The sequence below is a fragment of the Cupressus sempervirens genome, chromosome 5 (assembly GCF_028749045.1).
Source record: "Cupressus sempervirens isolate cs-2001-9-10 chromosome 5, ASM2874904v1, whole genome shotgun sequence".
Classification (NCBI taxonomy): Eukaryota; Viridiplantae; Streptophyta; class Pinopsida; order Cupressales; family Cupressaceae; genus Cupressus; species Cupressus sempervirens.
In genome coordinates, this window is record NC_143122.1 from 565,120,114 (window position 1) to 565,264,292 (window position 144,179).

General features: G+C 35.7%; 1 protein-coding gene and 1 pseudogene across 14 annotated transcripts; one reads left to right on the top strand and one right to left on the bottom strand.

Moving 5' to 3' along the window:
- Window positions 1–4,139: 4,139 nt before the first annotated feature.
- Window positions 4,140–97,642, top strand: LOC149557185 (26S proteasome regulatory subunit). 14 transcript variants are annotated; one of them, XM_089831900.1, is made up of 8 exons: window positions 4,140–4,266; window positions 4,488–4,771; window positions 7,307–7,490; window positions 7,693–7,848; window positions 49,686–49,746; window positions 75,007–75,117; window positions 75,353–75,707; window positions 97,316–97,642. In XM_089831900.1, the coding sequence occupies exons 4-8, from the start codon at window positions 7,705–7,707 to the stop codon at window positions 97,335–97,337; spliced, it is 693 nt and encodes a 230-aa protein (XP_089688026.1). In that variant the 5' UTR covers window positions 4,140–4,266; window positions 4,488–4,771; window positions 7,307–7,490; window positions 7,693–7,704; the 3' UTR covers window positions 97,338–97,642. The 14 variants fall into 14 exon arrangements, with proteins under 14 accessions (XP_089688026.1, XP_089688035.1, XP_089688025.1 ...); XM_089831899.1 differs by having other exon boundaries at window positions 4,212–4,355; XM_089831902.1 differs by lacking the exon at window positions 4,140–4,266 and adding an exon at window positions 4,368–4,487 and having other exon boundaries at window positions 4,629–4,771.
- A 7,537-nt stretch (window positions 97,643–105,179) lies between these two features.
- LOC149557186 (pyruvate decarboxylase 2-like) lies at window positions 105,180–106,416 on the bottom strand (annotated as a pseudogene).
- Window positions 106,417–144,179: the final 37,763 nt, after the last annotated feature.

Here is a 144,179-nt window from a genome sequence, read left to right on the forward strand (position 1 = left end):
GGATATAACTTCTTCAAACACCAAGAACTAACATGCAAATGATTAGAAGTAGCATGCAACCATAGATTTGGACATGCAACTGATTAGAAGCAACATGCAACCACCAAATTATGACATGCAAGATCTGGGTAGTTGTCAAAACTAACATGCAAGATCTGGGTAGTTGTCAAAACTGACATGCAAACTTCTACAACCACCAAATTCACCAAGAACTAACATGAAAATGATTAGAAGTAGAATGTAACCATAAATTTTAACATGCATCTGATTAGAAGAAACATGCAACCATAAATTATGACATGCAAAATCTGGGTAGTTGTCAAAACTGACATGCAAGATCTGGGTAGTTGTCAAAACTGACCTGCAACTTCTACAAACCCTCAGGCTGGCAAGATCATGGCTCTGATACCACTGAAATGTCCCTTTTCTGATTTTTCATGATATTTCCAACCTCTAATCAGATCTTTAAAATCAAACAGCTAATATCCCAAAGATCCACCAAATTCCTCAAGAAACCCCAAATCGGGTATGTTGAAAATAGTGCTAAAAGCTTTACAACTTCACAAATTATTAATGAATCTGAAAATGGAAATTTTTATAGAACTTTCAGCAGCATAACAGCCTACAAATTGACATTTCCAGATCCGTATAGCCTTTACACAAGAGCTCGAAAATGTAGGACCAAAACTATGCTCATCGGGCTCCCGAAATAGCACAAAATATGCCCGGAAACACCACAAGAACACTAATAATCTATCTCAGAAGTTTAATCACGTCCCAATATATATATTCAGCTCTATTTTAACAGCTTAAAGTATAAAATACAGCAGCAACCAAAACTGATATGAAATACTCAACCGGAAACACCAAACTCTTACAAAAATACACCCGGAAACTCACAAATCTGCACTGTTCAGCACAAAGGCAAACTCTGTATGAGTATGCACATGGAATGGCTTCAAACTCCCGTTCTTAGCCTTCCTGGAAACCTGCAAACTCCCGTTCTTGGGTCTCCCTGGAAACCTGCAAACTCCCGTTCTTGGGTCTCCTTCTCCACAGGTTTGGCAGCCTCTGAAGAATAACAAAGAATCAGCAAAAATCAAGTTCTGGAATGTGCCCAAAAATGCCTCCAAAACCCTTTAAAAGAGGGCATAACTGTAACTCACGTCCAAGAGAGGTTAATGAAACATATTTTAATAATAATTTTCATTTATTAATCCAACGGTTTCCAAAGATTAACCCCCTTTTTCCGAAACTTCACTTTCTTGGGCCTGCCTGCCTTAGCAAAGATTATTATTTTTTAATTATTTGAAAATGGGACATGACATATTCAAACCATTGGGTGGCAATAATATTATTATTTTCAGTTTGTTTTCTCCTTGGTTGGAGTTCTTTCCAAAAACGTTTGGGGTTATTTCTGCCCAAGAAAATTAACTCCTCTCTCCTTGTGAACATAAAATCAGTTTTTTTCTTCTTTAGGATTTGTTTGTAGGCCTTAATGTCAAGGTTAGTTTTATTTGACTCCCTTAGGTTTCTTCTAGCCCTCTTGCATTCCTTATCAAACCAAGCATTGGCTGGAAAACAATTAGTTTCAGATTTTCTATTTTTTGCTCTCTTGCATTTTGAAAGAGCCTCATGAATCAAATTTGATAAATCATAACTGTTAACACCATGTTTATACATAGGGTGTCCCATACAAAGTTCTTTAAGAGTAGTTCTAAAAGTGTTACTATTTTCTGAAGTTAACAAAATTCTACCCTGAGAAGGGGGGTATTGAGGGCCTTGGGTTTTTGCTCCAATCCGGCTATCCTTTGCCCAATACAAATTTACATACAACGGTCTATGATCTGATTTGAGATCCCAAATGTATTCTCCAATTGCAACTTCTTCAATATTTTCATACAAATTCTGCGAACAAATTACATAATCTACCACACTTGCTCCGTTGTATGTGTTGCAAGTGAAAGTCCCTGACTTAGCCCATCTAGCCAAACCATTACAAATTATGAGATCAAATGCGCCACATAGAGTGATCAATTCTTCCCCAAAATGATTGCAGCCTTTAGCATCTTCGGATATTCTTTCCCATTGATGATTTCTTTCTTCTGTGAGCCAAATAGGGTTATCATTTACTTTGGAGCTGAAAATACTTGCTTGCCAATTTGCTGTCCTAGCATTGAAATCTCCAACAAGAAGAACATCCCCATGCTGTGAAAAAATAGCAACATCTTTATTTAAAGCAACATAGGGGTCATTGTGATCTAAGCCACACTTTTTATAAGTTTTAGATACTTGTGGAGCAAAGTAACAGGCTGCAATCCTGATAAGAGTGTTATTTTCCACAATTTTGAGCCATATGAATTGTTTATTAGAATCAGTCTTTTCTAACTGAATGGCACAACCTTCCCTTTCTTTTACTAGAACCATTATACCTCCATAACCTTTACCATTTCCCACTACCTCATTCCACACTGCCATCTTCCAGTAGCCTTCAAACAATGGGGTCTTACATCCCTCATGCTCATGTGTCTCTATGAGACAAATAATGTCTTTGCCTTCCGCAATAGGTCCTAACCCAGACCCACGTCTCCATGGATAACCTCTGCAATTCCAACAAACTAAACTTAAGGACGTCTGGGTTAAGTTTGATTGCTATTTGTTTTGATGTGAAAGACTCGAAGTTGAGTTATTATCGCTAAGCGTGATTGCTGATCTTGTTGTATCGCTGCATGCTAACGTGTTTGTTGCCACACCTTTGTTGCCTTCTTGCTGCCCTTCATTGGAGCGGTAGCCAAAATGAGCAATAATTGCTTTTCCCTTGAAAATCCAAGCTCTTTTGCCTTCATTTCTAGCTGTTCTGATTTTTTCCATTTCCATTCTTCTTTCTACTTGCTGTCTCATGGTTAAATCCTCCTCTATAACAAAGCGAGAACCCCTCAAGAGCTGTTTTTTGTTAAGTAAATTTTGTTTGTCGCTAATGCTGGGCATGACTACCTTGATTGGCCTATTTCTCTCAACTTGTGGTTTGCCAACCCTCCAAGCTTGATAGATTTGTCCTTGCCACAACAACACATCTTGTAGGAAATCCCTCGTTAAGTCGAGGGTGTGTTCGCCTTCCCCCTAATCTTTTATCCCTTTGATAATTATATTGGATGCCCTACGCTGCCTTTCCTTGACCTCTCTGTCTTGTGTGTTCATACGAATCTTTGCCTCTTCTCTTGCCATATCAAGGTGTTTGCTGTTTTTGTCCCAAGTTTTGGTGACTTCTGAAAAACTTCTCCTCTCCTCTTCAATCCCTGCCTTTCCCAACGAATTAGTGTGAAAAATCGGTCTCTCCTTATAATGAGATGACTCGATATTTGTTGTGACCTTGTTTGTTTCCAATGTAGCATTCAGATTTTTCCATTCATCCTTCATGTTTTGCCATTCAAGCTTCCCTGCTAAAAGTGTTTCTTGCAGTGTTGAGATTTGAGCTTTTAAAATGCTGTTATTGTCTGCAAGAGTTTTATTTGCTGCAATTAACACCTGCATATTACGATAACTTTCTTGTTCCTTAGCTTCTAGGAGTTCCAACCTCCTCTTGGCCCTCAATAATTCTTGCACATAAAGATCTGGGCACCATGCGAGAGGCGTGGAGGTAGGGCCGTAAGTGACAGAATCGACAAAGTTGCTACTTCCACGCAAATGACTGTCACCATCTAAGTGTGGAGGGGGGTACATTTTGACAACATCTTTTTGTTTCTTCTCTGGTTTATGTAATCTCTGCCTGTGTTTCTGCTTTTCATGTGACCCTTTCAAGCGAGCAAGTCTACGTTTTAAAATGCCCTTGAACTGTTTAACGTTGACCCAAATATATTTCCCTGTCTTGCCGAGTGATGCCATTTTGACTTGACCTAAATGGTTAGTTTCAAAGTGCACCAAAATTTCTTGACCGTTTTTTACCAATGATATGGTTTGTTTTCCCAATGCTTGCATATCCACCATTGTTTGTGTATCCACAATTGGTTTTTCCATTGATCAAAGGAAAGAAGGACGAAACAAAACTAACAAGAGCAAATATATTAAAAAAAAAAAGTCGGAAAGTGCACCTGGAAACCCCTGGCTTAAAAGCCTACCCCTATCTTGCTGTGGGCTGGGCCCAGCCGTTGTTTTTCCTTTGGAAACAAGCCTGTGTGAAATCTGAGCTTGTTTGCTGCCTGGGCCCAAAGAATTCGAAGACAATTTTTATTTATTTATTGGCCTCTTCAACCGACCATGTCGAACACGGTGCGTCCTTTCTAAATTCCACCGCAGATAAGTCTATATGCGAAGGCAAACTTGGAAGAAAGCAAACTAACATCTCACTTTCCCCATAGGTTCTTCAAATCTAAATTAAATTTATTATTCAATGGCACACTCTAGACCTCAAAGAGTCTAACCATAGATTAAATGCATACATACATTTCGCTTATGTTGTGCCGCTCCGTTTGTTGATTTGTTGGATCCAGGTAATTCGTCGTCCTCCTCTTTCAATCTCTAACAGCTAGGGTCTCGAATTTTGCTACTGCGAAGTCTGAACCGCGCTTATCAACCCTAAAACGTCTCGCACTTATGAAAAACTTAATCACTAGTTTTGGGTGCTTGTAAAGGGCAATTATAAATGTCAGGGTTATCGCTTGCAGTAGCTCCTTGTATGGAGGACAGAAGATAAGAAGAGGAAAACAGAGTAGAATAGTTGAATAGTTGGACTCGGGGCATCATGAAGTCACTGTGCATCACAGAGCTACAATTGGTAACCTTTATTTAGTGTTATTCGGTGGCGATTTAATTTCCTTGCTTGACATTGCTTGTCCTATATTTATTTCCCTATGTTTTCTTATTTTATCATTTTCCCTTCCAACATTATGGGTGAACTTTCGTATTCACAACTTGAGTAGTTGTTGGTATTTTCCTATGATGTTTCACATTGGTGCAGTATTCAATTGCCACTGCTTTAGTGGTTCACCCAGGGCTTATACTGCATGTTGGAAAAAGTGGAGCTAGTATAATAAGTAATAAAAGCTACATGCCTATATTGGGGTCTTTTAACTGTGTGTAGCACACCACACATTGTGGCTCTACCTAACAAGTTGAAAAACAATCTACATATGAGATCAGTGGGGGACATTGTGTTAAGAAATGGAGAAATAGTTATACCCTTCTTAAAGTCTTGCATGTGCATTAGCAGGAAGTCAATACACAGGATTTCAGTACGTATCTTCTAACTTGTTGCTACAGTGCGCACTAGATTTCTTAATTTTTGCCAGATTTAAAAGCTTGTCATTGAAGATTCAAACTATCAAAGCATGTTTTGTAGTTTTGAATTGGTTGTGTTTTTCATGGCTACCTGTGGATTCAAGTCCAGCTGTTGAACATTACTGGTACATAATATACTAGGCTCAAACAATGAACAAAATACCCAAGACCGAATTCCACTCTGCCTAAGAAACAAAATCACAGTGATGAGCCTGGGAATTAGTCAAATAAGGATTCCAATGAACTTCAAAGATTGATATTTATGTTCTGAAAAGGAGGTTCCATGCCTTCTATTCTCCAGTTTTGCATTTATGACATGGAGTGCAATCTCTTGTAGAGCTAAATTGAATTTCAATATAATGTTGTCTATAAACCCACTTGGATGGTGAATTTGGTTGAATTTGTGACCTTTATTGACTCAGAGAATGTGGTTTAATCTTTACCATTTCAGACATTTTGAAAATTTATGAAAATTAAATCCAATTAGAATGTTATACCATTTGCCAATTTTGTGTGCTCTGTAATAGTGTTCTTGGTTTCTTAATATATTTATAGTTTATCCAACCAAACAGGTGCTACTCATCCCAGTATATGAGCAATGGTCTCTATTATTTCTGCTAAGATCTTGAGTCCTCTGTTTACTATGAGGCTCTTGACTGAAAGGGTATTTATTGTTTCTTTGGCAATGTCAGTTCATCTATGCCATCAAATTAAAACTTCTTGTGAATTTTATGCTTGGTTTGGGGTAGCTGATAGACTTTGTTTATCCACATTTTGAATTGATAATTAAGTAGGAATGTCTCTCGTCGTTAAAGAAAATTGAAATGGAGTAAGCAGATTAATCGATTTTTTAAGCGAAAAAAATGGCCTCTGCAGCGAAATTCTCAAACAAAGAAATAAATGCAGTTTTGAGCGTACCTCAAGTATAGGATAAAAATGAAAAATATGGAGAATTAGCCCAAATACCTGGTCTTTCATACCTTCCTGTTGCATGTCTCTGAATTCAAGGGCTTCTTTGCCCTGCTCATTAACTGGATTTTTCAGCCCTGCTGCAAGGAAACTCGTAACTGTCAACCAAAGGACTTTATGAGGAGGAGGGCTAGATTGCTTTAACAACCATTCTTCATAGCACAAATTGCTCCGAACCCCTTTATCAATTCAACACTATTCCCAAGATGGTGCTCGATATCATCAGAAACTGTGCATATTTTTATGATTCTTTCAAGTCTATATGTTTGGAGAGCATTCTTTTCTCCGCTATTTGTTTCATCATGCAATTCTAGTGCGCTCGAATTTATGTTTGTGCAGCTCAGATGAAAAAAAACAGAATTTTTTTGGCATTAGCAACGGAAAATGTATAGAGATTCTATCAAATGACCACTGCCCACATTCTAGGAATGAAAAAAATCAGAATTTCTGCCAAATGACCAGTGCCCACATTCTGAGAATGAAAACAAATCAGAATTTCTGTCAAATGACCAGTGCCCACATTCTGAGAATGAACAAATTAAGGGTAATATACAAAGAGAGGATCTTGTTAGAATATTTGATACCTTAGATAGTAACAAAGATGGCAGTGTAAGTGGAGAGGACACAGATAGCTGGTGTCCCTGCCATAGCCGTGGCTCATGCATTTCGCTGGAGCAAATTCCTCTCCGTAATGGCGGGGATGTCTGTGTGAACAGTATTCTTCAGCCCTTATTCAGCCACCATGTCATCGTAGAAATTGGGCGGCGCAAAGCTTTTCTTCAACCATGGTGAGAAGCAGGAATAAAGGGTGCATGGCAGCCATTTTAGAACACTTAGGGCTTCCAACTTGAGAAACCAAGAAGTTTCCAGAATTTTCGGTGGTTTCTCTAATTTTCCTAAGTTTTCCATGTTTTTTTCCATTGTTATAATGTTCAGAAAAATTTGTATTTTCTGTAAACGAAAATTATTTTTCTGCTTGCTTCATCCAATGAAAAATCAGATAAACCAGATTTTTCAATTTTCAAAAATAAACACTTATATATAAGTATAATGTTTGTTGCAGAACGAAATATAATACTTTGCGCTGATTGATCTGTCAACAAAGTCAAAATAACAAATAGGGACTGAACGAATGCGATAGTTACCTGCCTGTCGGCAGGAACTAAAAATGATCACATTCAGTTAAAACTTCGAATGAAAAGAAACAGAAACTTTGCCGTAACAGCGAACGTGTTGACGTAGACAAGGTAAGGACTCCTTTAAATTAACCAGCAAATGAGCTTTCCAGTTTTATTTCGCGCTTTCTGTGGATTTTGGAAGATCCATCATATCAATTATGCTCTTACCATTGTGGCAGCCAATACCTACCATTGTTAGCAAAGGAATCTAAAATTTGGATAGGCTCCTCCTGGTTTTGATTTGAAAAAATATAATTTGGTTGTGTTTTAGCAAGAGGCGAGAATGGTGGGAGCAAATGTAAAGGCTGAGACGAAAGTGCTTATTGACAGGAGGAGTGGTCTTGAACAAGAGATGAATGCAATTATCGCTCGATTGTCTGCGGGCCCCAATGGACCCGGTCTCAATGGCAACCTCCTCGACTCTGATGTATGTCAACAGTTGCTTATTTGCTTCTTCTTCTGTTTCATCGTTTCTTCTTGCCATGGAAGGCGCTCAGTTTATTCTTCTTTGATCATCCCCCCCTGTTTTAATTAGATTAAATTTTTAGTTTTAGCCCCTGTTATAAAGTTTTCTTTTATATTTTTCGTGGGCAAGTTTTGCTTTACAGGTTAATTTTGACCTAGATTCCACTATGTTGAACTTTGGCTTAGATGACATTATTAGGGTTATCTCTTTTGTTTATTCATCTCTTAGAAATGTGCTACATTAGCTAGCTGAACATGTGTTGGTCCAATTTTTAGATTTTATTATGTTTATTGAAGCCAGCCCCTGCTTTCTGAACTTCAGTATTCTTGCCACTTCAAATAATCCCATCCACATTTTTCCTTCATCGATATTAATTAATTTTTATAAAGACAAAATTATGTGCGCCTTTTATAAATTTAGCTTTTTTTGGCGTAGTCTATGTTACATACACACTGATAACCATTGGTTATAGGCGGGCCTGCTTCTTCCACATGACTGATTGAGCCATTATGTACTTGGAAGGGTTTAATCCCACATAGACAGCTTAAAAGCTCTCACTGGTGCGGCTGGACTTTTTACTGTTGGACCTCTTACACAAATAGTTTTAATTTATTTTTACGGTTAAATTATCAATGAGGTAATTGGCAACCTTTAGCATTTGTGGGTTAAGATTAGACCGCTTTCTGAATATTTTTGAACATGTGTGATATGGATTACCCCCTATGTCCACTACATCAGAACCTTGCCACATCTCCATCAGAATAATGGATCGCATTTTGGGTGTGAGGGGTATCTAAACTCGATTACACCATGATGAGTAACCCTATTGCCGTGACAGTAGAACTTTTTCGATCTCGTGTCAGTGCCTTTCTAGTATCTGAGATTGCACATGTTCAAACTAAAGGTGTAGAAAATAATCTTTAGCAGAATTGTCCATCATTCTTTTAACATTTGTGGATGGAGCTAAAATATATATGTTTACACAAAGACATTTCATGTTTGTAGGCCATTTTGACTATCCTATAAAAACAGAGAGTTCCTACTGGACTACACAATGAGTTATTCATCACTATTAATCATAAGATACAAAATCACAGACTGCACTGACAATGTCAAAACCATAATTGATAACAGTTAATGGAAATTGTTTTGGAGATACTACACCAACTCAAATACTGATCAGTTCTCTTTGTTTGATGGGTGCTAACCTTTTTGTCATCTTTAACATTGGTATGAACAATTCTTGGACAATTCGTTGGAGTGGAGATGAGTTTTTGATGTTGAGGAAAAATGGTCACTGTTCATAAATCTCTTTGTTGCTCTCTGTACTACAATGTTATGTTATCATTCCTGATTATGAATTCTAACTTGCAAGTTTGATATGGTTTGTTAAGTTTTAACCTCAGAAACTGACCATTCCACCTGGAAAATAGTAACAGCTAAATATGCAATTGGGAGAAGGTGGGACACCTCACCTACAGCGACATTGTTAATGTGATTGCCTTGTGACAAATTCCAAAGTCATGATATTCACAGTTCTATTGCAGAATTATCTTTGAACTAGTTCGACTATTTCCTGGCTTGTGAAAATTTTCTTCAACCAAGAGAAACTTACAAAATCTCCTAGAGAGCGGAGCCAGGAACTTCTTTGAATGAGTCACGATAGTTTCAATATGTTTTCTGCAATGATTCTATACTGACCGCTCCTAGAAATTCAGCGATGATGCGGAGCTGAAATTCTGAACACATGACATAACAATGGAAATGTGGAACAGAAAGTGCTGAAAATATTGAATGTGCAAAAACATATAAGAGTTGATGTATGAGGTGCGGCACAATTGTGAGTGTAAATCAGCTGGAAGAACCAAAATAAAAATTTGAATTTCTGGAGTGGCATGGCAGTCCACCCCAGTTAGACAGTATCTGAAATCTGAACTAGCTTTTAAATTTTTTCTTAAGACTTTCTGAAAAGGGTAGGATAACATTGTTGTGTGCTCAATTAGGGAAGACAACATGGTTGTTTGTTGAAGCCAGCATAATGAGGCTCATCTGGACTTGCCAAAATCTGAGGTGACTCAAGCTTGCTAAGTCTTGGAGATCCTGACTCGGACTCAGCCGAGTCTTTCCCAGATTTGCCCTTTCTGACCAAGTGTTGGTGAAACTGGACCTAATATTCGGCCATTTTAGTTCTTTGTATAGTTTATGACATGCCCCTGGACTATATATAAAAATATATGAAATATAAAATTTTAATGTCCTATCTTTGCCTTTATGTTAGCCTCATTTCCACATCAAAATATATACATGAAATATAATAATTAAATGTGTAACATGGTATTTTCCCCTAGCCATTTTGAGAACCATATTTTAAAGTAAATCTAGATTCATAACAGGATGACAAAGTGGTAGTTATAACAGTTACTTCACATGGAGAAATTTATCAACTTATTACAATTCATTAGAACAGAAACCAGTAACAAACTAATCTAGTTCACATGAAAAACAGTTATAACTTCTGTATCTATTTTGTTTCCATTTCTATTGCAATCTTTAGAGATAACATAACGAAATATCAATTTAAATAACATGATACAGAATTATGACAATGATGAATGATATGTACAAAAGAATCAACTGCCATACATGAAGCAGATGACAGTCACTGTGTTGAGCAAGCCTCGACATCTAGTGGAGAGGAGAAGTGTACACTAGAAATGTGTCCCACTCTAAACCCTTCTATCCAAACGATTCCATGAGTTTGGAATGCTTGAATGCCGGCTTAGAGCTCCCTATCCACGGAGTGCAAGAGAGTGTATTTCAAGAATAAGAAGGCTCTCAGATGAGCCTTAGAGATACTCTTCTTGCTAGTAAACCATGCAATGGGAGGTTCCCAAGACAAGATGCAAGAATGCAAATGTCTCAAGGAGTTCTTCAAGAATGCAATGCAAGTATGGAAACTAAGCTAAGATGATAATGCAAAATACAGCTATGCTAAAACATGTATGAGAGTGTTACGATCCAACTATTAGACTATATGATTTAAGCTACATGTAAGAATGAAAGCTAAGCTAAGCTAGAATGCCATGGATGAGAGAATGTAGACAAGAAAGAGAAGTTCTCCACAAAGCTCCAAAGAAACCTGTTAGAAAACCTGCAGAATAACAATATTCAAATTGAGGATGGATGCTTTGAGGGGGAAAGCTCTCTCCCTTTTAAAGTCGTACGGACGGTGGAGATCAAGATGAAGATGGTGGATGATCAACGGTGGAATTTGAAAAAAGGAGTGATCCATGTGCACACACAAGTCAACCAATAGAATATAAGTTGACTTGTCATATAAGACAAAAGTCACAAAGCCTTTTCTTTTAATTGCAAAATAGAAAAAGGACTTTATGTGCGCACTTTAAGTGGGTTAGAAGAATGGGGTCTTTTATTTAATTAAAAGGGGACATGTTCTTTTAATCGAATAATGAACTTAGGATAGCATAGTCAAACTATAGGTTATAATCAAATAAATTGATTATTAGCAATTTGGTTTAGGTAAATGATTAAATTAATTTAGCCAAAATGTTGAAAAGGGGGCTAATAGTCTAGATGACCATTTTTGGGTGATTACATTTGCCCCTCTTTGACTAATGTGTGATCGATCTGGGAACACATTATGTCAAAGAAAATAGAAAGCCAAGTAGGCGGTGATAGATATAGATATCTGATTTTGAAGAACGAAATGTAGAAAAAGATAGCAAGTCCTAAATGTACAACCTGATAGTGGTAGTACTGAACACTAGGATAGAGATGATGTCAGAATTCAAGAAGAATACTAACACTGATGTCAGAATTCAAGAAGAATACTAACACCTAGCAAAGCAGATAGATCAAGAGCAAGTGAAAAGATCAAACAAATGCTCTTAAGAAGTAGATAGCTGTAGCAAGAATTGATAGACAATTTCTGCCCCTTGGGATCGAAATTGAAATGAAGTAAGGGGAATGTAGAAATGAGCTAGATATGAATAAATCAAGATATAACAATGTCCGGGATGATAGATGAATGATTATAACCAAAGAGTGACTATAAGAAATTGATAGAATGCCCCAGTTTGACCAAAGTTGACCGTGAAGGATATAGCATAAAAATTAGGTCGAAACGAGTAGAAAGGTGATTTAGACGTGAAAAATTGAATAGAAGTAGATATGAAGCATAGAAATGATGAAGACATGAAGAAATGAAGATGCCCCAGTGATGATTTAGAGATTAGACCTCAAAAGGTCAGCTAACTGCTCAGAAGAAAGTAGAATTTTAAAAGACAATTTTGACCATCAAGATGAACTCGGATTTTGATTTCGGTCCCGAAAATGAATCCAGGACATCGAAATTATTTAAGAGGTCAAAACTTTATATAATGTGATGATAAGATAGAAAAGAGATGAAGCGAAAGATTAAGAAGGTGAAAAGACATGAACAAGAAGAAAGTAAAGAAATATATGAAAGGAGTTAGTCGATATGTCCACAAAAAGATGAAGAGAGAGCTCTCCCCATATGCAAGAATATAAGATTAAGCTAGAAAATGAACCTAAAATGCAAGCTAATATGCAAAGTGGTTTACCTGCAAGAAGCGCATAACATTTAGACTCTTAATTTCATCATTGAGCATTTATTAGGGACATCATGAGATCATACAACCATCACTAGTATAACTATGAAGATATGAATATGATCGATATCAGATAGGTATGTGGAAATTCAATCTAAGCATCAGAGACATGTAAGTCAAGATAACTACGCGATTAGATTCCCTAAGTTTAATTTAGCAAGATTACACCTATATCAAGGCATAAGCGCCAGGATAAACCCCGAGTGTGGTCTTGCAAAACAGTCAAGGATGATACATCCGTAAGTCACAATGTTGAATAGGACAAGCATAAATGCTTACAACACTATAGACAAACAAAGTATACCCACAAGCAGAAATCAAGAAAATATGTCCCATGCCCCCAGTCTTCTAGTTAATGACATCCTCGAAAGACTATTAGGTAGGGAACACATGGCAAAAAAATCATCATAGATAGCACACAAAGTAGATAAAGATTAGCATAGCTCAGTCGTTTAAATGTTCAGGTGTGTGTGTGTAAGTCACTTGGCCATTTCTTCAAGACTTGATCCTGATAGTGAGAGAAATATTGTAGCATTGGAGACCGTAGGTAAACTATCTGAAAAGTGTTGAAAAACACTTGATGTCAAGGTGGGGGAAGTGTTGAGAAACATTGTTTTGTGAGTTGTCAAACAAACCCTAATGCACAAGAATACCTCAATAGGCTAAGTAGCTATGCCCCTGAGATAAGGACAAGAAACAATTCCAAGCTAGGAAATGTGTAGCAAAGTAGGTGATTGAGACTGATAGACATAGCTGCAAGGGTTTCAAGTAGCGCCTATTTCTAGGTTTTCTCCATTTGACAGATTTTTTTTCAGGACTTTTTTGAAAAAAAAAATTGTATTTTTGTATTTTTGTATTTTTTTGGTGATACATCAAAGTGCCTATTGCTAGGTTTTCACTAAGATGATCTTTTTTCAGGACATTTTTTGATTTTTTAGTATTTTTTCATAATCATATATGATTTTTTCGATTTTTTAGAAGGTTTTAAGAGATTACTAGTTCTCGAGCGAGATCACATCATTTTCTCCTAATGTCTAGCAAGGTATAGGACACGATGGAGAAACAAGCCAGTGGATAAGCATAGATGGATAAGAAAGTAGTATGAAGCAAGTAAAAGTGATCCTCAAGGACTGACTCCTCAAGAGTACCCAAGCTAGGGAAAGAGGTGAAATAGTCATATGAAGCATGTTTTGGATAAGCAATGGAAGTAATGAGAAAGATAGCATGTAGGATCAGTGGTGAAGCCAACAAGTGCGATAGCATATAAGATAAGTGATGAAAGCCAATGAGTAAGATAGCATGAAAGTGTGTAATCCAAGAGAGTAGACATGTCAAGAGGCCTATGAGAACCATGTTTTATATATTGTGATCAAGACTCATGTGGTCAACTAGATAGGATAGCGATGGGATAGAGCAATAAGAATAAAACTCAAGATGGAGGCTATGAGTGAATGGGAGAGCACAATAGAAAATCTTGTGGATAAGATAGCCAATATGCAAAGATAGCTCAACATTGTCAAGATCAAAGAGAGAAGAGGGGATAGATGGATGATGGAAGAATTACGCATGACGCCTATTTGCCAGGTTTTCATCATGGTACTTATCCATGGTCCCACAAGAAATATTTTTCACCATAGGATAAATTTATTTCTCTTTACTTTTGCTACCAAGGTGCCACAAGAAGTGGTTTTCACCAAGGCGCATTTTTATTTTTTTAATTTTTTTTTGAATTTTTAGAAAGAGCTCAAGTTGTTTGAATGTAGATAGTGCTCCTATAGAAAAGATAATTCATGACAAGCCAAGACCATAGAAAGGTATGCTCAAAGATGTTGATAGGGTGATGAAAGAGAAATGGTAGTAGGAAGAGTATATGGAGGATAAGAGTTCATGTATAGAAAGTAACTGTAAGCTTTAGAGGATTTCATGAGGGTAGCTGAAATATTGGACAAGATCAATATTGACACACACCTTGAAGGGTATTGGAATGATGGAGGAATCATGGATGAAGTAGCTTGAGGTTTAGATGTATGAGGTGGTAGAAGAGATTTGGAAAAAAGTGGAGCGGAAGGCTTTGGAATATTTTTAGAAAGATTTTTGAAAGATGGAATGGAAGCCTTTGGAAGCTTGAATGTCAACTTTGAAGTATTTTCAATATTCAAGTCTTTTAAAAGAGACTTGGGAATCCATATAGCTCTAGATATTCCTTTGATACTTCAAAACACATTTCTTCAATAATGGGTTTAGGAACCTATATTTTCTTTGATTTAGCTTTTTTAATAGTGGACCTTTGTAGTCTCTTTTGTGCATTCTCCTTCTTAGAATTCAAATGTCGATTAGATGGGACATAGTGATCTTTCTTTTTCAATGGATTCTTATGTTTATTCTCACTTCCAAAGGACTTGGGATTTGTGGATGAATAAGGATGATATGATTGGTTTAGATGTATAGATGGGTGAAAAGTCATCAAGGATGAGTGTCTTTGTTGATCTTGAGGTATTATAGGAGAGCTAGGGAATGAGCTAGGAGTGAATGTAGGAGATGGAGGAACATAAGGCCCCAAAATGGATGGAAGGTTTGAATGCTTTAGCTTAGATGGATAAGGACCAAGGATAGATTTAGAAGATGCAAAGGGATAGTGGGAAGGGATATCAACATCTTTAGAATGAGCAACATGGTCAAAGCCATCAATAGACTCATAAGTACCTTTAATAGGAACAACATTTTTAATAGAAGCACTTGAAGCTTGAGCACAATTTTGAAGTGGATGTGGAGAAGTAGAACATGAGGGGACACTTTGATCTTGACAAGTAGCTTTGGATAGCATAGGAAGAGAACTTTTCTCATAATTTTCAGTAAGCTCAAGGGAGATAATGGAAGTGGTATCTTCATCATACTCAGGAGGTAGACAAGATATAGGATATGGAGGGGAAAAATATTGAAAGAGATGAAAGGGTGCTTGATCTTGATCTTTCTTGACATTTATAGCTTTTTTTTTTTGAGAGTCCTCTTGACATGGAGCCACTTCTAAGGACAAGGGAGAATGAAGAGTGAATGGAGTAGTGCTTGGATCTTTAGGCTTAGTAGCATGGAAAAGGTTTGTAGTGAAGTGAAGGTTAGCTTGAGTTTCTTTTAGAGGTAGCCCTTGAAAATAGGCATAGTGTACGTGAAAAGCATTAGGTTGTTTATTTGATAAAGGCATGTTGGAAAGCTTTGAAGTGTTGGGAGATTCATGAGTGTTGGAAGAAGTGGAGGTATCAAGGAAACCATCACTAGACATAGGCTCATTAATATGATCTTTCTCAAGAAAAGTATCCTCATCACATGAGTCACTAGAGATATCAATAATTCTATTATCAATAAGATCTTGGATTTTATGTTTCAGCTCAATGCAATCTGAAGTACTATGCTCATTATGTCGATGATAAGCACAATAGTTATCCAAGAATGGGTTTCCATATGAGCTAGACTTAGGTAACATGATGAGCTTGGTGCTAAGAAGTGTTTGCAAAGTGTCATCATAAGAATCTTCCAAGGGAGAAAAAGTTCTATTAGAAGTATGTCTAGAGTCCTTTTGTTGTTTCTCAAGTGAATGGTATGCATCCATGTCTTCATCATTAGCTTGGTCAAAGATAGGTCTATCATGAAATTTTGGCATAGGCTCAAAGGAGTTATCACTTGCTTGTTCTCTAAAGAGGTCTTTAGATCTAGAAGATGAAGACATTTGATGTCTTAAAGTAGAGCATGTAGACCTAGAAGAAGAGGATGACCTCAAAGAAGGTGACTCACATGCATGTAAAGACCTTAAGGAAGATTCATGTAATGATGCAATCTTCTCCTCTAACCTTTTCTCAAGTTTAGACTTCATTTCTATCATGCGCTTAGAGAGATGAAGGTAAGAAAGATCATTTGTCTCTTTTAGTTTTTTGTATTGTGCATATAGATCTTGAAACTCTTTAGTGACATGGAGGATATCATGATCATCTAGATTCGGTTGAAGTTTGGTAGCACAAGGTTTAGATTCCATAGTTTTAGATGCAAAGCCAAGCATAAAAGAGCCTAGAAGATAACTTGATGTTGAAACTATAGGAGGTAGAGTGTTCACTTGCCAAGATAGTAGAGAGAGATTAAAGCGACTTGTCAAACAATATGTCCAAGAAACTTACGACATGAATGACTCAAGTCAATAGCTAGGCAAGATGCCCAAATAGCCAAATAGATAGAGCAAACAGGGTGACAAGTGAACAACTCTCCAACCCAAGAGTGTAGTCTAGAAATCAAGGCAACCATTTTAGCAAAAGGATAACTAGCAAGCATGCCTAGACCATGAAGACAAAAAGACCAAGAGCACTAAGACCAAAGAGCCACTTTAAGCATGTTTAAGCACTAGAGACATAACAAATCACAGCCAAATGATGAAACCCCCCTTAGTAAGTAACACAAGAAAATGTTTGCACTTGACTTTTTGACTTGGTTTACAAAGTTTGACAATAGTTGATAGCATAGCAAGTTTGATGTTCAAAAGCAATTTCTTTCCAAGCAAGATAGTGACACATGGAGTAGTCTTTAAACAATCAAGCAAGGGACAAAGCAACCTTGCATGATACAAGCATATGTGAGGTCTCAAAAGAAAGCCCTATAACTATCATCATGTGTATGTTCCAAAGATTTTCACAGGTCTAGCACATTCGAGAACACATCAAGCAATATCTACCTAAAGGACATGGTTCATTACTCAACAACTTGGCCCATGCTTGATGCTCCTTCGCCTCACACCAAGTGGTTTCCCACAAGAGATATTGACTTTGTCATGGAAATGCCATAAGCATAACCAAGGGAATACAGATGGTGAGTGTAAAATCTTGGGGTGATCCGGGTAGTCCACTAGGATTGATCCTTGCACCAAGAAGTTGAGCGGCTAAAAAATGTAGTTACTAACTTAGGGTGTTTAGATAGGTTTTTCGTTCATAGTGTTTCTCTTGCTCCCAATTACGGGACACCTCACCTTGCGATGAGTAACCGATCTCGCGACCACAAGAGTACCTTAAGCATTCTTGTCTAGTGATCTCCCTATGGTCGAAATCCCATAAGCGATCACGCTAGGCTAAGACAAACACTACGTCTACCAAGGTTTTGTGTCTTTGATAGCTTTGAGTTTATAGTGGGTTGGAAGAGCCGAGTAATCTGCTTGTCCCCACTTGGGTCGTTCCTCTCAGGTTGTCCGAGAGCAGGCCCTCTAAAGGATTCTAACTACACAATGTAATGTTCCCTTTTTTAGCATTCATAGCATGATGTTGTCGTTAACCTATTTCCCCACGGTCCTGTAGGCTAATCAGGACATTAAAGGGACTTAGAGGCCATTTGGCCTAGATAGTTTCAGTTGCAGGTCTTTCTGAGGGGTTTTGAGGCAACTTTGGGCATACTTACTATTTTATAGTAAGTCATCTTGGATATGGTCGGACATCCAGTGGCAGCGGTATGTTGATGGTAATTGTTTAAAATCGATAAGAAGACTTGTTTATCATTGATAAGATTTGTTATGCATTGATAAAGCTATTTTATAAAGTTAAATTTAAATATTTAACTTTATTAATGCATAGTTTGTGAGAAATATTTAAATTAAAAGAGTCCCCTTTATTTTATAACACATTGGAGACATAAGTTACATAAAGGAAGTAAAGATTTATCCCACATTGAGAAAACGAAGGAATGAGCTCTTGTGAGAACACTATAAAAGAAAGGGAAGAGCTTCTTTTTAGTATGCTTGGAAATATCAAAGAAATTGGAAAATTTTCTGGAGATTATGTCTCAATAGTTTGAAGGACGAAATCCCTTCAAGCTGGAAATCTTGACGCCATTGAAAGATATGGTCTTGAGATTCAACATAGTAGCAATCCGAAAAAGTAGATACGAAAAAACAGTTTGAAAAAGCGGAACCGAAAAAGTAGGCTGAAAAAGTGGGTACGAAAAAGTAGTCCGAAAAAGCAGGTCGAAAAAGCAGTTCGAAAAAAGCAAAGTAGAAGGGGCAGCATTGAAGGAAATTATTACAGCCATCTACAACCAGGTTCTTCTGTTAGTATTACTTTTTAGAGTGTTATAAGCTTTAAGCTGTAAGTGTGCATTATACCAGCATTATCATTTGTAATCCATGTAAATGCCAAAGTCTTGGCCATATTTCATGAGCATTGTATTTTTCATTGCAATTAAGAAGATAATAGTTGCTGGTGTCATTTAAGCAATTTAATATCATTATTTATCAGCTAGTTAGTTTGCATACCAACTGTTTGTAAAAATGCCAGTTGGTTGTAGGTGTTCATTTCTCATGCTTAGGTCATATATATGCACTGAATATTGTCAAAATTAGTAGCACACTCATGTTAGAGCATTGTTTAGACAATCTGGAGTCCTTTTGTAAGCATTCTCTTTGATGCAAATCAAAACAATAATCATTGCAGCAATCTAAAAAGTTGTATCAGTCATATGACACCTTGTATGCAAAGTTTTTGACAAAATTCTTCGAGCCTTCAATCAGCATTTTAAGGTCGGAATTGAGTAGGACTATCAGAACTTGCTTGCAAAGTGTTTGACGACATGTCAAACAACTAAAGTATAAAGACTTTTGGTGTTTGAAGAAGTTATATCCTGTTGGGGTTATTACACACAAAGAGTGGATCAACTTTCGAAAGTCAAGATTTCTGATTCACCACAAGGGTGAAGAGCATACTCTTCTATTCCAATCGTTTTCTCGCAAACACACCAGGAAGATTCAGTTACCCCTTGTTTTTGAAACCAAATGGCAAGTCAAGATTTCTGATTCACCACACGGGTGAAGAGCATACTCTCCTATTACCAAAAGACTCCAATCACAAGTTTTATGTGCCTATGAAAAATGAACAATTAGTCAATGCTGCAGATGAAAACAAAAAAGCAAGGAAGTTTGAGTTTTTATGCTTTGGGCAGCCCTGCAAACAATGTTAGTAGCCCTTGCGCATTTGAAGCTTTGACATGCGTTCTTTTAATGCAATGTTTCAATTTTTTCACAAGGATGGCAACTTGCAATCACAACTTGTTACCACCACAAGTTAGTGTGAAATAACATTAAAAATTACAATAAAAAGTGGTTAGTTGCCTCAAATATCTAAGTTATCTTCCAATCAAGTGTATGCAAAGAAAGTGCAAACTAATCACAAATGTTCTCATTTTTACTCTTTGATTCTGACCTAGTCAATAAGATTGGATTTGTTTGCTATGATTTTGGATCCAAAAATAGAAATGAAAAGAAGAGACCCCTAATAAAAATCAGAGAACTTTCCAAAAATGCAAGAAATTCAAAAAAATCTCATCATCTATGCCCTAGGGACCCATTTTGTCAAAATAGACCAGATTTATCAAATCGGGTTTTTGATCCCTAATACGACCTCAAAAGTCAAAACACAAAGAGAGTACCCCTCTTAAAATTCAAAAACTTTTCTGAAAATGTAAGTTTTTTCGAAAAATACGCTGATTTGTGATAAAAAACGACTTTTTATGAAAAATAAAGAAAAAATCATAACTTCCGCAAATCACGTCCAAATGCTCTAAAAATCTGACTGAGACATGTTGGACACATACCCAACCTGCAAAAAAAAATTCAGAACCAAAATCCAAGCGGTTTAAAAGATATGATCAAATCTTTAAACCAACTAGATTTTTGGCCTTCAAACCAATCTACTTATGGGTTGGCCTTAAAACCAAAATGATAATTCTACAAAAGCACTTGATTTGATTCAATAAGCTGCTATAAAAAAATCAGAGATAAAAAATGAAAACAAATGGAGCTAAAAACTTGATTCATGCCCCACAGTGGGCGCCAAAAATGTACATTAGAAATGTGTCCCACTCTAAACCCTTCTATCCAAACAATTCCATGAGTTTGGAATGCTTGGATGCCGGCTTAGAGCTCTCTATCCATGAAGTGCAAGAGAGTGTATTTCAAGTTCAAGGGCTCTCAGTTGAGCCTTAGGAATACTCTTCTTGCTAGTAAACCATGCAATGGGATGTTCCAAAGACAAGATGCAAGAATGCAAATGTCTCAAGGAGTTCCTCAAGAATGCAATGCAAATATGGAAACTAAGCTAAGATGATAATGCAAAATACAGTTATGCTAAAACATGTATGAGAGTGTTACGATCCAACTATTAAACTATATGATTTAAGCTACATGTAAAAATGAAAGCTAAGCTAAGCTAGAATGCCATGGATGAGAGAATGTAGACAAGAAAGAGAAGTTCTCCACAAAGCTCCAAAGAAACTTGTTAGAAAACTTGCAGCATAACAATATTCAAATTGAGGATGGATGCTTTGAGGGGGAAAGCTCTCTCCCTTTTAAAGTCGTATGGACGGTGGAGATTAAAATGAAGATGGTGGATGATCAACGGTGGAATTTGAAAAGAGGAGTGATCCATGTGCACACACAAGTCAACCAATAGAATATAAGTTGACTTGTCATATAAGACAAAAGTCACAAAATCTTTTCTTTTAATTGCAAAATAGAAAAAGGACTTTATGTGTGCACTTTAAGTGGGTTAGAAGAATGGGGTCTTTTGTTTAATTAAAAGGGGACATGTTCTTTTAATCAAATAATGAACTTAGGATAGCATAGTCAAACTATAAGTTATAATCAAATAAATTGATTATTAGCAATTTGGTCTAGGTAAATGATTAAATTAATTTAGCCAAAATGTTGGAAAGGGGGCTAATAGTCTAGATGACCATTTTTGGGTGATTACAAGAAGCATTGCCATGGGGCTTAACCTCTCAATCACGGACTTTTATTTATCCCCAGACAATCTCTTTTGAGAAAGGCCCTCCCTACCCTGGGGTTAGCCTTGGGGCACCATGGTCCTGCCACCCGAGCATTCCGGCGTTAGAGTGTCAACTAAGTAGTAGACAAGGCTTTGGATATCCTCCATCAACCTCCCCTCTGTTAGCTAGCACTCTGACCTCTAGTGATTGTTGTGACAAGCATGCCACTAAACTACCTTGGGCAAGGATTTCAGTGGGCTACTAATTATGCCCAATCACCTATTGCTCGAGTTGACAACAAGAGTTATATATTGGACAACCATGAGTTGTCTCAGTTTTATTTATGCAGTTTTATAATTAGATAACTTTCATTTCTAACTCTCTTTTGTTCTTACAAGGATGTTCTCTCCTCCCACCCATTTGACTTGACCATTCCAGTCTTAGGGGTGCTTTTTAGGAGATCCTGAGATGATATTCAATTCTGGTATCAATTTGAGTATTTTATATTCAATGTTATTTCATGACACCACATGTTGATTTTATCTTAGAGGCGTATTGCCAACACCTCTGTATAAGTCAGGACGAATAATTTGCACTTTAAGTATTTTGGTGCTTGCATATAAAGCATATCATACACAAAAATCTGCCAATGGAATGTAAATATGAATCATTTGTAGTCATTACGAGGACAACTTATGATTTGCATAACAGGATTATCAGCAAACAATCCATATGTGTGGCAACATAATAAAGAACAATGATTGCATAACAATATTATCGGCAAACAATCCATTATGTATAGCAATATAATAAGGAACAGTGATTGCATAATCTGCAATGAAAGTTGTGCTGCCTAGAATGGACTTGAGATCATACACAAAAATCTACCAATGTAAATACGAATCATTTTTAGTGATCATGAGGACAACTTATGATTTGCATAACAGGATTATCAGCAAACAATCCATATGTGTGGCAACACAATAAAGAACAATGATTGCATAACAATATTATCAGCAAACAATCCATATGTATGGCAACATGATAAGGAACACTGATTGATGACCTGCAATGAAAGTTGCACTGCCTAGAGCGGACTTGAGATCATACACAAAAATCTGCCAATGGAATGTAAATACGAATCATTTGCAGCGATCATGAGGACAACTTATGATTTTTGCATCACAGGATTATCAACAAACAATCCATATGTGTGGCAACATAATAAAGAACAATGATTGGATAACAATATAATCAGCAAACAATTCATATGTATGGCAACGCAATAAGGAACAATGATTGCATAACCTGCAATGAAAGTTGTGCTGCCTAGAGCGGACTTGAGGTCACTGTCTCATGATGCAGGTGGAATGCTAACTTGTAAATGTTGGCAAGGAAGTTGATAGAACCGAGACTATCTGCTAGGCTTTTGAGTAAATGCAGAGCTTCTCCCAATGAATTTGATTGTTATCACTTACTACAAGAAGAGGACGAGGTAGCGGGTGCAAGGCCAGCTATCGGTTCAAAAAGAAATTAATTCTCCAATCAATTAAAAGAGTAACTCCATCGATTTGAATATTTAAAAATATAAGCCCGATAGAAGATGGGCAATTGCTCAAACAATGAGCAAATATTAAGAGATAATTACAAGTTTATCCTTTCTCATGATTTTAAAATATATTGGCGACATGGTATATGTGCCACCTCTATTTGTGCGTACGTATATACATATATGTGCATAAATTTTATTCATATATTTCTTTCACATTATTATATTGATTTACACACACACATATATATGTATATGTATGTATATGTATATATATGTGTATGTATGTGTATATATACATATACATATACATGTGTATATATATATATATATATATATACATTTGTGTGTGTGCGTGTATGTATATATATACATGTGTGTGTGTGCGCGTGTACGTATATATACATGTGTGTGTGTGTGTGTCTATATATATATTTATGTATAAGTTCCAAGTATAGATGCCAAAATAACATGGTGTCAATATATGGAGATATAACCAGGGGACTACACAATGATCTCAGATAGAAAAGATAACAATTTATATTACTTAAATGCTTTATTTTTTTTTGATAAGTGTTATGAACTGACTGAGTAGCTCATGGTTGTCCAAGGTATACTCTTGCTTGCCCAATCATTAAGGGCCCGTTTGGTTGCAAGCGTAGGAATTGAGAATTAGAATAGAAAATTTGAATGAGAATGGAGAATGAAGAATAGGAACGGAAAAATGCAATCCAATCTTGTTTATCCCTTGTTTGGTTATGCAAGCTTAAATTGGAATAGGGTTAACTTGCAATCGGCGCCATTTGAAAATATTTTTGAAGATGCAATCGACGCCATTGGAAAATCGCTGAAATATTTGAAAATATTGAAAACAAAGTTCCAGCGCGCACCCCAGGTCAAAGCGGATTTGAAAATTTAATCAAATTTGAAAAAGTTAAAATGAATGCAAGAATAGCAATTCCAATTACAGGTATTTTTTGGAATGGACAAAAGCTCATTTTGGGACTAAAATGAGAATACGTATTCCTATTCCACGCACCAAACAAAGAATACAAATCATATTCTAATTTCCTATTCCTATTCCGGTTGTATTCCAGCAACCAAACGGGCCCTAAATTCTTTACCAAGACGGTTAGAATCCATACTTGATGGCTTGTTAGTGGACTTTTGGTGCCCCAATCCCTAGCTTTTGTTTAGCAATACTTCACCCCTTCTTCGTGCTCCACAACCAAGAAGAATTTCCACGATAATAACATATTCAAGATAACTATAATCAAAAGTTATGTTCACAATCATCATAACGGCTAACCACCATTTCCAATAAGCAACTAACTTTTCTAACTTCTTTTAAAATAATAAATATTCATTTTCTGTTAAAATTGTAACAAACAACTAACATGTCATCTTTACATGAATCAAAACAACCATATTTCCATTTCACATGAAATATATAATGGCTATATGAATATTTAAATTGTCAAAAAATTGGGTTGTAACAAAATTTGACTTATATTGATAGTCATATTTCACGTATATATTAGTTGGACATTTGAGAGTGGATACAAAGCTTTAGGAGTTATAATGTGGATAGTAGATTTTACATCTTTAAATTCTCAGATTTGGTCGAAATTTAGTAATCAGTAGGCTCATATCAGCATTCTCTTTCTCTCTCTCTATCTCACTCTCTTTATCTTCCACAAACTCTAGACCTATCTCTCTTGCTATCACTTCTTTGTCACATCTCTCTACCTCTCTATTTCGATAATTAGTAGTCTTTCTCTCTCTCTCTCTCTCACACACACACACACACACACACAAAAACACACATGCACGCACGCGCACACACACACTCTCTCTCTCTCTCTCTCTCTTCGACAAACTCTAGGCCTATCTCTCTTGCTATCACTTTTCTCTATTCCATCACTCCACCTCTATCTATCTCACTCACCTATCTTCCTCAAGATCTAGACTTATCTCTGTGCCTCTCTCTCTCACACCCCCAATCCCCCACGAGGGGTGTTATCGTCAACCTCATTATGGTGTTGCCCCACTCCTCAATCAAACTATAAGTCTAAGTAATAGGGTAATGGCAAATCATGATCATAAAAATCTACATAATACATCTCTTTTTGGAAATCTTTGCATATTCATAGTCAAAGCCATAATCAAGGATTATCTTGTTTCATATATCAGAGAATTTGTTTAGCATACAATAACCACCATAGGCAAAGTTGGCAGGCTACAATCTTTGTACTAATGAATACAATTAAAGCCGCAGTTGGCAAGTTCCAGTTTCATAATGAAAAATGAATTAGTTAATCTTGGCACAAACAATTGTAGAGGAATCCCATTGATTTGTATCCTAGCGAAAGTCAAAATAGATCATGACCATTCATCTTTTTACTTAGCCAATCCTCTATAACAAAATATGTGAAAAGTTTATAGAAGTGTAAATAATATTATGCACCAAATACTATGCTTCTATATCTTTTCATTCTATATATATATATATATATATATATATATATATAGGATTTCTATTTCCTACATTTTAGGAAACTCCCTCTAACAAATTGTTGAAGATATGAGTTGCTCATAATACACACAAACAAGCAATCATGGCCAAATAACAAATAGACCAGGGAATGATGTCATATTACCAATATTCATAAAAAACTTACCAAATTATTATTTTATGCATCTTGTGATGCAATATTCCTAACATCCCCCAAATTGCATCATTCTCCAAATAGGGATAGTGCAACACATTTAGTTGTTCATCATAGGTATGAGTAAGGACCCTAAAATGACCCTTTTATTCAACATACAAATACAATTCACCTCAAATTTGCTCTGTATTTCGCTCTCTCATTGTATATTTCTATTGTATGTGTATATATATACATATATATGTATGTATTCAAGAATTGTAATTGGGGAAAAAAACCGAGAATCCATGGAGCCGGTTCACGTGCCCGAATTGGATTCGTATCCCGAATTGGTAACTAAGCTTAATTATTTCAAATAGAGGTATCAACTATTGTGGTATGATCTCAATGGTGTAGTCGATGAACAATTGTAAATCAGCCGACGGGTAGGTTAGTATGAATTAATTGCTTTGTAGCCGACTTCTGGTTGACGGGTCCCTTCGGGAACCTTCCGGAAGGCCCTTCGGTAAGTATATATACACCATTCAAGATGGCTTGTAAGCATCATTGTATTTGTCATTGTAAGCATAATGTAATGTCTTGGCATATGCGATTAATACAAGGAGTTCTGCTGTTCTTATCTATTGTTTGTGTGCATTGATTTATTTACCCCAGTACGGTAAACATTTGGCGCCGTTGCCCGATGGACCTGGTATGAAGGTAGAGGAATGAAGACTAATGCCAAATTAGTTGAATAAAAATAAGAATAAGCTGAAGGAGAAGGATGAAATACACACAACACAGGGGATTTAATTTTGGCACAATAAGTCGAACGCAGATGAAGGTTTCAGCAAATTGCCGACGGACACCGTAGCACTGAAGAATTGTTGGAAGAGACTCGATAGCGGCTGGATTTGGTGGAAGAAGCAAGGGAGGAGTTTCTGAACCTGCATACGCCGAGGGAAGAGAATCCAAATGAAAGGGGATTAACTCGCTCAACTCGGAGTGCCGAGGGAGCATGAGCGTGGAGTGAACTCTTCGTTCGAGATACACTTCCAGAACGAACAGCTTCAGTTGATGAAAACCCTTCTTCACCAAATAGCACGACTATCGGAAACAGTGCGGGTGTGCAGAACAGTGCGGGTGTACAGAACAACGCGGGAGTGCAAAACAATGCTGGAGTGCAAGACAACACAGGTACACAACAATCCCCTCAACTTCGAATAGTAATGGCAAGACAAAGGAAAAATTGCCAAAATTTGATGGTGATGGAACAGCTGATCCAATCCGACATTGTAAAACATGCGAAACGATTTGGAGGGCAAATGGCATAATACATACAAACGAATGGGTTTGACAGTTTCTGGCCACCCTATGGGGTGTCGCAATTGATTGGTTTGTCGATATAGATCCCTAAAAGTTAACCAATTGGGACAACATTAAAAATGAGTTTATCGCAGAATTTCAACTCTTGTGCGACGACAATGAGATCGTAGCGGAGATATACAACACAAAGTAGGGGAAGAATGAAATTGTTCGAGTATATGCCACGAAATTAAAGGACTTAATAAATAAAATGGAAAATAAGCCGGCAGATGGGCTACAAAAAAGATGGTTCATTGAAGGCCTAGGCCCGAAGTTACGGAAGAAGATGAAGATTGTGCCGCCATCGTCATACACTGAAGCATACAATCGAACAATGGATTTAGAAAGTGAGCAAAAGACAAAAAAGAAAAAGAAGAATAGTTCATCTGATTCAGATGATGACGTGTCTTCGAGAGAAGATAGCAGGATGATGAAAACAACAGCAAGAAGGTCCGAGCTCTCCAGAAGGACATGATCCGAATGATGAAGGAATTTAAGAACATGCAGAAAGAAACAAAGCGAAGCGAGCTATGGTGCACAGAATGTAAGACAGAGGGTCACACAAAAGGGTCTTGTCTAAAGAATCAATTTTGCGAGATCTGCCAGATCATGGGACATTCCACTAAAGAATGCCTCTTTAATATGAAAACAAGAGGACCTCAGCAAGTGCTCATGTAGGAGGCTTCTGCGTCAAGAGGAAGCGGTAACACCAATAATGTTGGTGCCATGTTGGTGGGGTACAAAAACAATTGTCGAGGGAAAACCAACAACAACAATGCTAATAATAATAATAATGGGAGCCGCAGTCGAATTTAGTATGATGCGAATGGACGGCCAATTGTTCAATGCCGCACATGCAATTTGCAAGGCCACTTTGCCAAAGATTGCACAATGGCCAACACACCAAAGTTATTATGCAGATGGTGTGCTCTAGGAGATCATGAAGATGCCAAGTGCTCGAAATCGGGAGTGAATTTGATCACTATTGGGACGAAGGAAGAGGAGGTTCTGGCAATCACATGGAAGCAAGCAAAACTGTACCCCGACCCGATGGAAGAAAATAAAAGATTGGAGGAAGCATGGGCAGAAATCTAGAAAGCAACGCAGGCGGAGAAAGCACACCTGAAGGACACTACCGGTACCTCAGCAAGGAACTGTGTGGAATAAAACATCGTACGACAAATATTACAAATCGAGGTACTCGTCAAAATAAACGATTTGCTGCTCACAATGCCTCAACTCCAATCGACACTCACAAACATCGCCCCAACGACTAAGTTACCAGCAAAACAATGGAGAAAGAAAGTGCCGCAAGTGCAGAGCAACCAATGCTGCTAGCCTTCTCATCCGGATGGCATCCGATAGTTGTCGAGATGGGAATTTTCAGAATTGTCCCGACAAACACCATTGTGGACGGAGGGTTTGGCTTGAATGTGTTACCAGAGGATAGTTGGGAGAGGTTGGGATAGTCGACATTATGGCCACCTACATTCCAGTTGCTAATAGCCAACCAATACGGAATCAAACCGTTGGGAGTCCTGATAGCACAACCTGTGACTATTGGAACACAGCCGTTCCTATTGGACTTCATCATCATCCCGCTCAAGAGGAAAGGGTACGACGCCATTCTGGGCTGAGGATGGCATACAAGCCAAAGTTAAACATTATTGGAAGAAGAATACTCTGTCACTCGAGAGCAAAGGGCGAAAATTCATCATTGATTTACACACCCAAATGGTGGGGAAAGAAGCTCTGTCATCAAATTACGAAGAAGAGGATGAAAGGAGGTAGCGTATGGAACTAGATCAGGAGGGAGTTCTGGGGTTGGAAGGAGGATCAACGGACGACAATTTGGGTTTGGTGAACGGTCTTTTTCACTGGCAGATGGAGGACTATGAGGTGTTCCAGAGCTGCAACATACTGATGATAGAGGAAGGGCACAACGGAGATGAATTTCCAAAAGAATTCACGGAAATAAAAGAGGGGGATGCGTTGCTGGATGAAACACTCGCCCATGCATTCAATGAGGGGGAGTCGATCAAATACAACGAAGCCACACTTCAAACCATGAATTTGGGAGATGAGGCCGAACCAAGAAACACTCGTGGGAGATAATTGGGATCCAGTACTGAAAGCATCAACATTCAAGATATTTTTGGAATACAAAGATGTATTCGCATGGACATACAAGGATTTGAAAGGAGTATCGTTGGAGTTGTGTATGCACTGCATCCCGCTGGTCGAAGGAGCAGTACCTGTACGAAAGTGACCGTATAGGATGAATAAGAACTATGCGGCACGGGTTACATAAGAGATCGACCAGATGCTGGAAGCCAGTATTATTTTCAAGGTTCAGACAAGTGAATGGGTGTCACCCATAGCAATCTCATCGAAGAAGGATACCACCTAGATCCGGATTTGCGTAGACTTCAAATGTCTTAATGCAGTCACAATCAAGGATCCCTTCTCGATTCCATTTATAGACAGTATATTGGAGGAGGTAGCAGGACATGGAATTTATTCCTTTATGGACGGGTTTTTCGGATACAATCAAATTTCCATAGTAGAGGACAAACTGAAAATGACATTTGTTGTAGAAGATGGGGTGTACACATACAACCGGATGCCATTAGGCCTGTGCAATGCGTCGGCTACATTCCAACGGATCATACTGCACATATTTGACAAAATGTTCGTCGGAAACTTGAAGGTGTTCCCGGATGACTGGTCTGTGTTCAGCATTGGGCGAATGTATGGAAAGATGTTGAAGGGTGCGACTAGCCTTGAATCCAAAGAAATGCAGATTCATGGTTCCACAGGGAAGATTGCTCAGACATATAGTATGTAAGGAGGGATTGAAGACAGATTCGGACAAAGTCAGAGTCATATTGGAAATGCAACCATCCACCATGTAACAAAGTTAATGTCTTTCCTGGGACATAGGCAATTACAAAAGGTTCATCAAATTTTTTGCCAAATTATCATACACGCTGGACAGGTTAACATGCAAAGGAGAATCGTTCAGATGGGAGAAAGAACAGGATGAGGCATTTGAAGGGCTGAAGGTACGATTGGCTACAGCACCCATGTTGGCGTACCTAAATTGGAACAGGGAATTTCATGTTCACGTCGATGTGTCCAACTATGCAATCGGAGCAACCTTGGTGCAGACAGGTAGCCATGGGCCAGATCACCCGATATACTTTGCCAATTGACTACTATAAAAAGTAGAACAAAATTTCAGTACAATAGAACGGGAAGCCTTGGGAATGGTCTACGCCGTGCAGAAGTTCCGTCATTACTTGTTGGCGACACCGTTCATATTCTATGTCGACCATCAGGCTCTGTTATATATGGTTAATAAACCAGTCATTCAAGGAAGAATTAGCTGGTGGTTACTTCTGTTGTAGGAGTTCACCTTCAAGATCATTGTACGACCTGGGAAGAAACATTTCAGCGCATATCATCTGTCACGCCTCAAAATAGGAGAACCGGCAGACGTTGTGAACAATGATTTTCCTGATGCAAAGTTGTTCCAGAGTGCAGTACTGCCAAAATGGTACATGAGCATTGGAGAATACCTTTTGACAGGACAATTCCCAAGCGAGATGCCACCAAATGAAAGGCGAAAATTGGTAATCAAGAGCTGTACATTTCAATTGATCAACGGATTACTCTACAAGATGGGGCCTGATCACATCCTACGACGGTGTGTGTTAGAGGAAGAAATACCACGAGTGTTGAAGGAAGCGCATGAGGGTCCAGTAGGAGGACACATGAGACCTAATACCACAGCACAAAAAATATTGCTTGCCAGATTGTGGTGGCCAACAGTGTACAACGATGCGTGAGAATGGGTCATTGGGTGTGACACTTGCCAACGGGCCTAGAAGCCGCTAAAGAGAGACTTCATGCCACTTCACCCCTCCCACGTGTAGGAACTCTTTGAAAGATGGGGGTTGGATTTCATTGGACCTCTGAAGGTGAGAAAAATTAGAAGGTGCCGATACATTGTCGTAGCGATGGAGTACTTGACCAAGTGGGTGGAGGCATGCGCACTACCGGATAACTCGGTCATAAGCATAGCCAGATTTATTTATGAGCAAATCATTACCAGGTACGGGATTCCATTGCAGTTAACAAGTGATAGGGGTGGGCACTTTGTTAACCATGTTATCCATCTGCTCACCACTGAATTCAAGATCTATCATTCATTATCGAGCCCGTACTACCCGAGAGCAAACGGATAGGCCGAGGCTACAAACAAGATCCTGGTATTAATTATCTACAAGTCTTGTGCGGTTGAAGGTGAAGATTGGTAGGAAAAATTACCCTTTGCCCTTTGGGCATACTGCACGGCGTACAAGGTGACAATAGGACACACCATTCTAGTTGATGTTCGGACAGGAGGCAGTGGAACCGGCAGAATTCATGATACCAAGCCTAAGGATCGCACTTGAAAATAAGTTAGGTGACATGGAAAGCTTAAGGGAGAGGCTGCATAATCTGAACAAGCTCGAGGAGAAGCAGTTATTGGCACAGTGGGCCACAGAGCTGACACAGAATAGGCGTAAGGTGTGGCATGATAAACACTTGAAACTGAACAAGTTCCAACTGGGACAGTGGGTGTTGAAGTATGACGGACAGAACGAGATCAAACCTGGCAAGTTTAAAGTCAAATAGGTCAAGCCATATCAAATTCGGGAAGTAGGTGACAATGAAGCGATAAAGTTGTGGACATTAGACGGACAAGAAATACCCGAGGCAGTAAATAGTTCGAAGCTAAAAATGTACCATGCCCGGTCTCTATTGTCATCACAGGATGATGGAGTTTGGAAGGAGAACTGATTTTGCGTAATTTGCAAGTTCAAAAAAAAAAATTAAAAGAGAGAAAGAGTCATCGTACGATGACTAAAGTTGTGTTGGAGGGCACTGTACGAAAATTGCAAAGTACTGTATGGCAGATTTTAATATGAAAATTTGCAAAGCACCATACGGCCAATTTGAAGGAAGGATATAGCATACGGATTTGAAGAATATAGTGACTATTACCACTGTACGAATTTGAGAGTTGAGCTTCCAGTTTTCTATCGTACGAACTTCAAAGATTAAGAAACTTTCTGATTGCAACCCATACAGATTTCAAATTAAGTTCTCTAATAGCGTACGGATTTTGGAAACTAGTTGCTCTGTGTGGGGGCCGTACGACTTTTAGAGACTGTCTTCTCTGATGGTACTGTACGACATTTGGAGGATTACCTTCATGTTGCTGGCGTACGGATTTCATATGGATCTGGAGATTCAATTTTCTGTGGATTTGCAGGTTAAGTGTTCTGGTTGCTGTAGTATGGATTTTGCAAGATAAGTTGCCTGCTTGTTTCAGTACGGATTTGGCTTGCTTCAATATGGATTTGGTTCAGTATGGATTTAGAACTTTAAGTTCTCTGTAGCGTACGGATTTTGAATTTTGGCTTCTCTGTTTGGTGCAGTATGGCATTTGGAGGTCAAGTTTTTGTTTGCTGCAACACGAGTTTGAAGGTGGAATCCTCTGTTGGGCGCTGTACGGCAATCCAAGACTCTCTAACCGTACGAAAATCTACACCAAAGATCGTCTTTCATCCGTACGTCGGCTTATTGAAGGAATGTACGATTTCTTCTTATAGCCGATATCCGTATGGGCCTTGCAGTTCAAAAACAACAAAACAAAAATAAAATAAAATATATACATCAGCGTTGTACGGCATCACAATTCATCTTCAGGGGTAGACAAAGGAAGGAGGCAAGATAGTAAATTTGTACGAAAACTTGAAGCCATTTACAAAGTATTCAGAGAGAGGCTGTATGGCCTGCCAGATGGAATAACTGAACAAAATTGGTGAAGGAGTCTGAAGGCTAGATCATTCGGCTATGCAGGTGAGGGATTGTTTAGCTTTCATCCAAGGAAGGGTTGTACGGATCCGTACGGACGTTTGGAAGGGAAAATAATTCGTAGACAAACAACTGCCCTAAGAATAAATGGAGTCTACAGGGAAGAGAAAATGGAAAAAACAATTAGAAGAATCTACAGCGGAGAAGGGCATGAAGATGTCGAGTGCAGGTAACCAGAATGAAGGCACCAGTAGCAACAACAAGCAGAAGCGTAAGCCTCCGGCACCTGCAACAGTAGAGATCACACCACAAAATATAGCATTTGAAGGGTTAAGCTGAATGGACTATAGAAAGTGGTGGCAGGAAACTCCTGACGACCATGTAGTAAAAGCTAGCATCAGAAGGGCACAGATGGAATGGGTGATTCAGATGCCTGTTTTTTGCATTCGGGATTACGAGGGTTTCCTGCGCGCCATGATCAAGACATATGGTAGGGGCTCTCAGAAGAGCACATTTCAGTACTTGGGCAAAGACCTGGTAGTTTCATTCAAGGCAGCGGATTTCACGAGGGTGTTTGGCATACTAGGGCCGTAGGGCAAGAAAGTTCAACTTAAGAAAATTTCTAAGGAGGTAAAACTATTTTTGATTAGGTTGGTATGCAGACACATGGCTAAAGCAGTACAAGAAGCGTTGGCTGAGACATCAAAAGGAAGGGGTTTAAAGAAAACAGACATCCAGGAGGGACTATGGTGATGCCTGATGGATTTAGTCAAGAGCAGGCTTACGAGATCAAGTAGGGCATTTGATATCTCCTTTCCACAGGTATCTATGATGAATGGTATAATGAACAGGAAGGTGTATAATTGGGCATATGTGCTGGTTGAGCATATGCATGAATTTATGACCCTCCAGCATGTTGGTTCCCAAAACCATAGACTGGAATCCTACGAGACTTGCTTACTCGATGTTGGGATATCTAACTGGTTAAGGCCAATTTGACGAGATTGATCAATGTGATCCAAATCCCTTGCGCTTCTAGCTTTGCAAAATTGAGGCGGGTGTACCTGATCTTGGACAACAGCTTTATATCCAAGATGCTTAAAGCAGATCGATTAGAACGCGAAGATAATAAAAGCTTTCAAAATGGCAAGAATTATTGAAAACTTCAAACTTGCGATTTATGAACTGAGAAGAAAAGTAAATGATTGAAGTAATGTTTAAATAAAGAATAAATATAGATTAATACAACATATGAATATATTAATTCCTCTAATGGAAAGAAATGAAACAATTGCCAGCGTATGGATTATGAATTAGGAGTAAAAGACCAGTGCCTAATTAAACGAGTAATCAGAGTCAACATTATTAGTTGAAACGTACAACTTTATAAAGTCTAATATATTCAAACTATAAATAAATTTAATAATCAGACGTGATGGATCAATTATTTAAATGCAATTTTAAATTAGTCTAATATGCATTTTAATCTTATGGAGACAAATAGACATAAATACGGAAACAATAAAACATTTCACAATATCTATGTTTATCAAATTTAAAATGCAATAATGATCCAATCCACTTATCCGAATATTAAAATATTTGTAGAAAATAAATAAAAAACATTTACAAAAGACACAACTTAATAATAATTTAAAACTCTGAAATATAAAATAAGTAATAATGCCGAAAATAAAATCACAATAGAGACATTCCTTACAGAAGATCCATCTATTGCGAACATATCCGGATCGCACAAAATCCACTCACTAACTCAAATCCACGGGCTTAGTTCAAAAGTCCATTTCTCCGCCAATTAGAAAAATATAATATATCATAAAGCATAGGCAAGGAAAAAAGTTAAAGTATGAATATGAATATTGTCCTTTTGATTTATGCATCTCAATCTCATATTTATAATGAATGAAAAGGTGCGAGATGAAAAGACATATCTCTCCAAAACACCTACCTATACTCAACAAAATTACAACCACCCGATAACCTTACAAACTTTACATCTTTATAAACTAAACCCCTTTTAAAAAATTTATTTAAATAAGTATAATGGGCAATCGCATATCTTTGGACGCACTGGTTCTGTTCTGCACTATCGCAATAATTCTCCTTCCCGCGCACATTTCCAAACTGTTGCCTTCTAGCGGTTCATCCTTCACACTTGGTGACTCCACAATTCAGATCTGCAAGGGCTTCTCCTCTCGTATGCGCTTTATATTTAATCGTAAAAGGGCTTCACAGGAATAGTGCGACTCCAGGTGCTAATACGTGATCTGTGTGTATTCCTTTCACCTGCAACAAATTGTCAAATAGCAATAACATTAGATACTTATTATCAAACGCAGGCTATTAATACAAAATCCTTTCTTGGGAGGCTCTTGTACAGTCAAGAGGATTCATGGAACGATTAGTGTGCCATGTAACCATTTCAAACCTGCCCCTTTTGAATTTGGAGCCTCACGGCAAAAATAAGGAAAGGTAGATAATTTCTGAACGCACTCTCTTATCGGACTTCAGTTATATAGCTATTCTCCATAAATATTATACTGCTTAGTGGTTATCCTGCGACATAGAGAGGAGCAAACTTGATTCACAGATTTGCATAAGTTGTGACTTTCATATGCAGTTTCTATCAGTGAAGACTCCTAAAAACATCACCATTGTTATTGCGTCTTCTTACTGCCATCTGCACTTTATCTCTATTAGTGTTATGATATCTGACAACATTGTATATTGAAAAGGGATAAATTGATGCCGTATTCTGAAACTCTGCTCTTTCATTGTCTCAACAATAAACACAACTCCATGCTGGTATGCACAATTTGCAATCTGGGAAAATTCTTCGCACATATAAGGCATACTGGGTTTGGTATTATGTTCTGAATAGCCTCTGCAATACCTAACTACAACAAACATAAGTATAGAAACCTCTGCCCAGTGATATCGGCTACGTGATCTCTGTAACTCATGTTGTATTATTCCAACCACCACATTGGTCTCACAAACTGCTAAGACCAGACTGCTTGTAGAGAGTAGTGTCAAGATAGAGCCCATAAATTGAGCATTGGTAAGGATAACTGAGGGCCTAAGTCACACCCAAAACAAATCTTGATTATTTTATTGATCTGATGTATTCATTTTACCATTCTCTGTGTCACCAGCACAAACTCAATCAATATAATTTATCAGCAACTGGACACCTCTGACGGCAACTTTCAGAAATGGCAATATTGCTGCTTCTGCATGATCCAACCTGTACATACTATCAGTTTGTTCTGAATCCATGTAACCATCTACATGCACCATATTTCTATGATCTGAAAGAATATACTGTTGCCTCAGATTGAAGTGAATACATCATTCCTTTCATATGCTGACTAGTATAAGCACAGTTTGAATTTTTCATATTGTGATATATGATTTTGCCAAAACATATTCTTCAGCGATATGTTAATAAAATCCATTCATCATGAAATGGAATTATTTTTGATGTAAAGTCTGAAATTTGACTATTTTTGCCCTCATCATTGTTCATCTGATATAAACTTCGAGTTATATTGCATGACTTTACCAGTATGGTAACTAACATCTTCAGATTGAAAGCCTGTAATTTGAATTACCAATAAAGAATATGCAAGAAAAGACTACTAATAAATACTGAATAGAGACAACAAGCCTGAATGTGCGAACATAAATCCCTGAATCCCCCTTGTTCCAAATCTCCATATCTGCTATGTCATGTTTTCTTTTTAGATGACTGGTTCACATAACTGGAGACTTTATACTCATCATACACAGACCTCCACAAAGAAGCACCTTTGATTGTAAGGAGAGCAGAGTGAAATCTTTTCTACAAAATGGGTCTTTGTATACCAAGACATGCTTTTACAATCCTTTATCAATCTCCAAACATATTTCCTAAATGGAGACTCTAAAATTAGAGTTCCATCACAGCATAAGACATTTTGTATGCCACACTATGCTATAGGTCTCTTCCTTGATGCCACAACGCGGATGATTCCAGAAGACAAGTTGGAGGCGAAACCTAGACCACTAGCTCTCAGAGAACCTCCTATCATGTAGTGGAGGCACTTGGATTCAGCCATTGAGCAAAGGGTTCTGCAGGCTAGAAGAGACCCCAACTTGATGCAAGAGGTGATACGGACAATGGATGACAAGAGACATCTTCTGAGGAGAACAGTGTGGGGGACGAAGAAGGGGAAGAAGATGACGAAGAGGTTCAGATTGTCACAGCTACACCCTTGTTTTCGCACCCTACACTATCTGCCACTCCCTATTTGGTCCCAGCGGGTCTACACATGGCTCATATACCAGGGTTTGGACAGACACGACAACCCATAGTGATGACTGTAGCACCCCAGTAGGCCGTTATAGTAGTAGCATTGTGGTAGCACGGGGTAAGACCTCCAGTCGGACTAGGAGTTGGATTTGCTGTAGGGTTTGCACGAGTGGTAGCACCCGTCAGCCGAGAGAGTATGCCAGCACCTGCTGAAGCACTTCCAGTAGCAAAAACCGTGGCACTTGCGGAAGCCCAGCCAACAGCAGAAGTTGGGGCACCTATAGTAGAGAGCATACCGCAAGGGGGAGAGGAGACTGCCCTGGAGGTACCAGACCTTCTAGTACTGGAGATAGCAGAGAGCCAGAGTACGCTTGGCGTGCACTTGGATGTAGTAGGGTCTGATGTAGTAGTTACGGTGGATGCAAGACTTTTAGCATCACCTGAGTGTGATAGGGAGAGGACTCAGAGGGTGAGTACCTTTTTGAGTACGCGGTTCCATCGTACTTTGGCTCCTCGGATGGCCTATTTGCAGACTCCTATGCAGGATGATATTCCGGAGGTAGACACTCAGTAGGCATAGGTAGCAGAGCTAGTTCAGGACATTAGACTGTCGCACAGTACTGTTGAGCGTATGGCGGATGCTGTGGAGATGGCTATGGGTGTGCAGCAAGAACATCCACTAGCGCGGGAGATAGGAATGAGAGGCATTTCTTGCTGATGTTGCAGTTCTAGCATCTCGGGCTCGCCAGGTGTTAGATTCGATGGAGACTCAGGTGGTGGACTCAGTTGTGAAGGAGCTGGAGGGAGTCATCTTGTTTATGCGATTGGGATGCCCAGCTGCCTTCATGGTTTGTTTTGAGGAGCGAGGATGGCCGAATGTTGAGACTGATGAGATACATCAGGATTGGGCCACGACGAGAGATTCTAGTGTGGAGAGCCGGGTTGAGGCTTTGATTCACGAGATCGTCAAGTTATACAAGGAGGCGTATTACACCCTTCGGAGGAGCCAGGCAGATCAGGTAGCAGCTGAGAGGGCTTGGGAGGAGTCAGTTGCCAAGTTAGCCTCAGAGAGGGCAGCCCTGTTAGTCAGACAGAGTTAGGTGGCAGCAGAAAATGAGGAGTTGGGAGAGGTTGCAGAGATGATGTAGTCAAATCTGGAGCTTCAGATGGAAGCGGAAGCCGAATTGAAGATTGAGAAGGAGTAGGTCTACAAGCTGCGGGCTGAGTTGGGTGATTTGAGAGCACAGACACCTACCACGCTAGGGACCCATCCCCCTGCCTAATATCTCTGTTCTGATGTCATTAGTTGTACAATTTTGAATTTTGTTGTGTTGTTGTCTGGAGATGACTTTTCTTTTTGGCGGAGATGATGTAGTCGGTGAACAATTGTAAATCAGCCGATGGGTAGGTTAGTATGAATTAATTGCTTTGTAGCCAACCTCTGGCCGATGGGTCCCTTCGGGAACCTTCTGGAAGGCCCTTCGATAATTATACATACACCATTCGAGATGGCTTGTAAGCATCATTGTATTCGTCACTGTAAGCATAATGTAATGTCTTGGCATATGCGAATAATACAAGGAGTTCTGCTGTTCTTATCTATTGTCTGTGTGCATTGATTCATTTACCCTAGTACGGTAAACAAATGGTAGAGGGGCGATATTACACCCAGCCTCTTTTTTTGCCTCTAATAAAGCTTTCTCTGTATTTATTTCTGATTAACCTCTAGTAAATTTGTCTGTGAATAGATCCTCATAGGCAGGTAGTTCTAAATAAAATTTCTTGAGGATTTCTTGAATAAGCTTTACAGGGTGATAGGAAAACCAGCTCTGATACCAGTATAATTACCCAGTTGGATATTCTCTCCAATTGTTTTCATAGATAGTTTTCAAAATATAAACATATATCCTTGCAAATAAACTAGCAGAAATAACCAGCAATAAACCCAAAAATGCTCATAGAATTCACTCAAAATGTTATTGCATTATACAATAACAATACAATAACCAAATATCACGTCCAATCTTAAATACATAATATACAATTAGATTCGAAATAATAATAAAATGCACCTGTAATCCCAAGTGTGAATTCTGATATGAATCCACCACAAAGATGAATTGTGGCTATGTCCAATCCACCCAAGAAGAGCCTAAAGGTTTTTGTCCTCAGGATCCTCAACAAGAGAAAGCTAGCAACTTCCCAAAGTTCTCCAAAGAGGAACCAAAAATTCAATCTCAAAATCAAGCATGCTCAAAAGAAACCATCTCTCCTCCTCTTATTGTCCAATGCTAAGTTGCACGGGTACCTCCCCTCCCCCTCCGCATTAGGAAAAGTTCGAACTGGTTCGCAATTCTGGTCTGGTTTGGACTTGGTTTGACCAGGGTAGTGTTTTTGCCTTGTGGGTTTAATTGGGTTCGAATTGGGATTGAACCCAGGCGAACCAACACTAAAAAGTTCAAACCTAGTTCGAACCCGCAGCGAACTGGGCCCAACGGACAGCTGGAAAGTGTTTTTTAAGCAAAAATTAAATGTTTTTTTAGGAAAGTATTCTGCTGTTGATCCCATTGGCCTTAGCGCAAGTACTACCGGAGAAAAATAAGATGAAGAAGAAGATGACTATGAAGAAGAAGACGAAAATTGAAGAACCTAGAATATTAATAGATTTTCATTCAATTAGTTAAAGAATGAACGTGAAACAATGATACTTGAACTTGATATTTTAAATGTTTGGAATCTTTGATGTTGAAGTTGATTGAACTATGTTAGTATATGATGGTATGATCACTATGATTACAAGTTTAACAGTTTATGGTCTTTTAAAGTTTCTGTTGTTTAAATGTGTTTATGCTACTATGCTACATTCTAATTTTAACTCACGCTTCATACAAATGTGTATCTATATATATATAATTTTTACATGTTTTTGTACTAACGAATCCAAACCCCTTCCGAAGTGGTTCTTGAACTTTGAACTTGGAACCTAACCTGAATCGATAACTTAGGTCCAATGCCATGACTCTTCAACTTCCTCTACCCTGTCTCCTTGTCATCTTGTAATACCATCTCTTATTAATGCCCCTTTAATATTAAATTGACTCTTTTTATAAATCTGCATTAAGCTCTCATAAGCCAAATTAAATATTTTATGAATTTGACTTTAGAATTCCTAATGTCTCGAAAAGGGGACATTACAGTCTACATACATCAACAAACACCAAATTCATCTTCCCTTTATATTCTCCATTAAAAACACTTTCACTGAGTCCATCTTGTGCTTGTATAGGGCATTTTGATGATTCCACACTTCATAGAGACGCCAATGGAATCTTTCATTTTGGGAGATATTATAGAAATTATGCATACCATCTGCATATTCTTGACAACTACAATGAGCTTTCAACAAATCTGTTTAGTACCTCTATAGATGTGACCTTTCATTGTTACATTTGATGAAATCCCATCTGACATACTATTAAATGGTTTGTATATAGGACATGTTTCCACATTTTTAAAGAACGATCAAGTATGATTTGTGTTTTCTTCTTCTTTATATCCTTCCATATCTTGCGATCATATCTAGGAGATGTGGAGATCAGCATTTAATCTTCATATCTAGAGGTAGTTTCAATTCTTCAAGCCCCCTTATTCACCTCTAATCGCATTTTTATATGTGTGTTGCATCCTGCTGTACTTTTATTTTACACTTTGAGGTGGCACAATGATACCTATATTGAAGCATGGTGGGTTACAATGGAAGCCCATTTCCAAGCCGATTGTTAGTCTCGTTGTTACACATCTCAGTTAGCAAGACTTGCGTCACCTCATTATTTGGTTATCCATCTCATTCCTATCACCAATGCTTTCAAGAAAAGGCTATCCATATTGGGATATGCAGATGAGGATCACGAGTATTTAGAGGAGCGCAACTTAGGACCAGTCGTTTACACATGTGGTTCACAACTCACACCCCTGATCATTGTGCTCTGCTAGATGGCACATCCATGAGGCAATTGGTCAAATGATATACGCGTCCCTCTTTAAAAATGCTAGAGAGCATTTCTATTTGGAATGATAGGTAGGATGTGTTCGTGGTTTTAGGAGTAAGCTTTACGCCAATTCAAAGCTTAAAATCATCCCCATTAGCATTGTTTCAACTTGAGAGCTTTCTTATGATTATAATGGCTCTTCACTATCGGCACAAAGGCATTGAAGACAATAGAATTCGCTAAACAAAGAAGTAGCTCACTGTGAATTGACATCACTTTAATAATGGACTTTATACCCATTTCCATTGCCATTTTCTTGCATATCTTATTGCAGGATATGGATTAATTGCACACCCCATGTGCTTACACTAGTGTTGCTTCTTTCATTCCAATGGCCCCTCCAAGTCCAAGTGCATTCTATCAAACAGTTTGTACGTGCTTTGGGAGGTAGCAATATTCTGTCAAGTAAAGAATGTCGACCATAATATGTTCCAATGTTCTCATTTTCCTAGAGTCCATAATGTTGTTCCTATGGCTCCCATTGTTCGACATTCTATCAAATAGCTTGGTGCATAGCACACTATCATTTGAGTTTTTCGGTCAAATGGCTAGCAGTCGGTTTATGATTGAAGCACCATTCTTCATCCTTGAAAAATGGCAAACATGGTTTTGAATAAGATACGCGATTCATTTCAACAACTCCAATCTGTTCAAGCATGTTCAAATTGGTAACTAGATTATTTGTCTGCTTTGTTTGTGATCAATCATAACTCTCACATTTTGGCATTCCATTAAATATTTGGTGCTCAATCTCTTATTTGGCCACTGGTATTATCACCACCTTGCAAAATATCAATGAATGTCTCAGCCTCCAAAACATATTTAACGCTTTTCACCAAATTAGTTTGATGTGTACTCTGCAACAACGGAGGCTCTCTCAAATGACTTGACACCATCTTGATGATATATGATGGAAAAAGGAAAGTTTCCAAGAGTTAATGGCGAATAATTGCATTGGGTACAAGCCATTGATTTTAGTCTATGTCTTCTTTGTTGAAAATCCCTCATTCTACTGAGATAATTGGTTTCCCAAAATGTGGCAAAAATTCCCATATCTTTGCCTACACTTGCAAATCATCAATGTCTCTTTCAATGATATCTTTGAAATTTTCTGCATTTTGGCATGGACACACAGAGCATAACTAAATTTTATTTAGGTTTATTAACCTCTTATATTTTGCTAAGAGGTTAAGAATGGTATAAGTGCAGGTAGATATAAGGAGGGAGGTTTGCAACTAGGGTGCACTAGCACTGCTGTATTCCATACCCTATTTGCAAGCTTCCAAGTGGTGTGGCTGGCTTTTGTGTGCCTTGGTTTTTGTGCTTGTTTTTTGTGTGTCAGTGCTTGGGATTGATCTTTTGTTTTTGAATCTTGTTGCTGTGTGAGTTATCGTGAGTCTGGGTTTAGGGTTTGCATGTGGATGCCTTTAAGTTTAACGATTTCTTGCTTTTTGCTTTGGCCAATCTTTCCCCTACACCTGATTAATTGTGATGATGAAGGGCAATGATGCTACAGTGATGAAAGATTTGTAGGATGAAGGTTTACCATGGAATGATGAGGGAAAATCTGCTGATAATTATGATATTGCGAGGAGCTCTAAAGACGAAGGGGGATCTAGCAATAATGGGATGGACAATCTTGCAATGATAGCAATGGTGTCAAACCGTTATATAGCACAGTGGTGGCAAATTCTTTTGTTTTGGTTTTTCTAGCTTCGGCTTGCTTTAGCGGAAGTTTTTCGTGTAGTAATAGAGATAATGGAGGAGGATGAGCCAATGTCGATGGAGATAGATAGGGAGGTGAGATCGACAGTGGAGGAAATTGCGGGGATGACAACGAAGGTAAGGTCCCATTGCCCTCAAGGAAGACACTCAATCTGGAGCCGAATGATGACATGGTAAAGGTATTTAGGGATGAGCAAAGTAGACTTTAGAATATTGCTATTTTTTTGTCTGCTTGGATGTTAAGTTTCTACTTGCTAGAAATGTTTTAGATGACTGGCTTAAATTTGTTTGGGAAAAAAGCTTGGCATTGTGGTTAGTTTTAGTAGAATGATACAAAGAGGCATTTTCACATGCTATGTAGGAAAAAGTGTTGAATAAGGGTTTAAGGAATCTAGGCCAAACTTTGTTTCGGGCTTTTCCGTGGTCTCAAAGTAGTAAACCAGAGCATCCTCACTAATTCCTCACCCTTTTGGGTGGAATTGCAGAATATTCAACCAGAGTTTTGGTCTTTTCTTTCGCTTATCTTAAAACCTTTGGGGTCTGTCATCCAAATTGAGCAATCTAAGATCACTCTCTTGTATTTAAATGCTAGAGCCCTAATTTCCCTAGATCCAGATGTTTCCTTTCAGGAAGAAATCTCAATCAAAATCGAAAATGAAACCCTTTGTTGGAAAATCCATAATCTAGGGGATTTGGGTGCTTGTTTTTTTTTGTTTGGTTTTGGAGGGTATCCCCGCAACACAAGCCCAACGGGTTCCCTTTACGAGGTGAGCTTGGGGCGAGACTAGTCCCTTCGGCCGAGGGATAGCCAACACGTCCCCCGAGTGTCCGTGGCGGGGTAACAACGGGTAGGGAGTCGAACCCGAGACCATGGGGATCTACCCACAACCTCAAACCAACTCGCCTAACCCATGCGGGCCATTTGGTTGGTTGTTTTCATTGTAAGTTAAATGGACATAATAAAAAGGATTGTTCGTTGTTGAAAAATATTTATAAAGGATTTAATGGAAGGAATAGGACAACACAAACGATAATGCTAAGAATGATCATAGCAAGAATTCTGAAAATGTTAACATTGATAAGCAAAATGAAGGTTGGAATGCTAGGAGTAATCACTTGAAAGGAAACTCTATTGAGAATAGTTTTGTTATTCATCATAATCCTCTCTATGATGATGAGTATGTGGTTGTCCATGCTAATGAGTAAGTGGATGTGAACCCCAAGAACCCATTTGGTGCTAAGCCTATATACATCCCTGTTGACAGAGAAAAAATCAATGATGATAATGCCCCAATTCTGAATGCTCAACAGTTAGCTCTTAACAAGCTAAATTTGAATAGTAGTACGGATTTGATTTCAAAACAACATAACTTGGGTGAGTTCATTGGTTCACCTGGGCCCTCTAACCTAATGCAGAATGGTGCAGCCTCTAACCTTGATAATCCTTGCCCTATTGTCCCTAAGGATAACTCTGATGAAGGATACGTTGAAGTTATTGGGAAAAAGAAGAAGAGGAAAACTTATGAAAGAAACAATAGTGCTAAAAATTGCGAAAGAAACAACAAAGTCAAAAGCATTGAAACCACGGATTGTTTTAACAGATTCTTTAAGAGTTCTAACTTACCTAATTGTCATTCATGAATTTGCACATATATAGTTGGAATATAAGAGGGCTTGAAATGCCTGATAGAAAGTATATGGTTAGGAGTTGGTGTAACAAACTCCATAGTAAAGATGCCATTTGTTTGCAAGAAATCAAAGTTACTAGGTATCATGCCTTTAACACCCTCAAGTTTGTTTGGGATAAGGCTAAATGCTTATACTCTGGTCACCAAAAAGGAAAAGGTGGGTTGGCTCCGCTCATCAGCCCAAAATGGGTGGAGAATCTTGTTTCTCATTGCTACTCCCCCTCCCATAGAGCTATTTGGGCAATCTTTAATTTCATTAATTCATCTATAGGCATCTGCAATATCTATGCTTCCAATGATTATAGAGAAAGAGCTCTTCTTTGGGAGTGGTTAGCTGATAACCTCCCATAAGCTAATTGGATCTTCATGGGAGACTTTAACATGATAGAGAACACTCAGGATAAAAGAGGGGGTGGACACTTTTGAAAAGGAAATGAGCATTATTTCTGGTCAAAATTTGAAAGAAGATTTCAAATCCATGACCCCCTTGATAAAAGGAAGAACAATTTTGAAGGCATCTGGTTTACTTGGTGCAATAATCAAGCTCTAGGTAAGAGAATTTATTGCAGACTTGATAGAGTTTATATGAATCCCTTCTTTTTTAAGTTGAAACAACAAAAAACAATGTTTCTCCTGTTGTGGTTACTCCTGCTAGTATGTCTGATCATTCTCCCATATATGCTTGCATTGATAATTTGGAGAACGAGAATACTAGCACTTTGAGCAAAAAAGGTTTTTTCAAGCTTAATGTCTCCCTGCTTTAGGAGGAAGATATTGAAAATACATTGTATATGGTGTCAATGATGACCAACCTCTGCAACAAAGATGCCTCAACCTGATCTAGGTGGACACTTGGAGAAAGGTCTTCCAAATCATGGGGTGTAAGGAAGCCAAGGATAGGAGAAGAAGTGAGAATGAATACCAAAAGAAACTTAATAGAATTGAGAAGGATTTACAAGATAGAGGGAGAGATGAATCTAGAGAAGGATTTGATTGATACTAAGATGCACTTGAGAAGGATTCAGAATATCAAGATTCAGGGTCAGAAAGTTAGAGACAAAGCCAACTGGCTCGAGGATGGTGATAGAGGTTCGAAATATTTTCTTAACCTTATCAAAGCCAAACAAAACAGAGAAGTCGTTGAAGGTATTTGTATTGATAAGGGTATCTCCAATGATAATAAAGATCTCCTTGAGGCTTTCTGTCAGTTCTATAAAAAGTTATTTAGTTTGGAGCAAGAAGCTAATAATATTGATGCTATGAATAAGTGTGTTACTCTTATTCCAAGGAAAGTTTCTATGGAGCAGGCTAAGACTATAGATCTCCCCATCAGTATTCAAGAGATTGGTGACACTATCTCCATTGCCAATGCTAAGCCCCTTGGGGTTGATGGACTCCCTGCTGAGTTTTAGAAGAAGAACAAGGAATGGATTTCAGAGGAATTTCTTTTGGTATATAAGGAGGCTTTTGAGTTTGGTACTCTTGGTGAAGGTATTAATAAAGGGATTATCAAGCTACTTCCAAAAGGTGGTGATAATTCTCAGGTTAAAAATTGGTGATAAATCTCAGGTTGAATCTCATTACTAGCTGGGAAGCTATGCAGTGGGGTAAAGACAGAGGGCAGAATGTGGGTATGGTTCTTTTGGATTTCAAGAAGGCAAATGATAGAATTGAATGGCAATTTGTGATTAAAGTGTTAGAAAGATTAGGGTTTCCTCCATCCTTCTGTAAATGGGTTGACATCTTGTTAAAATATTCGAACACTGTTATTTATATTAATGGGGATATTTCTGACTCTATTTCTTTGGGAAGATCTATTGGACAAGGTTGCCCCTTATTCCCCTCTCTTTTTGTGCTTGCTGCAGATGCCCTAATATATATACTTAATGCTAAGGAGTTGGGTCCACCAGTGAAGGGTATCTCTCTCCCTAATCATGATGAGCTCCTCCTTGACTAGTTTGCTGATGATACAACCCTTTTTGTGGAGCTTTCTGAAGCTAATTTTGATAATATGATGAGCAGGCTACAACTTTTTTGTAAGGCCTCTGGAACTAATGTCTCCCAGGGGAAATCTTCTATCATTGGTTGGCTTAATTCTCCTCCTGATTGGATTGGAAATCAAGAGTGGCAATGGTTTGGTCCCAATCACATTGTGAGACACCGTGGTATCCCCTTTTCTGTTGAACCCTCTTTGAAAGACATGTGGAACTCGGTTTATAATAAAATTGAGAATAAACATTTAAAATGGCAGACTCGTATGTTGTCAATTGCTGGGAGAGCTCAAGTTGTTCAAAAGGTCCTTTCATCCTACACTGTCTACTATGCTTCTGCTTGGTTGTTTGCTAAATATCAGAGTGTGAAGATTGAAAAGACTCTGAGATGCTTTCTCTAGTCAGATTTCTTTAGCTGCTAAGTGGATTCTCAATTCTCTTGATGGCAATGAGCCGTGGAAAGTCCTGGTAAGGAATAATATGACTAGGTCTGTTATTAAGAAAGGTAAACACTGGGATAATATTCCATTGATTGACATTGTTCTTGGGGACTTTCAGGTTAGAGCAGCTGGCTCAAATTTTTTTCAATCTATTTGGAAAGCTTGGACCCAGGTGAGACTGTTGATTCATTCAAGGTATGCTGTTGGGAAGAATCCTTGCTACTATTCTGGCAAGGCCAGATCCTTAGGATGGGGTGTTTATCTTAATGAAAAAGCTTTGGCCTTAACTCAAAGTTGCTCAGCTAAAATTTGGAACAAGAAAGGCATTTCTCTGATACAAGATGTTATTATTAATAACCAGATGGGTTCTTGGGAGGAAATCAAGAGCAAATTTATTATCCCTAATTCTCAAAAGAAAACTTATACTCTTGTTACTAAAGCTCTTGTTTCTTTTTTTCCTGGTAAAAGCTTCAATACTTATCATTTTTTAGAACAAGTTCGGTGGCACAATGGTAAACTTCTAGGTGAATTTTCTAGCAGGCAGATTTACAAGCTACTGTATGGACATTTTTGATAGAATTAATCAGGCGTGGGGTGTTGGTTGGTCATATGCTAGATGGCAATTTATTTTTGAACTTTTTTGGCACTCACATGTTGAACCTAAAAAAGTCTGTTTCAGATGGCTCCTCATTTTAAAAAAGCTTCCTGTGGGTTCTTTTCTTTCCAATAATGGGAAGCAGTCCATTGTTTGCTCCTTGTGTCATTGTGCTGAATCTTTTGAGCACCTTTTTTTGAGTGCAAATTTGCAAATAGAATGTGGTCTTTTTTTCTTGGCAATTCTTTTAAATGGAATCATAAGTCCTGTCTGTCTTGGCATGAAATTCTAGCTGGTTATGTTGAGGTTTTTGATTTGAAGTCAAATGCTTTTTGGTTTGCTCTCACTAATGAAATTCTATGGTTCATCTGGAAGCAAAGGAATGAGGAAATCTTTCAAGGGAGGCAAAGGGACCTTACTGGGTTTTTCTTGAAACTCACCCTCTTTCTCATCACTTCACAGGTCATGGCTGTAATCGAGGTGCCAAAGGAAAGATTCACATAGTTGCTGAGTGTAGGCAACATGCTGCTGTTCAACAAAGACATCTTGATGTCCAATTTTGTTTCTCAGGAGCAGGATCCAGATTCGCCCAATACCTCCAGATCCTCTCACAAGGGTGATCTTTTCAGTCACGAGGACCCTGTGAATGTTCAGCAAGAGGATACCCATGTTGTTCATAACAGCAATTATGAGGAAGTCACTGACAATAGCCCAGTGGAAGATGCTTTCTTTGGAGATGGTTGGAATCTGAATAATGTTAGTTTCAGAAGCAATGTTAATGATGGTTGGGACTGAATGTTGGATCTGTTATGTACAGTTGGTCTCGTTTTGGTCACTATATGGACTTTTTAGTTGGATCTGTTATGTACAGTTGGTCTCGTTTTGGTCACTATATGGACTTTTTAGTTGGATCTGTTATAATGTATTTGCAGTACTGTTCTATTTGTAAAGGCTGTACTGGACAGAGTTCTTTCAGTTACTAGATGCAGTTTGGCATCTAGTTATTTTTGAAATATTTTACTTCTGTAATCAGTTGATCCGTTATCTCTAATAGAAAAAAGAGGTTAAGAATGCGCTCCAAAATACATTTTATAAGTTTTCTTGCCTAACCTCTTTTTGGTTAGAGGTTAATATTTTGATTGAAAACACGTATTTTGGAGGTTTTGATTAATCTAGCATAACTCTTGACCTAGGAGTCGGATTCTGAAAATTCGAAGTGCTGGATGGAGCTAGGAACAAGCCGGAGATCTGGGAATTATAAAATCATTAAAGATTTGATAAAAGTGTGACGATTTAAAGCTTGAAGTTAGGCATGTATCAACTCATTTTTTGACTCAAAATGATGGAATTCAGACATTTGACTCACACGGACCATGGAAAATATTAGCCATATCATAGGTATCCTTACCTGACAAACAACCTTAGTTAAGCACAATGAGAATTTAAAAAATTGGGGCGGGTCTAATACCAAGGCAACAACAATGAACATTGAAAACTGAATCATGAGTGTGGTGCACTCTTTGAATGTCTAAACTTGAATCTTGATATTTACTGCCATTCCCCAAAATTGGCCTGTTGGACTGGTGTCCCGAAAACACATCCCATGGCCCCTTCTGTCAGCACTTATCTACATCCGTGTGTTTATATGTTTGCTTCATAGTTTGACACTACTCCATGTGTATTTATTTTCATGACATTTTAGTTAGCTAGTTTGTCTGAACTGCATAATATTCATTAGATGATAGTTGTTTTTTATATGGCATTTATTCACTGTGATTTGCAAATGCCAGTCTACTTTACTCTTTTGTAATTGTTATTTAAAATTTCATTGATAGGATTTGTTCTTTTGTTTGATGAGAATCCATAAATGGTAAGAAAACCGATTGAAGTTTCCATTATGCCTTAGTGAGGAATTTAGAAGGCAAGTTAAATGTGATTGTTGATGATACTTTTTTATCTGTAATATATTCTTTGTGCAAACACAAGAACAACCTGGATTTTTAGTCCGTCTATACTGTGCTGACCTGTTTTAAATATCGCTTATTTTGCTTGAGTTATTTTCAACATTATTTGTTTTTTCCCACCATTACAATGGTTTTAATTATTCTGCTCTCCTGCAAAATAATGTGCAGGGATTTCCTCGGACAGATATTGATATTCCAGCTGTTCGTTCTGATCGAAGTTGTCTTGCAAGTATGTTCCGTGTATTCTATTGTGATTTCTAGTACCAATGATTCATATGCTTCAGCTATCACTAGCACTGACACGAGAATGGATTTACAACAGAACCTTGATGGGCGATACAGTCAGTTCAATTTTTTCATGTGATTTGCCTGTTTTCTTAGAATTTTAAATCTTTTCCTTCAAAGAGAGAAAGCTCATATGTACTTGCAGAGATAGCAACAGTGAACCATCTGATGTTATCAGTAGCAAACAAACAACTCGCACTGCAAATTTGATTCAATATTTGGAAGATATTTGATTGAATGTTAGAGGCGGTTTTGAAGTGTGTTTTGTCACGATGGTATGTTTGAATGACAAATGTTACCCTACTTGGAAGGTGTTAGCCTCAAGAGTCTTCCCTTAGCAAATTGAAAATTGTTATGAATGCGTAAGTAGTAGAACACTCTTTCAGTCCCATTCAATTGTCTTTGACAGAATACTAAGAGTCACAACAACGTCTATTGATTTAACATGGTGGAATCGGTTATGTACAGCCTATAAACACCTCTAGTGAAATTTGAGTTCATGCACATGAACTTATGTAATATCCCTTTGGACATTTTCTCTAGATTTTTACCAGAGAATATTTTCTCCAGATTTTTACCAAATGTTCTACAGGAATTTACATTTCTATGCAAACTGAATTCTCTTTATCCAACAGATTATTTAAAATCATATAATATCAGACTGAAAAAAGATCTGAAATTAATTATAAAATATGAAGGTAAATCATTAAAATCTCATTTTTAAACAGATATGAAATACCTCTATTACAAATTTACCCAGTTGTGAACTTTGTCATGAATTCACCCAAAAAATGAATTGGGTTTCTGTACAATCCACCAAGAAATCTTGAAGGTTTCCATCCTCAGGTTTTAGAACTGAAGCTTAAAGCTCCTAAACTCTCCAAGAGAGAATAATAAACCAACGAAAAACCAAGCATGATCAAAAAGATCCTCACAATGTTTTTTATAGCACGTTCTTGTGACTTTGTTTTCGTTCTGTCTGTCTCCCCATATTCCTTTTCTTTGTCTCCTTATTTTACCTCTTTAAACTAAAATGACTATTATTTTTTTCTCTTGGCTCCATAAAGTCATTTTACTACTTTATTAAATAATTAAATCTAGTTGTCATTTAGTTTGATATAATTTGATAACTTAAATTTAATTACATGACTGATTTCTAATGTCTCGAAACCCAAAAAGGGACATTCCAATCCCCAAAAGGGGACATTGCAATTGATTCAGTTTTGTAAGTAATTTTATCATCATTGAATGGAAAACCCATTTTAAGTCCTTATGGCATTATTTAGATATGAAAATCAAACTTTCTGGATATAAAAATTTGAACAAATTTAAACTAGATTCTATTTTTAGACCCTTTATCAGCGCATAAGTTTTAATTCAGAATTGCAGCTTGTGGAAAGTTGATAAAATGTTTTGATTGTCTGCATAAACGGCTCCACCTTCTTCGCGGAAAACTACACCTCTACTGAGTGAGATGATTAATGTCCACATCAATCAGCCAATAGGCTTTATGATTGTCACAATAGTCTGTAAGCATCACTTTATGACTTTTGGAATCCACTTTGGTCCTCTTTGCATCTAGAATCTAAGCATATGTTGTTAAACCAAAAGCCTTTATGCAATTGATATCTGGCTTCCTACCAGACCATGCTTCCTCTAGGGTCTTCTTTTTGATGGCCTGTGTAGAGATTGATTCAGAAGGTACACTATAGTTTACACTGCCTGTGCCCAAAAATTCATAGGAAATGTATATGCTTCAACATAGACAAGGGCATTTTCATAATATTATGGTTCCTCCTCTCCGCAACACTGTTCTACTAAGGTGTGTAGGTTGTGGTAAGTTGACGCTTAATACCCTTTGTAGCACAAAAGTTGGAGAATTCATTGGAACAAAACTCCCCTCCATTATTTAACCTAAGAGTTTTGATCTAACATATTGATTCTTTTTCAACTAATGGTTTTAACTTCTGGAATTCATTAAGCACATCTGATTTTTCTTCTAGAAAAAACACCCACATTTTCCCAGTGAAATTGTCTACACAGAAGAAAATACCTGGCACCAGTGAACGATGCAATATTCACGGGTCCACAAACATTGGTATGAACCAGCCGCAAGATTTTGGATGCTCTCCAAGAGTCTCCATCTGAGAAGGGAGTGTGATGTCGCATCTCTCCTTGGCAGGCTCCACAAACACCAGGTGTCTCTGACTGAATCTCAAGTAAGTCATTCACTAGATTCTCTTGAGGCAACTAAGATAGGGTATGTTGAGGTGACCATACCAGTAGTTCTAAAGAGAAGTAAGGGATGAACTCTTCACATCCATTGCAACTTTCTGAGACTCTCAAGTATCAGTAAGACAAAATAATCCATGATCTTCGATGCGAATGACAACTGTACTCTTCGACTCTTTGTCAACAATATGGCACTTTTTTGTTTTGAAGAGGACATACAACTTAGGACAATTGCGCAAAATTTGACTCACTCAAACCAAATTGAGCGTCATGTTGACAAATACGAGATTTAAATGCAATCTGAACGTTGCCCTTGCTGACTACTGTATACTTTTCACCTTTGCCAAAGATCACTGAATCGGTGCAAGGTTTGTGCTTTGTGAACCAATATCTTTTGTGTGTAAACTTAAAGCATTGAGAAGCTCTGGGATCAATATACCAGGCAGATGTTTTGACATGATTTCTTGTTATTTTTGCCATAAATGCATAAAGGGCATTCTTGCTCAGAATGCTCTCCAACATGGGCCATCAGTTGAGACCATCCTGATTGGATTTTTCATTAGCTAACTGTTTCTTGCATTGATTCTTCATATGACCACGTTTACTACAGTAAAGACATTTGATTACCTTCTTGATTTGCTTTGTTCTTTTTGCTTATGTACTTGCCTTGGCCTTTTCCATACCCATTGGCTTTGTTAGTCAATCCTTGTTCCACAGTAGGTGTTTGGTTGCTCCTAAATTGTTGTTTCCACTTGATTTGCTACAGGAGCTTGCTGCACAATTCATCAAACTTCAGATCAACATTATATTGAAGAAATTGCAGAACTAGGTGGGCCATTTTGACACATCTTTGACCTGCAATTTTTTCCAATCTTGGTGTTTTTTAAGACCAATTGTAGCTCAGTGGTTTTGGTGACAGGACAAACAAATTATGGACTCTTGCAGTCAGTGTGAGTGGTTTGGTTTCCACGTTTTGGAGTATTCGCTGCAGCATCAGCAGGTCTTCTGTGCTTTTGCAGCACCCAACACCCTCGATTTTCTGCCCATGCCCAGCTATTTTTGGCACCTCTGACAAACTATTCCGTCATTGCTGCATCAGCCGACCCCCAATGACATTCTTTAACACGAGGACAGTTTTCTTTTTGGGCCAACTCACTGTTTATTATTGTTTGTGGTTGGCTCACCAAAGTGCCTTTTCAGCTTTTTCTGCGACATGAAGGAATGAACAGGTTCTTTTTATCTTTTTTTTTCAGATACACCAGATTTGCAATATTTTGGATTTTCGGCTCTTTCCTGGGATTTTTTAGTATATTTTTCCCATCAAAACCCTAATCCAATTTTCTCAGGTTTTTTGTTTTTGGGTTTTTTAACCCTAAACCTGATTATGGTTTTCTAATATTAATTTTTTTTTTGGACTTCTTTTCTCATCCACTCTGTTTTCTTATCTGATTTCAGGTTTTAAGAGTGTTTAGTCCGCTTCAATTTTCACATCTTCACAGGGTTGACCAACAACCTTCGTTTTAGTGACAACATCTTTGACCAACATTTTGTTGAAAAGGATTCAATGGTCTAATGGCTGCAACTACAACACCTAGATGGAACACATGTTGACAATATTTGAATATCGTTGTCTTGATAAGATCGCGTTGGGTACAGAGGCAAGCTCAGATAGAGCAGGGTAATTGGGATGAATATAATTAAGAAGTTGTCATGTTGTTCATGGCCACATGCCCATTAGATCATGCCACATCCTCAATTTGGTACATTGACTTTGGTGTCTCTCGACATTCTCACATCATTGGAATTGGTTCACAGAGTTCATGTCTTTCTTTAATTCAGTTGTTGTAGGATGAGGAGAGGAATATGCAGTTGTTGGTAAAGGAAATGTACAAATTATACTTTGTGGAAGGTATTTGAAATTTTTCCAATGTGTACTTTGGTCCAGGCATGAAGCTGAATCTATTGTCAATCAACCAGATTATGCTTAATTCTCTTTAGTTGTATGTTGTTTTCAGTGCACACAAGTGTACTATTGTTGATAGCGAGTCTCAATCTATAGTTGTCGTCGACCACAAGGATCATGGTCTATATAGACGCGTTGATACAAGTGATTTGTTAGGACATCCAAGCACTTGCAGTTTGTTTATGCAAATGTTTGTGGGCCAATGAATACTCCATACAATTATTTTCTCCTACTTGATGATTTCAGCAGGAAGATGTGCATGTATTTTCTCCAGCTTAAATGAAAAGAGTTAATGTGTTTCAAAAGTTCAAGCTTTTGGTGGAAAAAGATCCTGTTGTTACATTATCTCTTTTAGATCCAACAATGGTGGAGAGTTTTTGTTCATCTAAGTTCTTCGACTTTTGTATATTACATGGGATTAAGCATCAACTTACTACACCATACAACCCACAACATAATGGTGTTGTTTAGTGCAAGAATCGTACAGTCATTGAGATGGCTCGATCGGTGTTGGAGCATCACCTTGTTCCAAAGGAATTTTGGGTAGAGGCATTTTTAACAATTGTTTATTTTCTAAGTTGGTCTCCCACATAGGCTGTTAAGAAGATGACTGCAAAGGAAGCTTGGTTTGGTCAAAATCCCAAAATCAATCATCTAAAGGTTTTTGGCTCTATAACATATGGGGCTTCTAGATGCCAAGTGCACCAAATTGGATACCAAGACTCAATGATTTGATGTTCACAAGATATAGTGATACACATAAGACTTATCAGTTGATTGATGTTGACACCGATTGTCTCATATTCAGTCGAGATGTGGCGTTTGATGAAGACTGAGGTCCATTTCAGCCTTCTCCTAAGGACAAGCCTCCACAGGCTATAGAGATCGATGTTCATCTTGTTTGATTCCCCTGATGGGAGAGATCTAGTTGACATTGTGTGCCACTATCTCCTCCACAAGATAATCAGGCTCTACATCAAGTAATTCTAGGTCCTATTGTTCTTACTGCAGCAGATGTTGGTCCTTCTACTCTCCAACCTTAATGTTGGGCCAAGACCATTGGTGATTTTCATGACGATGAGTTAGGTGAGGTTAGATCTTCCCGAAATAAGAAGAAGCAACATGCAACAATCAAATGTTCTTTCATGGCCAATATTCACAGTATTTCTGAGCCTCAGACATATTAAGAGGCTAAGTACACTAGAGTGAGAACAGGTAGTGACAATTGAACATCAAAGTCTCATGAAAAAACACTTGGGTGTTGTCCGATTCTCCTCCTAGGGAAGAAACCCATTGGCTGCAAATGGGTCTATAAGGTTAAGTACAAGGCACCCCCATACATGTTACATCAAGATTGATAAATATTTGACTGATCATGGGTTTCAGTGCAATCCTTTAGATTCTAATTTGTATGTCAAGCATTGTAGTGGTGAGGTTACGATTCTTGTCATCTATGTTGATGATCTGATCATTACTGGTAGTGCAACATATTTGGCTGAGCAGGCCAAACAGAATTTGTGCTACACATTTGACATGACAAATTTGGGACTTCTTCATTATTTTCTTGCTGTTAAATTTTGGCAGATAGATGCTTTCATTTTTATATCACAGTCAAAGTATGCCAAGAGTTTGTTGGACAAATTTCAGATGCAAGATCACAATCCAATCTCTACATCTATGGAGAAAGTGTTGAAGCCTTTCAGCTAAATCAGATTCACTAGTGGAGAATGAGTCAACATTCAGGCAATTAGTGGGCAGCCTTATCTATCTCACTGCTACTAGACATGACACCATGTTGTCAGTTATATTTCTCTCTTGATGACAACCCCAAAGGATGAACATTGGGTTGTTGCAAAGCATGTGTTGCAATATGTGAAAGATACACTTGATTTGGCATTTTGTATGGCAGAAGTCAAGATCCTTGACTCATTGGTTATACAGACTCAAATTAGGGAGATTATATTAATGATAAAAAATCTACTTCTGGGTATGTTTTCAGTTTGGGCACAAGTTTAGTCACATGGACCAGCAAGAAGCAAGAAGCTATTTCACTCTCATCTAGTGAAGCTGAATACAGAGAACAGTTAAGGCGACTTGTGAGGCAGTTTGGCTTTGTTGGATGCTTGACGACTTGCATATGCCTCAAGCAGGCCCTACCCTCCTATTTTGTGATAATGAGGGATCTCTGAAGTTAGCCAAGAATCCAGAGTTCTGAATTTAGCCAAGAATCCAGTTTTCCATGAATAGGCAAAGCATGTAGACCTTCATTGTCACTACATCCACTATCTTGTCAAAGATGGAATTGTGATGTTGCAGTATATGCACACTGAGGACAGCAGTGTAGACATCCTCACCAAGTCTCTCAATCCTGTTATATTTAGCTAGTTCTTCTAGAACTTTAGTTAATGGTCATTTAGGCTTTCTTTTAGTTTGCTCATTCAATTCTATTTATAGATGTTGTCTTTATTAAGACAACCTTTCTTTTTTGTTCACGTTATTTTTAGCAATTGTAAATTTTATTTAAGAGTTCATTGTTCATACAATCAATCATCCTATTTTTAACAATTTAGGTAGGGGTGACTCAATGAGGTGTCCTAGTGACCCCCCTACCCTTGGCCCAAGAGCGGAATATCACCCCACTTGGCCTAATGTAGCTTGTGCCATCCATATGAGGTGGTGTACCTAGTGTAGTGTCCTATCACCATTTCCCTCAATCTTATTAACTCCTATTTTACCTCCAATGATTGAGCATCTCTATGCATTTATTCACCATGATAGAGGTTATGAGGAAAATTTGCAGTAGTGTCCAAATAGCTCCTTTTGTAAGCCCAAAGGCAGTCCCTTTGTTCCTCTTTGGTCCTATGGGACTCCTTGGTCACATTACCGTGAGATGGTGTGCTTAGAAGGTGATCTTATCGCTGTTTCCCCCAATTTGTGATCCCCTCATTTCCTGGATATGGCTACTTACATTAGGCAGAAATTACATATCGTATTTCAGACAAAAATCCTATCTTAAAATATTCCCAAGTCAGCAATGAAATGCATGTTAAATCAAAGGTATGCAGATTATCTGTACACATCTTTGTATATATAGCTATATAAACAATCACATACTAATAGCATAATCCTGAACTGCATATATAATTCAATAAAGAACAGTCATCAATGGATTCCTTACACAACGTATGTTCACATGATATTCATACCCAAGAATCGTAGATCTGAATATTATTAAATATAATCTGCCCCTTCTTGATGTCTTCCCTTCTCTTTCAGTTTCTATTTTTTGGTTCATCATCAAATGGATGATTATGTGTGTGTGTGTATATATATCCTTAATGGTTGGGAGGGCTGTGTCTTTCCCAACGGTCATCTTCTTTCAAAGGGAGGGACCTTCAATACAGCGTATTTTCCTTAACTAAATTACGGATTGTTATTAACTTAATAAAAATGTTTCTTTACACCCGAGTCCCAATAATAATGATCTGCGGCTTTATTTTATATCCCTCCTTCATTAAGGTTGAGGTCACAACATTGGTTAAACTTGCTGCATTAGTTGACGACAAGATCTCTCTTTATAATGTTTATATACACCTTGGTCAAGGGATCACTCTGTATATATCAGCCATAGAAATTGCTTTATTCACCGAAGATTGTCAAAATAATATTATGAATGCAATATCTGTCAATCTTCAGCATTAGAAGAAAATCTCGAAGGAATATTTTATTATGGCAGAAGTCTCACTATTGTGAGGCAATTTCTGATAAAAAAATGGTTGGGGTTGTGATGTTCAATATATGAGGGATTATATAGTAATATCATATTCCAAATTGTGATGTTCAATATATGAGGGATTATATAGTAATATCATATTCCAATTTAATAATTGATTGGTTGAATGATTAAATTTCTTTGATTTGATGATTTGAGGTATTGATGAGTGATGATTAGGTGATTGTTGATTTAATAGATTGATGCTTGATTGCTGAATTGTTGCTACCTTGACCTCAAGGTGAAGTGATCATTGATACGGATTTGATGACTGCTACTTGACCTTGCTGATTGATTAATATCATGAGGAATTAATGATTTCTGGATGAATGAAGGATTTGTCTTTGAGGGTTACAAGTGATGATTGATAGGCTATCCTTTGTACTTTCTTCGTGAAAGGGTCATCACCTTTCATAAGAACTGATTCACCACTTTCTAATGTTGCCTTTGAGAATAATATATTTACCAACTTGATGTCCCTTGGATGTCCTTCTCAAATGATGTTCTCTTTTATATCTCCTTTTAGTGTAGGGATTGACACCCTTTCAGTTGTTAATGCCCTTATGAAAGGGTCGCACCCTTTGGTTATGAAAAGCTACCTCTGTTTGACAACGACTGCTGACCCCTTTCACTTCTTATTTTATCTTCACCTATCTTTCACTTCTCAAATCTGCACATATCCAATTTAAGATCTGCATATCCTCTTCTTCTAGATCTACATATCTTATTTTCTTCTTTCCTTTTCACTTCTTATTTCAGACCCTTCCTTATAATACTTTGAATTTGCTCTGTATCTCCTCTACTCCCTTTCCTCCATACCAGTTGATCATTTCCTTTATATCTTTTGTGAGGAATGGCTGCACCTTTTTACCATGTCTGCCCTTTTCAATTGTCACACCCTTTCACAATCACCATCTTTTGAAAGAGTCTCAACCCTGCATCTTTTAAAAGAGTCACCTTATGTTCTTCCCTTCCCATCCTTCTCTTAGTCCTTCCTTAATTCTTATGCTCACACCTTTTCTGCTCTCCATTCCCCCCCTCAAATGAAGTTCTCTCCTCTCCCTTTTATGCCTCATGTTTGAGTGAGACACCCTTTATGCTTTTTGACCATTTGTTTAATTTAACTAAAACTTAATTATTATTTTAATTTTGAATCCTTTGATATTTTAAATTTATTATTATTGTTAATTATTTAAGCCTATTTCAAGAAGACTACATGACCCAAATTAAGAAACAACAGTCAATTAATAATAAGGATGTGCTTGCTGGGTGTTTAATGGTAGCTCCATCATAAAAGAATCCATGTCAGCATATGAATAACCCTTTCTCTGTTTTACCATGTCCATTATGAAGATAAAATAATTGGATTCTTCTATGGAAGGTAACAGCCTCATCCATGTCAGCATTTGAATAACCTTTTCTCTGTTTTACAATGTCCATTATGAAGGAAAAATGATTGGATGCTTCTTTGGAAAGTAACAGCGTCAGCCACTGGCTAAAAACTAAGCGTACTAACAAATAAGCTAAGCAACTGACAACAACTGCTCCTTCCACAACCCAAGGAAATATGGTGGGTCCAAGCAGAGAAATATACTGGCAGCAGTGTCTAAAATATCCAAGAACATATGGCAGTCCCAGCATAGCCAGTGATCCTATAAACTTGAATTTTTTACCTACATGGGCCTTAGCATAGAACTGAAGTGCCAGCTGGAGGAATCAAATTGAAACTTAGTTGAAATACAGAACAAAATGCCAGTCTCCTAGCTAATACAGTTGAGCAGAACATAAGGAAACTAAAGGAACCCTAGGTTCTTTTGGTCCTTATACAAAGATATGACTACATCCTCAGCTGTGAACCGCATAGAAGACCGAAAAACTATGTTACCCCGAGTTTCTGGGACAAGGATGACAGGGAATGGAAAAAAAATTTGCCGATTTTGGGCACGGGGGCTGGATGGCAAATAGGGATGACTATATAAATATAGGGAAATTTTAAAATATATACTAAAATTTGCAAATATACATGTCATTCATATGAAATTAAGCACAAAGCATGTCATTTTAACGTTATAGAACCTTAACATACACCACTTGAATGCCAATCTAGGAAATAATAACCGATTCAGTACTTAATATGTATTAAAATTGAACTCTAGTCTATTATGCATTCATAGAACAGTTTCAATTGTCAATATGCATATCAATATGTGAAGAAAAATACGAGTTTAACAGTGAACAATATCATAAAAATCTGAAAATCTAAATATGCAAAAGGCTAGAGGGCTGCCATAAAGTTTCATCATCATGTTTAGGTTCAACATAAAAAACAAAATATAGAAAATTGAAGTAGACTGCTGCTTCTATTCCACTTTTGCCACCATGGCATCAAAATCAGAGTCTGCGAATTCATATTTGTTAGGAATTTGTAGATGTTCTCTGAGGCACAAATTCATCCAAAATAGTAGCAATTTGTGTCCAATTAAATTGCAAAAAAAAAGGTTATATCAGTTTTTCTAAAATATTTTTTGTGCTATTATGTCGGGGATGGCCAATCATCCCCCGTATGGTCGAGGGATGTCTGTGACGTCCCCGCCTGATCGTCCTCCTTTTTTCCTTGCGATGTCCCGGTGTTTTTGAGACATCTCGGGCAATTTTTAAGTTTTTGGGGATGTGGGGCTAAATTGCCGGTTCAGATCTTGGTACAGATGCGGATTTGAGATTCGGGTTCAAAATTTGTTCAAATTATTTTGGGGCTGGGTTTGGATTCATTTTGGATTCCTCTGTACAAAAACATATGTTTAAAAAAAAATATGTATGTGTATATATATGCAACAACAAATAAGTCCATACGTCACTATGCTAATAGTAAAGCATCATAGCAAAATACACCACCATATCTATGTTTCAGTTCAATACGATATTAGTTGCATCATTTGGCCATACATAGAACATCATACACTTGCTTGGTCACATGCATGGAACATATTTCAATATCAAGGGGACAGTTTGAGAACAAAAGGAGTTGTCAAAAGATTAGAGCAGTTATCTGAATTTTTATTTTGTCATAATTAGAGGATTTGTAACCAGGCTAAATCAAAAGTTGAAGCCCTATATTCAAAGATATCATATATTTTTTAAAGAGATTCCTATACAATCATCAATTTGGATGTCACCTATTGTCAATTTGGATTTCCTTTATAAAGAAATTTTCATTTTCATTCACAAATGCATAGATGACATAAACCATCTTTTTTGGTATTTTTAGTGAATACGTTAGGGTTGGGAGGATCAAATAAAGCAAATTAGGCAAAAAACACACTTAAAAAAAGTCTGAAAAAATTGTTTTGAGACCAAATTCCACCTAGGTTCGGCCACTGGACAACAAATTCTGCAAATTCTGCCCGGGTTCCTCTGACAGAATTTGCAGCAACTTCATGGCTTTGCAAGAGAATTTGTGGAGAATTTGACAAGGACCAGACTTTGTACAGAATTGAACCGGACTTTGAGGGTTGCTGGAGAGAATCTGGTAACTTAGATGTGGGGGGATGTCCCATATCTGTTCCCCCGTCCCAAGGATGTCCCCTTTACGGAACCTCCGGGTTTTTGGGTGGGGACGTGTCCCCAGGTAATGTAGCCAAAAAATGATCACCCGAAAAAATACAGCTGTCAGATTACAAAATTGTTGTGGTGGCCAGGGTTCAAGTTCGTGCTGGGCTGCTGAACTCGCAGGTCATGTGCCTTTTCATAGGGTAGTTGTGCCCACAGGATAATTGCTTATGCTACCCATTGTGCTTGTGGGTTTGAATGTGGTGAAACCGTTTTTGGGACTGAGGCCCCCTAGTAGTGGTCTTGGAGATAAAGCCATTGGGAATAGATTGCCATATAAGTGATCTGTCTGGGCTCGGATCAGGCTAAAAATCAGAGATTACCAAAATAAAAATTGTATATTTGGGCATGCAGGGTTTTGAGAGCTCTAGATGCTCCTGCGTCACTACATTATGCAAAGAAGACACAAATCAGTTGATCAAAATATGTATCCATTCTCCCCTTATGAATAAGCTGTGCTTTGTCTTAGCATCATCTATATTGCAAGTGAAATTAAATATAAGCTTTCTATGAACATTTTACTGATTGTTGTGAATTCCAAACTGAGAAGAATAAGCTATTTAAATTGAACATTTCTATAACTTAAAGAAATAAATTGTATGCTAAATGGTAAAAGACTGCATTCACACTCTGTATGCTCCTGCATCACTTCATTATGCAAAGGAGACACAAATCAGTTGATCAAAATATGGAATCTTCTTCCCTTGTGAATAGCTGTGCTTTATCTTGGCATCATCTGTATAGCAGTTGAAATTAAATACAAGCTTTCTATGAAAATCTAATGGAGGATTTTGAATTTGTAAAAAGAAAAGGAAAGAATACATCATACAATTTGAACCAATAACTTGAAGGACTAAATTGTATGCCGAAAGAGTGTAATCATCAGTCCCATGTTTTCTAAAGTAAGAACCCTGAAATTTGAAATTAGGTGTGTTGCTAACAATAGCATACTTGAACATTGGCAGTAAGGTTACTTTTCAAAGTTTTCATCAACTGGCTGGTATAGTTAATTCTTCATCCCCTAAATAGACTGTTTCCATCCCCAAAGTATTTTTTGTGAAACCTAAAGCAAAGTTGTGTGAGAATAATAACAGCTCTTATATCTTTGTCAGGGTTCTTGCCTTTGATTGATTTCTGTAATCCCTTAATGATGGATCCTGTTCTCTGAGATAAGCTGCCTCCCTGAGCACGAACATGACTCACTGCACTTCGGGTGCAATTAGACCATCTTCACAATGTTGTATGTTGTCTACTCTGACTATGAATGCGCGGGAGGAGGAATTTGAAACACTTGGCCCTATAGATAGTAGGACGTTGTCCGGAGGGCCTCCAATGAGCGGGGAGCTACAAAACAATTGAGAGCTGGAGGCTGGAGATAAAATCCAAATTATTTCCTTGACATTATAAACCATTTTGATCATCTCAATGCTTTGACTGCAACAGCAGGCAGGATCATCATTGCTTCACTAATCATTATTCCCCTCCCATAGTTTGACTGACCATCCTACAAGGCAGATGTTTAAATAATAAATTTAGAAAAACTACTATGGGAGAGAGCAGATAGAGACTTGTCTCAAACCAATTGATCTTCAATTGCTTTCCAAATGCCCAAAATGATTAACCAGTGGATCTGTATCAACCAAGCCCATAGCTTGACCATAACTCTTCAGTAGATTCACTAGGCAGCTGACCTATTTATTATGACGACTCATGCAACTAGAAATGAGATTGAAGAGTTTAAGAGCCTCCTTGATGTTGCTCTTGAGATGCCACTTAACCATGTTTGCCGACTTCAAAGCCTTAACAAATTATAGTTAGAGTTGTCAGGATTTCCTCCCACAGATGCACATATCTGCATATTATATATGTATAAGATACAGTAGGATATGTCCTAGGTGTCCTTGCTGGATCCATTTGAATATGGGCACATATTTGAGGCTTAACTGATATGAATTGATATGGTAACCGACCAACTGGAGACTTATGTAGCTCAATGTTCTTAGAAGAGATTAAAAACACTGCAAAACAAAAAATGCAACATTAAAAAGCTGCTCTTCAAAAACATTTAAAAGAAAAGACATGGAAAGTACTTCGGAATATGTTGGAGAACAAACATTCTCACATGCACAAGCACACGCACACGCACATGCGTATGCACACGGACACAGACATAGACACACACACACATCTGTACAACATATTCTGTTTGGACTAAGTTACATCAATTGGGCAAGTGGTGAGCGATGAACTCAAAGTATTGAGTTAAGAGATTGTGTTGTCATTGTTAAGAGAAGTCTCAAAGCGTTGCAAGTGCAACCACCAGTAGACTGGCATATTGGTCAAGGCAGTGGAGTGAAGAGGGAAGCGTAAATTCTAAATGGTTGCAGCTCAGTCACCATTGATGTGACAATACAAGAGGAAGGTTTGAACAAGACAAAGGAATGTAGCAGAGTAGTGTAGCAGGGTGACAAGTCTAGCTGTAGACTTGCAGTCGCTCAAGCTGGCCTATAAGCATAGGCATCTAGGGATAGGTTGTCACGGGTGTTTTGTGACTATGCTCACTCTGGAGTTCAAAATTCAAAATTTTGTTTGAGTGGGATAACTCTAGGGTTTTCATCTGCAATCTAAGGAAGTGATTTAAGGATCACTTGACACATTTTGAAAGAAGTTGGCCAAAAAACGAAAAAGTGAAAAAAGATCATTGTTCAGAAGGAAAGAGCTAAGAACGATGTTATCTCCATGACTGTGAAAGCCAGAGTATCCATAAGAGAGGCAATTACGAATAGGGAGGTTCAACAAGTGCCAAGCACATGAGAAAAACAAGGGTAGAGATTAGGAGGAAGCTCACCTAAGCTAGAGCAATAGATGAAGATCAAAACATCTTCAAGAGAACATAACAGAGGATCTACCAGGCAAGGTGTGCCATATATTTAGATCACTACATTAGTTTTGTTTCTAACCATTGCATCTATTGTAAGCCTTTATCATGGTAGACTTTTTTTTTTTTTTTTGAAATTATCTAACGAGGTATCTCTTAGAAAGAGATCTGAATCCTCTAGCAAGGTAGCCTTAACAGAGTGCTGTAATCCTAATAGGTTACTGCTATTCCTAACAGGATGCATTCTTAGAAAGAACACTTGTAAGCCTTTAACGGGGTACCCTTTTTCTTGCAAGGAAAGGCTAGTGGGTACATTACTCCCACCGTGGTTTTTACCCTCACCTTGGGGGTTTCCACGTAAAAATGTGTCATTGATGTATGCTTCTATGTGGAATATTGTATGGTTTTACTGCATAGCATTTATCATTTCTCTGATAGTTAAAGAGATAGTAACCAAGTGCATGAGAGAGATTATTAGACTAATTGGTAGAGTTTGCAAAAGTGTGCGTACTGATTCACCCCCCTCTCAATACCGATTGGGACTAATAGTTGGTATTTGAGCTCAGACACTGACAACTACGAGTCTAACAACTTAGAGGAAGATCCAATGGCATCACTCAAAATACAGCTGGAAGAAGCATTAGACATTGTTGAAGATCTGAAAGACAAACTTAGAGAATCTTTAGCTAAGCGGAAGAAGCTGACGATAAAGTTGGGAGAAAGCCAAGAGCTAATAGAAAAGCTCGAAGAACAAAGTTGTTCTGAAGAGTTAGAAGAAGCTATAGCAGAAGTCATGGCTGAAAATGATAAGCTAAAGAAAAAGGTAAAAGTTTTGAAGGAGCAGGAATACTTTGTTGTAAGATTAGGAGAAGGTATGGAAGAAAAAGGAAAGAAAATGCTATCATAGCTAGAGACCAAGCCTATGAAGAGCTAAGATTGGCTCAGGAAGCAAGACATCGAGATGGAGAACTGATCAAGGAGAAGGAAAATGAGGTAGCCCTCATGGAGGAGGAGCACATATATGTAGTACAAGAAAACAACATACTGCAGGAGTACGATCATGAGAAGACAGAACAACTAAGTGCTCTAATTGAAGAAGCCAGACAAATGGAAGAGCAAGTTCGACAACTTCGGTCTAACTTAAGACAGTAAAGGAAGAATGTGACAGACTTGCCAAGACAAGGGAGAACAAATCGGAGGAGAAGCCATTGAACACATAAGGAGAAATGACCAGCTTAACTGGTTCAAGATTCCAAGGAATCCATACAATTGAAAGAGGAGAGTCTTCATAGGCAAAAGACTAAAAGACCACCAAGGAAAAAAGGAAGACAAAAAGAGGTATGCCATCAAACAACTCCACTTGTCTGTATTGTGGTAACATAGGACATAAGCTAAAGGAGTGTTGGCATAGACAAGCAACAATCGGTAGATATGACACAAATAAAGAACTATGTAATAGCAATTGCCGGTATGGTTACAATGTGCAAGAATGCATGGATCTCGCGAATGAAGCTAGAGCAGAGAAATACTGCTACTACTGTGACATGTATGGTCACATTGAAAGGGACTGTGGATCGAGTTCTGGATCACATCAGTCATCTCCTAGGAAAAGGAGACAGGTCTGCTTCGCTTGTGGAAATGATGGGCACATTGCATCACAGTGTAAGTGGTTGATGAAACAACAAAGACAAGCAAGACCATGGAACAAGATGCTATAGATGTCACAAAACATGACATGTTGTCAAGAACTGTTAGGTAAAGCAAAGACCAAAGCAGTACAATAATGGCAACAAAGGAAAAGGGAAGGCCATTGACACCAAGCAAGTCAACAAAGACTTTGCCAAGGTATGGATCAAGAAAAGACCAAAAAATACTGGAATAAGAATTAAGGAAGCAACAAGCTCAGCTACAAGTGGTGAGTCCTCCCAATCAAGTTAAGCAAGAAAACGCTTAACAGGGGTTAGACAAGCTAGGAAAGTTCTGTACCGATTCCCTAATACAAACCGGTAAGTCACGTGTAGTAACTCAAAAGAAAGTGAGTGCATCGCACATAAAGGAGGAAGACAGGTTGTCATCAAAATTTGGCCGTTGGTTTAATCGTCAGAAATAATTTATTGCACCAAGGAAGAGACAGGTAAGAGACGATATTATCATTTGCAGAACAACACTACTTTTCCGACGAATCTATAATAGCTACCTACTTGAACAAAAATTGCTTTTTGCAAGCTTGAGATCATTAGAGCTTTCTATAGCGAAACCCTAATTATCAAGAGCTATCCTTTGAGCGAGTTTGTGCGAAAAGTTATCAGTGGCCTTGAAACCCTAGGTTTCACTCAGAGCAAAAGATCAAGAGATAGAGCTAGAGGCGCAAAATCTCAATGGCATAGTACAACGATCTATTTAATGTTGAACTAGTAGATGGACAAGATGAGGAATTGCATGTCTATGAGTCGATCTTGTCAAGTGTTGACAAGAAAAATATGAATGGAGCCCTCTTCTCACTCCCAATCAATGTGCTAGTGCTAGAGGATGTTGGCAAGTATCTTGAGACAAAGATAGTTGAAATGGGAGATGCATTGATTAGAAAGCTATACGAGAAGATCCAAGGGAAAAAGATGGGGAAAGATGACCTCGAAGAGTTGGAAACCACAACCCTAGCTCAGGCAATGAACATTCCAAATTTCTTCAAAAGGGAATAGGTGAGATCCGTGCTCAGCCAAGTGTATGAGGAGTACATGTGGCTGCATAAGCCATACAAAATCACAAAAGAAATGAACAAGAGGGTAACGAGGTTCAAAGAAATTGGAGAAAAGCTAACCACTAGAGTACATACAACAATCCAAGTGGCTAGTTTGACTGGATGATGCGCAGATGGCAGGATGTGTACCCTAAAAGATATCTCAGATGACAAGGTGCAAGTTGTAGTAAGGGTAATCACACATAGACATTACTGGTCTAATTGAGCAAACAATGTACCTACATGAGCAATATATGGAGCACACTAGATAATAGTAAATAAAACCAAGCTGAATCTTAGTGGTTGGTTACATGGGCAAATGATGGAGAGTCTTAAGAAGATTAGGACCTACAATGTAGCACGCACATTTAAATTTAGTGCAATACTGATATGTATATTTTTCTATTTTAAGGGTGAATACCCTAGATATAAGGAGTTCCAGTGGAAGTCAAGGAGCAGTGTCATCGCTTAGATAATGAGCATGCACAACAGGTTAGGTGACAAGGTCCTAGAAAAGCTTGAGATTTACTTCAAGAAGATATGCAAAAAAGAAGCAAGATACCAATAAATATGATAAATGACAATAGAAGAAGCATTTGCTTCTTATCAGCCACACATAACTGCATGGTTCAAGCAATCGAACCAAGATCTCACTGGTTAACTGAATTTCCCTATGAAAGATGGAAGGACCATCTAGAAGTCTCATTAAGAAGCGACTGGAAAAACCTATTGACAGGGAGCAACAGAGGTTTGGAACAATCGAGTAGATAAAGAAAAACTTCACTGAGCTAGTAGCAGAAGCTTCAAAGGAAATGAAGCTGAAGAAGAAGAAAGGAACAAAGCAGGATTTAAAGCAAGCAGAGGTAGAGGAAGTTCAAGAAAGTGGAGATTGTCCAGAAACTGATAGGGAGAAAAGTTCTACTCCAGAACCTGAGTCAGAAGAGGAGGAACCAAGGAGCAAGAAGAAACATGCACTTTCTAAGCCTCCAATAGTGGAGGCTTACAAGAGGAAAGGTATAACGAAAGGAAAGAAGAAACCTCCTACTCAGCCAAAGGAAGAGGAACAAGAGGAATAATTAGACCCGAGAAGCGTAAAGTCTGTAAAAGAAGGTAAGAAGCTTTCACTGCAAAACATTATTGAAGATATTGGAAATATGGTGATTACAATAATATTAAAGATAGATTCTTGAAGTTCAATAAATCAAATAGGATCAAGATAGTACATGTTGTACTAGTAAGCTTAAGAGCATTTAGTAGAACACCAAAAGATGTGGAGTCTCAACTTCCAGAAGAATTAATTGAAATAATCAAAGAGAAATGGTCTAAGGCCATAGTTGAATGGAAGAGTACGTTAGATGAAGCACTCATAGACATTAGATCAGATTTGAGTAGACAAGAGGTCATGGATATTGTGGACTCATGTAGACCAAACACCCCGTTAGAGAATGTGGTATTAATCGCCATAGGTAGAAGAGGGATGCATCCATGAATGCAAAGAAGTTTTGGTCACAACCTTATGAATAGAAAAAATAAACTCTTGAGAAAGGAGGAGGTCAAGGCCAGACAAACAAAGATGCATAAAAGGAAAAGGAGCGACCTAAGACAACAGGTCCTAGAAGCGCCAAGAAGCTGCCAACAGAGAAGCCTACAAGATAGGTCAAACATAGTACCTAGATCAATCAAGATCTAAACCAAGAAGCAAAGGAAAGCAGAGAAACACAATAGGCCTTTACAACATCATCAACTACACAAGAGCAACCCAAAGCTGACACTCAGACAACCGAAGAACAGGCAAATGTCACAGACTTAACTAAAGAAGGAGAGGAAGCAGAATAAGAAACAACCGATCACAATGAAGCAATTGGACAAGAAGGGAGGTAAAAAAAAACGCAAGAGGTGGAAACAAGCAAGAGACATAGATGAAACACAAAGGCAAGAAGTCTTGCAACCCACTCAGCCTAAGGAGACACCAATAGTTGGACCATCATCGACACCGTCCAAGGGACAAAGGAGAGTCAGGAAGCCTAAGAAAAGAAAAAGAGACTTAGAGGATTCGAGAAGCAAGAAGAGAAGCAAAGGGATAGAAGAATCCCAAAAATCGACATAATCCAACATATTAAGGGATGGCAAAGTACTATACGATTCAAATGCAGCCAAAGTTGCAAGAATGCTAGAGCTCGGAGAAAGAGTAAAAGAAAGAGAACCAAATGAATGAAATCAAAGGAGTTGGGAAATTATACTCGACTCACTGTGAAGTATAAGAAGATGAAGCAAAATAGAAAAAGGTATGAACAGGTAAGCACATTGGCTGATGCTCGTGATATTTTGAAAGGACTCACAGAAGGAGCAACGTATACTGAAGATGATGATTTGGTTAGTCAAATTAGAGATGGTATAAGACATCTTCATGACAAGGTAGTCAAGCTACCAAGGATAGTAGAACAAAAGGTTCCCATGAAAACTCTTGAAAAGGAAAAGAAACTTGTCGAAGAGAAAAAGAGGGAATTCAAGACACCTAGAGATGAGATGTCAAAAGCTTTGAGTGAAATAACTCTAGTAATTTAGAAACCAAGCACGTCATGTACCCTAATAGGTGATCTCGAGCAGTAAAATCAAAGGCTTAACAAGAACTTGACACAACTGTGTAAGCATTTGATCCACTCTCCGGATCAAGAACAAAATACATCACCAACATACAAGACACAATGTACTCGTTACACTAGTCACAAGTTGAAGAAGAGAAGAGAACTATCAAACTGATGGAGCTTCAATGCTTCTTAACTCCAATGATCGGATCTATCGGTGTAGCTCTAAAAGGAGCAGTTGAGCTACTTGCCTTACCACCAACAGAGACCGACGAAGCATCTTACAAGCAATTAGCAGAGCTCTGAAGTACAATAATTGCACTCAAAGATTCAAAGGAGTCATGGGAGACCCTTCTCAACTTAGCTAGAGAAAAGTACAAAGAAATTTTCGAAAAGTTGTGAAGAATATGACACCAAGGGATTTCCATCACAGGGGGAGCAAGCAGTCAGGACCATGCCTTCATCCTAACTCCACTCTTCCCATTGTCATTGATGAGAAAAATGGGGAGAAGAAATATGAAGCTATATAAAGCTATAAAAGGGGGAGAAGAAAAGATAAAGCCATAGGGGAGAAGAAAAGATATATACAAGACAAAAGAAACACAAGGGGAGTATACGCTTTAGGGGGAGCATGTACAAAGTGGAACATAAATAAACACCCAAGTGAAATGTGACACGGAGAAAGAAAATCAAGGAGAATAAAGGCAAGAAAGAAATAGTCCAAGGACACAAATAGGCAGAATGAACCGGCTAGCATTGAGATAGGTCAAGTCTCAAGCTAAGTATCTTGTTAACCTATGAAGTAGTATAGAAGGTTTTACCATCAATGCCAAAGGGGGAGACTATTACATCAACCGGGCAATTGGTGAGCGATGAACTCAAAGTATTGAGTTAAAAGATTGTGTTGTCATTGATTGGCAAGCAGTTAGCAAGAAGTCTCAAAGTGTTTCAAGTGCAACTACCGGTAATCTGGTGTACCGGTCAAGACAGTGGAGTGAAGGGAGAAGCGTGAATGCTAAGTGGTTGCAACCCAGTCGCCATTGATGTGATAATACAAGAGGAAGGTTTGGACATGACGAAGACATGTAGCAGAGTAGTGTGGTGGAATGCTACTGAAGCAAGCAAGGTCACAAATCTAGTTGTAGACTTGTAGACGCTAAAGCTAGCCTATAAGCATAGGCATCTATGAATAGGTAGTCACATGTGTCTTGTGACGATACTCACTTTGGAGTTCAAAATTCAAATTGCAATTTGAGCGGGATAACTTTAGGGTTTCCATTCGTAGTCTGAGGAAGTGATTTAAGGATCACTTGACACATTTTGAAAGAAGTTGGCCAAAAAGCGAAAAAGTGAAAAAGATCATTGTTCAGAAGGAAAGAGCCAAGAACGTTGTTGTCTTCATGACTGTGAAAGTAAAGAATTCATCAGAGGAAGGCAGTTGCGAATAGGGAGCTCCAGCAAGTGCAAAGTGCACGAGAAAAACAAGGGCAGAGAGAAGGAAGCTCACCCAAGCTAGAGCAGTAGAGGAAGATCAAAGCATCTTCAAGAGAACGTAACGGAGGATCTACCAGGCAAGGTGTGTCATATATTTAGATCACTACATTAGTTTTCTTTCTAACCATTGCTTCTATTGTAAGCCTTCAACAAGGCAGACTTGTAAGAAGTCTTTGAAACCCTCTAACAAGGTATCTCTTAGGAAGAGCTCTAAATCCTCTAGCGAGGTAGCCTTAACAGGCTGCTGTAATTCTAACAGGTTACTGATATTCCTAACAGGATGCGTTCTCAAAAAGAACACTTGTAACCCTTTAATAGGGCACCCTTTTTCTTGCAAGGACATCCTAGTGGGTACATTACTTCCACTGGGGTTTTTACCCTCAACCTGGGGGTTTCCATGTAAAATATCCGTGTCATTGATGTATGTTTATGTGTGGAATATTGTATGGTTTTACTGCATAGCATTTATCATTTCTCTGATAGTTAAAGAGATAGTAACTAAGTGTGTGGGAGAGATTATTAGAATAACCGGTAGAGTTTACAGAAGTGTGCATACTGATTCACCCCCCCTCTCAGTACCACTTTGGACCAACATATTATATGACCCTTTATTGCATAAAATTGTTTTCATGAATTCCTCCTTGTATCTTATGTGACTTTTAGGGCGTAGAACTATATATAGTACCATTTCTGTTATATTCTTAGCTATGTTGGAAGTGAAAACTAGCTTCTGATTATGCTTTTCATCTCCACCATACACAATTGGTACAATATTTATTAGATATCAAATGAGAAGCATTGATTTTTTGCTATATTTCCTCTTAATATGGTTAGTTCTACTACCTTTCTGACATTGATTTTGTCACTTATCTGGCTTGAAGTCACTTGTCTGGCTTGAAGTCACTTGCCTTGGCCTTTATAGTGATTGTTTATTAGCAAGAATGTAACACATACTTCATGGTGGTAAATCTGTTTCAGCAGATTTCAATTGAGGATACCAACATATAACCTTATGCAGCTCATTTATAAACCTTTATTATATCTGTGCTTTATTTGCACTATCTTACAAAAAGATGTTCTTTTCAGTTGGGGCTTTTGTTGCTCTAAGATTCTTATAAAACATCAAAAGTTACTATTAGGATTGGTAGGCAAGCTCTGTAGTTAAGGTAATTTTTTTTTCACTTATTTGTTTTAGATAATTTCTTTTTAACCAACTTCTTGTTAATTTTTTTGTCATTTTTGGAATTTTATCAGGACATTCATCTATTTTAATCTTAGTTACCCATTTCTCCCCATTGCCCTTCGAACTAGGCGAATTTCAAATATGTTCTTGGTTCTGGTCCCAGTTCCCTTTTGGATTCTACTTCGGTTTGAACCCAAGCAGGTTGGTTCCTCCATGTCAAACCTAGGTCGAACCAACACAGACCCAGGTAGACTGAATGCAAATGAGGTACAGTTCCATTGTGAACAATCTAAGTTTAGTGCTGAAAACAATTGTTACAGAATTTGAATAAATATTTTCAACATTACAAAACAAAATTTGCTGAAGTTCAAGTATTTATTACATCAATTAAACAAGCCCTCAAGATTTCTTCCAGTGAACTTTTTATATCCAATTGCTGATAATGGCTCCTATCTGATTAATTGGAAGCTCTGTATTGTGAATATGAACAAGTTGAGTTACAGTTTCATGAATATTCAGATTCTGACTGGGCCGGATGTTCTACTGATTGGAAGAGCACTACAAAATGTTGTTTTTGTCTTGGTTGTGCAATGATATCCTGGTTTAGCTAGAAGCAATCTTCTGTTGCTCTAAGTTCCATCGAAGCAAAGTACATAGCCACATCCATGGCAGCTCGAGAAGCAGTGTGGTTAAGGAAGTTATTGGTTGGGCTATTTGGGAAGCCTCTAAAACCTACAGTTTTACATTGTGATAATCAAAGTTGTATAAAACTCATAGTGAATCCAGTCTTCCATAACAGATAAAAGCATATAGAGATACCAGTCCACTACATTAGAGATATGGTAGATAGAGGTATCATCAAGTTGGAATACATCAGTATTGAAGAGCAGTTTGCTAACATATTCACCAAACCTCTTGCAAAGTTGAAAGTGGAATACATCAGAGGAAAACTTGGTATGACAAAATTGTAATTGTAACTCTTGAGATAATCTCTCAGTTTTGTGTTATATATATATATAACTTTTATTGATGTTTAAAGAGTTACTATTGTGCACATGTGGTTGTTTATGAAAGGTGACGATCTTTCATTTTATGAGATGATTGACCTGTTTTCATAGACTTCATTAAGTTGTTGTCCGGGAATGTACCGGATAATATAACAAAAGTATCATGATTGACTTCTATTGTTGTTTCCTGGAGTGAGCTGGAAATCATGGTACTACTTGTGTTGTTCTTTGAGCTCTTGATCCTTTTTGTCATATGAATACTTGTTGTTATGGACCGTACGAGAATTCATAACAATGAAATCATGATAGATTACTACCTTGGTCCCGGAATGAGCTGGAGATCATGATTCTATATTGCCTTAAGATCAAGATCAACATGTGATAGACTATAGCCAGCTATTGTCGTGGAATGTGCCGGATATCAGAAATCTAGATCATTAGTTTTTTTGTGACAGTGTCATATCCTCCCTCGCTAAGAGGGAGTGTTGGATTTCTAGAATCTGTCAGATATCTTCTATCTGATGATTGCTCAAAAGGAACCAGATATACTCTCATAAATATACACATGTATATATATTGGTGTATATATATATATACTTATCTATCTATCTATATATATATATACGTAATTATATGTGTGTGTGTGTGTGTGTGTGTGTATGTATATATCTGTATGAGAGTATTTTAATTGACTATATTAAACTGATCCGATCTGTTCAAACTCTGTAGATATGCAGCGATCATATCACAGTATGAATATGATTTCATTATTCATTGTTATTGTGAGCTGCTCCATTGTGTTATATCACTGATTGAGATCAGAAGTTATGAATTGCTAAATACCGATCACGATCGGATTTCTTGAAGTACCGAATGTGATTTAGGATAATGGATCCTAACTAATGATTAAGGATAATTGTTAAGGGTTGTCTCATATAGAGACATGACCCTACGTGCCCTTTGGGCACGTAGAGTCATGTCACTACATGAGACACAACACCTCAATCCTTATATATACAAAGTGCCATGATCGTTTGGGAACACATCAATATAACACATGCTATTACCAGCGATCTGCATACTTATATCCACCTGTGATAAAAAGAACAAAGCATCAGCATTATTTATTGAAGGATTCAAATACAAGTAAGACCCTTAAGATTCATTTCTTGAATGATCTAGTTATATCCTCACTGTGATTAAGTATCAGAATTAGAGCAGTCAAGTCTGAACATAATATAAAGAATAAAGTTCTACCTCTTATCTCATTCTCCTCAACAAAGATTTCAAGTTTATAGTGTTTTTGTTGATTTTAAGATACTCTGTGGCATTCTAATCTTAATTCATTTTTCTAGGCTGTATACATACATATATATATGTTGTTTACATGTTTTTTCTAACGAACTCAAACCTCATCAAAATTTTGATGTACCAGCAAACCGGTTCTTCAAACCCGAACTCGAATTGGGAGCTTAGGTTTTAATGATATAATGTTTGAATTATGTAAATTCACACTATTATCAGATTTAACATCCATGACATCTATGCATTGTAATATTAATATTGATAATCCATGTCTAAAAGTGGTAATTGAACATGTTAGTTCAACTTTTCTATTGGGAAATGTATATGTAGGAGCAGCTTGAGCACTGGGAAGCATTTAATAAACTTGATTGCATGTCAGAAATTATTTTGGATCTTTTTTGACACTTTAAATGAACAGCTCATTAGAACTTCATGCATGCAGTGCTGCGTAATGATCATAAGGATATCACTGCAAAAATAGAGCAAAATCTTCACATCCTTCTTTCAGGTGGTCTCGCTCAGGATCATCAAACATTACCACAGAAAAGATCAGGTACCAGTATAATGCCCATTTTAAAATGTTTTGTTCATACTGTATTTGGAGAACAAACTTAATCCATTAGTATTATAATTATTTGTCAGGACAATTTTAAAAGTACATAAATGCTAAGGCTCAGAACTTGGTAGTGACTGAATACTTTTGGAGATTATGAAACAGGTACACTACTTTAGGGAATGTTCTGATGTTTGATAAGTATATTGAAATTGTCTCTTTTTGGTATTCACAGCTGAAGGGGAAGAGTTAAGGATCCAAGATTCATCTGGGTCTAGCAGTATCAGCTCCATCTCTTTGCCTACTGCTCCAGAAGTTTCATCCATGGATGAAGATGCGATTCCGAAATTTCCATTTGCTGTTGTTGATGAATTATTTGACAGGTCTCCAGCAGCATTAGATGGGCTTCAACTAGGAGACCAGATTCTGAAATTTGGTACGGTGGAGGGTGGTGACAATTTACTTCCAAGGCTTGCAAGGGAAGGTCAAACCAACCAAGGCCGTGCAATTCCTGTTATAGTTATGAGGCGAGGAGTGAAAGTGCATCTAAATGTGACACCACGTACTTGGTCAGGTCGAGGGCTTCTTGGGTATGTTGATAATTTGCTTTCCTTTTTGTTTGATTGGGTGTGTGCATATGAAATTAAAGTCTTTAACAGCAACAACTACTAGTTTCTTTGAGATTAGTTACAGTGGCTTAACAGGTCAATTCATATCACTTTAACTGTTCTGCAGAACCCTTGTATGTATGCCTAAAATCTAGTCCTGGTCATGGTGTGAATAATTCCACTGTAATAGTAGAATGCATTCTTTTCAAGATTGACATGATGTAGATATATAAACTAGGTGCAATGCATGGTATGGTATAATTCTATCCTGAAATCCTATGTTACCAGATTCGTTCCTGCAACCGTCAAAAGTTGGGTTCGATTGGTGCAGAGTCTGGCCCTTGTAAAATTCAGCCGAAAATAGGCTGCAGAGTTTCAAATTGGACCCAAAGTCTGTCAGACGGACCTGGGCAGACTTTGGGTGTATTTGGAGCAAATTTCTTGCCCAGCTTAAGAACCCAGGCTGACTTTGGGCTCAAAACAAGATTTTTTTGACTTTTTTGTAGTATTTTTTCCCTAATTTGGTCTATTCAACCCTCCAACTCTAAAAGAGACCAACTAAAAAGGCCAAAAAGATTATTTTATATGTCATTTGTTCATTTGTAAATGAAAAAGAAACTTGCCTCCATTGCTTAACGTCTTGCCACGGTCAGATGACGATGATATGTTTGATGATCTTTGATGATATCTGATCAGTGATGGCTGATTGTTAATGTTGACATTATTATTTTTGAACTGAAACATAGATATTGTCATGTATTTTGGCATTTTGTTATGTCAGTTGGACTAAAACACTAATATATATGGTGGTATATTTTGCTATTTATCTTTACTAGAGCATAGTAGTGTATGTACTAATTTGATGTTGTATACACACACACGCACAGAATACACACACACACACAAATTCAAACCCATACCCAAAAGTGTTTGAATGAATTTGAACCTGAATCTGAACCAGAACCTTAGCTGAAATCATTTTCTTTTTCTTTTCTTTATTGTTTTTCTCCTTTGTATCAGGGCTGTCAAAACTCAGACTCAGATCATGCTTCCATATATTATAATGGTCATTGTTTGAGACTTATAGTTGGTATTTTCTATGGTGTGCCTGGTCTTTTCTTTTTACACCCTTGCCTTTCTCATGTATCAGTAGCATGGAAAAAGTTCATCCTTGCTTCTTCGGTCTTGTAGTCAATGTTGATGTTTGGTAGCTTCAGTCGGATAAGCCTATGAATATGTATAATTATATATGAGCTAAGTTACCGATTCTTCAGGGAAACCTTTGGGTGTCGATTTTGATGTGGACAGGTTACGGATGTGTCTGGATGCCCTGTGGAAGCTAGCCAGAAGCCAGCCACAAGCTTCCAGATCTTGGCTTCCAAACACATTTGGAAGCTTGTGGCTGGCTTCTGGCCAGCTTCCATAGGGCTTCCGGACGCATCCGGAGCATCCGCGGGCCTAGTGGCCAAAACAAATATAAAAAAACCCAAAATCAACTTAAGTTGCTCAACATGCACATGTTGTAATTGATTTTTTTAGGTTGCTTTTTGCTATGAAACCCTAAAACGACCCTAAAGGTGAATGTTGAAGCATTCACAACTCATTTTGGAACTTTGTTTGCACCTACAACCACCTCTCATTTGGTCTCTAGTTTGCATTGCCATTGTGAAGCCAAGTTCAACATTTTCAAAGAGGATCGATCAAAGGGCGAGAGATAGCTTTCTCAAAGGAGTTTAAATCATTCAAGGTAAGTGATTAATCCCATTCTTGAATATTTTGATGATTTTTTTTTGAGTTTTTGATGGATTTTTTTAAGTTCTTTTAATTTAAAAAAAAAAAGATATATAGAAGCCAGTTTGGTTATTTATTTAGTAGTTTTTTCTCACTTCTTTCCACTTGTATGCATGATGTTCACAGTTGTTAGGACCTAATTAAAATTTATTTATTTTCTTATAGAATAGGTTGCAAAAAATTAGGCAAGAATGGATACAGGTGGTAGCGCTAGTCAAAGTTCAGTGGGGGGACAAGGAGGGCAAGGGACTGATAATTTCAAAATTGATATAGGTTCTCCTTTGTGGAGACATACACCACAGATATCACAGGTTGCAGGAGGTGGCTCATACTATTGGAAGTGCAATTAATGTCGAAGTAATGAAAGAAAACCTTTGAATAGCTCATATTCCAGGGTGAAGCTTCATTTTATGGGCCTTGCTGGCAAAGGATTTGGAATGTGCAAAGGCAAAAATGGTACTGGGATGACTAGTGCAGAAATACTTTCATTTGTAAGAGAACAAGAAACCGCTGATGCATTGATTAATAGGTAAAAAAAAAGCTACTATCAAGGTCCATCCTCAAAGAGCAAGATGCATACTGAACCAATTGCATCCTCCCAAGATCCATTCTTGCAAGTAGCTGTACTAGGAGAGGATGAGGAAGAAGTGAGAATTTCAATCCGCAAAAGAGGTCCATTGAACACCACATTTAAAATGGAGGCAAGAGATTGTGTTGATGAAGCTATTGCACATTGCCTCTATGCGAATGGGCTTCCTTTCAACTTGGTGAGATCACCATATTGGAAGGAAATGGTGGCAACAAACAAAGAATAACTAGCTGACTACACAAGCTCGAGTTATGAAAAGGTGTGTACGACTCTATTGCAACAAGAGAAGACACATAGAGAAACAACTTCAACCAATCAAAAAATCTTGGAAAACATTGGGTCTAACTATTGTGTCAGATGGTTAGAAGGATACAAGAAATCAACCATTGATTAATGTGATTTCAGTTTCCCCCAAAGGGGCAATGTTTTTGAAGGCTGTTGATTATGAGGGGCAAGTGAAGGATTCCAAATTCTTTTCTAGAATTCTCATTGAGGCCATCGAGATGGTGGTAGTGAGAATGTGGTACAGGTGGTCATAAACAATGCCAAAAATTGGAGGGGTGCAAGTGCTTTGGTTGAGAGTCGGTATGACCATATTTTTTGGACCCCCCAATGCACTGTTCACTCTCTTAACTTGATCATGTAGAAGATTGGCACTCAAATAGATTGGGTGAAGAAAATATACCAAGAGGGGGAGGAGATACAAATGTTTGTGACAAACCACCACATGTCACAATCCATTTTTAGAACATACTCCAAATTGGAGTTGCTGAAGATAAATTGATTTTTTAAAATTACTAGGTTTCATGGATTTGTAATTTATTTAAAAATTAAAATTTATAATTTTATTGTCAATTGACATATTGTTAACTTGCTTAGGTTGCTGAGACCCCTTTTACATCTCATACAATTGTTATGAGACGACTCCTCAAGGTAAAAGATGCATTGGGCCAAATGGTCATCGGTAATCAATGGGGTGTATGGAAGGCCTCAAGTTCAGAAAGAGAACAAAGGGTCAAGGATTTGATATTGAATGAGAGTTGGTGGGCTCATGTGGCATATCTATTGGATTTCACCGAGCTTGTCATGACTATGCTCCGTTTTGCTGATTCAGATACACCTTGCTTGGGGGATGTGTATGATGGCATGGACACCATGGTTGAGAAGGTAAAACATTCTATACAAGCACATGAGAGTGACCCCACACAAAGCAAAGCCTTATGCAAACAAGTGCAAGCAATTATCCACCATCGCTGAAATAAGATGACTACCCCATTGCACCTGCTTGCATATGCCTTATCTCCTAGGTACTATAGGAAGGAGTTACTTGGTATGCCGGGTAGAGTTGCAACATTTGTGGATAAGGAGGTTGCTGAGGGGTGCCGCAAAGCTCTTACAAGACTTCCCACTGGAAGAAATGCACGAAAAAGTGAGGGTAGAATTTGGGTTGTTTGCTTTGGGGTTAAAGCATTCTCCATTTGCATTAAAGGACCAAAATAGAATGGGAGCTATCACATGGTGCTACATGTATGGTCAACCTTTCAAGCATCTTCAACCTCTTGCAATCAAGGTCCTATCATAAGTAATTTTTTAATTTTGTTTTATTTTAAACTTTTATGTTTACTCTTGCATTTTAGAATTTAGTTTTTCACACATTTTAAAAAATTAATTTGTTTTTCATTTGTATGTTTTGTGACAACTATCTAGGTTGCTAGTTCTTCTGCTACTGAAAGAAATTGGAGTACATACTCCTTTATCCATTCAGTGAAGCGCAACCAATTGGTCTCCAAGAAAGTTGAGGACTTGGTCTTTGTCCACACCAACTTGCGTCATTTGTCACGTAAGAATGATCATTACAAGAATGGGGCAACAAAGCTTTGGGATGTAGCCCTTGAGTGTGCGGATTTGGTTGCAACACTTCAGGATCTTACTACAGTCGGAGATGGTGATGATGACACGTGGTGCATCTAGCATAAGTGGAACCATGTTTGGTTCAAAATGATCTTTCAGTAGTTGGAGATGATGATGAGAATGTGGATTTTCTTGTGAATCCCTATGATTCAGACTCTAATGCATATTAGTTGATTGAATCTTCAGCCATTGACTAAGTATTTTTTTGTTGGGATCTTGAACATGACCTATTTGAACTTATTGTCTAAGACTAAACTCTAATGTTGGACAAGCACATATTGATATATCATATGAATTTTGATAAAGGGTTAAGTATCATAGTCATACTATCAAATGATTTGTTTTTGTATATATCTTGCATTTCTTTTCATATTATATATATATATATATTAAAAAATTTAAAAAAGAAATTAATTTAAAAAAATAAAAAAATAAAAAATAAAAATAAAAATGTATACATGTATATATATATATACATACATACATATATATATATATATATATACATATATAAAACATGTTTCCTCCCACATTTGTATCTGCAAAAAAAAATCCTCGCATCCTGTATTCGCTTTAGAATTTGCATCGGAATTGGTAACTTAGTACATGAGATACAGTTAATATATATTTATTATATTTGAGATGTAAGTTTATTATGATATGAGAAAAATTAATATAATACACACACACACACATACATATATTACATTATAATGAATAGACATGTCCCATGAATGGATATTTCTATTCTTGGCCCATTTTTTTCAAATATAAATAAAAGAGGTCGTTGCCATTTGGAACACATATACCTTATAGGCAATGCAATTACATTTGCAAGCGATCCTCCAAAGAAACGCCAGGAGAAGTTATTGAGACAATCTAAAGAAAGATAGCCAGGATTACAAATGACTGGATTAATTTAAACATAGGATTTGAATAACTAGGTTGGGCTACTATTTCACACACATGAACCTTGAGCAAGCCACAAGTTCATTATCTTGAGCTTTTGCATTGATTTACATAGGGTTCGTGTAAGTGGTAGAAACCACCACAGATTATAACACAAAAAATTAGAGGTATTTCTAGTGGGTATCGTGTAAGACCAAAGCCTTGTGTTTGCGAGAACTATGTTTAAATTTAGTGGAATTCATGTAATTTCAACTTAAGATTACAATAATAAAAAATATTAAAACATTCAAGAAATCATGGATATTGAAGCTCTTGGAAGGTGGAAACAATGAACGCATACTGTCACTATAATCATATAAGAAACAAACTTATACAATTGAGAGAATAAGGAAATACCCCTTTGAATGAAGAATAAGGTATGAAGTCGGACATAAATTAGTACCGTCAACAAATTAGGAATAGTTACCCGTGAAGGGTGTTTCTCCCATCCTTGCCAAAGATATGATATAGTCAAGTCTTTGAAGCTCACGAGTGGGAATGAATACCTGAGACGTTGTGAGAATGTAGCGGTGTTCAAAATATGATTTCATATTTTGATTCTACTTATCTATCATTGTGTGAACAAAGATTTCATCTCCTAAAATTTCAAAGGGGGACTTCTGTTGATAAAACATTCTACCTACTCAACTTGAAGATAATGATTTGAGGCTCTTGTTATTTTTTTTCAAACACACTAAGAATAAACAATCCACCTTGTTCAAGAGAAGGTGGAGTACTCATTATCATGGTCACAGAAGAACATATAATCTTTCATATTGGTGAGAATAATATGCAAAGGCAGAGTTCGTAATCATAAGTTTATACTGAGACTATATTGGGTGTAGTGATGGTTTGCATCAAAGATATTATTCGATATGCGTGTACAATGTAATAACTAAAGAGAATGATTTTATAACCATTTTTTGTTAATTGCATATGCTAACCAAACCTAGCGGTAGTTGGAAGAAATACAAAAAAAGTAGTTGAGTTGTTTGCAACCAAAACACCACTTTGGTATACCGATGTGTGTGTGTGTGTGTGTGTGTGTGTGTGTATAATCATAAGTTTATATTGAGACTATATTGGGTGTAGTGATGGTTTGCTTCAAAGATATTATTTGATATGCGCGTACAATGTAATAACTAAAGAGAATGATTTTATAACCATTTTTTGTTAATTGCATATGCTAACCAAACCTAGCGGTAGTTGGAAGAAATACAAAAAAAGTAGTTGAGTTGTTTGCAACCAAAACACCACTTTGGTATGCCGATGTGTGTGTGTGTGTGTGTATATAGGTGCCTAGTTCAAATGAATGGATGTGTGAGTGAGCATATTTGAAATATCTTGAAGTGAATGTAATGTCAATTGATATTGAAAATGAAGTCTGTAGAATGAAGAGTTCATTTATGAGACTGTTGGAATCTCCGTGCAAGTAAATAATGGTTTCCCACCAAAATACTGCCGGTGAGTGGTTTGGATAACATGACAAGATTGCACAAGTCATGAAACCACATCATTGGCTCTTGTTTATACTTACTGATATATTGAAGGTATGTCACCCATACAATGAAATGACTAATAATAACTAAAGTGAAATTGAGAATACAAAAGGAAGAGATTATTTAGATAAAGAGGTTATGATGTTGTGCATCATGAAGTAAGATGACCTTACCAATAATATAAGGTAACATACCAAGTCAAAATAATTTATAAAAGAATAATATGCGAGTGATAAAGAAGTCATCTAGAGAGCATTATCCTTTGACTACATGAGGAAAAGGGAGATTGATATCAGATTCAAAGGGAGTCTGGCACTTCTTCAAAGACAGTCTTGATTAAGGAGCTCAAAAGATTGATGTTCAGAGGGAGTATGACACATCCATCTGAAGGAGTAGATAGAGGATGTGATTCAATCAACCTTTGGTGATCTCGCTCATATTGATTCAGAGGGAGTAAACCATGTTGAGATGGATTCTCCAGTGATCAGTACTTTGTAGCAGTCAAGAGGATTGTGATTCATGAATATACCTCAAGACTATGTGATTTTAATGGGCCTACCCTCTGTGTACATCATGAGGAAGCGACGACTTCCAAATGATGTCATTTGTATTTGCAAAAGTTATTGAAGGGTGACGATCTTACAATAACTTAATCTTCTATTATGATGGATATCTTATGATGTCTATACAAATCATAATAGATTATACTTTGCATGGTGGATGTTTATATGGTACACATTATGAGAATGTGTGTGCACACACTTTATAAACATTTTTGAGTACATGATGAAATGTTATGCTAATTGATGTTCTAGAAGCCATTACACAAACTATGTGGTGAATATCGTACGACTTGATGTTCTGGAGGCCATTACTCACAGTAATTGGTGAACATCTTGCATCTCATTTTGGAGGCCATTACTCAGAGTATTTGGTGAATATGATATGTTGATATTCTGTAAACTATTACCTTATTGAGTAAATGGTGATTATCAACTGTTGATATTTTGGAGACCATTACTCAGAGTATTCAATGAATATCATATATTTTGAAGGCCAATACTTATGATATCAAAATAGTGGATATTTTTTAATCAAAAGATATCTTTAAAATTTGTCATGCCGAATATACCAATGGTGTAATATATGTCTTGTGTTTATCCTCCCTAGCTAAGAGGGAGTGTTGATGTTTGGTAGCTTCAGTCATATAAGCCTATGAATATATATAATTATATATGAGATATAGTTTATATATATTTATTATTTTGGAGATATAAGTTTATTATGATATGGGAAAAATTAATATAATACACACACACTCACACACACATATATTACATTATAATGAATAAACATGTCCCATGAAGGGATATGTCTATTCTTTGCTCATTTTTTGCAAATATAAATTAAAGAGGTTGCTGCCATTTGGAACACATATGCCTTATAGGCAATGCAATTGCATCTGCAAGCGATCCTCCAAAAAACAACAGTCAAGTCCTCTGTGCAGGCCTATGCTAGAGTAACTATGTTCATTTATGTAAGATTGCGTTTATAAGCTTATGAGGCTATATGAGTTCATCAAATTTGGATTGAATATTCATGTTTTGAATCTGTGAATACTTAAGCATTCACGAGTGGACAGATTAATTTATTTTTATTGAATTTATGAGGCTGAAATCAAGTGTTTTATTTAGGGAAAAAATATTCAGTTTTTAACCTCTTATATAATATTTGCTTGTATGAAATATTTCCGGTTGTAATTCTCATTGTATTTATACCTTTTATCAGGGAAGGTCTTAGGAAAGAGAAAGCCATTAATCTTGCAATTGGAGTAAATGGTTTCTAAATTCTAAGATTGAGGCCTCTATGTGGATCAACATCCTGTCAAGTTGTCTGGAGGATTTCGAGAAGCTCTTTATGCCTTGTTAGATACATTGCCAGGCATCTTATGGCACAAAATTAGAGTGATGCTCCATAAGAATCTTACAACTATGGTCTTTGAGGGTGTGGGCCAGTTATTACGATTTTTCCAATGATTTTGAGATAATCTAGTAGACAATGAAATGGTAGGCAACTGCTGTCACTTATAAAGTTATACATAATCTATGCAGAGGGTCAGGAACTTCTTATTCCAAGAATGTGATTCTACCATGAGACCTATTTGGATTCAAAACTTGGAAGGCGTTTCCTTCGTTTACAGAATGAATTTATTCATCATTTGGTCTGTCTCCTGCCCAGTCACACACGCGCACACACACACACACACACCAATATTGGGGGTGGAATGTTAAGACCTATAAATATGATACTATGATGTATATGAGGCTATTAAGTAGCTTGTTTATGTGATGCATACGAAAAGTTTGGATTGGATTGGCCCAATTAATGACTTTTGTAATAGGTCAAACAGGTAACTTGTTAAATAGATTAAATTTGGCTATCTAGCTAGCCAATCTTATGTGTAATGGGGTTTACCCTTCTCCACTGTAACTGTGTGAATGGTCATATATAGTGAACATCTGTCACTATAAGTGATAGATCATAGATTGAGAAACATATGTATTAAGTAGTAAAGGTAGAGTAGGGATGTAAGTTTGTATCTCATAGTGGAGACTTCTTGTAGTTAATACTTAAAATCTATTAAATTATTTATCCATATCTTGAGGGTATTTTTATTTCTATTTTGACTTTGTTGAAGATTAGATCAAATTTATCCATCATATGTCTTGGTGCATTTCCATCCTTATTTACAATTTTTATATATATCGGATATATGCCTCAAAGATTCAATCCTCACATTCCTTTTCTGCATATCCCTTTGTCTTCCATCTTCAAGGGTGAGTTGATTCTGTGTTGATATTGAAGATTCTTTTATATCTACATTCATTTGCCTTTAGAAAAAATTCCATGGACACATACGGATACAAATATGGCCATTTTTGAAGAACCTTAATATGGATACAGCTGGATACGGCACTCATACAAAGCACATCCACATATTTAACACAATTTTCTACAATTAGATGAGATTTTCATTACTTTAAAGACACCTAGTGCTACATAAATAATTAGAACTTGATTAAAAAATTTACAATCTACAAAAATAATATACAAACCAGTACCTTTATTTAAAACGACAATGTCATTCAAGTCTGAATTAAGATGAATTAAAGTAAAATATAAATATGAACTACATAAACAATAATAATCTAATTTTTGTTTTAAAAACTCAGAAAATAAAATAGAAATGCATGAAAGAAATTTCTTTATTCAAAGCTTAGGAAGGTTCGTTTCATTTTTGTTTTTAAAATCAAATTGCGCAGTGTTCCAACATGGCTGGAAATCAGAGTTTTTTGAGCATGTGTGGATACAGTATCCTACATGAGCTGTACCCGAAGACAACAATTCAGTAGATTCTTTAGGAAAGAATATCAATAGGAATGTATGTTGTACAACTGCGTGACAAGTTACCATATTTTAATTCCATGTTCGATGGCCAAATAGAAAAGGACAGTTTCTTAGCCTTTCATTTCTTAAGGAGAGAATTGTACTAGATAATCACCTAATATTCCTTCTATTGTACCCCCAAAAGGTATGCATTAAATTTTGCACAGTTGAGAAAGAAGTTGGGGTTTGCTTCCATGTTTTTTGGATTATTGGTTTGTAAACATTTAATCAATGGCTTCAGAATGCATGTACATTTTGGTGTAGCATAGCATGTACTAGTTTTTCTTAAAGTTGCATGGATATGGATACAAATACAGATACACATGATATTGCATAGAGATACAGTCATTCTAGATCTCTCATACAGATGATAGGATATGACATTCATAAAAGTATATAAGTAATTTATAATATATGTTTAATATTTACGATTTCAAATTTAATTTTGTATACCATATGTATAGAACCAAAAAATTTAAAATTATATGCACAATAACTTTCAAATTTAAATTTCGCAAATTCAAAATTAATTAAATATATTAAAAAACTTAAAGGAAATGTGAAATAAATATTTCATATATAATTGTTATAATGAAGCAAAAAACTAAAAATAAATAAAATATTTGATAGCTTTAAGTCACGTAAAATAGTGTGATACAAAATTGCACGTATTAGTTGAAAAATTAAAATATGATCATGATGAATAAATGTAAATCTAAATAAATAACAATTAAATTTAAAATTAAAACTTATCAGATTTATACATTCAAAAGTCAAAAGATTCATAATTAATAAATTTCAATCCATAAAAGTATTTTGAATTAATTCAACAATATTTAATTCCAAGTGAAACTTATATTTCTTAAAAGTAATTTAATATAAATATTTATCATTATTCGTAAGAATATTAATTAAATATTATATATGTAAACATGTAAATAATAAATTAACTATCAAACTAAATACAACTAAATAAAAACTATATCACATAAGCACAACATGGCACGACATGGGGTCATAGATGCACAAACATCCCAAGAACGGAACAATATTTTTTTCACTATGAAATCCAACATGGGTGAAATTGTGAGGATTTTTCGACATGTGTATTATTTCTAGCTGTTTCCAAGCATATAATATCTGTACGGGCTTCAAGTATGGCAATACACACACCTGGGGAGTGAGGCTTTTGTTTCTTGCAACATTGACCAAGTTGCTGATTCTGGTACAGGTAGGGCCTATGATTCAGGTATGTGGAAATGGTAAATTTTCCTTGGGTATAGGTATGGGTATGCCCACATGCACAAATATATATACATATATTTAATTTGTTATAGGATATGTTGAAACATTAAAAACATAAATATAAAATATAACTATATGGCTATAAGAATAGTGATACTCGTAATTCCATTATTGCGAATAAGTAAAGTTTTTAAATACCTCATATATCTAGTGAAACATGGGGACTTGCACCCCTTCCAAACCTCAAAGTACCCATCCCCAAGACGTCCCCGCACTAGGTACTTGGAGTACCCAAGTACCCCTATTGCCATTACGCAACTACACCGCCATTGGGATGGGTACTTGAATTTCTATTTGAATTTTGATTTTGAATGTTACTGTGTTGAATGTTCTATGGTTCTAGTTTGTGTTATAATTTTTCTATGTTCAAGTATTTTAATTTGGTGTGTTATACTTAAACATCATTTCATAACTAGCATTTCAAGTTCTATATGTATAGTATACAACACCCCTCCTTGCCTCATTGCCCCCTCGCTGTTGTCCCTTAGTTGTCCTCCTGCCATCTTGAAATTTAGGCCCATTGCTCCTCTTCTCAAGAACTCGTTTTGGCCTCCCACCGTCCTGATGTACCCTAATGTTGGTGTTACACTACATATATCATATTCATCATTTGCAAAATGATAATATTCAAGTCTCAAAATGTCATTACACAATAAAAATTCAAATCACTAGCCATATTTAATATCCAATTCTAGGCATGATTTCTATAGAACTTCATTTAACTTTCAGTAGGTTTGAACCATAGTAATGAGAATCGCGGTGATTCACGGGATTCGGCAATTTGCTTCAAGCCAAATGATTTATTGTGGTCAGTAAATCAAATCAGTGATAAAGGGTTTATGAAATAAGTTGCTCACTAAATTTCAAGGGTTTTTTAAATTTGCTGATTCGTGTTCGATTCGATTCCAATTCATGGTTGATTCGCGATTCGATTCGGCCTTGCTGATTCCGATTCTCGTTACTTTGGTTTGAACTACTAATTCTTACATAACTTGTGTTTTTTATTTGAAAGTATAAACAATGAGTATGTGATTGAATTATAAAATTTAACTTCCAAACCAGAAGTGGAAGATAGAGATGTTTGCAATAACAGTCTTTGAGATGGTGATAATGGTTGGGCATGTGATATTCATGCTACAGTTAATTACTTGACTAATAGACAATCACAATCAATACCTCAAAGCTGAATGGTAGAACCTTACGGGTCTATTCTTGTGAACATAACATGTATGGTGCCAAAGGTATATGTCAAAAATCCAGAAAAGTGTTAGGTAATTGGCGGGGGGGGGGTTTGTGAATCAGTTATAACTAGTTATCCTACATTCCTTAAAACACTTTTTCACCAACTTAAACGCTTAGAACTTTCAGATCAATAACCTAATAACCAGATCTAACGTCATAACTTAAACTGATATAAACTTTGCATCAAAATTGTCAACTTAATACATCGAATATCAGAATTGTTAGTGAAATAGGATCTGTAACTTGTAATAGCACTTGTGGATATTTAATGTGTTTTCCAAGTTACTATTCCAATGAATATATATATGATATAAAGAGGCATGCCTCTTGAAGAGACATGTCTCTTTAATATATTAACTTACATTAGTTATAACACAATTAATATACTCTCAATATATATATATATATATATATATATATATATATATATATATATATCACTCTTAATATAAGTTAATTATTCCATATATAACATTGTCATATATTATATATCTCATATATATAAAATATAATTTATCTGATAGAATTATAACATTAACACTCCCTCTTAATGAAGAAGGATAAAACACATAGATATTACACCATAGGAAATATTTCAAAAAAATACATATAGGAAATCTTTGATCAGAAGATTTCTAGAATATGATATCATGTAAGTATTGGCCTATCAGAATATCAACATATGATATTCACCAATTACTATTTGATATCATATTTGGTAACATGAGCATTGGCCTATCAGAATATCAATCAAATGATATTCACCAAATACTCTGAGTAATGGCCTGTTAGAACATCAACTAAATGATATCCACCAAGTACTCAATGTGGTACTGGCCTATCAGAATATCAAGGGAAGATATACACCAAGTACCGAAAATATATCTATACAAGCAACTCGTAGATAATCAAATTAATGATATCAACCGCCTAGTTGTTGATTTATAAGATAAAGCCTTTACATGAAACAATTTTGCAAAATTGAATCATGCTACAAGTTATTTTAGGGACGTCACTTTACAACAACTTCTCCTAATACAAGTGATAATCATTTAGAAGTCGTCACTTCTTCATGATGTACATAGGGGACAGGCTCATATATGTATGACATCAAAAGTTCGCATGAAGTCTCCACGAATACTGTCATGTGGTGTTGTCACAACATTCACCATAAAAACATATCAGAGAATAAGGTTTCTCCCTCTTAGTTTGATATCAACTTTTCTAACCTTTTAGCACAAGGTTCTCTCTGATGAAGTATCAGACTTGCTCTGAATCTGTTATCATCCTTCTAACCTCTTGGTAACACGTCATGTCATGCTTCCTTGGTTCAATGGTTATCTTGATAGCATAAAGCCTTCCAACCTACATACATGAGACTTTATCCCATGAATCATAGGCCTTTAGCTATTATAGTTTCTGACTAGTGTTGAATCCATCAACAAGGTCTACTCCTTCTAAACCAATATCATCAAAAGTTTGATTTAAGCAATTTTATTTTTTGCTCCCTCTCTTTCTCCAAGGTTGCCTCTAATGATCTATCAGACTCCCTCTCATAATTTCAATCAACAAGGATATTTGCTTCAAGAAACTCACATTATTCAACATAAACATCAGATGATTAATGAATCACAACTTCTTTGGAGCTGCTATCATAAGATTGAGTTTGTACAATGTTCCTATCTTCTTTCCTACAAGGGCATCCTCAGAGAGAAAGGAAAAGATTTAGGAAAATGACTCTTTATATCACATATAGAAGTACAAATAAGAGAGAGACTTAAAAAAGTAGATAAGTGTAATACTGAAAGATGAGAAATACTTATCTGCACATGAAGGTCCATATCCATCAAGTCAGAAAATGCCTCTATATAATCATTTGTCAAACAATGAGAATGGAACATTGGTTTATATTCCCCCTACAATGTAAAATTCTCAATTTGTGACAAATCAACTTGATTTAAATTCTTGTAATAAAAAGCAACCCTCCTTCTATAGAAGCCCTTTCACATCATTAATATGGATTGAACACTAATCTCTCACAACTTCTGATAAATGAGAGGAACTTTTGAACTCTGTCCTCCAAAATGTAACATTAGGTGATTCACATATAACATACTTTTATAGCATAAGCATAGTCTGATTTGAAATACATCTCAAACTTGGAACCTCCTACATTATCGTGATATTTCACAAGGGTTTCTTCTTAAGTCCACCTTAACACTCTAGATGGCTTAGAAATGAAAGATCTTATGGCACTTCTCTCATCACGACATTCATTGAATCACCGATCGGTATTCCTGAAGGTGGGTGTACATGTATGATAGTCTCATAATTTCTTATTACATCTTCCAAGGAACAAACTGATCAATTGTATTGTTCATGTTGATGTTTTAAAATCTTGTTTCAAGACATCTGTTAGGTGCTCTGGCTATTCGGCTTGTTCCATGCATTGAAATGAGAAGAATTGATCCACATGAGTGTGAAATCTTATGCACATGGACTGTATGTAGAAAATTAAAATGATTACATTAAGCTTCGATGCATTCATAGAGTCATTGCGAAGATGATTTTGTTCTGGGCATTCCCATTTTGGAACGATCTTGGATAACGTTTGCAAGGAACTTTGGATTCCACAAGACCACATTTCACTGCTTCATCTAGCAACCATGATTTGACGAGTGATTGTTCTTCTATCAAGCAGTCAAATTAAGATTCAAATAGAATTTTTTGCTACTTCCTTCGGTAATAGAACACAGCTAGGGATTACCACTGGTTTCAAAAGTTCAAAGTGAGTGAATGATGGCTGACACATGGTTTTCTATTTGTAAAATTCTCAGGCTTTAACAACGAACTTCTTTCACCTGGCCTAACAAAGCACATAGCTGCTTATGGATGGTCACATTATTTGACTAAAGTTGCATGCTTCATTAATGGCCAAGTTGCTTGATTTGAGAGCATAGGTGTTGCTATTTGTTCCATCCTTTGTGGATGTTGGGTGCATGGTCTCGTTCGAAACCCAAAATGATTACTCATATTTTCCTTTTCACCACCCATTCTGCTAATGTATGAGTTTAATGCAGCGCTGTTTTCAATATGAAGGGGAGTAAACGGTGTGCTTCGCGTAAGGTTGGTCTAACAAGAACACTGGGGAAGTAATTAATTTCTTCAAGAGTAACGCTCCAGCAATCAAAACTGGTGTAATCAAGCTAATTGATAAGCAAAGATGAAAATGTTCTGTTGCGCTCAGCAGATACTCTTTGATCAAACACGACAAGAGCTGAGAATACTTCCTGAAAAAAAACTACCGACATACAACAAGTAAAATAATCTGTTTCTTGACTCAAACGAACCTGTTGCTTGCCAGTCACTTCATTCACCTCCTGTGTGTCTGCTTGCCTGATAAAATCTTTATACTGAGAACGTCCAAAATAAAGATAAAATTCGCTACTGTGTATCTACTTGGTAGGATGCTGCTCAACAATACTTATGGCAATGTTTATCATTAATAAATAAACATATAGACACCATGTCATCCAACTCAACATAGACATATACCTTTCTTCAATCTTGGCAGCTTGGTTCAGATAATCCTTTAGCTTTGAAACATGAAGAATTATCACTGTCAACTAGGTATCTGCGATTATCAATATGAACTACAGGAGAATGTATATCATCATCTATAAGCACCTTTCCTTTTATTTATATATCAATTCACTGTTCTGAATCAAAGTATTTAGATAAATTTACATATTTCTTTATGAACCATTCCCTGTGTATACGCATATGAATGAAGCATCCCTGTGAATATCACGAGCATCCTCTTCACTGTGAAATTACAAATATTTTAGACAAATATCTGTATCTGACTATTATTGCCATTTTGACATCAATGACTTCACTGTTTAGCAGTTTTATTTATTTATTTTTTTAAAACGACACAAAAAAAACCATCTCAAAGGTCACGTGGGTAGAAGATAGCAAAATCACAGGTCCCAGGATCGGAACCTAGCTCTGATACCATGTTAGTGAAATAGGATCTGTAACTTGTAATAGCACTTGTGGATATTTAATGTGTTTTCCAAGTTACTATTCCAATGAATATATATATATATATATGATATAAAAAGGCACGCCTCTTGAAGAGACATGTCTCTTTAATATATTAACTTACATTAGTTATAGTTATAACACAATTAATATACTATATATATATATATATATATATATATCACTCTTAATATAAGTTAATTATTCCATATATAACATTGTCATATATTATATATCTCATATATATAAAATATAATTTATCCGACAAAATTATAACATTAACAAGAATAAACTTTTAGCGTATACCAAATTGCATCAATAAACAATAAACATGAAATAAATATGCAACACGATAAGCATCCACACAATTTTGACATAAGTATTTAACGTGGAAACCCTGTAAAGGAAAAAACAACTTGGGAACCGACAATTTAAATTTTTTCACTCTTCTAAAGTGAGCTCTATTAAAAGCCAACCTTGTTGAAGGTTACATACACATTGTTAATTCGACCTTGTTAGAGAATTTTCACCAAAGATCATCTAGACCTTGTTTACTCCTTGACAATTTCTAAAGAGTGGTCTACTCTAAAGGACTTACAACACATTCAAAAAATTGTTACCATATAGGATTTCAAAAGACTATTAGGTCCACTCGGTTAAGAGATTTTTTGCTACAATGATTATAAGGTAACAATAAATGATTTGTTAGATTTTAGCACTACCTTGCTTGTTCAAATCTCTGCTTCACTCAATCGCTTTTTTCCTTCAATAGTTTGATCCCTTTCTGGCTGATTCTCACACTTCACACATCAACTTAACACTTGCTTTGCTTGATCTTCACATTGCTATTTTGCTCGGTTCTCCTTCTGACAAGAACTTTCTTCATCAACTCGATCAGCAACAATGAACATCTTATTCATTTGTTAAATATAAAACTTTTCCTATTCCTCTAGAATCTTCTAGGTTTATCTAGTTAATCACAATCGTCAGATTTTTCATCACGTTTAGAGTCATTGAATCTAGACTCTCAGGAACTATACTTCCACCTTGAACTTAGAGCTCCAATTCGAATTGTTAAATCACCTTCATTATATCTTCTATGAATTATTCCAACTGTTGATCTCATAACTAACTTCATCTTTATCCTTGAAACTTCTTGAACAATCTTAATTTTCATCAAATGTTGGGCTTAGATTAAATCTTTTCTAAACTTGTTCTTCATGTTCATGCTTGGTTGACATTATGTCTTGCTCGATCAGCACTAGACTTGGTTAACACTATAATTGCTCGGTTAACACTAAACATTCTTCACTTCTTTATTTGGTGCTTAGTGAAAACTGTAGTAGCTTGGTTAATATTGTGGTTCTTCATTCATCAACCAAACTGTGTTGCTTACACATGATCTCAACACTTAATTAAACCATGTAAAACAATCAAACCAACATTATATTGTCAAAGTCTAACTCATTCAAGTGCCCATTGCATACCATATATTGACCAACACTTACATCATCATTATATTTTCTTCATATCCTCTTCATCAATCAAATGATATGACACTCTACTAAATTAGTATAATGTCTAACCAATTAAGGCTTGACATCATTGACTACATAACAACTGATATGACTCTTTCACATACATTAACAACATTATCAGTTGGGGCTAACAATCTCCCCCTTTGGCATTGATGGCAACACATAAACAAATAGGATATTTCATTAGATTACGAAATAATCAAATGCCAACACATCTTCAGCTCTTTGACTTTGTTCAAGCTAACAAGTTAAACATTAGGTTCTTCAACTCTACTTCGCTTCGACAATTTCTCCCCCGTTGGGTGTACTCTTGTTCAACATCATCTCTGCATATCAACTTGTAGAAATCTCCCTTAGGATATCATCTCTATACAGGTTCCTTTCGTCTAACTTGCTCATCTCTTTGTATAGATTCCCTCAACCTTTGATAACAATGCCAAAAGTAACTATAAGTTCCAATGAGAAACTTATATAACCTTGTAGTTGTACCTTGTACCTTGCATGTACTAATTACATTTGTTTCATTCACAATCACTTTCACAACTTCAGGAAACAATCCCTAAAGAGTGAACTTGCATCAACTCCACAAAGAAATTTCTGATCATCCATGAATTGATGCAACATGCATCCTTTCTTAGTGAATCTTGGATAGGGGAAGGATCCTTAACTTACCCCTTAGATACTCAAAAGCATCTTTAGGCAATGATTTTGTGAAAATGTCTACAATTTGCTCCTTAGACTTCACATACTCCAATCTTACTTGCTTCTCTTGTACTTCTCCCTCAAGTAGTAATACTTGATAGATATATGCTTGGTTTTTGCATGCATCACATGATTCTTAGATATGTTAATTGCACTTGTGTTGTCACAATAGATAGTAACAGGTTTGGTGACTTCCTCTTGCATTCCTTCCTACAGTTGCTTGATGCAAAGAATATTTGATCAGTTAATAGCAGTATCAACATAGTCAGCTTCAGTTGTAGACTGTGATATACAACCCTATTTCTTGCTTAACCATGTAATCGGTCTTTCTCCTAAAAAGAAAGCTCCACCTCTAGTGTTTTTACTGTCATCAACATTTCCAGCCCAATCAACATTAGTATAAACTTCAAGCTCAAAATCATCTTCTTGCTTGTACCACAATCCATAGTCTTTTATTCCTTTCAAGAATTTGAATATCTTCTTAACTGCAGTCATATGTGTTTCCTTAGGATTAGAGGAAAACCTTGCAACTATACCAACTGCATGTGCAATATCAGGTCTGCTGTGTACAACATACTACAACTTCCCAATCATTGATCTGTATTGCATCTCATTTACTTCGGCATTATTGTCTCCTTAGATAATTTGCACCCAATGACCATGGGTGTGCCAAATAGTCGTGACTCATCCATACCAAATGTCTTAAATATCTCCTTAATGTACTTAGATTGAGTTACATATATATCACTTTTTTGTTTTATGAACTTGCAAACCAATGAAAAACTTAATCTCACCAAACATAGACATCTCAATTTCTTTACTTATGTGATCAACAAATGATTTGCATAAAAATATCATCTACAAATATCTTAGCTGTCAATAAGTTGTTTTCAGCTTCACTTTTCAAGTATAGGTTACTATTCTCACTTGTTCTAACAAATCCAATCTTGATCAAATATGAATTCAATCTTTCATACCATGCTCTTAGTGCTTGCTTCAATCCATATAGTGCTTTGTTCAATTTGCATACTAGGTGCTTCTGATTTGGCTCAACATCAATGACAACATAACAACTGATATGACTCTTTCACATATATTAACAACATTATCTGTTGGGGCTAACAAAAAGATGTGAGGCAATCTTGCGTTGAAGCAAGAGAAAATTAGAGGCTCAAATCAAAAGAGATATTTTATAATTTAGAAGAATTCTGACCAGTCTTTCGTGAACTGTGCATTTGTCCTAAAAGAGTGCCAACTTGAAGAGCTCAAATTAGTTAGAAGCGAGTTTGTTGTCTTCATTGTTTCATATAGTAGGTAACAATGCAGAATGCAAGCAATTAACAAAGTAGTCTTATTTGACAAAGTTTCAATAATGATCATCAAAGCACCTCTTTCAGCACAAAAATCAGTGTTCTTGGGGACATGTTCCCACAGTTTCCCGGATTCAGCCCAGGTTTTTACCTAGAACCTGGATTCACTGTGGCTACAATAGTAAGTCTTGATTTTTTTGAGAAACATTAAGCCCTTGTTGGCACTGGTATCTTTTGGGAAGTATAAGAAGAGGAAAGGACCTTCAGATTGTAAGACTGACCTCTTTGTGAGATGTCAGACGGACCTTATCTTTTTAAACACCTGACTGTTAAGGAAATAGTGTCTGAACATCATAGTTCGAATTGTGGTGGGAGGTGATGCGATAGGGATAAGATGACTGAAAGGGCCTGGCTTTTTTTTTAATACTTTTCCAGTCCCCTCAAACTCAATAGACTCTGCTATTTATATCTGTTTTTGTCACACATCTGACAAGTTGCTTTATGGGTGGCAATATGTAGACCTTATTGGGATTGATAATATTTTTCTCAAAGTACAACTTTTAGAAATTTGCCTCTTACAAAATTGATTTCCCGGAGAACTTTTTTCCTACATTTATAGATTTTATTTTAGTTTTTTCGTTTTTGTATTCTTCATGGTGAAATTCAGACTATGCATGCTACATGCTAAATACGGGTATATTAAAGTACAACATCTCTAGTGCCTCATTAAAATTTTTATTTTCTAATTTTCATACATAGGAGTAACTATGATCTCTTCACAAATCAAAACATGGCCATGAATGACTATCTGCATGAAAATTTGAATTCTAAGATTTGGTTTGTCTAAACTTTGATTGCTTTTATTTTCCTTGAAATTTTTACTCCAAGTTAAAATGAAAAAACATAGTTTACCAAGTTATTATGGATGTGCTTATCTGGAAAAGTGATACTTTTATCATTATGTACTACATTTAGTTCTGCATAGAGATAACCGTGGATGGAGATTTTCTTTTACCTCTAAACCATCATAAGAGTTCTTATCAAGGCAGTGATACTATAAATCATTCGTTCATCTGAAGGTTGATGTTTTAGTATTCAGATTTGAAATCTTGGACTGTTGATTCCGTGGTCTTATTAACATGAACTTGTGGTTCATATTCATAGAATGAAATAATGTTTTCTTATTTAGTGTCTCTCTTTCACAAGAGCATAATAGTTCTTGGTATGATGATATCTGATTAGAGAAATGGTTTTCTAACAGGTGCCATCTTCAAAGTCTATGACCATGGGGAACCGCCTAATATTATCTTGTGAAGTATTCTCCTTGCACATGCAATATCTATGATTGTTTGATCTGTCACAACATACAAAAACATAAGCACTCACTGTTTAATGCAACCGATTAAATTTCACTAGTGTTTAAATATGCAGAAGAGTTTACAAGGATTTGGTGTTGTTCAAGCTTCCTATCTTGTGTGGATTCTGGGGCTTCAAATTTTACATTTTACAGCACTTTCATCAAGTGCAGCATGCTCTTATGTAAATATGTAATTACTTAATATTTAAGTTGTGTTGTGGTAAGTTAAAATGGGTAGAATGAATGTGTTTGCACTTTGGTTTTGTTGACACAAAGTAACTTTTCTGTCATAAGTACATAGATGATGTATATGTTTAAAATAAGGGTGGTTTTGTAGAAGCAAAGATAAAAATAGTGAGAGAAGTATGCATGTAGTCCATTGACCATTCGACATGAATTAAAGCTAGAACTTAAGGAAACTTAGATTGTAGCTGGATTAAAAAGGGTAGTTTTTGTAGAGGCAAAGATAAAATTAGTCAGAAAAAGAATTACGTATGTAGTCCATTAGGTGTGAATTAGCTGGAAAGTTTGATTGTAAGTACTAATTTACAACACAAAAAGCTTGCCCATGTACTTTTGTTAATGGTGGGTCAATGCCCTACGGGCAGTGAGTATGCAATCTTAAAAGTTTTTGCCTAATCCAACTATCTATTATCTCAAATATGCCAATAGGTGTTTTCACGTCTGTTAGCCTTTTTGGCCTAATCCAACTATCTATTATCTCAAGTACTTTCTAATATGCCAATAGGTGTTTTCACGTCTTTTAGCCTCAAATCATTCTTGTTAACGAAAAAGAGCTGTTACAGTTGATTTTGAGGACTTTTGCAGTATGCTATATAATGATGGAAACAATCAAGAAAAATCCTAGAAAAAACTGAGGTATTGGCTTTTGATTGTATAAACTATGTTGGAATAGCGAATTAAACACCAAAATTTGGATACGTTCTTCGAAACCAATTGCGACCAACTAATTCCCGTCTATTGAGAAGTTTCTAAAATTTAACTTTTTCAAGGAAACTGCAATAAATTTTAGAAACCTCGCAGATGTAAATTACATTAGTAACAATGATCAAATTTGGTATCCATTTCAGTACCCTTTCAAGGCTGTATAAAGTCTAGGCTCACAAATCCTGTCAGTTTGATGAATCTCCGCTATATTGGAAAAAGGCCAGGTCCAGGTTGTATTTTATTATTAGCATTTTGTATGGCGACTCTCTTCCAGCGAATATGATGTTGGTCAATGCTTGAAGAACTTTTAATCTCCATGAGGCTAAACATTAAATGAATTGGGCATGCAGTTATAGTAATGTGCTAAAGTATGGATGGTGTTGTGATCGTGCATGTGGGAAGGTATACAATATTGAATACTCTTCAAAGTGGGGATTTAGTGGGTGGCGGGGGAAATCTCCATCACGATTGCTGTAATACAGCCTATTTCCCACATCGCTGTAAGTGTACTAGCCGTGATTGATTAAAACCATAACTTCCATTAACAATGGATTGGTACCCCATCACGCATGATAATAATATTGCTGTTATTAAATGAATAATATCGCGTTGAGGTTTGGTCAATGTGTTAGTTGGCATGGACTTAAAAAGTCTCATTCTACTATACTCAAATATCCATTGCATGTAATCACTAAACTAAGACTCAGTGGAAATGAAAGAGTGAAGTGTCACTGCATGATGGACAATAAACCTGGTTAATAATGTGAAAAACCAAACAATCTAAGTGTTAGGTTCGAATTACAAGGTTCTCATAATTTTGGTTGATGAATGATTACTGGTCTCACAAAGCAAGTAAAGTGAAGTTAAAAAGCTTTTTGCCAATCAAACTTACAATGAAAATAATTGCATTAATGAAATTAGTAGAAGGAAAACCACAATGTTAAGGAGATAGGAAACTAGCCATCTAGTAATTATTTTTCTGTCTCTAGATTTGAGATGTTGTCTAGGATGTTCTAGAATACAATTTACATTTGATATGAATGACATTAAATGTGTTAGTCTAGGAATGTTATTAAATTATGAAATTAAATGTTGTAGTCCAGGAATGTTTTACACAACCCAGGTTCATAAATTGTATAAATGAAACAAATTGTAGAAACGGACTACAATATTCTCTCCATATTACAAGATATAACAGCAGCTCTTTTTCCCATTCAAAGCCATTTCGCTCTCCAAAATTTGATGGCTTATGAAGGTCAAAGATGCTTAGTTCTCTTTATACATAGATGGAAGATGCTTTAATTCTATTATTCATAAGAAGTTTTGCCTTCGTTAACAACATTTTAATAGTTTTGTAGAGGGACCCCATCTAGACAATTACTTAAAATAGTTCTCTTAACATCAGTAGGAAAAAGCCTCGTGGCTTGTTATCAAGCTTATGAGGTAGTCCTATAAGGTGTTGTAGATCTAACAATTTGCATGTTAATACATCTATCACATACTTGTATGACTTAAAGAGGACGAGTAGTATTTCCCTAGAGTATTATGTTCCTTATTTTGTTGAATCCTTGCCAATTTAATCTTATTTGTTGTCTATTTTTTGATCTTATGCTTTTTAATTGCCTTTTTCTTCTTTAAGTTTACTTTGTGTATTTCTTGCATGTATCTTTGCACTACCTTTTTCTTCTTTGTTACACTTTTTTGCACCCCTACACAACATTCTTACCCTTTTGTCGACATAAATATATTAATTATTTTAAATACAATAATATCAAACATTAAACAATTGAACTACAATAGCAAAAAGATTAGTATGTAAGGAAAAGTATAACATCTCAAAGATCTTAGAGTAGATATACAAGATAGATATATAGTGGATGCCAATTTGGATGAGAAACTCAATTTATAATAATTTAACCATTGTCGAGACTTGTAGTCAATCATATCACCAAGACTAATCAATTTTGTAATTTTGATCAATATAACTCTAGTCAAGTGCAGATGCTTAACTTTGTCTACTAAATTTTATCTAATACATAATAATTTGAATGTTGAGCTTTTGGATTGTGCATTCTTATGCATTGTCTGCATAATATACAACATACATAGATAACACAATTGTTTGCATGCAAAATGTATGAATGCAAAAAGCTTGCTAATATATTTCCAAAGATTTTATGCTTTTGTTTTGTTCTATATAACAAGCATGGTGGATCATTGTTATTCAACAATTGTAGTAGTGAAGAAATCTCTTAACAGAGTTGGCTTAACAATCATTTTGTAAATCTTCTAACAAGGTGACATTTTTAGATTGAAGTGTTTTAAGACCTCTAATAAGGCCACTCCTCACAAGGTGATTCAAATCTTTTAACATGATCACACTTAACTGTGTGTTTTGTAACTTTTAATAGGGTTGGCTCCTAATAGGGCTCATTTTAAAAAAATAAAAAATTGTAATTAGTTGCATTGGTGGTTTTCCCAAATTGGGTTTCCACATTAAATCTTGGTGTCTCATGTATTCATGTTATTTGCTTACTACTTTATCTTTCTGCAACTAAGTTACTAAAGGTTAATACACATTATCTCAAGATTGCTTTGTTGACAGAGTTATAGTGAATATCTAGTTCTAACCAAGCTGCAAGGATTTGAGTTAATAAGAAGTTTGTATTGACATCTAAGGGATTTAAAATTGTTTTAGTGGTAACTGATTTGCCCCTCCCCTCTTAGTTACTCTTATATTTCCAATAAACATATGAACCTATATCTGAGCTTTGTAAGTTTTATGATGTATTATGCATTTGGTTATTAATCATTAAGGGTGAGTTTGATATTGTATAAGGAAGAAGATGAAGTAAAATGGAAGATCTTGAAAAGTTTGATACCACCATTCAAGCAAGTAGCTTGGATGATTCAGTTGGTAATGCCTTGCACTAAATATTTCACAAAGGAAATGTTGCTTGGAAGATTAGAATCTACAGAAGTAGATCTAAGACAGTCTGGAGATCTAGCTAGAGTTGAAACAACTTTTAGTGCCTTGAACATTTGACCTAATATGACAAGGAGTGCAAGCACATATGGAGATTTTGCTGGTAGCAACATATTTGATGAAGACAAGAAGATTGAGGAAGGAATAACCCTTCTTGTGAGAAGAGAAAACGATGGTAAGAAAATTTTTAAATGTTGGACTTGTGATGAATTTGGTCATTATGGATCTAAATTTCCTAAAAGAGAGAAAAAGTACCAAGGGAAAGATTAAGCCTAGAAGAGATAGAGATAGAAATTGTTTGTATGCAAATGAAGATGAAGAATTCAATAAGAAAGGTCAAAGTGAAAGTGATGATGAATTAGGATTTGTGGCTATCAAGGAAGATGATCTTGATAGAGAAATTAGAGAAGAAAAGAGCTCTAATTTTTCAAGTGGAAAAGAAATTTGATTGGATAGTTGACAGTGGTTGTTCACATCACATGACTGGTGATATGAATAAGTTTGTTAAGTTCAAGAATCATGATGGAGGTATTGTTAGAGTTGGTAACAATGCAAGCTATCATAAAACAAGAATTGGATCCATTACTCTTTATGGTAAAACTAACACTGGTGATGTTTATTTTGTTGATGGATTGAAGCATAACTTGTTTAGTGTTGGACAATTGGTGGACAAGTGTTATTAGTTGCAAATCACTGAGAATACCTGCATTATCAAAGACAATGATGATAAGCTGATTGTAATAGACACAAGATCTAGAGGTAATGTATTTCAGTTGAATCCTATTGAAATGACATGTTTGGTAGCTAAAGTGGACAACAATTGGTTGTGGCATAGAAAATTCTATTACATAAACTTTGATAATATTGTGAAGGTTAGTAGCACGTTTGCAGTGAGAGACTTGCCTAAGATTATAAAGCCTACTAATATTGTGTGTAAAGAAATGTATTTTGGCTAAATAGAAGAAAGTATCACTTCCTAGCAAGAAGTTCACTACCACAGAGAAGCTGGAGATCGTTCACACAGATGTGGGTGGTCCTTTTAGAACAAGAAGATTCTATGGTGAAAGGTACTTTATGATTTTTGTTGATGATTTCACTAGAATGATATGAGAAATATTTCTTAAAGAGAAATCTAAAGCTTTTGAGAAGTTCAAGATATTTAAGAATAGAGTTGAGAATAAATTTGGTGTTAAGATAAAGTGTGAGAGATCTGATAGAGGAGGATAATTCACCTCTAGAGAGGTTTACATATTTTGTGAAGAAAAGGGAATCAAAGGATAGCTATCTTCACCTAGAACACCTGAGCAGAATGGGATTGCTCAAAGAAGGAATAAGTTGCTAGTAAAAGAAACAAGAGCAATGTTGTTTCAGAATGAATTTTTGAAGACATTTTGGAGAGTAGTAAATACAATAGTGTACACTCAAAACAAAGTACAAATAAAAAAAGGTATGAACAAGACACCTTATGAACTATAGTCTGGTCATTCACCATCAGTTAAGTATTTTAGAATATTTGGTAGAAGATGTTATATTAAGAGAGATGATGACATTGCACTAGTAAATTTAGGCTTGAATTTCGATGCAAAAAGGTCAAAATTTCGACAAGAGTAGGTCGATAAGGCGACCAAACTTGCCGTCGGTCTTTTTTGGTCGATTTTTTGCCACATACATTCCGCGTTGAAATTTTGACTACATAAAGGTTAACTTACCGACACGAATTTCGTCGCTTTCCCTGGTCCAAGCTGAATTGATATTACCTCATTTGCCAGCGGTGCTCATCAAAATTTCGACATAAACCTTCATAGTGGTGCGTCAAAATTGCGACGAATCCAATTCACATTTCTCTTTCGATGGCATACATGCGATGCCAAAGTGGACCAGTTTTGCGTTGAAATTTCAACCAAAATATTGCATTTTCACCGAAATTGCGACGAAAGCGTTTTACATTTTTCTGCCGATGGCATACCCGCGACGCCAAAGCGAACCAGTTTTGCGTCAAAAATTTGACCAAAATATTGCATTTGTGTCGAAATTGAGACGAAGATATGTAGAAATTTTGACGAGCTATCCCATTTATTGTAAAAGCTTTGCTTTCATAGGAGCCTTCTAAACTGCACAAAACTTGATTCTAAAGCATAATTGCTCGGTGCATGAGAGTCAAGGTATTGTGCACATTTCTACCTCCACACCATTGTTTCGTTTGTCACATGATTTATTTCATACAAAACAATGGGAAGGAGGAAGAAATATGCACGATATTCTGAGTCTCCATAGAGAAATTATGCTTTACAACTCAAATTTTGTGCAGTTTAAAAGGCTCCTATTAGAGCAAAGCCTTTGCAATAATTGGCACAACACCTCTAAATTTTGGTTCCTGCAGGGAAGAATAAAATTAGGAAAGAATTATTTATCAGGAATGAAAGCCAATAATTTCATCTATTTTTCAAACAGATAAACATGACAAAAAAAACTTACAGTCTCAATCACATCATCATAAGAGCACATATATAACTATAACTATGTCTAAAACCAACATAATTTACAAATATCCACAATTCAAATATTATCCTTTGATGTTTTCTTTAATGCAAAGTTTTAAGTCAACTATGCTATCGCCTTGGATGTAATACCAAACTATCATTAGGCTAAAGACTGCAGCGAGATTTATGATTTACAAATGCAAGGAGAACTACCCAACCAAAGTAGAAAATGACATGAAAAGTTAACAATCTATCAATTAACAATCTAGATGAAATATTTCTAGCAATTTAACTGTACATTATAGAAATAAAAAATTGCCTTAAAATTGAAACCTCACCAGTTGTTCATTTGCATCCGTAATGGCTTCACAAAAGTTGAAAGCTTATGATTAGTCAACAACACAAAAGGAACTCGTAGTTCAGCTGCATCAATAAAACTAAAGTAATTTAATTGCACGGTGAGGGCAAGAGACTGTCAATATCCATTGTGGAGTTGCAGATAGGTAAGCGATAAACATAAAAAGGTAGTACAAGATTTTAATAGCAATTGTGTTTATTTTATTGTTTTACTGGATGAAAAATTTAGTGCTAATGTGTGTCATTTGTCTTGTTAGGTGTGTTGATATTTGATTCAATTTAGTTTGGATCACTTTTCAGTTCATTATTCTTGCATATAGTTATTGCATTTTTTTGCAACTAGAAAGAAAGATTTAGTAAACTAACTAAACCTTTCATAAAATGATGAATTACATGGATCCTTTAGAAACTCAATAATTGCAATTAAATAGCTGAAACTTGGACATCATGTATCATTCAGGGATTGCAAATGGATTTAGAAATTATTCTAAAATATTGTGTTTGTAGAAAAACACAAGAAAAGATGTGCAGTCAATAGACACTTAATAAAATTGATTTAAGTGCAAGTACTATGCAACCATTGAGAAATCCAAGTATGCTTAAGGGTTGAGGGTAGTAGGGAGGAATTATGTACGTAGTTAATAGTAGTGCAACATAGACTGGTTATGAGGGGCACTATGTTATACAAAGTTCTACGTTACGGGCACTTTGTGGAATAAGCAATGACAAAGAAATAGGGCATCATTTAGGTATTCTAGGTGGTACTGCAAAATTGCTAAAATTGTTGCCACATGGTCTGGAGAGAGAAAAAAATTCCACATCCTTCAATCTAACCTTAGTTCTCTTTTGAAACTCTGAGTGGATTTGTGTGTTAAAGCTTTGCTAGCATTGATTGTAATAGCAAGAATGGATATTCAAAGACTATTGCAATGAAGGAAGTATGCTAGTAGAGATACAAATGGTTTTGGGGAATATCAATGAAGATGGAATACAAGCCTTACGATCCTCTCAAGGTGATGGGATTTGGCCTTAAACTCATCCTGTACAATGCTTGAGCATATCCCAGTGTAGCTCCAACAGACCAACCAATTGATTCATACTGCATCTGAAACTCATACCTACAAAATCAACATTAGAATGAATCATTCAACATTGACACAAGCCTTAAGAAAAATAATGTCACAAATTATTGATTCTTCAAACTAAACCTGATAACCAATTCCAAATAGGGGCATAAATAATTGCAATAAATTGTAGGAACTATTTCAGCGGAAATTTGTGACTTACAGGTAACAAGCTAGTCAGTTAGACAAATCATGTATTATAATTTTATGAACTTTGTTGTTCAATAGTTTCTTGGTTAGATCAACATTTTAAATCATACACTATGATCCATCATCAAAATAAATGAGTCAGAAATTTAATTATATAAACTTTTGCAAGAGATTTTGCATTACCTGCATTTCTCTAGGAGTTTAAGCTTCTGGAAGTTGAACCAAGAGTCACCAATTTCTGCAATGACAACTGTCTCATTTGATAGCATGGCCTACAAATAAGAAGTGTTTACTCATTAATCTATAGGAACAACAAAAAAACCAAGGATTGAAGTACTGACTGAACCATAAGTCATTTTATGATATGTAGTGATTCTCAATAATTTTACCTGGATGTGTTTGAATAACAATTTGACTCTAAGAGCCTCGTTTGGAGCACCTTTCAAGGGAACATCGTGAGGCACAAATATATGCTAATAATTATCAAATGCCATTGTATTGTGCTTCAACTTCTTTGCGATGGCTTCTAAGAAGTCTTTCATTAATATACACCCAAAAGTAGGTCCATTTGTGATAGTTACCAGATTAGGCTGCACAATTATAGCTTTCTCCTTCTTCAAGAGTAATGAATATCCCATTGAGCTATATTCATTAAAAATGGGCCCTGCAAATAAGTAAGCATCTACAGACTCAAATATTTCAGCACAGAATGCATTATCGACTACACCCCAGTAAGTTCTTATGAAATTTGGAAGTCTTTGAAACTTTACCCTTAGTCGATGGCATTGCGGCCACAACATAACCTGAAGCATTTTTCAATTTTGTAAATGCATCTTTTGCCTTAACAACCCTCAGCTTTGGACCCCTAACCAACACTTGCTTAACTGTTGCATTTAGGAACTTTATAGTTGTTTCCATAGCTACTTCCAAACTTCTTGGATTGCTTAGCCTATAGTTCATGCTAGCAAAAAAAACTATTAAAAAAACAAGTTACAAGTGGCTTCAAATGCAATGAGCAATGGAAGAGTTTCATGACATACAAACCTTGCTTTCAATTTAATTAATGGATTTTGTGACCCACCAAGACCTTTCAAACATTGGAAAACTATAATAACATGTCATGGTGAAACAAAACAAAAAGCACACTTCTAAATTCATTTTGCAAAGGGTACACACACATTAAGAAACAATGAAAAGGGAATAAAGTTTACACATCAACCCAATGTCTTGATTGATAATTTAAACCTTACTACTGTCAAACAAAGTATTGGAAATAGTGTGTGTGGTGAACCTTGCATGCTAAAAGATATATGCTTTGTATATACCTTAGGACATGATACAAGCTGTTTCACAAGAAACACTAAACATTCCATTTTTTTCTCGTTTACTAGAGTGATGATAAACTATATGCAAAGTAGAAGTAGTGCAGCATAATAGATGATTAGTATCTAGAATTTTTAATACTGAAAATTATAAAGAATGTAATACTCATAAGTGTCGCTGCCTAAGAGAATGCAACCCAAGTTTATCATGATCTTTGCAGCATTCATTGCATTGGGAATATCCTACTTATTTGCAAACACCAGTAACATTGCACTCGTAGTTCATCTTACAAGAACAAGAAACTTAAATGATAAAAAATAATTCTACGGATAACATGAAAATAATTGTTAAAAGAATGAGGCCAATTTTACACATAATAACCAAAGTTGCCACCCATGAGAAAGACATGAAATCTTCTTGATCCATTTTCCAATTTTGTTTATACAATCCTAAAAATTCACTTTGATAGTTTTGACTAATTATTGTTGGAAGGATTTTATTTGCTTCATCAAACGAGTGTATATTGTAGTCTTGGCTTCTTGTATTTTTCAAGATAGTATCATTACTCGTCTAGTATTGTTCAATATGAAAGGATGATATTGATATGTTGTTTTTCTATAACAGCCAAAACAAGGGGTTGTTAACCTTTACACAAACAAGGGATGAATGCATAAACATAGGGCATCAACAACAAAACAAAATAAACCTTTTCCTATGCACTTGGACAAAAGTCTAAGCAACGCTATTGTTAGGATTGCAACAAAGGAAACCCCACTACAACCTGTCAACAAGGCCCAAGAGTGATTATTTAAGAGTCAACATTATCAGTAGAATTTTGTTCAAAATAGAAGTGGGAGCAGTAACTTCAACAACATAGGCCACAAGGCTAGCGAGCATCGCACCTGAAATATGGTCTAACATCCAAAATTGTGACAAGAATGGAAGCGATAGAAGTCTAGCTCAGACCAACAACATAAGAAGCATCAATATAATCAAAAAAAGTTTCTTCTTCATTAGAAAACAAGTCCTCAAAAGGAAAATCTAAAACAGAATCAAAAGCTCTAATTGCAAATGGTCATTTTCCACGACCCTCCATCAAATGACAGCACCTATCCAACACAAAATGGCAATCATTAGGCATGTATCCTATAGAGATGCAATCTCTACAACAAAATGGAAAACCCTCATATATAGCATTCAATTAGAGCTTTCATTATAATAACATTTAATAACATTCAATTCATCCATTTTTGAAATATAGCATTCAATCATTATAATCACATGATAACGTTCATTAACACATAAAATTCATAAACACACAACATTCGTGAATAATTCATTAACACGCAACATTCAAGAGTAAGTCATTCCTAAATAATTCATTAACACCCAACATTAATGAATAATATTCATTAACACAATATTCATTAACAATATTCAAGAGTAAGTCATTCATGAATAATCATTTCTTTTTTGCTCTCTTGCCGTTTCTTTTTTTCATAAAATTTCTAAGAGGAATATCAATGTCCTCGTCATCCCTCTCCTGTACTGGTTCTAACACATGTCTCCTCCTCATCCATTTAGGAACATCATGAGGCCGTTGCACCAAAGGGGGGTCTGCTGCAATAACAAGTACTCCATGAGTTAAATTTGCACCATTTTTTATTAGTGAATTACGAGTTTTTATTTAAGTAAAAGAACTATAAATCAATAAATTAATTTAAAAGAAAAAAACATAGAATTTCTTTACCTGAATGTTACACAACACAAAAAGGTTACACCAAGTTCAATTAAAGATGTTAAATTGTATTAATAATTATATAATTAGTTTTAAATAACAAATGAGCACCTCCATCGATAGTACAATGCACATCAGGGGCTTCATGATGCTGCGTATGATCTGTGTCACGATTAATAGGCTGCATTGCAATGTCATATGCACATTATTATCAAATAAATTGTTACTCAAGTATTCAATGTCTAATATATATGTTGGCATATTTACCTGTACACATGATGCAGGAGACTATTCGGTCGGGGCAATGGAAGTTTGCCATAGGCATTCAGCCACCACTGCATAGCCTTGCTTGAAGGCAATCTTTTTGTGTTCTTTTGTGGCCTCCAGATTAAAATCAGCGCCCTATATTTTTTTATTAATCAACAAAATTATTTGCATTTTATAAATTATTTTTCTTTGCAATTCATTTATTGCTACTTACAATGCGTGCTTTGATTTTTGAATATCCCCCAGAGCCAAGTCTGTGCTGCCCAACCTTTTCCAGCCTCACCTTTGTTGCCTTTGATGTGTCCTGCAACCTATGAAAAGTTTGAAATATGTTAGATGATATAGATATAAAGATCAGTACTAAATAGTGGATTACTATATGGTATGAAGGTTTTAGCATAAAGTAGCATGTTCCACCAAAAATATGAAAAAAGGGAAGAAATTATAGCATCATACCTTTAATTGACATGTGTAATCATGCTATTTATCCATGGAGTTCATGCTAAGTATCCATATTCTGACGTGCCTGTCCATAAAATTACACATCAATTTCGACAGTCTCTATTATCCATTGTCACACAAAGTAAACGATAAGCTAAAAGTTGAAACAGCTAGTAGATTTTATAGATTAAATTTTTATCCCTACATTCCACACTCAAAGTGTTTTTATCCCCAAGGCTGCAACAGGTATAAACTTGAGGGCGAATGTTAGATTTTAGATTGTTTTAGTAGCATTAGATTGTTTAGATGGTACATGTAGTTGAGCATTACTATATTTTCAAGACATAATATAGCTATATGTGAAGATATAAGTGCACAATTAATATCTTATGTAGGATTTATGCCTAGATTGAGATATATACAGTTGTGTCAGCATTGAGATTGAGATTTATAAGCAATTGTGTCAGCATATGAATTTAGGATTTATAAGTAGTTGTGTGAGTTATATCTTATGTAAGATTTATGCCCAGATTGAGATTGAGATTTATAAGCAATTGTGTCAGCATATGAATTACATACCTTTCATCAATAGATAGATTAAATTGAGCTAGTTGAAATTGTTGATACTGAAGTTGAACCCTAAATTTTCTCATTAATGTACTAGTAGTTAATACTTTTGCATACCTTTTCGAATTTGCTGGTGTACTTTCTTCTGGATTTGCTGGTGTACTTTCTTTTGGACGTTCCCTTTTCTCCTTTGCATCCAAAATGAACTCATTCTAGTCGCTCACTGAAACAAAGGGAGGACGCTCGTACTTCAGGTTTAGGACGAGGCTCTTTCTATATGTGTCCCTCACAACCTTAAGATGTCTAGAAGCTTTTTGTAACAATTTCTTATGATCAAAAATATTACTACCAAACTCATGCTCTATATCTTTGATGAGCTCATCTTTTAATTTTTGGTCTTGGTAGTTCCACCTTTTAAGAAAAAACACAAAATTGTTAGATATAGCTAGTATAAGAAAAGACCCGAATGAAAGGAAAAATGTTGCACCAATTAATGATATGAAGAAAAATAGTGGGATAAAATTAGTTCAGTTATGATGTTCCACCTTTTACGTATGGTGGGCTTGAATCTTCGCAGCGTGAGGTCATAAAGCCTCCTATAAAATGTATCGTTTCTTGCAAAAAATGTCATGGGATAATTAATAGTAAGAACCATTAAAATGAATCATGCGAAGAATACTTTTTATAGTGAATAAAAAATACATAAAATGAGATACATTTCATCTTTTTAGTGATCTATTTCAGGGTTGGAGGATCAACTTGACCAAAATTGACCAAAAAAGAAGTTTGGAAACAAATTTAAAATGTCTAAAACTAGTCAGACTCTACCAGGGTTCTATTGCTGATGTTCTAAAACTAAAAAATCTAAAAAATGTACCGTGACTATATTAATTAGTATACCTTGAAAAAAAATACAGTGCATAATACATATAACTAGCCATGACCTTCATTTTTTCTCATTCTTAATTGATGTTGTCACTGATCATACTTGGGATATTATGGAAAACAAATATTGCTAAAATAGACAGTAAAGCTGAAAGTGAGCACTCTAAAACTCTAACAGGCAATAGCAATGATGTGGGAAATCATTGAAAACTGAACATTGAATATGAAAGAAGACTCCCACGTTTGGTTCTCTATACAAAAATTGGTTAGTATCTTCTACTAAAAGCATGAAATTGCAATGTACCGAATTACTAAACTAGAGAATTACTAGTATAGATAAAAGGTCATTGATAATTCAGATGATCCTACCAAACCACTTCCTATCATGTTTACGTCTTGCAAGAAAATCCTTATTACAATATAAAACAATATTATTTAAAGTACATGGTATCTTAGGACATTTCAAAGGCATTGATTCATCATCGTCAATCAACAATGATGTCTGCATAGCTCCCATGCTAGAAATAAGGGTAGCTCCAAGAAATGACGGTGAATTATCACCAATACATGCACTATGATCTACATTTGGTGGAGTACCAGATGGTGCATCTCCTACCACAAAAAAAAACAATACACTATGTGATGCACCCAAGATTAAAGTACATATTATCAATTCATAATTAACACAAAACCAAATATAGCAAAACAAGGATTTACCAGCTAGACATCCCCTTGTTGCTGACATTACAGTCGACAATCTCGTACGGGCCTCCGTCAACTTCTTAGAAGTCTCTTACACTGGATGACTTGAACAATACATTGTTAGCAAAGATATTCTGAAATAATAAAAGTAAGAGTTAAGAAGTTTTAAATGTTTGAAATAAAAAATTCTTTCTAACTTGTCAACTAAAAGATTATTTTACTAGTGGCAGTCGGAGCTCTGCTACTACCGGCCTCACTGCGTTGTCCTTGACCAAGTTGTGGATCAGTTGCCAAAAATTCCTGTATAACAAGAATTTAGTAGTTAAAGTTTCTTACAACTCTTTAAAAAAATTGCATCAATAAAGTATTTTTGCCAATATTACATATTTTACTTCACAACATAAAAGATTATAAAATACAAATCTTTATTAAAATTTTCTTATAACTAAATATTCATTGGAGCTTACTTCATAACGACGAGCTTGTGCTCTCAAATTTGATAGCCTCTTCATCATCTCCTCGGATTCCATATTTGCCTAATCCAAAATTTTCATTGCTTCTAAATTAATTTTTTAAATTTTTTTCTCCAACATTTTTATGAAATCGGGAGTTTCAGCAATATCCTCATCAGAAGGCATAGCTAGTGGCTCGACACTTACTGATACTGCTTTACCCTTATCTTGAACATCAAATTGCGAGAGAAATATTAGTAAAACTATCATAAAAACTAAAAAACCGTAAATAAAATAACGTAATAATATAACATTTTTCAACTATCTAATTTGTACAATTTCAAAAAGGTTTGCCCTCGCTGAAGAAGGGGTGGGAGTAGCATCCTGGTGACCTCTATCATCTTTCGGATCCATATCATCCTGTCACAAAGATTAAACATAAAAAAATCAGCTAACTGAAAGCAATAGACAGCAAAAAAAAACTTATTAACAAAATGGTAAATAGTACTTACACCATAAATAAAATAACATAATAATATAACATTTTTCAACTATCTAATTTGTACAATTTCAAAAAGGTTTACCCTTGCTGAAGAAGGGGTGGGAGTAGCATCATGGTGACCTCTATCATCTGTCGGATCCATATCGTCTTGTCACAAAGATTAAACATAAAAAATTCAGCTAACTGAAAGCAATAGAAAGCAAAAAAAAAACTTATTAACAAAATGGTAAAGAGTACTTACAGCCCTCATGATAGTAACTTTGTTTGTATCTATGCGATTTAAATGGTAATCGATTAGTAGTTCTTCCCCTGCACTTATTGATTTTATTGCACAAACAAAAACTTCATTCCCCTCACGCGCCTCAAATATGCAATTGGGTTGCTTACTAGTTTAAGAAGGTCGCGTACTATTTATAAAACCTGCAATATTACCTATTGCTTTTGGTCTCCCATCAATGTACATAGAAAATCTTTTACTTTGATCATTTTTTTTCTATTGTATATAATTAGCTGATACCCCATACTTACACATACTTTTTTTATACCGAACAATCTGCATCTAATCATTATAATTGTAACATGGACCAACATACTTGAACAATTCGACAACTTTGTTGTAACCTACCTTTATCCCATCCATGGAAAATAGGCCCAAACCATGTAATGAGGATGGAGCAATGCGATATATCCTCTCATTAACACAAAAAATTGTGTTAATTGGAGGTAGCTCATTGGGTACCCATTCTTTCTCAATGTGTGAGTACCGAAAGGGCACCTTGATGTCGCCTTTGGTCTCATCATCATAAGAACATGACCCCCCATTAGCAAGGAAAAATTACATGCATTTATCAAAATTTTTTCTATTCTTTTGACCTCTAGTTGATCTCCCTATTTTAGCCGTACTACATGTAGAGCTTTCATCTAGCAGTTCCTCATTTCCCTCATTCGATGTAGATAGATCCGACAAGTACCTATTTGGTGGGTCCTGCAATCTATCAAATAGAAAGTGAAAGTGACAAATATAAAATGTAGTGAGTTGAAAGTGATTAAACAATTATATTTCTATATGGACCTTCTTTGTCTATATATACATTATATGATTATATAATATGTCTATTTATAACATACGTGCTCAATGATAAACAAGAAGAATATAAGAAAATTATGTCTATTTATTGACTTATACCTGCTGATCCATGTCACTGTGCACAATCCACGCCAAACAGGTCAAATTTCTTGTAGTCAATTGACTGTTTACAAAAAGGGTGACAATCAGACACAATATAAACATTGGTACTTATAAATAACATATGTTGTAATCATTAGAAATGAACACAATAAATATGTAATCAAATTTCCTAAATATGTTAATCATTTACTTTAAGTTAGCTAAAAATTACATGATACACATTTGCTGCAAATAACTTAGAAGACAACGTGAACAATAGGCAACATCGCAAACATGAACAAATTTCCCTTATATATGGAATGCAAGATCGTCAACAGAAGGGGTGACGATGTACCTGTAGTCAATTGACTATTTGCAAAAAGGGTCATAATCAGACACAACATAAACATTGGTAACTATAAATAACATATGTTGTAATCATTAGAAATGAACACAACAAATATGTAATCAAATTTCCTGCATATGTTAATCATTTATCTTAAGTTAGCTAAAAATTACATGATACGTGTATGCTATAAATGACTTAGAAGACAACATGAACAATATGCAACATCGTAAACATGAACAAATTTACCTTAATATATGGAATGCAAGATCATCAATAGAAGGGGTGACGACATTTGTAGTCATTGATTATCTTCATCATCATCATCATCATCATCATCATCATCATCATCATCATCATCATCATCATCGCCATCATCACCATCATCATCGCCATCATCATCGCCATCATCACCATCATCATCGCCATCATCACCATCGCCATCATCATCATCATCACCATCATCATCATCATCATCATCACCATCACCATCATCGTCATCACCATCATCTTGATCTTCATCATCTTCAATATCTTTTTCTTCCATAACATTATACTTTATCGGCCTTCCTCTTGGATCATGTCTAACAACAAATGACCAACCCTATTTATTTGGAACCTCTGAGTAAAACACTTGCTCACATTGGCTTGGAAGAACATAGGGCTCATCTCCAACTGGCTAAAATGACCTTGTATTGATCATTGTTAATCCATTATCATGTTGAATAACCATTCTATGTGGATCATTTTGATTTAGTCGTGACCTGTACCATTTGATGTCAAATAGAACTACTTTGAAGGTGTTAAATTCACACTCAATTAAATCATCCAAGATGCCATAGTATTGATTTTGAGATTGTTGAGGATGTATGTAATTTCTAGATGATATATTGGTGACCTCAAAAATTGCAATTATCCCAGAATCACAAGTTTTCTTTATGTCATCCAACCTTTTTATGCGGAATTTGTGGCCATGAAATTACATAGCTTTGTGGTGCTTGACCTACAATTTTTGAAGTGTGTAAATTATTTGCATCGTGAGTTGATACAAAACATGTGTCGAGTTATGATCATTAATAAATTTCTACGTATGTCTCCACCTCTTAAACCCTTTACTAGATCAACTACCATCGGCATAACATTGGAATCTCCATTACAATGAGCTTCTGTAACCAATGAAGCAACACCTTCCCATGTTAATGAGCAACCATTTTGTTGACATCGTTCAATCCATTTCGTCATCCAATCAAGATTGTTCGCAATATACAAATGTATTGCATCCCACTCTTGACCACCTGTTTCAAAAAAATACACCAATTAAAAATAACTTATATTGAAGATTTATATGAATTAATTAACTACAATAACATCTTAAATTTACCTGTCACTTTCCTCGATCTACCTTTTCCCATCAAGTACTCCCCTTCGAATTTGTTAATTGAGTTGGGATCCCAAATATGATCTACATGGATGTTTGCTACAAACTTAGGAAGATATTCAGTGATGTACACAATGGTCTGGTATACCATATATCCCTCCACCATAGAACCCTTGGGATGTGCTCTCTGTTGAACCAAGCCTTTCAAAAATTTCAAGTGCCTCTCAACCATCCACATTGACCTGGTTGATACAGGTCCACACAATTCAATCTCCTCAACTTGATGTATGAGGTAGTGTTCTTGTGCATTGAAAAAACTTGGAGGTAGACACTTTTGCATTTCACACATCAGAAGAGGAATTTTTCTCTTCCAATATTTTATATCTTCTTTATTGGTTTCTTTAGATGACAACCACCTTATGTATTTTCCAAGATCATATATAACCTGTTTGACATTGTTGGCAAAGTGGTGTGGGAGAGATAGAGGTAGAACGTACTGCAATATTTGTAAAATGATCTTGTCAATATTTTATAAAAGAATGCAATTGAAACTACATGCAGTATATAAATATATAGTGAATAGAAAATAACATGAATTACCTTAATAAATGTATGCCAATCGTGTGTTTTCAACCTTGGCCCAAATTCACTTTTATTTGATATAACATTGTTTCTGTTCGCAGCAAATCCTATGGGAAATCGTATTTTTTTTTATGACTTCTTTTATAGCGTTGCTCTACTGCTCTAACAATAACCAACTAAGGGCACTTGTATCAATCCAGTCTCCATTGTTATTTGGTCGAATACCATTTTTCATTGCATGGTTGGATTCTTCAATGTCACTACAAGTTTTAACAATTTGATCTTTGTCACACCTTCCATCCAAGATTTTCCATAATGTCTCTGCTACATTCTTTCCAATATGCATAGGATCAAACAAATGCACAATTGGGAGTTGCTCGTAGTACGGCAAACTAGTAAATTGTGTAGGATACATTTTTAGTCCTTTTGGAAGTTGGACATTGATGTATTGAGGACCTTCACAACCATCAATCACATCATCAGTAAACAAAACACAATATTGAAATATAAATTTGAAACAAAAAGCATCAAATGGAATGCCATTATCTTGACGATTTATTTTATTGTATGCCAACTTCCATAGGTGAGGTGTCATTCTTTGTGGCTTTGACGTAGTCTATTCTAGACCATTGAAAAGATGTTTTTCGATAATTCGATACTTATGATTTCTATGAAGAAAGTGTCTATTCTCATCAAACACCTGCTTTCTTAAACTTTTTGAATGGCGAGATTTCGTCTTTGGACCACAAACTGGACATGCAAATTTACCCTTTGTTTGAAGACCTACAAGATCGTGTATAAATGGATTAAATGTGTTAACTTTGACATACCAAAAAAGAGGTGTCAAGAAGAGAACATACCACAAAAATGTGTTAGCCAGGGGCATCGTGTATTGTCCATACAAGCATTGCATGAAATTGAAATTGACTTTGTCCTATTGGTCTACAAATGTCATACATAGTAACCCCATTCCATAACACCACCAACTTGTCGATAAGGTGTTTAATATATACGTTGATATCTTTGACTTGGTACTTACCTAGTTGAATGAGCAAAAACATTACATAATTGTTTTGACCATTTGATTGATTAGTAATAATAAATTAATTTACATGACCACTAAATCAAAAAATACCTGGAACAATCAATGTCAACATTATGTGCTCTCTCTTTATGGACAAGCAAGGAGGTATGTTATTGTTGATAACAAAAATAGGCCACACTGAGTAAGTAGATCTCATCTCTCCATAAGGATTGACACCGTCTGTTGCCAATGAAAGCTTGAGATTACTAGGTTCTTCTTTAAAGTGTGGCCATTTTTCCTCTATTTCCTTAAATGCCGAACCATCTGCAAGCATTCACATAATGTCATCTTGACTTCTATTGCGTACATGGTAATCCATAAATTGTGCCAAGCTATTGAACTTCAATAATCGTTGCAGACGTGGAATAATGGGAATATGTCGAAGAACCTTGCGAGGCACCTTTTTTGTTAATCGATTTGATTGATATCTACTGATATGACAAGTAGGGCATTGTGTTGCAAATTCATGCTGTTTATGATATATAATATGATCGTTCAGACATGCATCTATTGTTTGATACTCCATTCCAATATCTTTCATGATGGAAGATAATTCTCGATATGAGTGAGGTAGAATGTTTGATGGTGGTAACAAACACTCACCTATCAACCTACGACCAAAAATATAATTTCTTAATTTAAAGAATATTAATTGCTACATGAACCCAATGTTAATTGTAAGGGAACTACAAGTAAAATAATGAAAGAAGATGGCATACCTTAACATACATGTCATTGCTACATTGGATAAACCATTCATAACCTTCAAGTTCACCAATAGCAATACAGTGGCAAGAAGAGTTGTTTTGGAGCCTTCATTTAGGGACTAGTGTGCCTTCTCAGGTAAAGGTACATCAAACTCTACGTCATCATCACCACCATCATCATCATCATCATTATCATCTTGATCATCGTGATCATTTTGATCATTGTGATCTTCATCATCCTGATCTTCTTCCATGGTATCATTACCTTCTACTTCAATATTCACACCTCCATGTTCCCTCGTTTGGAAATCCACATTCTTCGAATTGTCATGGTCCATAACATGAAACTCAAGGATGTTGACCTATATGAAAATGATGACATTATATTAACCATGACCATGATGTCATCATCAAATCATGTCTTATGTAATTTATAAACTATTAAAATACATACCAATGGGCGATACTCGTTTCCCCCTTCAATGTGACCATGTTGCCTACAATGTTGCTCAGTTGTTGTGATTAGATATCTTCGATTCTTTAAGCCCTTACACATTTTGCAAGGACAATATTATTTTCCATCACCTTTTCTTTTTAAGTTAGACCACAGTCTAGCAATTGTCTCCCTATTTTTTTGCGCGTTGACATCGTCAAACATGGTCTTTCTTGAATGGAATGACTCGTTGGTGGAAGAAGGATGATTTTTTTGCAACCTGCAGATGGAGTAGTAAGAGGAAGACACATATAAAAAGGAGTTAGGTCTCTGAGCCAAGTAGGAGTTAGGACATGCTAGAGTGGGGTCAACCCAAGATATTTTGGAATCTTGAAGAACCTGGTAAAGGGTATCTGGAAAGGTGAAAATAAACAAGTATTTTTACAGCTACAAAGGAGGAATCGAGAGCATTATAAATAATGAAGAAGAAACTTAAATCCATACAACTTCACCTCTATTTACAATTTGACCTTTCAGCAAGTGAAATATGACAATATATATCCTTGAAGTATGGCAGTTCCCAAGTCATGATAAATCCATTTGCATACTTTCTGATGTCCATCTGTTTGCCAAAAACTACTTTTTGACACGTCTCAGTTAAAATTTCCAAGTGCCTATTTTAAAAAATTTGCCAAATGTGTCCTGTGATTCGTGATGAGCCCAAAACATAGAATTATATTCTCTTCATGGCAAAAAACTTATATCCTAGTTTTCAGAATGCCAAGTGATCAATAACCCAGTTTATAATGCCGAACCCGAGCCCAGTTTATGTTTTTTAACATTGTTTGCCTGCAGGATAATTGAAATATGGATGTTCGACAATTAAAATCTTTTGACTGGGAATTCATCATTGGTTGAAAATTTGTAGTATGGTAAAGTGTATAGGATTGAACACTCATGCCAATTTTCGTGGCTTGGTGACTTGATTGAATCAATTTTTAAGGCTAGCTGGCAAGCCTCTAGACACAAATTCACAGTTTGCAGACAAGAAATGATAAAATGAGTTTTAACGATCAAATAGTGTTTGAAATTGATTCTAGTCAGTATCAAATGGTGAATAGATCAATTTTCTAGTTCAAGTTATTTGAAAATGAAATATTTTTAGCCGAACCCACTTTTGGGCCCGACTAATATATTCCAATTGATGAGGTATGGATTGGGGAACTAGTGGATTTTTATAGAAAGATGGAAATTCTTTATGGACAAAATAAAAAATGGATTTGGGTTTCTCGGTCTAGTGAATCCAAAGAGTTTGAAAGTATGAGCCAATGCATTGAGGGGCAAGGAAGCCGATAGGCAGCAAACAATTAGAAGGGAAAACATTTATAAAAGAAGCCATGTCCCTCGAGGTTTCAGTTAGTTTTTTTGTGTGGCTTTGAATGTATTCAACGTGAGGGATATTTAATAGCTGACAAGAGCCTATGGGCTCTGGTATGCAGGGTATTTAGATCCATGCTATCACATCAAGAGCATGAAGTCCCACGCTAGTTTCTATCTCATCAGACAGTTTGGTTAAGCAGAGAGTAGTCAACAAATCAAAGGGGAGCTACTGGAGTGAATTCGCAGCCTAGAAGCCACAGTCTAGCAGATATAAAATGTAACCATAGTCCATGTAATGCATAAGACAAGTTGCTGATGATAAAAAGAAAAGCCATAACATATAAAATGGAAGCCACAGGCACAAGAAAAGCATCACTCATGCAATATAAAGAATAAGTCAACATTCAAAGGAGCACCCAATGATTATTTGGAGATAAATGCATAAACAGAACTAATATGTAAGAACCAATGGCATTGAAAGGCATAAAACAAATAAAGGAAGTCGTTGGTTATAGCAGTAGGCTATAACATATTTTAAAAGAGCAACCAACACACAAAGATGAAAATAATAGTGAATACAAGGAACCCACTAGCCTAGTATAAAAGAAAACCCACACATTTAGCAATCACAACAAACACAAAGAGGAAAAACCATTGAGGAACATTATCCCACATTGAGCAGGTGGGGAGCATTTTAAGTTTTTATATACTTTTGCACTCAAACATATGGTGTCAACAATACAAAGGCTTTTCAAAGCTGTGTGATGTGTGGTGGATTTTGTGGGTCCCAGTCAGCCAAAATAAGAGGTGAAATTTTAAACAAGCATGCACATTAAAAATGATGATGTCAGCAGATTGTAGGTCACTGGGAAAGTTCAAAATTTGATAGGTCGCTACCTCACTAGTCAAAAAATCTCAAGTTTTCTAGCTAGCAACATAGCAAATTGTCGAAAAACTTAGAAATCTGGCTAAGTTTGTGAGATAGTCGTGGGCCTGTGTGGCAGTGATGTGGCACCATTAGTGAATTAAAAATTGACAAGTGCCAACTAAGTGATGTAGTGGTGACACGTCCCTGTGAGATGGAAAAATCTGAAGGTGCTGATGTGGCAGAGGGTGACACATGTCACAAGGTCGCTATGTCGCTGATGATGTGGCAAATGCTGACTCAGATAGCAACATAGCGATGCTAACATGGCATGATGAGGTGGTGCAGTGAGATGGAAAAATTGAAAGATCAATGAAGTGTTGACATGTGACACCCAGTTGGAAGTCTGATGACTATGCAAAAGGGAACCAATCAAAGTGCAACATGTGTCAAGGATGGTCAAACCAAGTTTGACTTGAATTGAAAAGGCAGAGAAAAATAAATGATTTCAAATGTAAAATTCATTTTTATATTCTCAAAGGTTGGTTTCACCTGTAGTCAAGAGATCATTTAAATAAGTGTATGAACTTTAATATAGTTTAAACTTTGGAAAAGGTTTAAATTTTTGCATAATAATGTCATGAAACCATGAATAGAGGTATGATTTTCAAAAGGCCATAATTAGAGAATTCTTTATCAAAAATGGGCACTCCAATATACCACCGAAATTGGAAAGATCTGAATTTTCTAAATATGAAGTTAGTTTGTTCATAGGTCTTCACCAGTTCATGTTGTAGGCCAATTTGTAAAATCTAGGGCATTGTGGGCAGAACAAGCAAATTTGATCACTGAGCATCAAAGTTTGTTAAAAAACATATTTGAAGACCTTTTGAAGCCTGATTGTGGTAAAAATAAGCTAGAAAATAATATATTGCATTTTGAAAGTTATATTCAACTGATTTTCACTTTTTACCATGAATTCATTTTAATATCAGAATCAGTTACATTCTTTTATCATGAGACTTCTAAGATTTTGCCTTGTAGAGACAAAATGAAATGAGATTTGATATTCAGTTGAAGAGAGATGGTAGAAATAGGTTTTTCATCTTCTTGGGAAGGAATTCTAAGTGGACACATGTCATCTTTACAAAAGATCAGAGAATTCACTTCTTGCTATATTATTCCCATTCTTTCTCATTGTATAGGTTCCAGTTTTTTCACTGTGAGACCATTGTTGGTAGGAAATTTTCAGTCATTCTGTGATACCATTTCTTTGGATCCAAAAATGTGATTCCACCTTCATTCTTTAGCATATTCTCTCTTGTATGAATAGTAGTAGGAAGGAATATACAAATAGTTCAAATCTGTTAGGTTGTTTCATGTCTTTCATTTCATGCATATGGTTGTATTGTTTCAAGGAAATTAATACAAGGAACAACAGATCCATTAGTTTCATTCTGATTGTTGTCTCCCTTTATCAGTGATCTTCAATGTTTTATGATCTTTGAACAAAGAGCTTGGGTTGTAGTTGCAGTCCCTTAAGGTTGTATGTTATTTTGTTGTTGCCTATGACTCAAGAAGTTATGTAAATGCTTTAGGGAATTAATAGGGTTGCAAGTTTACTGATGGGGATATCATGTAAGAATGAGGTTCAAATTGAGCACAGATGTCTATTTGCAAGGTAAATAGATAGATTAGATATCTAAATATATAAATAAGTAATAGATATCCATATGTATGCACTTGATTCATACATTTTCCCAATGGATTAGGCATTGATCAGTTATAGGATCATTAAATCTTACTATTTCATATCTAAGGGTTTGTTGAATTCAACATTATTAATCAAACGTTCTTTCCCTTTCATATTGAAGGACCTAAATATTGTACCCTCACTCAGCTTCTGAGATTCATAGATCTACATTTACCTACTACAGATTGATGTTATTTCATGAGTTATTAGGAGATATAAGGGTTAAAATCTGCTTGATAGATTTAGGGATATGTTTTTGCATTGGTATGGTATCATTTGAATCTGAGGTCTAATCGCCTAGGTTTAGCAGAGCCTGAAGTAGAAGAAGGGTTATGCCTTATAGTTGGCCTATTATTAAAAATGGCATGTTGAAAATGGGAGTTAGCTACCCCCAGATATGTCAATTTCTCAGTGGGATAATTGAAAACCCTCCAACATTTTCAAACACCAACAATATACAATGTGCAAATGCTAGGAGAGGGAAAAGATGTTGATATTACAAAAAACCAAAGTGGGATGGAAAATGAAGGAAGAGATCACATATGTTTCCAAAAAGGGCACCCAAGATAAAAATAAGGAGCAAGAGAGCCAAAATACAAAAATAGAGCAATCTACTATTGATAGTGAGAGGATGGATATCTTAGGACCTCACATTGAGGGTGAAAATGAGATAATGCAGTTGAGTTCAACTGGTGAACTCACATTGACCAAGGAATGAAGAATAATAGATGATTCAAAAGGTGTCAAGGATCACATGAAATAGTTCAAAGGCCAAGTCTAGAATGCAAAACACAAACCTTGCAAGTATCTATGTTGATCTCCAATACTCCAAGTAAAAGGACTAAGAGGAAGAAAGCCCAGTCTCCTATTTCATTTTAAGCTAAGTTTGTTACGCTTTAAGGGGATATTATTATACTAGATTGGGGCAAGTCAATATTGAATAAAGATAAAATGAAAATTTTGAGTGAACTATTTGCATGAAAGGAAAAAAAAGATGAGTTATGAAGAGAGAATTAGTAGAAACAAGCACAAAACAAGGTGCTATATGATATAAAAGACATATTTCTTAATTCATTTATTATTGATAATTTGGATGAAAATGTTCTAGTTGTTGAGTGCTTGATAAAAATTGTAGAGAAAAAAAGACCTTGATGTATACTCCAATGAGAAATTGATGTAATTGTTAGAGAGGAAGTTTAAAAAGAAAGTAATGGACAAGGTAGCATTAGAGATTGGTGCAAGCCAGGTTGTGCTATCTAAACTTGTGACCAATTTGGAACAAGTTTCAAATAATCTAAATGTAATGTTTAGAAAATTGTGTGACATCTCAACTTACACAAAATTTATTAGACAGAGGATGCATCAGCTAGAAGTTGAATTGCAGCATAGTACAAATACACTATCATTAGATGCAAGTTCTAGTGCTTTATTTATCTAAGATAATTTTTCAATAGGAAAGGCTTATAGAATTGACTATTGAGTATAACATGATTAGAGAAAAATTAATCTCTATACAAGACATGATGACACCTTACCTTGAGGTTATGTAGTTTCATTTGAATAATGAAAAGGAATTAGTCCATGTTGATCCAAATTTGTCATTTGTTGATAGTCTGTTGGATCTTACAATAAACCCAGAGCTAGAGATTTAGGCAATTGAATCCATAAGGACTAATTGGGATAATACTTTGAGCAACATTTTGCAAATTCAAAAATCATTTTTGGATAGGTTTGGTTTGATATCCCCACCCTAGAAGACATAAGTGACAAAAATAAGGGGGATATGAGAAGAAAGTAAGAGGGATATGAAGGTAGAAAAGGAGCATCAATTGGGACTTTGAAAGTTTTGAAAATTTTGAATTTTTGAAGTTTTGAACATGTATATACTGAGTGTAGAGTCAAAACATGTACATTGTATATTGAGTGGAGGTATGGAATATATTCTAAGGGGGAGTATGTGTGTTTCATTTTTGTACTAAATAGTTTTTCATCATGACAAAGTTTTTTTGCCACTAATGTCAAAGGGGGAGATTTTTTTTCTCTAAGCCATGTTTTCTATTAGTATCAATCACTTAGTTATTCACAAGGTGTGATTATTCGGTCATTACTATGACCAATTCATCCTATATAGGTTGAGCTAAGGAGTAGAGACTTGTAAATATTTCAAGTCATGTGTTAAGTAGTAGTTACTGTCGAGCGAGCTAATCATTGCCAAGTAATCTAGTGAATGTCAAATTTTTCAAGGATATGAGTTGATGCTAAGTAATGCAGAGGCTGAGTTATTTAGTTCATGTTGAGAACAGTTAAGGCCAAGGGATAGAATGAAGAAACAATTTATGCTAAGTGTCAATGTGATGTAAGTGTTGAGTAATACAGTAAAACATATTTGTTTGGAATGACAAAATATTATGTTAATAATTTTTATTGAGATGGAAACATATTTTTCAAGGAGGTAATTACACATTCAAAGTAAGACCATTAATCCTTAGGTAAGGGAATCCACCAATTAGAAAAATGCAAGAACTAAGTAGGAAAAGGATTGATTCTAGATCATTGTTTTGGATATAGAAGGTTCACCTAATCATCTATTTAAGGAGGGTATATGACCTAGTTAAATGCATGCATGTATGGGCATGTGTGGGAATATTTTGATTACATGATATTTTTTTGAGGTGAATTAGAGTGTAGAGATAAAGAAGTGCAGTGAAGAGTTTTGTTCAAAGATAAAGGAGATCTATCATAGCAAGGTGATATTATATTGCATAGAGGAGATTTTTTATCAAGCATTAAAGTGCTAATTAAAGGATCAACAACTAAACATTTTCACATGTGTTTTAGGGTTTAAATCTCTTAAAAGAGTAGCTTTAATAGGCTTATGTAAATCTCCTACCATAGTAATCACTTCATTATGATATAAACTTCTTTAACCAAGGTAGAGCCTAGCATTTCTTTTAGCATTTAACAAGGTAGACCCTTCCTAGGGTAGATCATCAGAAGTGATCAAATCATTGTAGCCTTAATAGGCACAACTTTATTGCTGCAATAGTGAAGATTTTGTGGGTGTCATCCCTACCATAGTTCTACTTTCACCTTGGAGAGTTTTGTGTTTGCAAATCTATGTGTTAATGTGTTATGTGTTTATGAATTTACATTTATGTAGTTAGAAGGTACATATTATATTATGTTGATGTGAATGGTTACATAGATAAATGTTTAAATGATGGTTTTATGTGGCAATATCAATATGTTTCATGTTTGAAATCCTGATTCACCTCCCCCTCTCAGTATCACACCTTCACTATTAGAATTCAAACTATATATATATATATATATATATATATATATATATATATATATATATATATATATATATATATATATATATATATATATATATATATATATATATATATATATATATATATATATATATATATATATGGTTATCTTGTGTACTCATTGCCATGTAATATTATGATTCTTTCATGAGATGCATTTATATGTGAGATGTACTTTCATGTGTTATGTAAATGTGACAGATGCATTGATTTTTAGCTTTATATGAGTTGAGATGTTTATGCATGCAATAAAATGGATGATTTTGGATCTTTCTTATATGAAATGTGTAAATAATGCCATTTTTTAAACAAATTTTTTATATGCAAGTATATGATGTGACATGCATATGTATATGTAGGAAGTATTTATTTATTGCATATGATGATATGTATGTAGGAATATACAAGATTGTACTAAAATCTCATGCAAGTATTTATTGTGTTCATGATAGTGTTCCAATCAAGTTTAGATGGATAAGGCAAGTGATTGATCACTTGTTAAGTGAAGATGAATACTAGACATTTATAGAAATCTTCTCATCCATGTCAAGTATGCATCCCTAGAATGTGTAGTGCAACCTAATTGAATGAAAACCTAGGACTAAGTCATTGAAGCATCATGATATGGTTTCATCACTGGGCATTTTTGGTGAGGCTATAAGATGTCATACCATCCTCACTAATATCACTATCACGAGAATATGAATATTCCATTAGTTAGAGTTTTGTCAAGATGAGATGTAAGCATTAAGGCATAAAATGCCAGAATGACCAAAACATCCTTTCCTTTTGATGTAGCGAGTGAACATAAGTACTAGGGCATAAACATCAGGATGATTATAATGTTTCTTGTATATAACCAAGTCAAACACACTGGAGTTTCTTCTTATACTAAGTAACATTCACAAGAGATACCCATAGTAACCCTTACATTCACTTCATAGGATGGGAATCAATATTTTACTATAACATAGAGAAGTTACTATACATACAAGGAGAACAACCAATTTCACTGAGGTGTCATTGGAACTAAAAAAAAAAGCAGAAAAAGAAAAGAAAATATCATGCCCCAAGTCCTTGCTCCTCAAGTTGAGATAGACATCCCAAAGTTTATTGAAGGGAAATGACAAAGAAAAAGAAAAGGATGCAAAGACAAGCTTAGCATAACTTAAATAGTTTTAGTTTTTTGTTGTTGTTTCAATTGACTGGCATCAAGGTTGAAGTCCAAAGTGTGTGTGGGAAATACCTTCAATAGAAGGGCGATAGCAGGATGAGCTCAACTAGAATAGTGAGTGACTAACACACGAGAGACTCTAAGATAGTCCATGACGTTGCCCCCTAGTAAAAATAGGTAGAATTCCCCTAGACTATGACCAATTTCAATCCATGAAGGTGCAAACAATATCTCAAAGTAATTTGGATCCTATGCATGAGCAAGAGAAGCAAATGAAAGGAGGCTGTAGAAAGAAAATAATGAAAAGTAAGAAAGTGAAAGAAAAGAACAACTATACATGAGCTAGGTGGTGTGTTGATAGATGGATCATTTTGAACAAGTGACACCTGTTTACTAGGTTTTCACCATCTTGTTAGAGATTTTATTTTTTCTACCATGACACCTATTTGTTAGGTTTTCATCAATGCCACTTTTTCTTCTTTTTAATTTTTTTTTGTTATTTTTCATTTTTAAATTTATAATTTTTTGTTTTTAGTATTATTAAGGCACCTATTACTAGGTTTTCACCAATATAAAAGATTTTTTTTGGACATTTTACAATTTTTATGATTTTTTCAAGTGGAATCATATTGGTTTTCCCCCAATATCTAGTAAGAGGTGTGAGAATAGAGATGAATGTGTGAGCTAATGGAGTAGAAGTGGACAAGCCATGTTGGATGAAATAGTGAATATGATCCTCAAGGAAATTCTCCTTAAGATTACCCAAGCTATGGAAAATGATATTGCAATATAAGATCATAGTGTAGTGGTAGGTAGCATGTAGGATAATGACTTGATGTCAAGAAAAGTAAGTAGTCCAAAAGAGTGGACATTTCAAGAGGATTTTGATAATATATTTTTTTTTTTATCAAGACCAAGGGATCAATTTAGATAGGATATGGATAGGATAGGATAGAACGATTATAATTATGGATAATGGAGCCAATGAGAGTATAATTTAGGACAAGAAATATGATAATAGGGAAGCTAAAAGATAGCCAATGCTAATGGATATATCAATAATGTCAAGATTTGAAGAGGAAAGATGGAATGGATGGATTATGAAAGAATTATGCATGACACCTATTTTCCAGATTTTCATCATGGTACTTATCTAAGGTGCCACAAGAAGCAGTTTTCAACATGGGACAAATGTATTTATCTTTAGATTTTCTACCAAGGTCCATGTTTCTAAGTTTTCACAAAAGGCACATTTTTTATTTTTATTCTCTTTTTTTGTTTGGTTTTTTTTTTAAAGATCTTTTTGGAAAGAATTCAACCCTTTTGTGATTTGAATAGTGCTCCTATTGGAAGGATAAGTTATTATAGGCCAAGACCAAAGATTGGTATGCTCAAAGATGTTGAAGGTAATGGAAAGGAGATAGTAGAAAATGTATATGGAGGATAACCTATTTTAGGCTTTGGATGAGATAGATTAGATGGAAGAATACAAGGTGGGAGGATAGAAGGTGGAAGGATAGTGGATAGAAAGGATGCACAAGTGTAGAAGAAAAAGTGGAAAAGATCAACATTGACACACACCTTGAAGGGTAGTGGGATGATGGAGGAAATATGGTTGAAATAGCTTGAGGTTTTGATGTATGAAATGGTAAGAGAAGGAAGAAGATGGAGTGGAAGGTGTTGAAAGCTTTTGAGGAAGATGTTTGGGAGAAGATACAATGGAAGGTTTTGGAAGGTTTTGATGAAGATGTTTGGAAGAAGGTAGAATGAAAGCCTTTGGAAGCTTAAATGTCAACTTTGATTTATTTTCAAGATTCAATTCTTCTAATAGATACTTGGGAATCCACATAGCTTTTGATTTGTCTTCGCTTTTGAATGCTTTATATTTCTCTTCTTTGATTAGGGATTTAAGGACCCACATTATATTTTGTCTTTCTTATTTAATTGATGAGATGTTGTGGTCTTTTGAATAACTCTTTTTTCTTGTGAGGCCTCACCTTGGCCCATCATAACATAACATAGTAGTTTATTTACATTTTAGATACTTTATACTTTGAGACCTTTTTATATGTTTGACCTACTTTGGATTGATTGTTGCACTATTTGATACTATGGGACACTTTATTTTTATGGTGATTATTTATGATGTTGGAACTTGTTGATGATGCTTGATGATTTTTTATATTCATGTACTTGGTTGGCTATTTATTTAAGGAGTATGAAATTATGTTTGAATGAAAAGGTTAGCTCGATTATATATTTCAAAATCATGAAATGTTGCAATTGGTCATATCATGTTGAGTTTGATTATGTTAGTATTATGTATGTAAAACCGTTTATAAATGGAAAAATGTTATTTGAAATTCAGTTGAGAAATGATTTACATTTTGATTCAACTATGAATATGGAATTGATTTAATATTTATATATGCACATGATTTATTTATCTTGGATTACTGATATGCAATTTGAGTGTGCAAGAAATAACCATGGTAAAATGGAGAACCAAGACTATACCTTTGTATTAACTAAGAATGCCAAGGATAGATCTAATGAAGATATCTTAACTTCATTATTAAGTATTTTACTTTGTGAACATAATGTGAATGCATGTTTTAGAGTAGATTCATTTTGTGAAAATTGACTAGCCACTCATGATGTTAAGTGTATATTTTATATTGTCACTTGGAAATTGTGTTCTTATGTATATAAGTAGCAAGTTAGATTTAGATAATGGAAAAAGACATCCAACCTTTTTCCTAACCAATTAGAAATATTTAAGTTATATCCTACTATATAATATTGTCATATGAAAGTTCTAATTAGAATAAATTAGGACTTCAAGTTTAGGGTGGCTTTAGAAGGCTTCCTTAGAGTCCTAAGGTGTTCTTTTGGTAAATTTAAGTTACCTACATGTTAGTACTATATGTTAGGGCTTTAATTTTAACTTTACTTTAGTTTAAATCACTTTTCTAACCCTTTTAAAATTGCATTTTTGAAATATTTCGAAAAAGGAAGAAATCTTATGCAACTTCTAACCTTATCTTTAGTGAGTTGTAGTTCCAATCAAATAGGGAACATTAGGTTGATTTAAAGTGATTTTTCACTTTCATGATGGAGAAAAATAAGGATTTTAGTTTCTTATTAAAGGGGAATTTGAAAGTAGAGTTTTCATTCACCCACTCTCTAGTTTTAGACATTTTATGGTTTGGAGATTCGATCAAGGAAGGATAGAGGGATCTTCTCAAATCAGTTCATTTGCCATAGCTTGGAGAAAGGTTGGAGATTTTTCCATGTTTTAAGAATTATGTACTGTATTTTTTTCTAAATAAAATTTGTGTAAATTTTGCTATAGTTACATATGTGTAAATTTTGCTATAGTTACATATGTGTATTGTTCATTGTCCATGTTTTATTGCAGGGTGTGAATGAATTTCTATTGCCTTCTTTTCACTTTGATTTTGAGAGTAAGATGTTATGGGTGTGGAAGGACATCACTCACCCTTGGGAGGGAAGCAGTGGCCTTCAGGTGAAGGGGTTAGTGGGTCTTCCCTTAAGTGCAGAGTCTCTTCCCTGGAAGGAAGATGGATAAGCATGTAGTATGGGCTGCATGTGCCAATACCTCATTCCACACTTTAAGGTGATAAGGGGAGAATTTATGTGAGAGTTGGTATTTATTTTGTATGCCTTGTGAAGGAAAATTTGAGTTTCTATATTTGGCTTATCCTTGAGGTTTTAGGTACACCTTCACCCATTTTATTGCTTGCTATGGTAACCTATTATGTAAGCTCAAAAAGGGTGTTAAATGTTGTATCCTATAATTGTTGTTTTATGTGTTTCTTCTTTATTGTTACCCGGTCGATCTTGGTTCTCCAAGCTTGGTGGGTGGTCTCATAGAGGCCTAGGTTGGGAGGTGAGTTGTCCATTTTTTAGTGTTATTTTCTATAGGTTTCTAAATGGATTTGTGTTGAAGAAAAGCTTGGAATATTTTATTTTCTATTGGAGACTTTCAAGATGATTTATTATGAAAATTTGTAAAAGTGTTGTATTATAAAAGATTACATGTAGATCTTCACTTATGTAATTTTGATTTGTTGTAAAGATCCAATTGTCATTTTAATATTTGAAGAGATGTCAAAGTTGTGAATACATTTTAGTTTAAATATTCCCTTGATTATGATTAAAAGAAATTGAAATTTGTAGCAATAATTTTTTAATGATTTGATATGATTTCTTAAAGTGTTTCAAAAATTAAAATTGAATAGTATGTATGTGTGTGTGTGTCATGTTTAAAATTTGGGCATGACATTTCTTTGTAGTCACATGTAAATTATATAGGACATGGTGATCTTCATATATAAGTGGAAACCTATATTTCTAAGTTTTATGTTTTGAACCCAAATTTCTTCCAAAAGACTTGGGAATTTTAGATGAATAAGGTTGATATGGCTGGTTCATATGGATATATTGGTGTGAAGGACTCAAAGATTTGTATCTTTGTTGATCTTTTTAGGAGATAGGATATGTAGATGATGAGCTAGGAGTGAAAGGTGTAGAATATGGAGGGATGTAAGTATTGGAAATATAAGAGGAGTAACTAAGAGCAGAGAGGTGAATCAGTAAATCACAGATCCCTTAGATGTCAATACAAATAAAAAATCTAATTAAATTGAACTCTGTTGTAACTCAGCAAATTCATAGGCACTCAGTTTACATTAACAAATGTCGTGACTTGGTAAATACTGAAATAACTTAGCAAATGCTTATCATGAAAATCTTAAGATATTATCTATGATTGATCTTACTTCAACTTAGTTGCATATGCATAAAAGAGATAACATGAACACAATTGACACCAATATTTAACATGGAAACCCAATTTGGAAAAAACTACTGATTGTAACTAGTTACTAATTTCACTCTTCTAAAGTGAGCTCTATTAGGAGCCAACCCTATTAAAGGTTACAAAACACATTGTTAGGTGTGACCATATTAGACCCTTTTAGGAGTGGCTTTGTTAGAGGTCTTTAGACACTTCAATAGAAATGACACCTTGTTAGAAGATTTACAAATAGTTGTTAAGCTTACTTTGTTAAGAAATTTAGATCACTACTACAATGGTTAGAGAGTAATAATGAAATGACCTAATTTCTAATGCAACTAAATTGTTGATTATAGATCTCAATTCTGGCTTGTATACTTGATCCTTCCTGATCAAATGTATCTTTGCAACTCACTAAGGATATTTTTCTTATCTTTTTAATTCACTTCCTCTAAGCATCATCAAATATTCAATTATATTTCTCACATTCAATCCTCAACTTGAACTTATAGTTATATATTACACATTGTCAAGTCATCTTAAATACAACTTAGAATAATTAATATTCATCTTCTCAGTTAGCTAGAATCAACAAATAATTCAATTGAACTCAATATGCCAAAACAAGAAAATCCTTCGTTAGCCAACCCTGCTCGGTAGATACTAACTCAAAGTGATTTTCCTATGTTAACCAAGTGAAATTGGTCAACACTGCATATTCACAAACTTCCTTTGGTAACTAAGTGAGCTTGGTTAACACTAGTTTTATCCAACTTTTCCTTCATTAACCGAGTGAGCTCGGTTAACACTTAACTTCTGTAAAATTTTTCAGACAAGCAAACTTGATAGACACTATCTTCTAAACTAGGAAAACTCTAGAATGCTCAACAAACACAAGAAACTATCTTTAATGCCTGAGTAAGATCGACATACACTTATTGGCAATGATATGACATTTTGTGTAACATCAAAGATAATACACATTTAATCAATTGTTACCAACAATCTCCCTCTTTAGCATTAATGGCAACACAACATGTCATAATACAATGAAATTGTAGAGAAAGAATAAAATAAGGAAAATATCCTTAGATTCATTTTGACTCTTATCCATGAGAACTCCCTCTATCAATGTGAACTCCTTTTTCCTTCAGTTTCTTCCTCTGTCAACAAAACTTTGCCTTTAACATCTTCTTTTGATAAAAAACTCTATTTTTAATATCAAACCAAGTTCATTCTCCCTCTTTGAGATTTCTTTCTCTTTATCTTTTTAAAAATTTCTATGAGATATGGCAGTAAACTTCTCCCTCTTTGATATCTCATGCCAAAGAAAATGTTTAGTGAATATCAATGTATTTCATGTACTAATTTATTTGCAATGCACCCTTGTCAATATTACATCAACTGATTGATCTTCAACATGCTCTAGTTGATGCATCGCTAAACTTCATTTAGTGAGCTTCAGATAGAGGAATGACCCCTAACTTACCTCTTAGATATAGAAATGCATCCTTAGGTAATGGTTTAGTGAATATATCTACAATTTGTTCTTTAGTATTCACATATTCCAATCTTACCTCTTTATCTTGTACCAATTCTCTCAAAAAATATTTTTTATAGCAATGTGTTTTGTTTTGGTATGCATAACAGGATTCTTTGATATGTTAATTGTACTGGTATTATCACAGAAGATAACCATTGGATCCTTGATTTCTATCTTCATGCCTACCAATAGTTGTTTGAACCAAACAATATTTGAACAATTAACTACCACTGCTACATATTCTGCCTTTGCTATGGACTAAGAAATACAATTCTATTTCTTGCTTGTATAAGACACTAATCTTTTACCAAGAAAGAATGCTCCACCACTAGTTCTCTTTTTGTCATCAACACTTCTTGCCCAGTCAACATCTGTGAATGCTTTCAAATCCAGATTGCCTCCTTTTATGTACCATAGTTCATAGTCCTCAATACCTTTTAGATATATCATGATTCTCTTGATTACCATCATGTGATTTTCTTTGGGATTTGCTAAGAATATTGCCACCATACCAATTGCTAATACAATATCAAGCCTTTGTGCACTACATATTAAAATTTTCCAATCATTGATCTATATGTGGTCTGATCTACCTCCTTGGAATCATCATTTTTGGAAAGCTTATGTCTAGTAGACATAGCAGTTCCAACTGGTCTTGAATCTTCCATTCCAAACTTCTTTAGCATCTCCTTGATATATTTATATTGAGTAATATAGATACCATGATTTTTCTACTGGATCTACAATCCAACAAAGAATGTTATCTCTCAAAACATAGACATCTCAAAATCTTTACTCATATCTTTTGAGAATTCTTTTTACAAGTCATCATTTCCTATAAATAAAGTGTCATCCACAAATATTTTTGCCAATACAATCTTCTTATCTGGTCCTTCTTTGATGCATAGACTACTTTTATCATTTATTTTTTGAAACCAATCTTTATCAAGTAGTTATAAAATTTTTCATACCAAGCTTTGGAATCTTTCTTGAGACCATACAATTCTTTGTATAATTTGTAGACCATATCTATTTTGCTAGGATCTACAAAACCTGTAAGTTTCTCTATGTAGACTTCTTCATCAACAATTCCTTTCAAGAATGTAGATTTTACATCCATTTGATAAACTTTATATCCTCTATATGCTACATATGCTAGTAAAGTTCTAACACCTTCCAATCTTGCAATTGGAGAAAAAGTTCCACCATAATCAATATCTTCTTCTTAAGAATAACCTATTGGTTTCAGATTGGTTTTGACAATTGAGTGTCAACACACTTAACCAATTCTCAAGATGATGCTAAGTATAATACAGAAGTTGAGCTATAGTGTATGCGAAGACAAAGAATTTAATAGGTGCCAAGTGGTCTTTAGGTGCTAAGCGAAGTTCAAGTGCCAAGTAGAGTTTAGATTTCAAGCAGAGTATAGATGTCCAGTGAAACTGAATTACTATAGGAGTTGAGTGAGATAGAATTCCTATTAGTGTCGAGCATCATCAAATAGTAAGTGTCAAGTAACACAGAATTAGCATATGAGTTTGTATCTTCAAAAATTCAGATGTAAATTTCTTTTGAGCTGACTCAGGATGAATCTCAAAGGAACTTGAAGATAAGATCAAATCTTTTGCATTACCTATGTAATCAACATGTAGCCAATAAGAAAAATGGAGAAGGCATGCAACCAATAGAAAAAGTGCAAGAATAGAGTAGGAAATGCAGAGTAAATATTGATTGTCGATTCATACCTAATCCTAAGTCTTTGAAATATTTAAAAGGATGATGAAACCCAATTGTATGTGCATGTGAGAAGTGTATGGGTGAAATATAGTGAAGTTAAGAGGGGTATTTAAAGAATCAGAAAGAACATAGCAGCATTGCAGAATTTAGTTGATCAAGAACAGAGTATCAATGTTTTGAAGAGTGACATATCAAGTCAAGAAAGGATCAGAGTAGATAGAGCTGAAAAAGGATCTAGAATTAGGATAAATGCATAGATCTATGTCACCATTTATGATATCAAAACCTATTTTGGTCAAATCTCATTTCTCTATCAAAACTTAATTTTTTTCAGAAACTAAAAATACCCTTTTATAGATCTCAGATTCAATATCATCATTATATAAATGATTGATTGTTTTAATTAGTTATAATATATTATAATCTCAAAAATATTATAAGCCAATATTTCAACATTTCAGAAGATGCAATTATACAATATTGCAAGTACTAAAAATAAGAAATTAGCATGATTAAAGATGCAAAGTTAAAAGATTTTAAAAGTGTTGCTGAGTTGCCCTCAGATGCCAAGTAAAATTCTAGCACATGCTGAGTTGACTGTCAAAAATAGTAGAAGCCAAATGATCAATTGGAGCTGAGTTGGTAATGGAAGCTGAGTAATGTAGAAATCCTTCAGAAGCTGAGTGGATAGTTGTAAATGCACTAAGCATTAAATGTAGTGAAAATAGGGTATATTATCACATTTTCAATAATTTTTCTTCATTACAAATGAAGAGAAAAAATGATAAAGAGTGTAGAGCAACTTCACAATAGAGAATCTAGTATTTAAGTAGATTTCAACATCATTTCAATACAATTTCATTGATTTCAAGGTATTTGCATTTGTGTCGAGCTATGTAGTTTCAAATTTTCTTTGCATACAAACCCTAGATTGCATGAATGGCTTCTAGCTCTAGGAAAACTTAGGAGAAGGAATTGTTTGAGGTCCAACTTGTGTCCAATGAAGTGAAACAACTTGATTTCTACCCAATACTAGAGGTAGTATATAAGAATGATCCAACTAGAGCCCTATATATCATACCCCCTATGGTAGTTATGGTTTAAGATGTTAGACAATGCTACAATTACAAGATTGGAGCCATAAAAACATGGAAATGATGGAAGCTTATGAAAAATTGTGTGAAAACAAAATGTTAAGGAAGAATATCAGATTGTTGTGAAGAAGGGTTTAACGTGTGCCCTAAAATTCCCTACAGTGTTCAAGACTGAATGGATCAGGCTAGTGCTTAGTAGAATACATGATGAAAGCTTATGGTTGGAGGATAACCCAATGAAAATCACGAAGAGAATTGTACATAGAGTGACAAGGTACCCAACCCTAGATCGGCCAAAGACCATTAGAAGTGATGCCAAGGAAGCAATTGAAAAGAATACTAGTGCCAAGTGGAACAAGAGAGGAATGAAAATTGACACCATTCAAGACCCTCTTGTGGACTTTGTTGTTAGAGTTATTGCACACAAATTCTACCAATCTAGTAGACTTAACAATGTGCCTTGCATTATAGTAGATGTGGGTTATAAATTGGTGGAAAAGGATCATACTTATGATCTTGCAAAACTACAACTGCAACAAATTAATGAGAATCTAGCATCTATCAAGAGAACCAAGGGAGCCCAATGCAAGTTTGGTGCTATTTAGATATTCATATTCTTTTATCTATAGAATGAGTTCCCTTATTTTGGTAAAGTGGCATGGAAAATAAATAGGTCAATAATAGCTCAAGTCAATGAATATATAGAGCAGATGGGAGCTAATTTTGAGACCCTAATGACTAGTTATTTTAAAAACTTTAAGAAGTCAATGAAGAAAAGGCTATGAATACCAATTTCCCTAGTAGAGAAACATGTAAATGATGTATGCTTTCTTGTAGATTTTGACTATACATACATTCAAGCTGCCATACCAAGAGTTAGGTGGTTAAGACCTCTTGGTTATGAAATAAATATAAATGAAGCATCAATAGCTATAATTGTACTACTAGCAGAAGAAGTGGACAAAAGTGCACCACATTTTGGAACATATGATTAGGTTAGGTCAAAAGTGGATATGGGGTTGAAGACTACCTCCACATTGAAAAAGAAGGATAAACTTGTCAAGAAGTTAAAGGCCAAATTTGGTGAGGGAGCCAAGGATGATGAAGAGGAACAAGGTCAAGAACCACTTGCTTTAACCCAAGGAATGGGGGAGGATGCTGAAGAAGAAGAAGGTGCCAAGAAAGAAGCACCAAAGCCAAAGCCAAAGAAGAGAAAAGCACAAAAATAGCCAGTTACATAGCCAGAGGGGAAGAAGAAAGCAACAAAGCAAAGCCCAACCAAGCCAACTACAAGGGTAGATACTAGGGTAACAACTCAAGTAGAAAAAAGAATAGGAGAAGGAAAAAGCAATAGAGCAAGGAGGGCCTGTAGAGAAAAAGAAGAGAAGAAGATATGTTGCACCTCAAGAATCAGACAAGGAAAGGATAGAGTATGATGAAGATCAATTCATATTAGTAAGAAGTTCTACCAAGTCTAAGTTAGAAAATGTTTGTAATAACATTAGAGACAATGCAAATTTAATTGGTTTAAAGACCATATATTTTAATAAGTTATCAAGGGAAGAACAAAACATAGTGGAAGAGTCCATCTACACTATGATGGCTAAGTTTAAGACCACTCTGCCTGAACTAGACAATTCAATGCCTCAAGAGCTAAGCTCAGTAGTTTAAAATAAATGGCATTATTGTCTTAATATGGAAAAGGAAATAAGGGAGTCAACATTGGCTCATATAATTCCAGATCTAATGAAAGGAAAAATAACAAAGGCTAGCAAGAAACATGGGAGAAAATTTGCACCCAAATACAGAGCCCTTAGTATATTACAAAACCAAATTGTGGATGTTGTGCAAAAATCCACTCTTATGTGGAAGGTTATATGTGGACTCCAAATAGTCAAGGAAGGATAGGAAGACCTATTTGAAGGAATAAATGATGAAAAAGAAGAGGAAAATGAAAAGGATGAGGAAGAAGAGAAAGAAAAAGAAGAGGAAAAAGTGGAGAAGACATAGGGTGAAGAGACAATAGTAAAGGAGTAGCAACTGGAATAGAGTGTCCAAGATACCCAAATGCCACCACCAAGTCCTCCATATACAACACCTATAGAAACAATAATTGTAAAGGATGTTCTTGACACCTCAGGTCCAAACATCAATCCTTTTTCTAAAGAGGATCTCAAAAAGATCCTTCACCAAACTACATTGCAATCACAACTATGCACTAATCTAGTTTTGGTGAGTGTGGAAGAATTACAAAAGGCTATAGAAGAAATCACAAGGGAGAAGGTAAACACACAAGAACCACCTTCACAACCTCCCATAGCTTAAAAAAATCAACCTAAAGAGCAAGAAGCATAGGATACAATTTCTAAGGTTGATTCTACAGTAAAAGTGCCAATAACTACCGAGGAGCTAGCAAAGGAACAAACAAGAAATGATGTTCCTACTGCACAAAGCCAAGGTGCACCTCCTCAAATCATCATTATTGATCAAAGTAGTAGAGAAGAGGAGAAGGAAAAGGAGAAAACTCCAAAAGAAAGAGAGCAAGAGGTAATACAGACATTGGTGAACTTTCCTACCTTAGGGACTCCTACCAAGAAGATGAGCATTGATGCAGTACCACTATAGATTTTAGCACCAGGCTTGAGATCCACCAAGGTTGCATGAGTACTTCACTATGGAGACCCTACACTTGATGAGAAAATATTCATACCATGTTATGACTCTAAAAAAATGAACCTAGCATAGATAAATGAAGTGCAAGAGGCACTGGAGAGAAGGAAGAAGCAGGTGATACTCAGAAATGAGTATAGACAGAAACAAGCATTAGTGAAAATAAAAGATATATTTCTTGATGCATCGAACTTGCACTTACCTAATGAAACCAAGCCTATCATGGAGAAATTTTCCAACATAGTGGACCAAGTACAAAATAAAAACCTTGATACAAATGTCAAATTATTAGAATGGTCTAAAAATAAGTTTCAAATAAAAGTCAATGAGAAGATATCTAGTGAAATAACACTTTCACAAGTAGAATTGGCTAAGAAAATTGAGAAAGTTAAAAAAATACTCAAGAATGTATTCTTTTTGTACTCCAAATTGTGTGACTCATCATTCTTCACAAGAATCTAGCCAAATGATACTGAGCTTGGAAAGAAATCTCAAGATTTCTAGCACACAGCTACACAAAGATCCAACTCAAAGTGAGAAGCATTTTGCCACAATGCTTCACATGCATAAGGAGTTAGTTGTATGGACTATAGAAGAGGCCAATATTAATGCCAAATTATTATAGATTCAATCCTCTATTACTCTACATCTAGAAGTCCTACATAAGGAATAGGCCTATGTAGAAAATGTTTTGAAGAAAGACCCAAATCTTTCTACTTTAGAAGGCCTCGTACATCTTGTAGCAAGACAACCATCTAACACAAATAACTGGAAATAGCATTGAATAATTGGGATGCTTCTCTAAAGATGATAATGGAGGTAAATAAAATATTTTTGGTTAAATAATCTATTCATCCTTAAGACCCTTTGACATAAGTGTCAAAAAGGGGGAGATATACATATGCATAGGGGAGATATACATTTTTGATATAAGGGGAGATATAAACATTGTGCATATAATAAGAATGAGGTAGATACATATATTACATTCTTTGAAGGTAATAAATTATATCCAAAGGAGGAGATATTCACATTTTGAGGAAGTAATAAGGAGATATAGCCAAAAGGACAAAAAAATTAAAGGAAGATGTGAAGATGTGTGAAAGAGTATCAACAAAAACAAAGGGAGAGGACAAACAAAGTAGAAATAGGGTACACATAAATAAAGGAAAAGGAATGATAAGGCAGGTAATGGAACCAGCATGAGCCAAATTTAGCTTAAAGAATTTTGGATATAGAAATGACACATTAGCTTAGGGGAAGTTACAAATTTTTGAGGTATATAGAATTTTTGAACAAGTTTTTGAAGTTTTGTACATATGCTGAATAGAATATGAAGTATACTCATAAAGATTATAATCATAATGTTTAGTTAAGTGTTTTTGCCACTCATGTCAAAAGGGGAGATTGTTGGTCTCAAATTTGTTTTGACAACTGAGTGTCAACACACTTAACCAATTCTCAAGATGATGGTGAGTATAATACAGAAGCCAAGCTACAGTGTATTCAAGATGATGGTGAGTAGATTGTTGGTCCAAATCTCACACTACCACCATCATAATGTTCCATGTATTCAATTTTTTTTTTTATCACTAGTCATATGATGTGAGCAGCCACTATCTATAATCCATGTATCATTTTTGCTAACATGAGAGATAAGTGTTATTTTATCTCCATCATCGTATTCATCTTTTACAACAATATATACCATTTCATCTTCACTATTATCAAAATCTTTAGCCATAAAAAAAGGTTTCTTAGCTTTGTCCTTGTAGTCATTGTAGTTTTTGAATTCCTTCTTAACTTTGAACTTATTTCTTTTCTTTTCATCTTTGTCTTCTCTGTTTGGGCACATTGCAATAATGTGTCCAACTTCTTCACAAGAAAAATAGATTAGAGGGATCTCACCTTTGTACTTTCCTCTACCTTTGGAATATTTCCTTGCAAGTAGGGCTTCAAAAACTTCAAGATCACTATCTGAACTTTCTTCCTCTTTTTCACTCTTTGATTTATTGGATTTTGATTTCTTACCCCTTTTCTTGAGTGAAAGATTGGCTCCAAATGCAGACTCAATAACTTTTGAACTAGGGACATAGTTATCATAGTTATCCAATTCAAAAGTTTTCAATCTTCCAACTAGAGCATCCAATGTTATTTTTCTATTTGGATCACATCTCATCTCTTGAATAGTAGAGTCCCTAATAGCATAGATAGGAAGAAGGAATTTGAGTACCTTTCTTGCAACTATTTAGTCATCAATGTCTCCTCCAGATGCTTTGATTGCACTCACACTTGCTTTAATTTACTCAATATTTTTGCAATATTTTCATCTTCTCTCATCTTCATCTAATCAAATTATCCTTTGGGACTTTAAGCTTTAGCTCTTCTTAAATTATCATCTCCTCTATACATGGCTTTTAGTTTGATCCACATATCATAAGTTGTAGTGCAACTTTTGATTTCATCAAATTCAACATAATTAAGAGTAGATGCAATATCAATCATCATGATGTTATGATTTTTCTTTTTAGCAATTTCTTCAACTGATAATGTTCAAATAGGAGTCTTGTATTCACTATCAAAATATTTGCATCTTGAATCACTAATAGTTTCCAAATGTAACTTGATAAGTCCTTTCCATGCTACAAAGTTGTCTCTATTCAACTTGGAAATCTCTCTTTTGTAAGACATCTTGATATTTAGCTTAGGTCCTTGAAACCTTCTCTCCAAGCAACAAGAGATCTAATACCAATTGTTGGAAATATAAGAGGAGTAACTAAGAGGGGAGGGGTGAATTATTTACCACAAAATTAGTCCTAGATCCCTTAGATGTCAATACACATCAAAACTTTGATTAAACTAAACTCTATTGTAACTCAACAAATGCACAAGAACTTGGTTTACACTAAGAAATCTTGTAACTTAGTAAACATTGAAATAACTCAGAAAATGAATATCATGAAAATCTTAAGATATTATCTATGATTGATCTTACTTTAACTTAGTTGCATACACATAAAAGAGATAGCATGAACACAATTGACATCAAAATTTAATGTGGAAACCTAATTTGAGAAAAACCACCAAATGCAACTAGTTACTAATTTTCACTCTTCTAAAGTGAGCCTTGATAGGAGCCAACCTTGTTAAAGTTTACAAAACACACTATTAGGTGTGACCCTATTAGATGATTTAATAACCCTATTAGGAGTGGCCTTGCTAGAGGTCTTTAGACACTTCAATAAAAATACCACCTTGATAGAGGATTTATAAATAACTGTTAAGAGATTTAGATCACTATCACAATTATTAGAGAGTAACAATGAAATGACCTAATTTTTGATGCAACTGAGTTGTTGATTATAGATCTAAATTTGGGATTATATACTTGATCCTTCCCAATCAAATGTATCTTTGCATCTCACCAAGGATATTCTGCATATCCTTTTAATTTGCTTCCTCTAAGCATCATCAAATCTTGAATTATGTTCCTCACATTCAATCCTCAACTTGACCTTATATTTATATCTTAGACATTATCAAGTCAAATTGAATATAACTTAGAATAATTAATATTCATCTTCTTAGTTGGCTAGAACCAAAAAACAATTCAATTGAACTCAATATGCCAAAACAAGAAAATCCTTCATTAGCTGAACCTACTCGGTAGATGCTAACTCAAAGTGATTTTCCCGTGTTAAACAAGTGAACTCAGTCAACACTACATATTCACAAAGTTCCTTTGATAACTAAATGATATTAATTAACATGGGTTCCATCCAACATTTCCTTCATTGACTGAGTGAGCTCAATTAACACTCAACTTCTATAAACTTTACTTTGTCACCCAAGTGAACTCAGTAGACACTATTTTCTGAATTAGGAAAACTCTAGAATGCTCGACAGACATAGGAAATTTTCTTGAATGCTTGAGTGAGATTGGCATACACCGACTGGAAATGATATGAAATTTTGTGTAACATCAAAGATAATACACAATTAATAAATTGTTACCAATAGTAAGGCCCCAATATTTAAGGAAGATTCGAAGGCTCTAGCTTAGATGGATAAGGACCAAGGATGGATTTAGAAGATGGGAATGGATAATGGATAGGGGTATCAACATATTTAGAGTGAGAAACATGGACAAGGCTACTAATAGGCTGATGAATATCTTTGATAGAATAAACTTATTTGATAGGAGAACTTGAACCTTGAAGGTATTTATTCTTATGGAAATGATTAGGAAGAATGAGTGATTTTTGAGGTGGATATCGAGAAGTACTATAAGGGAATGAGGGAATAATTTGATCTTGAAAATTTTCTTTGGATGACATAGGTAGAGAAAATTTCTCTTTATCTTAAATAAGCTCAATGGAAGTATTGGAAGTGATATCTTGGTCTTTTTTAGCAGATGGATAAGTGGTAGGAAATGGAGGAATATGTTGTTATTGGGATGGAGGAATCACATCTTGAAAGGGTATGGAGGGACCTTGATCTTGATATTTCCTCATACTTATTTCTTCATCTTTTTATAGTCCTTTTGACATGGAGCCACTTTCAAGGATAAGGTAGTATCTTGGGTTTTCATGATAGGCTCTTGAAGAGGTAATGAAGGACTAGTTGGAGTATGCATGATAGGAATAGTAGCACATGAAGGCTTAGGGTCTTTGGTCTTAGTAGCATTGAAAAGAAGTTCAATCCAATTTTTGTTATCTTGGATATATTTTAGACATGGTTCTTGATGATAGACATAGTTATTGTGAGAAGAATTGGGTTCTTTTTTTGACAGAGACATGTTGGAAAGATTTGATGTTTTAGGAGATGCATGGGGGTTTCAATAAGTGGAGGCTAAAAGACAAATATTATGAGACATAGGTTCAAAAATTTGATCTTTCTCAAGAGTAGTATCATTACACGAGTCTATAGAATTTGCAACAAAAAATAACCCACCATCAATAAGATCTTGGACTTCATGCAATTTGAAGTATTATGTTCATTATGTCAATGATAAACACAATAGGTTTCAAAGGATGGGTTTCTATATGAGCTAGACTTAAACAATGTGATTAATTTATTATCAAGGAGTGTTTGAAAAATTATGTCATAAGAGTCCCCCAAAGGAGTAAGAGTTATCTCAAAAGTATGGCTCACATCTTCTTCGTATGGGTCAAAGATAAGTGTATCATCAAATCGAGACATACACTCAAAGGAGGTATCACGTGCTTTTTTTCTAAAGAGGGCTTTAGGTAATTGGCGTCTTGGAGAGATAGAGTGTGTAGACCTAGAAGAAGAGGATGACCTTAAAGAAGATGACTAATATGGATGTAAAGGCCTTAAGAAAGATTCATGTGAAAATTTAATTCTCTTCTACTATTTTTTTCAAATGTAGAATATGCTTTAATCATGTCCTTGGTGGGACTAGGGTAAGTGAGATCATTGGTCTCTTCTAGTTTTTTATATTGAGTGTATAAGAATTGCAATTTCCTACCAAGATCAAGCATATTAGGATCATCTAGACTTATTTGAGGTTTGGAATAAAAAGATTAAAAATCCATAGTGGTGGATAGAAAGTCAAGCATGAAGGAGCCTAGAAGGCTTTGATAGGAAAACTAGAGTGTCCTTGATTTCTAAATAAGGTAAGAAAAGTGTACACTTATCCAAAGTGAAAAAGCATAAAAAGAGATAATAAGGATGGCTTCTCACAAGATGTCAAAGCTAGGGTTAGAATTCCCTATGTAAGAAAATTATGAGCAAGAAAAGATAAGATTA

What these genes read in the sequence shown, in the direction of transcription:
- LOC149557185 (XM_089831900.1), top strand. Translation starts at nt 7,705, where the DNA reads ATGGTGGGAGCAAATGTAAAGGCTGAGACGAAAGTGCTTATTGACAGG. An exon ending in TGATCGAAGTTGTCTTGCAA is followed by an intron (nt 49,747 to 75,006) that starts GTATGTTCCGTG and finishes TCATGCATGCAG; the next exon opens with TGCTGCGTAATGATCATAAG. An exon ending in TCAGGTCGAGGGCTTCTTGG is followed by an intron (nt 75,708 to 97,315) that starts GTATGTTGATAA and finishes GTTTTCTAACAG; the next exon opens with GTGCCATCTTCAAAGTCTAT.